Source organism: Vanessa atalanta, chromosome 10 (genome assembly GCF_905147765.1).
Source record: "Vanessa atalanta chromosome 10, ilVanAtal1.2, whole genome shotgun sequence".
Classification (NCBI taxonomy): domain Eukaryota; kingdom Metazoa; phylum Arthropoda; class Insecta; order Lepidoptera; family Nymphalidae; genus Vanessa; species Vanessa atalanta.
Window position 1 is genome coordinate 3,736,782 of NC_061880.1, and position 123,254 is coordinate 3,860,035.

A 123,254-nucleotide genomic window follows, 5' to 3' on the forward strand; every position below is an offset into this window, starting at 1 on the left:
CTTTTATTGAATCGATTTTATGAGCTTCAAATAGGTTGAAAAACTGTTAAGACGGTTCCAATCATTGTCAAGCAACAGTTGTTCGACTAAAACCAACCCTTATAAGCGCAGCTTAACTAATTGAACCTAAAAATGTTGTACGATAAATAGTAGAAACGATACGACCTTTTAGAAATTATTAGAAATCGAACTGAAGATCATTTACACTATTAACAACAATCTAACACACTTCTTATTGCATAATATGACAAATAATATTTACACTACTTGGTAACAGAGCTTTGTGCAAGCTAGAGGTAGTAACAGAGCTTTGTGCAAGAGTAGTATCACCCACGCATCATATATTCTACCGCCAAACAGCAGTACTTTGTATTTTTGGGAAGGGAGTAAGTCAGTGGAAATACAGACACAAGGGATATCCCTTGTGTCTGTAGTTCCACTGACTCCCTCCCAAATTAATTTTCCAAAATTATTAAATTTTAATCAATCCAATGCGGATTGATTAAAATGATTAAAAATTCTTATAGCGCCAATGTTTATGGGTGGTGGTGACCACTTACCATCATTTGCCCATGGGGAATGGTCCACCTATCTATTTCACAAAAAAACTTATTTAAATAACTAAGCCTTTCATATTATATATTTTAATAGCCCTTATTATAGAGACATGTTTCTTACGCCAACGTATAATAATTTAAATTATGCCCGGAAAGTTATTATAGTGCTTGAGCAATACGGAAATCTAAAAGGGGTAAAGTACTATCTAGATGAATACAGGTATATGCTACTTTATTTATTCACTTGTAACCCTTATGCCTTAGAAGTAATGAACTTTATAACTTCTCATATTATAAAGAAACAATATGAAAATATTTAGTTCAGCTGATGCATGTTACAAAACTATAATAAAAAATTGGTATATTATTACCAGTACTTGTGGCGTGATATCGATACTGAAATACATATGTATTGTACATATGTTTTCAAGTTATCCTTTCCCAAATTAATTATATTATGAAGCTCATTAAATAAGTATTGTAGATTATACTGCTAACCAATCATTTATCGATTTTTACTACTAAAATATATAAAATATAATTTTAGAATCATAAAATCACAAAATTCCTATTGCACGTTGTTTTGCCATCCATATAAACTATACTAATATTATAAATGGGATCGTAACTCTGTTTGTTACCTCTTTACGCTAAAACCTCTAAAGCGATTAAGATGAAATTTATTATTGATGAGATTTATTATTGGGTATGCAGATGGCCCAGTGGTAAGAACGCGTGCATCTTAACCGATGATTTCGGGTTCAAACCCAGGCAAGCACCATTGAATTTCATGTGCGTAATTTGTGTTTATAATTCATCTCATGCTCAGCGGTGAAGGAAACCTGCATGTGTCTAATTTCAATGAAATTCTGCCACATGTGTATTCCACCAACCCGCATTGGAGCAGCGTGTTGGAATATGCTAAAAACCTCCTCAAAGGGAGAGGAGGCCTTAGACCAGCAGTGGGAAATTAACAGGCTGCTAATGTAAAAAAAATGTATGTAAATGTAATGTATGCAGATTGGTTGAGTCTCGGGAAAGAAAATAGGCTTTTATTAAAATCACGCCTCGATGAGGGAAGATGTGGATGACGGTTTGTGTTCTATAGGCTGTATACATTACGCGCGGGTTAAACTGCAGGCTCAACTAGTCTCGTATAAAACGCCCTGTCTATTTATGTATGATGTTATTATGTAATAAAATGATATGAATTTATTGGTGTCAAATTTATATCAATTGAAAAATCACGAATTATTTTTTAGAACATTCCTCCGATACCGAGCGTGTTTGAAAATGTTATAACATTGAAGTTAAAATTAATTGCACGGAACGTTTATTAAAACATTGTAACTTATTAATAAATGCGCTTGCTCGTGGAAAGAATTTTAAAATTAGTTGCGATAATTCTTCATATTTTTAGATTCAAGGTTCAAATATTGTCTTATAAAAATGTGTTTTAAGGAAATATTATACTGAATTTAATTATGATGAATTATTTAGAGATAACAATCTATAACATTTATGAGTATAGTAATTAATTAAACAAAGTATCATCACTGTATCTCTGTAGAACTGCTATCGAAATATATTTTATTCCGTCAAATTCCTGCACTGATTTCTTTGGTTTCTAAAATGTTACGAATTCTGTTCCTGCTTCCTTACTCAGCTTGCTACTTCCTCATATTGTACCTTTTTTATGCTTACATGCTTTATAAAACGTGTATTTTTAGCATTAGCAGCCTGTAAATTTTCCCACTGCTGGGCTAAAGGCCTCCGCTCCCTTTGAGGAGAAGATTTGGAGCATATTCCACCACGCTGCTCCAATGCGGGTTGGCGGAATACACATGTGGCAGAATTTCGTTGAAATTAGACACATGCAGGTTTCCTCACGATGTTTTCCTTCACCGCCGAGCACGAGATGAATTATAAGCACAAATTAAGCACATGAAAATTCAGTGGTGCCTGCCTGGGTTTGAACCCGAAATCATCGGTTAAGATGCACGCGTTCTAACCACTGGGCCATCTCTGCTCATAAAAAACGTGTGTACTAGTGCACAAATACATCGTCATGTTGATACCCGACTTCAATATTTATTACAAAAAAAAAACTAGTACTACTACTTTAATTAGCATGAAAATAGCGTAAAATCTTATTTTAATAACACTTTAGCAAATGTCTCAAAGATAAACTTTGGTTACAGAAGTTTGATATGAGACGGTTCAAAGCAATTTAAATTATAAGCTTTCTCGTATTCTCAAAATTTTCTCTTACGTCCATTTAATATCACGCATTATGATATGTCAGCCCTTTTACTAATATTTTAATTATTAGGTCATCTAAATGCAGATTATATTATAGGTTTGTGTGTACACCGTTGTATTTTTTAATTTTACGACAAAAATTTTCAAAATTTGTTACGAATGCCATTTACATTTCCTAAATAAATTTTGCCGAGTGTTTACGTTATTTACCAAACATCAGGAAACATGTGGCTAAGCTCACTTCTTCTGTTATAATTACATTTATTTAGTTAAGAATATGCCTTGTTTTGAGGTCCTTATTGTTTTATTAATAAAAGTTTTACTACTTGTAGGAAAGGAAAATTTGAAGGGTTGAATGAACCAACTACGCACAAGGGACATAACGTTTTAGCTCCTAAAGTTGGTAGTGCATTGGCGACATAAGGAATGGTTAATATCTCATACAGCGCGCTATTCTTATTTTATTATATTTCCCAATTGTCTATGAGCGGTGGTGACCACTTACCCTCAGGTGGCCCATTTGCTCATCCGTGTATTTATATATCATACAAAAAAAATACAAATAGGCATCATATTAAACCTCAAATGGTAATGAGTTTCGAAACAACAGTGATAATATAATTTTGTTGCCGTAACCCACGCATTCCATTAAATGTCGAGTAGGGAATACTAATAGCTCTACAGCGTAATAATTGTACGATAAAAAGATGTTTACAAGAATTATTTTTATAGTCACTAACATTACAATTAATGAAAATCAAACTGATTACTCTTGATTCCAATGAAAGGTGTAAAGATAAACAAAACTTAGATCAACATAATAGTCAATGCGATTTCCTAATAGCTCTGCCATTAATACTCACTACAAACATGTTTTGATTAATATATATTTATTTATGTTCTATTTAAGCACTTGATCCACTTTAATTTTATTACTGAAATTTCGATGATTGCTTCGGTGACATTTAAAACGATTTTTTTCGCGAATTTATAATTAATATTATAGATAATTCAAGATCTCGACGGATCATATCGTGGCAATTCATTACTTCAAGTTCATTATTAGATTATAAATAAATATATAAATTCATTACTATTTATATTTTTATATAATTATTACAAAAAATTCATTACTAAGATTGGTAAATAATTTTTTTTGTTTTGTGTTTTTGATTATTATTTTTACTATTTTTTTTCATTTACTTTTATAATAAGAAACAAATTTGTAACCTAACATCTGGGAAGGAACTGACTTCCAAAACACAGCGATAGCTAATAAGGAATTCAGGGCTGACATCAAAAAATTTAACAAAAATTATGTGTAAAAAAATAAAAATAAAAAAATAAATTGAATATCAAATTTCCTCTCTGCAATAGGCATTATAGATATACATTACAGAATATCATTGATAAATTGATTGTGAATATATTAAGTAAATCATGTCAAACCTTTCATCTTCGTACTTATATTGAGCGCAATGAAAAGTATTAAACCTTTTTTAGCTTCCGATATCTGCAGGTCAAGCCTTTTTTTCGTTATAATAGATCTGAATCAGCTGAAATTGATAAATGCAATTGCAACTTCTTTTCTTTGTTAAATTATAATTATTAATACATATTTATAATTCTGAGTTACCCTGTATTGAGATTCTACCCTTTGATCTAAAAGTTATTTACACAGTTCTACATTTTATAGTATAACAAGGATAATGTTGACCTGACCGATTTTGGTTACGGTGGCCAAACTCAAACCGAAGACCAGCCAACTACAGCATATATTATACATCGTTTACAAGTCTGTGCGCAAACACAGGTACACATAATTCAATGGGACGATGATCTCACGACCGCAGAGAGTTTAGGCGCAGGATCAATGGCTTAATGTGTTTTCCGAGGTATGGGAGTGTACCTACATACTTCTAACTTCCAAAAAAAACAATATTATTTTATCGACCAACGAGTACAGTATTATAGTAGTAAGCCATCCTTAAGGTACATGGTGGCAAACATGGTTATCCTCTAAAAATCACTATGGCTGTGTATTAACTTATTAGATTCATAAATATTGAATAGCTTGTAGGTCAAAATCTTAGATAAGAATATTTTCTTGGTTAGTCATTTTCCATAGCGCGATTGTCCCATAATGGAGTTTTACTTTTTAGGCCTATAATTTTTTTATTTTATGCGATATAATTCAATCATATCGGTCAATTTTTATTATAGAATAACCGATTGATTGATAGCATCGTAGCTTAAGGCAATCAAAGCGGTCAATGAACGAACATTAATTTTGCGTTGCAACATTCACTTGTGTTGCCAACTTAATAATTAAGAATAAAAAATATCTTGATGTTATTGACAAAATCTTAAGGTAATTAAATACATTTTTAATATTGCTCTAAATTCTAATTGAATATAACTCTAAAATTTTAATAAGCTTAATAACGTATCAGACTATTCGCACTGTATAATAAGATTGAGATGCGTTTAATAATTTTGAGATTAATTATTTAACGCGATTTCAATAGAATATTTCGTATTGTGATTATGTTATTACTAGAAAGCAAAATAGTCGTCTGCGGTCCACTTCAAGGCTACCAAGTCCGATTGACGAATTAACGTTTATAGAAAACACCAATGCATATAAAAATATCCTATGCCCGATTCTTGATATTTAACTACAGCGACCAATCACTTTTGAGTCACGAATAACTAGCACGTTCCTAAAAGTTTTACTTTAAGTAGATACTACGAAACATAAAAATCGTATATTATTAAAACGTTATTTAATTGCGGCGAGTAGACTAAATAGTCTAATGAAATCATTATCCTTAAACTTTTCTTAAACGAGTAACACAGCAATATTTAATATATTGTCACGTGATCAACATTTGACGAATGTAAAATTATATCTTTTTAATTTTAAATTCTATATAACAGCATATACAATAAAACACTATTTTATTGATCACGTACTAAATGAATTTATACATATGACTCTTATTTTGATTTTTGGATTATGTAAATGTAAAAATGTCTAGAAATCAAACTAAGCGACTGCCTCGACAATTATAACAAATGCTACCCACTTATTATAATTCTAAAATGGCTAAGGCTATGTTCCATTGTTTCAGCAACATAACCACATATATGGTCTCGATGCCATAGCTTATGTTTGGCTAAATTACCGCAAACAGGATATCACCGCAAACTATTTTTTTACTTTTAAATCGTGTCCTATCGTAAATATAAAGTAACGAAATTATATCTATATTGTAAGTGGACCCCATCACTCATAGACAGTGGCACTCTAAAACATATTAACTAATAGATATCACCAATGAGCCCCTAGTGTCCCACCCCTAATGCCTGTAGTTATACTGACTCACTCACACGGACGAGCAAATGGGCCAACTGATGGTAAGTGGTCACCACCGCCCATGGACAATGGCATTGTAAGAAATATTAACCATTCCTTACATCACCAATGCGCCACTAACCTTGGGAGCAGATGTTACGCCCCTTGTGTAAACACAGGTAGTTACACTGGCTCACTCACCCTTCAAACCGGAACACAACAATACTGAGTACTGCTGTTTGGCGGTAAATATCTGATGAGTGGGTGGTACCTACCCAGACGGGCTTGCACAAAGCCCTACCATCAAGTTCCTACGCAAACTTTTTTATTGAATTATATATTTTCTAATAAACGTTTTCTTAATATTTGCTTTCCTTAATTTAGTATTATATCAAGAACTTCAATATAGACGACTTGTATCCCTGTATACCTGGTATACCTGTAGGAGAAATATTTAAAAATACAATTACATAACTTAATTACAGGAGAATTCAGTTTATAAATTCGATACCAACAATTTAATTTATTGCAATAGGCAATTATAATTTAATTGATTACAAGTGAATTTCATACTTTATACTTTCTTTTATACTTCGTCGAAGTTAATAGTGATAAATATTGAAAATATTAAGTTAAGACATACAACTTATATGTGAATAGGTTTGGTGCTTAATTCGTCGGTATAACTTAAAAATTTACGAAAATACATTTATTTCTCGTCCGTCCACTTAATAAAACCAAAACCAAGTTAATTTACTCGGATTCTGAGAAAAATAAATTCGCGTTTCGAGTTAAAGAAAAGTTTGATTAAGAAATTTCTTTCGATTTTTTTTTAATCACTCTTTTTCTTTTACTTTTAATAAGTTGAATTCGTTAGGAGTCTTTGTGAATGAGACGAGTAATTTATGTTGGTGTAGTTTCAATACAAAATTATCCTTATCTGAATTTTGAATGCTTCGAAGTTCCAATGGATGGTGAAGACAATATTTTTAACTTTTTCTTTCAACAAATTTGCAGTAGCAGCACAGATTTAAAAAAAAATTAAAAGATAAAATTATCGATCTCGGAAAACACTTTTATACGTCTATTTTCTTGCTGATATTGTCGGTTTGATGTAATATACAATGGAAGTGAGAACAGAGCGTCCATCTGTGCTTACACACGCCTTGTACACTACGTACACTAAGGCAGTGTGACGCATTGATTTATTTGATTGAAGTAGTGCCAACTTTGACATTATCTATGGCAAAAGATGAGCAGTTGCTGTAGTCGTGCATTTGCCCTTGCATGGTCATAATACTGAAACTTATATTGCATATACGAAATTCCTCAACTCACAAATATTAAAACGGAATGATTCACTAGTAACAGATGTAATTGGTACGATAATTATAAATAAATATAAAGTAGGACACTAAAAGCCTAATTGTGTAAGTAAAATGTGTATTCTTGCTGATTTAGATAAAATAAAATATAATTAGACCTCAATACATTTAAACTATGTATTTATGAGTTTAGAAATATTTCATCATTCGTCACCGATTTCGTACTTTAGAACATTTGAAACATGTTACTTAAATTATCTGATATCATTGTAAAATGTTTTTTTTTAATTGGATTTATTACCATACCTGTGTTATTTAATTGGTAGAAATGAGTCACTTCTGACTTTTTCTATATTTATACTCTAGTCCAAGTACAAGAGGACAAAAGCCAAATAAACATTTGACATCGGACTGACGCCGTTATTCGAGAGATTAAGTAATCTATGATATTCTTTATGGATTTGCGAAAAACTGCGTTTTGAACGTCGGCGAAACTGTTATGAGCTATGGATGAAATGAATTCAAATTGAAGTGGATATAGGTAGTTGAGTGATGTTCTTTTATAAATACAAATATATTAATCAAAAACTTTTAGTAGTGCACAATATAGCAAGGCTTATTACAAATAGCTAAAGTTTTTTTTTTTATCTTTGTTCCTTCTTCAATTGGAATAAACATTTCGAACCGATAATTATATTTGCATTTAGGTAATATAATCCTGTGAATTGGGAATTTAAAGAATGCTATTAAGAGCCTACTTGGAAAAGGTATATTTTGATTTATATTTAGCTCAAGTTTACTAATTATTTAATCGAATTCTATAAACATTTTTGAAGTTGTTAGAGCTGAAATACTTGACTACCAATAATTTTGTCAAATCTTTATTGATGAAAGTCTTTCCTGACTCTCAAGATATTGTCGTCCCCTCTTTAAACATAAGCTTTTCGCTTAATTAGAGTAGAAAAGGGAAATATTAAAATTACTTTAAAATAAAAATTGATAATTTCCATATATAATATATTATAATATAATATTCAATGATAATTCACTTGGTGTTTTTTTTTTTTTTTATTTAATATATAAAAATGGATGTTCGTAAGTATACAAACTTAATGGGCACCATTTGTCCGATCGCCATTAAAATTTAAACAACTTCTTTACTTAGATGTCAATTAGTACCCACAGTCTTAACAACATTCGCCGTCGTTTGCCAATATATAGATACATACATATAGCTTATAGTATGTTTTAATTGTTATTTAATTGCTTGTAACAATTTCTTATCATTTCGAGAATATAATTTCAACTAGAAATAAATTTATCTTTACAGAGTATAAATTGTGACTTGAGAAAAGAATTGGTATTTCTTAGAATTAGTTGAATGTTTCAAATGAAATTTCTACTTCGTATACGTTGACTTTAAATTAAGATTATTACTGCCCCGTGGCCAGAAAGTCTACTCTTTATTGCTAATTGACTGCATCTTTTGCCAACAACAAATAAAAGTGCTCATTAACTCACACTAAGATTACTAATTAATGAAAGAATAATCTTACAAAGAAATACGGTTTATTAATTTATATTATAAAAGCATAATAATTTTTATGGTTTGGTTTTTTTTATATTTAGGATTGTAGTTATGTCTTGTCCAATTATTTTTATAAGCAAAAATAAATAAATATGAAATATGAGTTGTAAATGTTATAATCTTTATGAACTTGCTAAATATTAATAATTTTGGGGTAGTAGTTAATTTATAAGGCTACATATTCGAGCTATTTTAAAGCTTTAAAGGGCCTGGTTGAGCTAATAAAAAATAATTGTTTAAAAGTTAAAAGGTTTTTTAATCAAGAGATTCTAAGTAACGGCTTGAAGTTTGGAAGTTCACAGGCATTCTTGTTCAGCGTTCACATTCTCGTGCCCCCAAAGAGAGCGAAGCCGCCGGCGCCGTTCCTGCGCTTAAACTCTATGTGATCGTATTGCCTTACAAGTGATCTGTGTTTCGCTCACACTTGATTACTATCATATATTCTACATTTTCGGTTATTTACCATCAAAAAAGGTCGCCGTTATATTAAAATATTATTAAAGCCAAACTTCTTTGGACAACATGACAGATGAATGTGAAGTTGCAAAGTAAATATATAACATCTGAGTGAAACATCTCATATGATTTTAAGTTTTTACTTCTGTTTAGTATACGAAATATTAGGCGCTTTATTTGTTGATATTCGTTCCATGGGGAATCCTGCGTACAATTTTGCCTTTTGCCTCTTCATATGTTTACATGTACCCTTTACGGTACATTATAATATGGTACCTTATATGGTACTAAATTTCAACAGAACTGTAACACAAAACTCTCTGTATAAATAGAAAATATATTGCTTTATATGACAAAAATACGAAGAATGTAATTTAAATATATATTTTTAGTATAGATGTTAAAGCAATCCTTAATACAACTTAACTTTCTCATCTCATAATCTTTGTCTAACGGAAACATTGAGAAGTTAACCCGAAGATTAATTCAAGGATAAAATTTTCAATTTGTAATTTCCCTTCAATAAAAGTTTTAACGACTCCGACTAACTACGAAATTCTAGTTTACCTTTGTATAAATTAATATTTCGAAATGGTATCAAATATAGATTGCTTAAAATACAAACTAAATGAGGTTTTATTAAGTTTTGCTATAATTTTATTACAAAACTAAATGTCTCAATATATATTAATAGTAATGAAAAAATGTGATCAGCTTATGTGATCAATGCATGGTATTGAGGCATATGGGAACTAATATTATAAACACGAAAGTGAGTTTGTTTGTTACGCTTTTACGCCTTAACTATTTAACTGATCTTCATTAAATTCGGCATCCAAGATATCAAGGGTACATAAAAAAATAGAGTACACACCCCTTCCTCATAAACGGGCAGATTCAGAAATAAGTTAGCCCTCAGTTAAATTGTTTTGGAGGCTTTTAAATGCCTTGGTTTAGTTAGTACCGCATAAGGCTGCAGATTCCGAAGTTCAGGTATATAACTAGGATCGGTTTTAAATAGAGACTACACATAATCAAAAATAAACTGGGAAAAAACTTAGTAAATATTTCAATAACAAACTGTCTCGAGATTAAAATATACAGGTAATTTTAAATAATATAAATATCAGCACATTATTTCAATTATTTTAATATTTTTGAAGATATCTATTGTGAAGGTATATTAATCGTATGACAGTAAGGTCGTATGTGTGCTTTTATTTTAACAACAAATATAGACCTTAAATCTGCCTCGTTTTGGTATCGCGTAACTTAATAGTGAGTGTACTAATCATACTAAGCGTACTATTAATCATGTCATTCAATTCATAATGAGTGGCACTTTTACATAAGCAATAGAACAACTTAAGTCTATATATACGCCCTAAAAAGATTTGTTCATACATAGGTACATTACATACGACTATTAACAAATGTAATTAATATGACAAGTTGTCAGAGCAGTATCGGGAGTAACATCAGGGCAAGCTATTAATAAACATGTCATGTCAACGTGTTTTATTGGGTTCAGTGAGAGATTTCACAAAACGCTACACTTGTACTACGGATCTCGACTCTCCTGTCAAACTTTTATCATCTAAAATATTTTTATCCTGCTTATTACAATTGAGACAATTATTTTACTACAGAACCAATGGTTGGTTATTTATTTGTAGCTTGAGTTTGTTTACTGTACATTAATATAGCTCAAGGCGATGCGCTATGCGAAGTACGAACACACAAGCATATTGCGCTTTGTAAATTTAAAAATACTTGCAGTTTATTATTAATATTTATTACAGTTTTACTTACGTGATTTGTCAGGGAATGCTCGATAAAACGACTACGGTTCCCATCGTAAAATAGCGGAAGCGTGGAAAATGTATCGTAGTGATTCTGACACACGTGTCGCCTAAAGCTGGGTCCAGATATGTAGGTATAAAATTCCTGATCCGATTACCAAATCACTTACTTCTTGGTATAAGACCGCAGATCCAGAGTTCCTTGATACAAATCCTACATTGGGCTGGTAAAATGACATTAAGTTTCCTGTTCAAAAATCTCAGTAACAGCCTGGAGTCTAAAATTCGAAGTGTGTTGGAAGTTGGAATTGAAGGCACTTCGTGCCTCAGAAAGCACTTAAAGGCTTTATTTTATTGTGCACTATAATATGTTGTGGTCTCTTTTGAGATTGACTGCCGTGAGCGAAATCGAGCCGAGATGGCCCAGTGGTTAGAACACGTGCATCTTAACCGATAATTGCGGGTTCAAACCCAGGCAAGTACCACCACATTTCATGTGGTTAATTTGTGTTTATAATTCATCTTATGCTCGGCGGTGAAGGCAAAGATCGTGAGGAAACCTGTATGTGTCTAATTTCAACAACCCGCATTGGAGCAGCGTGGTGGAATATACTCCAAAACCTTCTCCTCAAAGGGAAAAGAGACCTTAGCCCAGCAGTTTGAAATTTACAGGCTGTTAATGTGGGCAAAATCGGTCAGGACAACATCATCATCACCGTATCATGCTTCATATCGATCCAACCAGCTTATTTCATTGTATATATGTACATATGTTAAGTATAGTATGGCTTAGCAACTGACCATAGAACTTTAGGCACTGATATTTTAGTATATTGTAGGTATAAAAGCTTTCTTAGTCCATACTAAAGAACGCAACAGCCTGAATATATCCGACAGCTGAGACCTCTGTTTGAGGCAAAAGGTTTGGAGCTTATCCCACCACGATTGGTGCATATACATGTAGCAGATTTTTGTCTGACACATATAAGTTTTCTCCAGATGTTTTCTTCACCCATCAAGTAATAACAACTAATTCAGCAAATTCAGTGGTACATGGCCGACTTTAAACCAACGATGTTCAATTAATATTTAAATATTTAAACTGTCTACTGTCTCACAACGATGTTTATGTATAAATATATAATTCAAATTGTTTTTTTTTTCAATTGTTTTAATACATAGAATTAACCCAGTTGAGTTTTTTTATTAAAAGATACGTAGGTACTTATTCCAAAATTGCTTAAAACCTTAAAGAATACTAAACTTTTTTGTACATTTACACGCTAGCTAGTCATTCCATCCTCAGCTACCATAGTTATTATGCAATACTAGAATGTTTAATTTTATTATACTTAATTGTATCCGTTAGTAATATAGAGTTGTTTACATTGAAGAGAAACTCAGTGGTATAATATTTGGGCTTGGCACCGACTTCAGAAAAATCTTTGTAGCACGGTCCTAATAAAATTAATAGTAAAAATCCAATTTTTAAATCGATGCATTTTTAGTTTACACAAGATGAACATAAACGTATTGCATTTTATTAACTACATAACAATCCAGTTTGCCAATATGTATGTTATACATGTTACAGCTCTGCTGCTTTTAGGTCCAAGTGTAATCTTAATGATGGTCCAGTGTTTAGAACGCGTACATCTTAACCGATGATTTCGGGTTCAAACCCAGGCAAGCACCACTGAAATTTCTAGTGCTTAATATGGGTTTAATCATCATAATAATTCATCTCGTTTGGCGGCTCACTCGGCGGTGAAGGAAAACATCGTGTTTGTTTCTAGTTCCGCCCACATTTAAATTCACCAACCCGCATTGGAGAAACTTGGTTGAATATGCTCCTAGCCTTCTCCACATAGGCAGAAGAGGCCTTAGCCCAAAAGTGGCAAAATTTACAGGCTGTACATGTTGTAATCTTAAAACCTTTCTCAATAAATGGACTATCGAGTCGGACTGGTAATGCCTAAGATTAGCCCGTCTCAAAACACTAATTCGTGACATATATAATATGACGCTATGTCCACCTTCAACTTGTGCTATAAAAATATTATTATAGTATACGAACTAATTAAGATGTTACCGATAAACAATTTTGCTCATAGGATATCCTTTCGACTTTAATCAATATAATTAGGTTTTTTTTTGCTAGTATATATAATGTCGTGGCCTCGAAATTATGATAATGATATAATCACGTCTTTATTGCGATGAGGGGACCGTTAATCGTAAATTAATTATATTTTAGCATTGAATTATCTCACCTTAATGTTAATAAACTTTATGTCGTTTCTAATTTTAGAAATTTTAAGTTGACATAATATTTATTGACCTTACAATAAATTAGTTAATCGGTTGATAATATTATTTTTATTTTATATGAAACGGAATATGAATTATCCGTATTTGCTTTTTTGAAATAATAGTGGCAAATAATTGCTCACGGGAATTCACAAGCAGTTTAATATGGAAAGATTTATATATATAGTATATGTACCTATTTCATTCGTATACTTCTTTCTCGCACCAGTTATTGCAAATTAATAATACCATGACAAAAAACTTCACGTGCCAATAAAAACCGTGCTAAGTTTGAACTCAGTTGATTGAAAAATACGCGGAAGAATTATACTAATATCCAACGTCAATATTTTTTAAGCCAATGCTCAGCGACATTTCCTTATATTCAACGGCATCGCTCCTGTAGGACGTATTGTTATGTTATATAGTATTTATATACATTTTTCAATAAATGATCTAACTAAAGTCAAAATTCGAAAACAACCTGTACAGGTTTATATAATACATAGTATAAGATCAAAACCTTAGAGAAGTACGTCGTAACTTGTTATTGAAGTTTTGTTATCTTTCTCCTTGAGGAAAGATGAGCTTGGACAACGCTGTCCGAGTTGCGCTCACGGGATATAAAATGTATAATTCGAAAAACGTGATCTATACGTTCAATTGAATAGAGATTTTATATTTATTAATTTATTTTACATTTCTTAAATTCAGAAAAAAATAATAATTTTAATATTTCAATTGTTTGGACATAACGTTAAACTTTGTTAATGTTAGTTAGGTATTTTTTTAACCTAAATACCTATATACACAAGTACAAATTGCTGTAATCATAATAAAAACAATATTTAAGCTTCATCCAACAAAAAATTGAATGCAAAACAATTTTTAAAATTCTTATTATGTTAATTTGGTTTACAAAACAAAATATATAGAAAACTTTCTTAAATAATAATCATCGATTGGCATGCTAGCCGCTGCCCTTCCATTCTATTCACTGCAATTTGGCAAAGATTTAAAAAAATAAGTGTGTTACAATGACCCACATACAGTTTGAAGGCCGCTAAAATGTCAACAGGACCTTTGCGATGAGAATCAGAGTAACTGTTCACTGATTATAAAACCGCCTCTACACTGCGCAGTTTCGTAACATGCTCTTATTAGCATAGCAGCACACATAGATACTTAAATGCACGAGTGATGAAAAAATTGTATGAAAATAAATGAGATATAAGAATTAGTATATTTGGTAATCAAAATAAACAAAAGACGTTATTCTACAAAAATAACGGCTTCATTTAAACAACTGGCAACATTAACTTATTTTATGATCCCACTAATAAAAAGTTAAGTATATATCTTTATAAAACCATTGACATCGTATAACATTACAAGTAGGCTTTATAGATCAGGAATCAAAATGTATTCTGAAGCAATAAGTAATAAAGCGAAATAACTCCACTGAGTAAGTCAATAATTCAGGCCAATAAATTTTATTGAAGGCGCCACAGATGTATTTCTTGTTTACTTGAAAATGAACGTTCACTTGTAATACAAAATTAAAATTGAAATTCAAAAAACAAAAGAAAAATACTCGATGCAGTTCTCATTTCAAAATATATAATTATTAAACGTATCATATAAGTATTAATATTCTTAGTATTTGCAGCGTCAGTATTTAGTTAAGATTGGCCTAGTTTTTGTTTTAAAATCACGATAACGAATATGATTGGACTTTTATCACATTATAGATCTTCGTTTCATTGCATTCCATTAAATAAATTGAATTATTTAAATAAATCGAATAAGTATTTTAAGAGAGCCACTGGCATTAGGCGACTTGCCAAATAAATAATCTGAACTACTTATTCAAGAAATCTGTTGTTTATAACGAAATTGTATTTTACCCAAGTGAAAATAAAAATTTACATTATTTAAAAAAATGTTTAAACATAATTCAATAAACGATATCAATACTATAATTATAAAAAGGTTATTTTTTCCTTCTTCTGTAGGTATGTGGAGGGTAATATCTGGAGCTAATGAACCAATTCTAAAAATAATTACTGGTAGATAGTAGCTATATTTTTCCTGAGGTATAAAGTCAAATTTATACTTATAACACATAGTTTCCTTTTAAACAGTCTGCACTCATGAAAAAGCCAATGTTGTTAGTGTTAAATAAATGTACCTACCATAAAAATAAATCACCCTGTCTTTCTCTACACGAAACAAATCTTTTGGCCAAAGAAGTGATCTCAATACTTTTAAGGAACAATCTCTAAAGAAACTGCCTACAATTTCTCAAATAAGGCAAACTTATAATACAATAAGAATTTTAACAATTTTAAGAAACGAAATTTTGTTACTCCTTTGTAATGTAAAATAATAACTCTTCTATAGTTAACTTCCTAATTTGGACGACTAATAAATCGTCGATTAATTACGCGTTTAGTTATTTAATATGCATTTATATTAACAGTATTTGAAGTAGCGTACAAATAATATCTTTCGTAATCCAATATGCATTGTATTGCGTAAAACACGCCCCATTGTCTCCGATGAAGCAATCCTGACGTCAAAACGGTCTAGTCTTGAAAGCTCTTCCTTATTATAAAAATTAAATAAATAAACAATGTAATACTATTGTATTAGATAAGGTAATTTTCATTGTCATATTTAAAAAGATAATTAAATCATTAACAAAAGGAAGAACAGCTGCGATTAAGGTCACGTACAGACCATTAATATTATATCACTTTTTATTACGAGAATTATATTATATCATGAAGAGTTTTATAGAGATTTTGTAGAGATACTAATTAAAACCATTTCGGTTTCTAAAATAATAATCTATTTTTTATTATTTATATATAAACAGATATATGACAGACTAGACTGTTTTGCTCTCTTAGTTAATACGCATTAATTTGCATTTTCAAACCATATCATTTAAGTAACTCAATCATAGTTAAATCAGTGTAATTTTATCTGGCATAACTCACCAATTTTGAGGTTCATTAAATATCTTAATTACAGGTAAAATTATCATACCGTAGATATTGCAATAATTGCAACGAATTAAAAGCTATTCTTATTACTGTCCCGATTTCTTACAGGTGAAATAAGAATTCAATTTTTTTTAATAATATTAGTTTTCAATCTAGACCACAAAAGACCCCTCAAACACACTTTAAAATTTCATCAAAAGTATAGTCTTTTCGGAGGAGTTCAATGACTTGATGGTTCAAGACGTTCTCTTGTTTTAAAATTGTCTTAATCAACCAAGATGGTCTAACGCAAGTTGGTGCTACAAATATGTCATTTCACACAAAACAAACATCGAAAACAATGTAAAAGGTCCACTCAAGTTTAACTGAAGGTCCTTGACCTTCAGTTAAAATCTGCTTATTTTATGCTATGTTATTTTAGATATAGTTCTACGCAATGGCAGTTATAAAAAAAAGACACAAGTATGCCCATTATTAAAATGTTTATATCAAAAATAACATTAAAACAAATATCCAACATCTTATAAATTAAAAATACATTAAAGCCACTATTCAATGATACTTCAACTACTTAATATAAAAATTGTTTCATTGTTCTTGAAAACACTAGTTAACAATGGAAACAAAATAAAATAGTACTTACAAGGCTCACTGTCTTGAATACCATGTCATTAAGCTATTAATATATACAGCAGTCTTTGTTACAACAGATTGATTCTTAGTTACTATGTTGTGATATGACCGCCACACAATTTGTCATAAAAAAAGGTTAAGGTTATATATGTCATTCGAATTGGAATCCTATATGACATTATATAATTGTCCATTATATTTTATTTCTATCACACGTGTTGATAGTTTTATATACCATACCACAGATATCTTTGAAAGTTAACGAGCGTTAAAAGTTGTAATATTTTTTTCTCGTTTATTCTTCGATTAAGCTGTATAGAATGTAGAAACATTTTTGTAGTATTTTGCCCCTAAATTTCTAAATAATTAGAAACTCGATTGTAATAATATTTTAGATCCATTTCTGCTAATACGTGACATAGGTGGTGCCTTCTCGGCACAAATAAAAAAAAATACACTACTAATTTTTATGGGCTCCAGGGCAATTACTATCAGCTCAATTGAGCAATTGCTCAGTCTACCTTATAATTTTAAATTAAAAATTTTATTATTTTATTAAAAGGAAATTTTAAATAAACAAACTAAATAATATTTTTACTGCTTCGTTATATTAACAATAGTTTTAAAATATTTTTCTGCATGTTCGTATTGAGCAAATGAATTGACCTTACTGGCTTTTCATTGGTAAAAAACTATACTTTTATTTATCAAATAAAAAATAATATAGGCACTCTAAAAGTTAATTTATAATTAAATACTTGATGTGTTTTGTAAGCATAGTTCGTTTATCAAACAAATTTAGTCTTATAATTTATATAAAAAAAACATACTGAATTTTTATTATTTTTTTTCTTCTACGTAAATACTATAGAACAATTTGTGTAATTAGTGAATATTAAAGAAGGTTATGTAATAATAGTTTCATTTCGCCGTAATTATTTCACAAGTACCTTAAATGTATTTAAAATGAGATTCGTACATCATTATTCTGCGAGGTAATAGTTTTGCCAAGGCCATCTTTATTATCAAATGTTACCCCACAATTGATAAAATACTCTACTATATGTTTGTATGGCTTAGAAAATTTATTGTATTTAATTTTTTAATTTATTTATCATATATTTTACTTTACTATAAGTATTTGAAACGGGATATTTACCATGTTTTTATTTTTATTTGGTGGAGCTCGATATTTCGACATTATCTACGAATGGCTTGTTCACGAGTGAAAAATAAAAAACATAGTAAGTATCCCGTTTCGAATACCCATTTTTAATTGAAAATCTTATATATTTTATTTTGTTTTTGAATAATTAATTACTCGGTAATTGATTCACATTATAGAGAAATAGTTTAATTTATGTCATGTTTAAATACTATAAATAGTGCACAGCAATATTTGGACAATATATTATAATGTTTAGTAAAGTCACTACTTCTCTTGTTTTGAGATGGTTTGGAAAATATTCCACCATGCTGCTCCACTGCGGATAAGTAGAAAGTGATTTCCTCGGGAGGTTTCCTTCACCGCTCAAACTCCATTGTCATGACGTAAAACTCGGTAATGCTTGCAGAGTAAAACCACAACCTTCGGCTTAGTTTCATGTGTTCTAGATATAGGACCACGTCGTCTTTTTTTTCAATCATTATTCCGCTGTCAATAATGCAAATTAAATACAGAATTATAGCTTTGAATATAACTATAATCTACCCCTAAAACCGTTAAATTATGTATAGTTAATTTGGTCCAACACAGAATACCAATCCGAGAGCTATGGACATACAGCCATACAAGTTAGCGACTAAGCCAGCCCGTTAAAATAAACAAGTATATCCATATAAGCTATATCAAAAACGCAATTACTTTGTCTCAGTAAGATTCGACGTAAAAAAACTCGTTGTGATTCGACATCGGCTGGCACTTACCATTCCATGTTTTATTGATGCGTTCAAGAACTGAACCGCATTAAACTTTCATTGCTTTATCAAAGTGTTATGTATAAATGTGATTATGTAACAAGGGATCGCTCTAGGCCTGACTCTATCAAAGTAAACAATAACATTATATAAAAAATATATTTATATTGTAAGCAGAATATTCATCCTTATCTAGCCTCCTATATCTATAATCCTCATGGTTCCATCAGCGTTACTGCTCCTCCGCCCGGGGTAATAGCTTCATGTTATCGTAGCTTATATTATAAATGCGAAAAGTAAGTACATTTATTTATTTGTTTGTTACGCTTTTAAGTCTCGCTTGAACAATAAACATATGAATAGCGAAAATAGTTTTTAACAATGGCTGTGGTAATTTTAGTTCCTGAGACTAACATGGTCAAACAAGTTTGCTTCGCTTCATTTAATAATTTTATGAACCTATTTTGTGATCAAAATTATTATTTAATTTATATATTTAGCAAAAAAGACAATAGACATTATAACATAATAAGGCACCAATTTACCGGTTACCAATACGCCATATCCTTAAATAAGACATATTGTCCCTTGGCCTTTTCGTTACATTATTGAATACAAAAAAACATTTATATTTGACATTAGCAGAATATTTTACGCTTTTGTCGAACAACATTAACTCCTCTCCCTTTGAGGAGAAGCATATTCAACTACGCTATTCCAATGCGGGTTGGTGAATATATATGTTGTAGAATTTTGTTGAAATTAGACACATGCAGGTTTCCTCACGATGTTTCCTTCACCGCCGAACACAAGATGAATTATTATAAATATTAACACAAAATAAGTACATGAAAATTCAGTGGCTTGCCTGGGTTTGAACCAGCAATTAGTTAAGATGCCCGTGTTTTATTTTGTTTATCGTGGTGTGGCTTCATGTTTAAAGTAAGACCCAATGGCACCAGCTCTGGAAACTGCCAACCAGACCAAAAATATCGTTACCTGTAGTAAAAGAAAACCACTGGGCCATCTCGGCTCGATTCGTCGAGCAAGCGCACGTAATTAAAACAAAGAAAAATAATTTGACTATTAAGTAATTGTTAAATTTGTGGTATCCGCACATCCCTGGACAATGTAAACCACCAGTGAAATATGCTCATTAAACATAAATGCCTTTATTATATTCTACTTTAGTTTGTTGATGTCAAAATTATAAATTATGATTTATTTGTTTAAAATAAGAAACGTGTAAACTTTAAAAGCATTATTCCTAGAAAAGAACCCTAATGTCTGAAATAAAGGATTTATTTTCGATTTCGATTTATTAGATTGAGTTAAATATGGAATCTTCTAATAAAATAGCTTTAGTTTGTATATTAATAATATTAATTAGAATAGAACATCATTGATTGACAAAGTATCATATACTTATACTACACTGTATGAATCATCATTATTAACAAAATGCAAAACCTGTTTGTAACAAATTTTCCATTTAGGTTACTCCCACACGCCTATCTAATATGCTAACGGATGCTAATACTTTATTCAGTCCATAGACATATCGCAAGTGCAAAACGCACGACGGAGCAATTCTCAAAACTCTTGCGTAAGAACCAGTATCATATCTTTATATCGCTTCAGACTACCACTAGTTCGTAGCCTATGAACGATAAATGAACTGGAAGTTCTATTGTCATTATCTTAATAATAAAAAGATGCATTGTACGATATGTTTGATTATTTTTTTATGTGACGAAGGTTTTTCAAGCGAGAAATAAGTACGAAAATATAGTAGGAATAGTTTTACATGTTGAAAAGATGAAAAGTTATTTCTTCCACACCTGAGATCAATGATAACTCTTGATACTTAAACGAGTTCCCAAATATTATAGCAAGACCGCTTTTACATTTTTGGGAAGCCTGTTGATTCAAGTAAAGGTTACTGAGTTTAAGGTCTGATGACAGGTTTTAAAATATGCCCATTACGTTTTACAGAAAAGGGTGAAGTTGATTGAAGACTAGATTAATTCATACAGTTACAATGTATAAAAGCCAGACATGTACAAAAATACTCACATTCGATACTTTGATTCTGATAAATGACACAACGAATATGATTGAAAGGGTAAACGTTTAAACCTATCCACTAAAATACCTGTTCTATAGTAAATATGTTGATTCATTGAATATAAACAACAAATCTTATAACTGGTTTTCTTTTATTACAGGTAACGATATTTTTGGTCTGGTTGGCAGTTGCCAGAGCTGGTGCCATTGGGTCTTACTTTAAACCTGAAGCCACACCACCATCTGCTTACCCTGCTATCAGTAACCCACCAAATTACAAAGCGAATGCAGAACCAGCTCCGATATATGAAAAAGATGCATCGCCTCAAGAATCACAAGTCAACTTTGTAGATAAGCAACGATTTTCGTTTGATTCAATATATCCAGATTCAGTTGGTGCTCCACTTGCATACAATGAATTATATTCTGCATCAAATTCACCAACCACTAAAACAAATTCTGGTCCTGTTACCTATACTACACACACTCACAGTACTCCATTTGAACTTCAAGAAAGACCGTACTCAGCACCAGATATTCCAAAATCATCTGGGGTGACATATAATTCTTATAATCCGATACAAAATGTAGCAATTAAAACTAGTCTAGCTTATGCCGAAGCTCCTTCGGTTTCTCACATGACATTCACAGGGCTCGGTACGACATACACATGGTAAATGTTTAAAATATTTAGTTTTTATGGTATGCGCGACTGACAGTTTAATTAAGTATAAATTATATTACTGCTATGTAAAGTGCTTATTTAAGATAATTATCATGTTACGAATTATATAATTCTTCTTATAAGAGTGTTTTTTATTGCGAATAAAATGCCATACATTTTATCTTCATTCTAATTTATTTTTAAATATAATATAATACTACGAATTCCTTGAACAAGTAAGTGTTACTTTTAAGGCGACAAAAAACGCGATATCTCATCGTTGCATAAACTATGAACAAACGGCCTTTGAGAAAATTTTACTCACGTTCGTCTTGATGTATTGTCTCGTCAACACGTGCCAATTTTGAACAACCAATATGAAACCTTCATCTAATTAAATAAGATTTAAATTTCCATGGCATCAAGTTACTCTATATGCCAAATTGGTGTATTGTCAAACAAGTTGTTTATGTCAAACAAAGAAAAGTTACCAACATTATGGGCTCCGTGAGTTTTAATGCAATATCGAATGCCTAGTCTAGTTTAGGCTGTATGGGGCGAGGCGGCACGATTGACCTGTCCAGGATTGCAAAATGTAACATGTGAATAAGGCGTAGTATACAATTCAATTGAATTCATTATTCCGAAATTCTTTTTCACACCGAGTCATTTTTTTTTTCATTGAAAACTAGGCTTAATTATTAACTATTTTTGTGAATACTATTAATACTTTCTGATACTTAAAAAATTAGAAATGAAATAGATCATTTCGATTATAGGACGGACCAACCGATAAATAAAATTAGGAATAAATGAATCAAGACATATTGAATATACAATTTGTAATATTTTATCAAAATTGCATATATGATGCAATTTTTTTTTGCAGTTCAATGCAGTCAAACTTTCAATTTTTAGAATTATCTTATTACGAAAATTATAATACACAATACATTTGTATGGTATACATTTTCAATATTTTCGAACATACAACAGAGGGTTGCGTTGCTTAGTAAAATGTTAGTCAATAGCGCGGGACCCGTGACTTTAAAAGACGGAAAAGTCTAATAATAGCAATTTAATTATTATTTTTAGTAACTGACTGATATATGCAACAACAACAACAACAACTGATACATGCACAAGCTAAACCAATATGTGATACTATTAACAGTAAGTAATTATAAATTAAAAAAAAATAGCTGTGCATTATATATAATTTTAAAACAATGCCATTAACTAGGTTCAAACCCTTAAACAAAAGCGCCACATGGGTACATTTACACAACTCAAATGAGGCTTGTCTCCGTACGGTGGTCAATTTATTTTTAAGCTAAAATAGCCATTATTTCTATGACATCAAGAGTGATTAGGACATAAGTGGTTATCTGTACTGAATTACGTATTCTAACGCATATGTATCGCGTAAATTCAGCCGGACCCAAATGACTATACATGATCTTGATCGATTTATAGTATGCTAGGAGCTTACATAATACTATTGAACCATATAGCCAGTGTTACCAACTAATGACATTAATAACTATATATAATTATTTTAAATTTTTTATAACATTATTTTAAAAATGTATGCAAATATTATAAATTATTTGATAATAATAAAAATTCATTTAATGGTTATTATAAACGAAAAAAAAAAAAACATTTAAGTGTGCAATATTACATTTTGACACCTTTTTATATTAGACAGATTAATTTATTTCTGTTAACAAATAAATAAAAAAAGCTAAGTTAATATCCCGTAACAAACTTAAAGAAAACGAAATATAATTCATAGATAAAATATATAACAAGTTCAATGATAAAAAATTATATGATCGCATAGTGAAAGATTTTTTTTTTATGGTAAAATCTAATTATTATTTTTTCTATTGCCTATTTTATATTAATATAAAAATAATGAATGAATAAAACAAATGTTTCGCTACGTGACTTTTCTAGATCAACGAATATCTAAAAATTCAATTACGGAAATCACTGAATTCGAAAATTATACAACGAATTGGTAAGTAATGTAATGTTAAATTCTCTATAATAATGTTACCTACACTAAAAAATAACATGTTACTAAGTATATTAAATATTATAAGCGTTGTTATATAAGCAATTGTATTTATTTATCAAAGGAGTGTATTTAAAAAAACTTAAAACATTTTTAATTCACTTAAAACACTTAAACTAATCTCACTTTCTAAAAATACTTAAAAACATTTTACTAAAAACAATATTCTGTTCATACAAATCCAAAAATATAGGTTATTTTAGATTAAATATAATTTAATGACTAATAAAATGTTAACATCCGTAATAAGGTTCTAACGTAAGGCCTAGAACGAAACAAGCTAAGCCGGCGCACGGGGATACCTAACGAGAATGGTATAAAAGTACGCGCCTACACACTGACCGTATCACTTGCCGTACCGAGTTTAATATCATAAAATGACAGCCAAGGTAAAAACTTATGATTAGATAAAATATTCACTTATTATTAAATAAGCAGAAATATTAAATTAAAAGAAAATTTAAAATTTCCAAAAAAATAAATGAAAATTATTATTTTTATATACTATTATTTAAATTTAGTTATAAATAATAATACAATACAATTAAACTGTATTGTAATGGTCAGCAAAATTGTTTAAAATGTCGTCTAAACTTTATTTGTTTATTTACAGTTCGTAGTATTCCTGTGCGCGGTTGCGACCGCCCGCGCTGGAGGCTTATACGGAGCCACTTACGGAGCTTCGTACGCCGCTCCCGTTGCCACATATGCCGCTGCTCCCGTAGCGTCATACGCCGCTGCTCCTGTTGCCTCATACGCTACATACGCATCAGCCCCCGTCATCAAGAGCTATGCTGCTCCTGCCATTTCAACATACGCAGCTCCCGCTGTGGCATACTCCGCTCCCGTCGTGAAAGCTGTTGCACCCGCTGTGTCCACAGTCTCGTCATACTCCACCCACACCGCCCACGCTACACCTGTGGTAGCTAAGACCATCGCTCCCTACGCAACATACGCTGCTGCTCCCAGCTACGCCACCACATACGCGGCTGCTCCAGTCTACAAGAGTTATGCGGCTCCCGCTATTTCATACGCCGCCCCATCCTACTCAACCTACGCTGCTGCCCCGATCGTAAAGAGCTATGCTGCCCCAGCGGTTTCATACTCTGCTCCTCTGAGCTATGCTGCCCACGCTGCTCCAGTTGCTTACGCTTCGGCCCCTGTGTACAAATCAGCAGTCACATACTCAGCTGCCCCTGCGTATTCTTACGGCGGTCTTGCAGGTCACGGCTGGTGATCACTTAACCATTGTGTACAAAATTAGATTTATGTCATGTGTATATTTATTTTTATACAACGCGAATAAAATATAAAAAATTACATTTTACTTTTATTTTAAACCAAAGTACATGAAGAGACCTTATCATAAATAATTAGATTTTACAATTATTTTATATTTTAAATTAAAACGTTATAAAAACGTTACGATTATGTTTGAATAAACGTCCATATGTTGAATTCAAATTTCGAATTTAATTTTATTACAAACGATATAAAATAAAAAAAGTAAAAAATATATATATAACCACGCTGTTGACCGATGAAGAGTTCCTTCGTCAAGAGGTAGGGTAAGGTCATGCTTACCATAAAAATGCATTGACATCGAAAATAAACGAGCATGTAAAATTTCAACTCCATGTGATAAAATGAAAGTGAATCTTATTCTGCTTGCAAGATTTGACCTAAACAAACATTACACCTTCAATATAAGCTTGTTATAATATAAATTTCAAAAAAACAATTTGTTAGGCTAATGCTTGATACTAAATTAAACATTTATTTATTGTGGCCATAGTGAAATTTTTAATTTTTCAATGAAATAAAATATTAACATGAAAAAAATATGTTTAAAAATATATATTTTAAACAATATCAACAATAATACAAATATTTTTTTTCTACATTTAGCTCATTATTAAGTGAATAGTTTTATAAAATTAAGGAAGAAATTATTATTGTGATGAAATATGTAAGAATTGCATGCAAGTGAAAAAGTTGCTAACTTTGGTTGAATCATACTAAGCATTATGAAAAAGAATGCAAATTCGATTAACTGTCAATTTACTGGACATCACTGGAGATTGATACACAACGAGAGCACTACTGAACTTTTATTTATCGCGCTATAAGGCTACAGATCCCGAGGTCCTGAATTTACGTAACAAAAATATGGACTAATTAGGTTTTTCTGACATAAATATTGAAAACTGACATTGACTGAAAAGTCCCGGGTTGCTGCGAGGGTGTTTGAAACTAGTCAATCTATACATTCCCAATAAACTCTTAGCGTATTATAAGAAAAGGAGAATTTAGTGTGCAGTTGTATTTTTGCTTCGTAGGTACTTCAATATGTCCTGCGTAATTCACTAGTATCCGTTGAAAATGCGCGCCTTGACCTAAAATGGTCGAGACATCACCTTATTATGTACTTAGATTAAATTTCGCACGTAATAGAAAAAATCACGACCTAATACTAATTTTATAGTTTTAATAATTTAGGTAATGTCTCTTGTCTTGTAAGGTCTGGTTACATTATAATATTATGTTTTTTTAATTATATCATCACGTATTTTTCGATATAACATTTTTGGGATGGCATTGTAAAAGCTGCATAATAAAAGGATTTGGTTATTTTTTACAACTCCCAGACGCCATTATTAATAAGAGGCAACATAACATAACAAAACTATATAATCTTCTTATCTGATCTTTCTTATAAAATCCATGCTCATAGGAATTAATAAATAACATTGAATATATTAAATACGTAATAATAGTTATTTATCATTATCATCTGCTTCATATATTTTATGTAAACCTTTCTGGAAATATAGATAACACCCGTTACATATCAGCATATAGTACAAGGGACTTAACATCTTTGTTAACCGTGTTGGTATACGATATAGGAGATAGTTATTAATCATTCTTACAATGCCAATGTCTTCGAGCAGTAGTGATCACTTTCTATAATATGGCCCATTTATCAATAATGACGTTAGGCGCGGTATAATAACATTGGTATACACATATATTTTTTCAAACAATAATCTTATAACTACCAAAATTAATGTCTTCAACCTATTAACTTTTCCTTAAAACTTCCTTAACCTAATGCGTGTTGATATAATTTGTAGTGAAAAACTTTTATTTATTTCGCTAAACAAAGCAAGGACTGATTTAATCTTGTAAAATGTCAAATCATAACCTTCATACAAAACTGTTCAGTTCCCATGAATGGTGCCTTATTTCTATACATATAACAATTATCATGGCGATCGATTGAATGATATAGAAGCACATTTAAGTTGATATACTAAGTGAGTAGCTTGATACAACTATGTAAAGATATTGGCAACTAAGTATTGATATTCATGGCAGTATTAGAACTGTCCATGAAAAATAAACGTATTTCTCTATTTTATATAATAGTAATCCATGAAACGGCATTCAAATCGATTAGTATCATTAATATCAAATATAACAATAACCTTTTTTATATATAAGCGCGCATATACAAGCAATTCTCTTATTTTATTAACTAAAAAAAAAAAAATTTTAATTGCGTTATATTTAATACATGTTGTGATTTCCTATAAAAGAAATACAATTATGATCGTGTTCATTTTATTTATCTTTGTTATTGTATTATTGTCATTTCTGTTGGTGAAGAATAAATAAAAATATCTATTATGCAAAACAAATCCGAATAACAGGAAAAATACTGTATTTGGTTTAGAAATTTAAGCAGCGACTGTCTTATCGTTATCACTTACAGCGATCTCTCAAGGAACACTCTTGGTGAATCGAAAGAAGTTAGGTAACGATTGGGTAAGTGCAAGCAAACTAAGGCAAAAGCAAAATATTGTATAAACGAATTTATATAAAAATATTTTTATCGAAAATCAAAAAAAAAATTAAAAATATAATAATCAAAAACAATACTTTTTATAAAATTATACTATACATGTTAGTTTAAGAATAAATTCGGATTTATTAAGATGTATTCAATAATCACCTTTCTTTTTAAATGTTATACATTGCTGGTGTAATGCTCAAGATGTTATAAATTTTTGTTTGGTTGGCGAAAGCGCTTTAAAAACGTAATTTTACAAAATTAAATTCAATGCTACCCCTGGTTCGGAATGTTTTTACCGAAAAAAATCATCGAGGAATTCTGTATAAAAACTTTTCCGACACTTTAATTACTTCCGATTTAAGGATATAAATGTACTTTAACGGAAATAAACTGAATTTAGTAAATGGCATTGGCATACTTATAGTATAGGAAATATCTCGTATTTAGCCCTACTTATGTATTTACACATAACAGCAAAACCTTCGCTCCAGTTAATTAAAAAAAAAAAAAAAATTAACGTGTTCAAAGTTCAAAAAATAAAACATAAAATACTACTTGGAACACATATTTCATTTTGATGATCTTTAATTAATTATTAATTTTAATTATAAAATAATTTAATTGGAAAATAAAAATAATAGCTATAAATAAAATGATATAATTTAATATAGATGATTTGGTCTTTGGATGATAATTAGTGTAACATTTCCGGAGGCGTATAACCTTGACACTGAAATAAGAAAACGCCTGCAGCGATGGGTCGAGTTGTGAATAAACAATGTTAATACCAGTTCTCACTAACCATATAAAAGCATCTTGCAATTGATACGAGATTCATTCCAACGACAACAACTGAAACAAACAAACATGTATTCAAAGGTACGAATAAAAATAAGTCATTATTAACATTACTAATATAACGGGAATTTTTATATCTAAATATATATGAATTGTTTTTGCCGTTCCGTTAAAGTCGTCCTTATACGTCACACACGTGTGATTTTGAAACGTTCTTTATTTGTGTTGATTAGACAATTGTATCATCCCTAAAGTAACCGGTAATAAGTAACTACCATTTGATTAGTGATCTTAACTCTTTTTAAATACTACAATTTTATCTTAAAATAGTGTTACTTCTACACTGGTAATTACTTGCTATTAACTTAATATAACAGACACGTTTTATTTCCAGGTGGTAATCTTCTTGTGCGCTGCGGGTATCGCGTCCGCCGGCAATCTTCTTCACGCGGCGCCGTTGACATACAGCGCACCTGTATCATCTGTTTCGTATTCTACACAAACAACTGGCCACGCTGCCCCCATCGCAACGTACGCCGCTGCACCAGTTGTTACTAAAACAATTTCTCCAGCTGTATCTTACCAGACCATCTCAACTCACTCCGCGCCTGCAATCGCCTACTCATCACTCGCTCACGGCTCTCCTATCGCGTATGCAGCAAGACCAGTCGCCACTTATGCTGCATCTCCTGCTGTGTACTCTTCAGTAGCACATGCCGCTCCCGTTGCGTATGCATCTGGTCCCATCCTAAGCAAAACTTTGGCCTCTCCTGCCGTTTCCTATTCGTCACCTCTGACCTACGCCTCCAGTCCGGTTTTGACTAAGACTTACGCAGCTCCGGCTTTAACCACATATGCTGCTGCTGCTCCTGCCATCTCCACTTACGCCACGGCTCCCGTTCTCAAATCTGCCGTCACTTACTCCGCAGCCCCAGCCGTTTCTCATGTCACCTACACCGGCTTGGGAGCGAGCTACGGATGGTAAATGACGATTGGTTAATAATAATAATTTACTTTATTAATAAAATATTTTAAACGTTATCTATTGTTTTTCATTATAAACTTCGTCAGCGTAATAATACGTCAGTTATACTAATGATTTAAAAAAAGGTATATACATATTATGAAACTTAACTTTTAAATTGGTTTTTAATTGTTAAAAAAACAATACAAAGCAACACTATTTTATTTTCATATGATTATTATTATTTATTCTTTTTTTTTCTTAATTGTCAATTTAAAATATTTATAAAAAGGTTTGTAAATAATTTTCTTTTAAGTGTAAAAAAATTACTGCTTATTCAGAAGGAAAAATATATTATATTACACAAGAATAAAGAGAGTAAAGAGATCACCAGGAAATATTAACATCTTTGACATTACATGACATAATATTATGTTAAATCAAATTGTTATCAATGACTATATAAACTTCCTACAGAAGAATGAACTAACTTATTACACAATTCATTATTAAAAAGTAAGTTTTTACAGGCACTTGTGAATCGTCATGTTTCAAAACTATATTAAGTAAAGCTACCACCGATTCGGAATGATTTTTCTAAGAAGAACCAGCAAGAAACTCAGAAGTTACTATTTCCCAATATTTAAAATACAAAGTTATGTTAGTTATGTATATACAATTACAAACAATATAACCTCCCTGTAAGTCAAGAAGTATTAGCTCCACATTTTTTATAGTCTGTTGAATACTTTATTTAATAATGATTTTTTTAATAAATGGTTTGAATATATGAATCGAATTTTACTTTAGAAACGAATTCCTAGCGCCAAGAAGGATTTATTGACTTTGCGGAAACTTGGCGTTTTAAGCTTATGTCTCGTGTTCATACAAATATTTTCACTGAATCGCAATTCCGCTCCTCTAGGCAAAAAACGAACCACCGTCACTAGGGGAGGCAATAAAGCGAGGTGTTATACTTTTAATGAAGCTTTTTCCACTGCTACTCCAAGGTCCAAGTGTTTCATCAGCAAATGGAAGTAAAAATAATTTGAACTTAAACACGTATATTTGGATCGTTATTTCGCTTCATTTGTTTCTGCAGCATTGCCGGCTTTTAATACTTTGTTTCGATGAGAACCGTGACGGAAATGCCTACCTGAGCTCCTTGGACAATAGACCATGTTAATCGTAAGTGTTCACCTCCTTTCCACACGGGCATCTGTCCTTAAAGCACAGCGGTGAAATTATATACAAATAAATCATGTGACAAAAGACGAGGTTTCCTGTACAAAGTTACAAAATATCCTAAATTCAGATTTGATGTAATGTTTCGCCAACCGTCAATCTTGAGGACTACGATGTTATGTCCCTTGTGCCTAACTACACTACAAATATTATGTTTGGTGGTAGAATATGTGACGATAAGACGCATAGGCAAACAAAGCTCTACTATGAGGTTAATGTCGTTATCATTGCTTCGGTGTAAAATGACAGCCTATTAAAGCCCCATTGCTGATTTAAGGTATATTTTCATAAGGTAAGGTATAAGGTATCATTTCGGATTTAATAAACATTGGGCAGATTTTCATATAATATGAGAGAATAAGATATCTTTCTTCATCACCGAGCACGATGAATTAATGAATAATAAGCACATGAAAATTCAGTTGTACTGGGCTTGAACTCGCAATCTTCGATTAATATTCATGTGTCCTAACTACTGGGTGAGTCAGCTCAGTGGTTCGAACACGTGAATCTTAGCTCTTGCAGCTCTTTTGTATCTTCAATATACCGAAAATATTTAAAATAGAAAAAGGTTATGTAACAAGCATTTTTAATAGACAAAAATATGTTATTGTGAGCTATATTAAACAAAATACTAAATATTTTTTAGTAATTTCATAATACAAGTTAATGCAAATATAATAACTGCCTCGTTGGTCTAGTGGCTAGAGGTCGCAGATCTCGAGATCGTGGGACCAAACCTTAGGTCAGACCGATAAGCTATTGAGTTTTATATAGAAACATAGTAACTGCGGAAGCTGGAAGTTGGAAGTGTCACTCCCGTGCATCTAAAAACACCTAAAGCCGTTGGTCCTGGGAATGAACTCTTTCCGGTCGTGTCGGATTTGCCATCGCATAGGATAATGAGAGTGCACCTGAGTTTGCGCACAAACTTGTACCCTATTATGTCCTGTGTTAGCTGGTCTCTCTTGACATTGACCGGTGTGGCTAAAATAGGTCAGGACGAAATCAAACGAGTAAATATAATTATTAAACTACACAATCAAATTAAGGTATTCTACGTTAATTAAGTTTAAATTTAATTTAAACTACTGAAATATATCAGGTGGAATTAGCGGTAGGTTTTTTTAGAAGCTTCTGTCACTTAACGTTATCTAAGGGTCATCACGTAGTAATCATAAGTCGAAATTATTTTACTTATATTATCAAATAATAAATTAAATTGAGTGCTTAATGTAACAAATCAAACTAGGTTGTAATTTCTATAGTTTTGAAATGAAGGGGTTTGTTTTCAGTTAACCGATAAAGCCTTACGTGGCGTCGTTTTTTAAGCTACTTTTATATCATTACATAGTAAAAAACAAAGTCACTTACCGCTGTCTGTCCTGTCTGTATATGATTAGATCTTTAAAATGAGAACAACGGATTTTGATGCGGTTTTTTTAATAGATAGGGTGCTCGTGGATCTTTTATCCTTTACTTTTTATGATAAATAATGGCTTATTTTAGAAGCGATTTTAAGCAATACAGCATTAATCCTCATCAAATTGAGTATTACCTTAAATATATTGTGCATTTAATTTAGATCAATATGGCCCTTTACAGCATGTGACCGGGGCCGGTCGCTAGTATATTATAATTCATAACATGAGTATGTCACAGAACTCCTCCTAATTGTTTTTGATTGAGATAGCGCTGTAATCGAGAGTAATTTCTTATGTCACCCGTACGAAGGCGGGACGGGCAGCTAGATTAAAATATTTAATATTCATGTGGCATATAGTTATGTTACGAATTAAATAAGGCCCAGAATTAGGCTACCATAATTGTGAACCCATCTCGTTAAAAAGTCTTGTAAAAAAAGATAAACATTACATCATTTTTAAAAGTAAAAGTAAATGCAATTCGTTCTTGTTATTACGAGTTACGAAAGTCGAGTACGAGTCCGATACAAGTTGAATGAATATTTTCGGTAGGGACGAGCCTTGACATTGAAACAACAGTGCCTGCGGCGACGAGCCGTGTATTGAGCACATCGCAAATGTCAATACCAGTTCCTTACAACCATATAAAAGCATCCGCCAATGTTTCGAATATCATTCCAACGTAACAACGGAACAATCAAACATGTACTCCAAGGTACAATTTTTTTTTAATATCAAAATGTTCTAAAGCGTTATTCTCATTTTATTTCATGATTTAAATTAATAAAATGTTTTAAATATTTTATTTATTTATTTTACCAGGTGATCGTCTTCTTGTGCGCTGCTGGCATCGCATCTGCTGGCAACCTTCTTCACGCCGCACCGCTCGCTTACAGCGCTCCGGTTTCATCTGTGTCCTACTCTTCACAAACGACGTCCCATGGTAGCCCAGTTGCTACTTACGCAGCTCACTCCGCACCTGCCATCGCTACCTATTCTGCCGCTCCAGTAGTTGCTAAGGCAATTTCACCAGCAGTTTCTTACTCTTCACTGTCCCACTCTGCTCCCGTTGCATACGCAGCGAGCCCCTACGCCACCTATGCAGCTTCACCAGCTGTTTCTTACTCCTCATTGGCCCATTCCGGTCCCGTCACGTATGCTGCGCAGCCAATTGTAACCAAGACCTTAGCCGCTCCAGCTTTGTCGTACTCTTCGATCGCAAATCACGTTTCCCCTGTGACCTATGCTGCTAGCCCCATTGTGGCCAAGACTTACGCAGCCCCAGCATACACTACCTATGCTGCTGCTGCTCCTGCCATTTCTACTTACGCCACCGCTCCTGTACTTAAGTCTGCCATCTCATACTCTGCCGCCCCAGCTGTGTCTCACGTCTCCTACACCGGCTTAGGAGCTAGCTACGGCTGGTAAATAAAGCAATTGTTAATACATAGAACCTTTTATTGTGTATAAATTATTGAAATGTAAATAAATGTTATAAACAGTCAATAAAAATATTAAAAGCACTATTTTTTTTTATAGTAATACAAGTAAATACGTGTCACCGTAATTATACATTAAGATGCATAAAATATATCTTCAAATATTTGTCCTTTTGCCACCTCATGAATAAATTAGAATGCTTAACATACGTGCCCTTTAAGTAACGTTTCATTTATTACATAAAATAATATATTCGTTTACTTTACAAACATATATATTTTAAAATATCTTATAATATATTATCTTATATAAACTATTAACATTATTGAAGCGTTTTTTACACTTTTTACTTGATAATATAATTTCACCATTTTTTTAATTAAATTTATAATTCAAACCTGAAAATCCATTACGGACTAACAAACAATTAACTTCTTGACATGATGATGAATTTGAAAACCAAACAACAAAAATGGTTCTTCAACTCATTACTAATTCTTGTTCACATGTATGTATATGTTAGTTACCTTGGGCCTTTAAGATAGTCTTTGACACTATATAATCATAATACATATAATACATGATTAGTCATGCAATATGACAATTAAATATTATTACAATTATTTAAAACGAATATCAATAATTACCTCAAAATTATCTCATAATAAAGTCCAACAATATTTCGTACATTCAAATCCAATTAAAAATATGTCATTTCGGCCCATATTCAACAAAATACATGGACAATACACACTTTAGACAAAATATTAATTCCAAATGATGTAAAAACCGAACAAGTCGTTCGCTGCGATACGGATGGTGGGATAATAGGTTGTTGTACTATATTTTACTTATATTACGAATAAAACCGGTTTTTATATTCTTCAAATTTCTCATTGATGACATAGTACCTATATAAAATAAAAAATAAATACACGTCATCAAAATTGCACCCGCGCGAAGCCGGGTCGGGTCGCTAGTTTAAATATAAAGATGACATAGAATATCATATCATAAATTACCCTACGCTTAAAAGAAAAATAATAGAACGTTATTTTAATACGTACTATAATTTTAAAAATAACTCAAATATTTTACTCTTTATTGTACCTGTGATATTGTTAGTAACATTACATTACATTAACCGCCTGTAAATGACCCATTGCTGGGCTAAGGCCTCCGCTCCCTTTGAGGAGAAGGTTTGGAGCATATTCCACCACGCTGCTCCAATGCGGGTCGGTGGAAAACACATGTGGCAGTATTTTGTTGAAATTAGATACATGCAGCTTTTCTCACGATGGTGACCTTCACCACCGAGCACGAGATGAATTATAAACACAAATTAAGCACATGAAAATTCAGTGGTGCTTGCCTGGGTTTGAATCCGAAATCATCGGTTAAGAAGCACGAGTTCTAACCACTGGGCCATCTCGGCTCGGCGTCGTTAGTAAAGGTAGAGGTAAATCATATTCTTCTTAACCTTGTTAAGGTATATTTAAATGCATATATTTGATTTTTATTTACTAAATTGTTTGCATTAAGAACTTATTTATATAAAAATTAAAATTAAAAAAGCAACTTTACAAATCATGACTGCTTGGAAAGGTGACATCGATGCCAGCAACATTTCCTCGTTTAATTCCAAGTTGATCCGTAAATCCGTTCCTTTGGGCGAAAAACGAACCAGCCAACGAATTTATCGAAAAGGATCTTGAAGAAACTCTTTTCCATATTAAATTGATTGATTACTCACTATAAAAAAAGTATAAACATATCCGTTTAGCAACTTTTAGCTAATTAATTCCAACAAGTGATCGTCAACAGGATATTCACATATATTTTGAGGAATTAGATAGTTAATATAAAGAAATTTCAATTGTGATGCCGCCATGATAGAAATAAATAAACATGCATCCATATCAAACTATTTACGTCAATCAAAATAACACTTGCATGGAACTTGTTTTTAATTAAAGTTACAATATTTAACCCACACGCTACATGCAAGGTTAAATAAAATCTTGTCAAAAAGCATGAGCCAAGATGGGTAGATGAACACAGGCGGAAATTATTTTAATAGCTGAATATTTATTATATTATAATATATATATCGGAGTGTGGTTACTTTGGTTGTTGATTTGGATAATTAATGAATCGAGTAGTTGGCAATAATGTTTGATGGCTGATTTACTTTTAAGAGCGGGTCACCCCGAATGGAGTTGTACCTAAGTGTCATGGCAACGCGAGTCGTTATGTTTTGACAGGCGATTCGAATGCGATGGTTGCTTGCACTTAATCGAGATGAATTATTGTAATCCTTTGATATTATTGTGGTGTACGATTATTGAATCAATTAATACACTGATTAGACGATATTAAATACGTTTTATTTTATGAATATCTCCATTGCACGCCCACATTGTCTTACAAATATCGGATCAATCCCCGAACCCAACAGTTCGACATCCTGCTCCTCCGCCATATACATATAAGTATATATATATATATATATATATATATATATATACATATACCTATATATATATATATATACCTAGTATTATAATTTTAATAGGCTGTGAACTGAAGATATACATTAAAGTATAAATTAATTGAATTAAATATGATTGAAAGATTGATGAGTGGAAAATCTTACGTATCCAAGTGATGTTTTAAATGTATTTATTTATATTATGGTCAATCATTGGTCGACATTCAAAATACAAGATACATTGATTCAAATGATAGGAAATGAACCTCAAGGGGCGACCTTGTCATTGTTATAAAAAAAAAAAACTATATGTCAAAAGAGGCAACATTGATTTTTTAACATGACGTGTCATTTGCAGGATGGCTAATAATAAGTATTTCATTTAATACATGTATGTGTGTTAAACGCGCGGTAGTGTGTGTATTTTCCTATTAATGTATGTAAAAATTTTAGCTTTCTGTACTCTTTCTCCATAAAAAGTTTAACTATGTCTCTCATCTCCGTCCTCGTCATTTTCGTGAAAAATGGTACAAAGTTTTACTTCTCGTATTAATATACATCTGGATCTACTAAGATAATTAAAGTTTTATTTTTCTCAAATTATAGACATAAGACATCTTCTACATATACGTTTATATTCAATGACTAATATTTTAACAGAACAAAACTAACTTTAAAAGAATCATTGTGTATAGTGTATACGCTTTTGTGAAAAAGACCAATAAAACATATGTTTGTATGAAATTAATTTTTGTTTATTTAATTTTAAAATGGTTGCCCATAACATTATTAATAATTAATCAACACTTTTATATTTAATTAGATATACATATAATAGTTGGTATATATTTACAAAAACTTTGCTTATTCGGTAATTTACCATCCGTGGCCGCCTCCGTAACCGTAAGAAACAGCAGGTGCAGCGGCATATGAGATAGCAGGGGCCGCAGCGGCATATGAAATGGCAGGAGCAGCAGCGGCGTATGAGATGGAAGGAGCAGCAGCATATGTGGCTATTGGTGCTGCGTGAGTAGCCAGTGAGGCGTACGATAAAGAAGGAGCATAGGAGCGCGCCACGGGAGCGTAACTTGAGATAGCTGGCACCGAATAAGTTCTGGTCACAACAGGAGCAGCGGCGTAGCGAGTTATTACGGGAGCAGCAGCGGCGTATGTCCTAGTAACAACGGGAGCAGCATACGACCTTACGAGAGGAGCAGCATAGGACTTCGAAATAACAGGTGCAGCGGCAGCGTATGCTACAGGGCTAGTGTGAGTAGACACCGATTGGTAGGAGACCGAGGCAGCGGGAGCAGCGTATGTAGCGATAGGTGCAGCAACTGCCTTGGTGACAACTGGTGCAGCGTATGACGCAACAGGGGCCGCCGCATATGTGGCTACAGGTGCTGCAGCATACGTAGCGACGGGAGCAGCGGCATATGTGGCAACCGGAGCCGCAGCGTAAGCTGCTACTGGAGCCGCGTGAGATGTAGTGGTTGTAGAGTAAGAAACAGAAGTGGCGGGTGCGCTGTATGCCACGGGTGCCGCATGCAGTAGGTTACCAGCGGAAGCAATGCCCGCGGCACAGAGGAAGATAATGACCTGAAAATAAATCAATAAAAATGTATGAAAAACATATTATAAACAACTTTTTAAGTTTATTTACTACTTAAGTTTATGGATTATAAATAATATAAAATCGAAATCTTTTTTGACAATTTAAACAATATTCGTACCTTAGAATACATGTTAGGGTAGTAGATAATGTTTACAGAGTAACGTCAAAAGCACATGCATTCACTTTTATACTAAACTGAACAAACTGGTACCTAATTCTTACAGAATCTTAATGCAATACGAAGCTGGGTCCTTTGATATTGCAAAACATATTTTCTAGTCTTGCAACAAGGATTATTTCAGTTAGATACATAAGCAATTATCAACCTAAGCTCCTGTCCAACATTAACAATGTCAGGGCGAAACTACACCCAGACCGCCTAAAAGTATGTGTACTAGAAATTAATTCACTGTAACGAAATAGTGTGATTTCCTAATTCGTGACAAAATCAATGAAATTCTATTGACTATTATTTTAATTTGACCGTAATATTATATGTATATAGCAGATGTTCTACAACAACACTTTTAAAAGTAATTTGTATTTAAACTAAGTACTCGTCATTAAAATAAGATTAAAGGGCTATTGTGTGTTATGTAAATAACCACCTGGGACTTAAGTCGGTTCAAACTTTGTGGAGCGAAAAACTTAATCTTACGTTTTGGTTACTTGATTCAACATATAAAATGTTACTTTTAATGTATTCAAGCTGTGCTGCGCCACTTTCATAACAAACAAAAGAAAAAATATCGCTTGAATAAAAGTTTTCTAGATTTGCATTTTATTCAATGGAAAATATTTTTTCCTCGTAATATAATCGTTTTTATTTGTAACGTTTTGGAATCACAAATAAACAACCAATTTTATTTAAAAAATATCTTAAGCTTTTAAGATCGCCTTGTTTATATTATATATGTATGTACAAATTATTTGTCTTCTCCCAAGCCAAATGGACACGCTTTATAAACTACATATATATTAAATATAAGACACATAATTTTATACCAATGAATATCCTCAAATAAATAATCCAATTACGAGTAGCATATACCTGACAAACTAAGGGAGTAATTAAGCTAATCAATATAATTGATGGCAACATTCATACTCGTATGTCCACGTTATGTAATAATTAATTACCAAGTTGGTAATTAAGCCTTTAACTTTCAGCCAATAGTATTAACTTTTTTAAATCGCGAGTTCGTTCTAAAACTTTACTTAATGATATATTATGGTGTAATGCAAAGTTGTGTACAAATAAAGTTCAGAATATTAATTCTGATATTTATTACTTACATATATTAATAAAATAAACAAATAAATAAATAAAATTTGTGATATAGGTGTATGAATTAAGATCTGTCCAAAAACCTTTTACCTTGCAAGTCTACGACCCAGTTGATATGAAATTTTAAATTGCAATTGCATCATTTCAAAAGCAATTTTATGTTTTAATACATAATACATACACTCGGGTCTCAGCTCACACATACATTTGTACCAAATATGAACAAATGCACTATCACAGATTACTTAGTAACGAAACATAGTTAGCATTAACAAATGTTGATTATTTTGAAATTAGAATTATTAAATCGAATATTAGCTTTAAAAACGCACTTAACATTCGATAAGAAACACGTTTAAGCCACTCTCAAATTGGGGCATTGCTGAACTATTTGAATGAAAGAATAAACACCAAGAGTGTGCACTAAGATAAAACTATATAGTATCGTGTCCGTGATATTTAAGCTAATTATATTATATATATTTACACATATAAATTTATATAGTAAAACAACACAAGATTGTTTACATTAGCAGCCTGTAAATTTCCCACTGCTGGGCTAAGGCCTCCACTCCCTTTGAGGAGAAGGTTTGGAGTATATTCCACCACGCTGCTCCAATGCAGGTTGGTGGAATACACATGTGGCAGAATTTCTTTGAAACACACAAAACACATGCAGGTTTCCTCACGATGTCTTCCTTCACCGCCAAGCACGAGATAAATTATAAACACAAATTTAGCACATGAAATTCGGTGGTGCTTGCCTTTGAACCCCAAATTCATCGGTTAAGATGCACGCGTTCTAACCACTGGGCCATCTCGGCTCGAAAGCTTGTTTAGACAATTTGAAAAAAAATGCAATTGATAGTACTTGCATTTTAAAACATGAACAGAATAAATATAATTTATCTACCTATCTATCTTTTATAAACTAAGGTTTTGTGTGATGTTTAAATTGTATAATATACAGATAGAATCAAGAATATTATGTAAATCCTAAATGGTATAGACATTGATTCACTAAGGTAACTTTTCATAGTTTTTATCTTCTTATGTATATATAATATTTACACCACAAATGAACAGTTACTTGGTTGATTTAAGACAATATATGTATATATTATGGTCTTAGTGTATAATTAGTCGTCAAACGAAATATATACCAGGTATTGGATATCCTTGCTAGGCCAATTCTATTTGACTAGACTAGATTAGAGGACTAGATAGGAGCTTGAACAGTGCAGGAGACATTAAAAGTAAAAGTTATTATATCCGCCAAAAGTGATACACTTTTTGTTCCATCACTCGGGCGCTTAGTATTTCCTCTTATTATAATGAATAAAAGGCCAATCTATTATGAATGGTTTAACTAAGTCCAACCTGAAATATTAATGACTGATTTATAATCTGTGAAAAAATGATATTCAACAACAAACAACAACTTCGACAATAAGAACTGGCAATATGTCTACAGAGTCGAAATGTAGAGAAAATAGTTGCGTATTAGGCCAAATTACCCCAATATACAGATGAATGTAGTGTAGCGTATCATAATCAAAAGTTTATTTATATTTAATATGATTCCATAAGCTTTCTCAGTGCTATATTTACAGTCCATGTCGTTCTTGGCGATGAAGGTAAACGTTCGTAAAAGGAAATTATGTAATTATTAAATATGTTGGCCCGCCAATCCATATAGAGCAGGATGATGGAATACACTGTGAGCATTTAAAAGGAAAGGTGGCCTTTGTCCAGCTTTGCAACATTTACGGAAATTATGAACACGTAATTCATTATTATAATTGTTAGTAACGACTTAGAGTTACTATAAATGTGTTAATAATTTGTAAGTTTAATGATTCTTGAAAATTGAAGTTGTATAATATAGTAATCGACACAAAATAATTTTATCAGTAATTCAACGCTTTATTTAAGTAATTTTGCACATTATACCCAAACAACTATTTGGTCATTATTGGTCCAATTGTGAAATTAATCATTTTTTGGCACTTATTTTATCACTACCAGTCATTTTATCGAAAATTATGTGAAAATATAATTGTAGATTATTGGCTTACTACATTATTTTATTAAAATAAATGACTAAAAGCCTGTAAATATACTACTATTTTGAGGAAACAGTTTTGGAGCTTAGTCAACTACGCTGCTCCAATGCAGGTTGATGAATACACATGTGGCAGATATTCTTCCGACACGTGTACAGGCTTCCTCAAGATCTTTTCCTTCATCGCCGAGAATGAGACAATTTAAAAGAAAATATTTAACCGAAAATTCAGTGGTGCTTGCCTCGATTTGAATCCGCAATCATCCGTATCATCTCGATACTATATTCTTAGAACACCTAAAACCGATATTTACCGAGAGAAATTTTTATTTGATAACTTAACGTGTCACTTATTAGAATTGTGTGCCTGTTTATTGGAGAAATGGTTTTAAAATATTTCTGCGATTTGATCACCAGACTAAAAATTGTCAACACTAAATTATGCTGATCACTGAATAGTATTGTTAGTTTTATTAAATAACTAGGTATTTAGTAATCCAACTTTTATAATAGTTAATAATACTAATAAAATCGATCATTACTTTTTCATATAAATACTTCTTGTTGTCTACAAATATTGAATACTTTAATATATCATAAGCATGTATGTCCCAATACTACAAAATATTTTTTAAAAAAGTAATATTAAAATGTAGTTAAGGCGAGTATATTGACTACTTTAATATACGAGTATATTACCATAAATTATGCTTACGCTTGGGTACAAGGCACTCATAAAAGCCAAATTGGATGTCTTGCAGCCGAGCTTTGTCTTATGAAATATTAAAAAGGCTGTATTGTACTATTCTGATATCATACTTTTACGGTCAGTTTTGTATGATAAGGAAAAAAGTGTATTTTAAATTAAAGAAGTAAAGGACTTTCGCAACTATTTATTGTTTTTTTTCCATTTCCATTTCTTTATACAACGATAACTAAATCTTAGTTCACCAAGCGTAGTTAGCTCCATGAGCGCTGTAGGAGATGTGAGAAACTGCGGGAGCAGCAGAGTATGACACGGAGGATTTCAAGACTGGGGCAGCTGCAGCGTAAGTGGCGTAAGCAGGAGCAGCATAGTTTCCTGAGTATGAGGCGAGGGCTGGTGCGGCGTAGGTCCTAGCGTATGATGTGATTGCAGGAGCGGCGTATGCCTTAGTGTAAGAGGCAACTGCTGGAGCAGAGTAGGTCTTGGTGTAAGAGGTGTATGCGGGTCCAGCGGAGTATGAGGCATACGCAGGAGCAGCGGCGTATGAGGCATACGCGGGACCAGCGGCGTATGAGGCATACGCGGGAGCAGCGGCGTATGAGGCATACGCAGGACCAGCGGCGTATGATGCATATGCGGGAGCGGCGTATGCTCTAGCTCCATGAGCGGTCTGGGTGGAGTAAGAAGAGTAGGAAGACACAGCGGGGGCAACGGTGCGGGACACGGCCACGGCAGGAGCGGCAGCTACCGCCACAGCGGGAGCGGAGTGTACGGCGACGGCGGGAGCGGCATAGGTCGCGACGGGAGAACCGTGAGCGGTTTGGGTCGAGTAAGAAGAGTAGGAAGTAGTGGCTGGCGAGATGGTCTTGGTCACCACGGGAGCGGCGTAGGATGTGGCGATAGCCGGGGCGGCGGCGTAGGATGTAGCGATGGCTGGTGCGGCAGCGTAGCTAGTAGTGATGGCAGGGGCGGCAGCGTAGGTGGCGATAGGTGCAGCGTGTGCTGTGTGGGTCGAGTAGGAAGACACCGAAGAGACAGCGGGGCTGATGGTCTTGGTGACAATAGCGGGAGCCGCGATAGCGTGGCTGCTGTACGCTACTGGAGCGGCCGCCAAGAGGCCACTGCCGTGGGCGACGCCTAAGGCGCAAAGAGCGACTATCAACTGAAATAACAAAACAAAATTGTTTTTTTTTTAAAAACATTACATTAAAATAAATATGCTGTAAGTGTCCCACTGCTGGTCAAAATTCTTCTCCCCTCTTAAGGAAGACTGAATTCCAATACACTGCGTCAATGTGAGTCGGTGGATACAGCGGAAACAGTACCTCATCCGATATTTTAAGATCTCCTAATTATATTTTTCTTCACTGACCACTACAAGATGAATTATAACCACCAATGTTCCATTTACTTGTACATGAAACCATTGCGGTGCTTGCCCATCCAAGAAAAATCACATTTTTCCACTGGACCACCTCAGATCCAAAATATTAAAATGTACTTTTAATATTTTGTTATTACAATCACAATAAAAAAATAAATATTAAAAATACCAAATACAGCAAAAAATAATAAATTAAAGGAGACAAACCTTGGCGAACATGTTTATGTTTATGAATTTGCTTGTTGAATAATTACTGTGCAGATCGCTCTGGTTTTTATACTAAAAATTTCGCCCGCAATATCATTTCGCCTTACTTTCATTGCCAAGGTGATCTACAAACGTTGGGTAAGTGCATATATGGCACGATTCAGTGATTGGCTTTCGATTAGCCTTTTTTGTTTTTTGACATACTCTGTAATTAAAATGGTGGAAAAGAGTAAACAAAATTGAGTTCCTCCCCGGTTATTTTCTGTAGAATCTACGGTGTGATTCTTGATCTGAGCTTTAATTCAACACTGTGACACGTGGCCTACATAAATAAAGAATATCTTCATTTTTATAATTGATATTTAAATAAAAAACTTTAAATAGAAAAATTTTAAATATCTTCTTCATCATTTACCGAAAAAAGTAGAATGTAATTTTACGTTGGGTCTGAACATTTTCTCTGGTCTCGTCTTAGAACTGTTTACAATATTGTAAGTTATCTCACTTGTTATTATAATGAACCGGTAAGACCCGGAAGATGAAGGTATTCCTAGATAAATAACGCAACGTTTAAAAATATTGAAATTTGATGAAATTACAAATAGTAACCGTTACGATTAATTTAATTGATCAGATAATTTATTAATTCTTTAATAAACTAAACTGATATATAAACGTAAAAAAACAACTTTCACCTTAATTAATATTGTACTCACGAAACATTTTTAATAAAAACTGAATTAGATGAAATTTTATATTAAGGACGTTTACGTTTTTTTATAAAACGCGAGCAAAACAGCGGGCGACAACTAATATAATATAAATGCGTGCCTGCAGTGTTTAACACTTCCAGTTAATCTGACAGTCAAGCGTACGGTTATTAGATCATATACTCGTATGTCATGTGATTAATTAGAAGACAGTTATTAGTAATATAAATAGTTACAATGTTAGAGAATTATTATTTCCTTTTATTCTTAATGCGACAACCACTCCATATAAGATAAACTTTGTCGTATAAGAAAAAAATTACTCATATTCATTAGGTTAGGTATAGGTAGGTTATGTATAAATCATTCATACGTGGGTAAATAAAAAAATATTAAATAAAAATTAACTTAAAACTCAAAATCTGTATTAACAACAGCTTTAAGAAGCTATTATTATTTTAAGATGAAACGAATTGCAATATAATGAAATGCCACCTTTAATTTATGGAATTATGATTATCTGTAATTAATTCTAGTGTAAACTATAAGAAAAAGATTTTTTTGATATTTTGTTTAAAAACGTTTAACTAAAATATCGATATATCCAAAGTTGAAAACCTCCGGTGAATTTCCTACTTCTTCGACGGAGGCCTTGTCTGCTGTTGAGGAAGAGACTTGGAGCTTATTTTACCAGGATTCTCCACTGCAGATTAGCTGGTGGATATATTTGTATGTAAATCAGAATTTATTTTGAATACATATATGTATCCACTAACTAATCTGCTTTAGGAAAATATCGTGTCATATTTTCCATCCTCGGAAACACGTAAAGCCGTTGGTACTACGCCTGAACTCCTTCCGGTCGTGTCGGATTGACGTCCCATCGTATTTGAGAGTGAGGATGTTGAGACTGCACCTGTATTTACACGCACACTTTTGGCCGCCGTCTTCGAAATCGGTCAGGACGATACCTACTTTAATTTATAACGAGTATACCTATTTCTTATAAATGAATCGCATAGAAATTTGAAAACAATAAGAACTCCAGTTTTGAAACATATAACATAGACAGAAAATTGGATCAAACTTCTATAAATATTTTTTATATGCAAATGAAGAATTAATTATCTACCCTTTATTGGTCCATACAAAATTGAACATAATTAAATATTTTGTGTAATAATTAATTATACAAACGAGATATGTTTAAGACTGATATTTAAATAAATATTTTAATAAAATTGATATCGCATGAAGCGATCTTACTGTTCTCTTTTCTTTTTAGACGTATAATTACATAAGTTTCTGTAATATTCCAATATAATTGTCCGAATTCGAAAGTTAAAAGATATTATTTTATGAAATATTAATATGTAAATGATTTCGTAATTAACTAATACTGTGTGACAAATAATATAAAAAAAAGTTTTCTATAAAGGTTTTTTTATTTAACTCATAAACAGTGGAGCAGATCACAGTTATACACAATATACATTTGTGTGATCATTTTTTATATATTAAGTTATTTTTATACCTATTATTAACACATCGAACAAAAACACATTTAATATATTGATATACATAATATAAAAAAAAAGAATTACTTCTTAGGTTCCATTCTTTTCGAAAAGTAATTTGCTTTATCCTTCTTACTATTTAAATAGTAACTAACCGTCCAGCTTCGCAAGAGTGCAAGTAGTAGAGTGCCTTAATAAGGTCCTTTGTACACTTGAGTGTTCAATACGTACTGACGTTTGTATTAAACTTTGCTTATTGTGTTTCGAAAAGTCAATATTATTTCTGAACATCGCGAAGTGTTTTTGTATAAATTTTAGTATTAAATAACTTTTGGTGTTAGGTAATTATTTGTTTTTTTTTACGTTAATAATATTTATTTAAAAAAAAATTAAGTTTTCAAAACATAGTAAATACCTACTAAGTTATATGTTATGTATACTTAAACAGGTTCGATACAACGCTTAATAAAATTGGATGTTATTAAGTTATAAGTGTTTTATGATTTATTTCTTTCGATTTTAGTAATTCACCTAAAATACCTACTCTGAGGCAATGTTAAATATTTTTAAATAATCGATTTGTATTTTTTCGTAATTTCTTATTAATATGTGTGTGGTATGGAATGTACTTTTCAATACATTTAATAAAAAGAAAAATTCTCATTTGCAAGTAATTTTATTCGTTAATTACATATTTACAGGTACAACAATTGATTCAGTTCACCAGGCATAGTTGGCACCGTGAGCTTTGTAGGCAATGTGAGACACGGCGGGTGCAGCAGAGTACGACACAGCTGATCTGAGGACGGGTGCAGCCGCAGCGTAGGTGGAGTAGGCAGGTGCAGCGTACGCGGAGTAGGCGGGAGCGGCATAGGTCTTGTAAGAAGAGTACGCGGGTGCGGCGTAAGAGGCATACGCGGGTCCAGCGGCGTATGAGGCGTACGCGGGAGCAGCGGCGTATGAGGCGTACGCGGGAGCAGCGGCGTATGAGGCATACGCGGGACCAGCGGCGTATGATGCATATGCGGGAGCGGCGTATGCTCTAGCTCCATGAGCGGTCTGGGTGGAGTAAGAAGAGTAGGAAGACACAGCGGGGGCAATGGTGCGGGACACGGCCACGGCAGGAGCGGCAGCTACGGCCACAGCGGGGGCGGAGTGTACGGCGACGGCGGGAGCGGCATAGGTCGCGACGGGAGAACCGTGAGCGGTTTGGGTCGAGTAAGAAGAGTAGGAAGTAGTGGCTGGCGAGATGGTCTTGGTCACCACGGGAGCGGCGTAGGATGTGGCAATAGCCGGGGCGGCGGCGTAGGATGTAGCGATGGCTGGTGCGGCAGCGTAGCTGGTAGCGATGGCAGGGGCGGCAGCGTAGGTGGCGATTGGTGCAGCGTGTGCTGTGTGGGTCGAGTAGGAAGACACCGAAGAGACAGCGGGGCTGATGGTCTTGGTGACAATAGCGGGAGCCGCGATAGCGTGGCTGCTGTACGCTACTGGAGCGGCCGCCAAAAGGCCACTGCCGTGGGCGACGCCTAAGGCGCAAAGAGCGACGATCAACTGAAATATATTAAAATAATTAGATTATATACGATTAATATAAAAAAATATTGAATAATATAATTTATAAATTATTTATATTTACAATAACCAAAATGTTAACACACCTTAGCGTACATGTTTATTCTGGTTATGCTGGCAACTGAATAATTTCTTGAGGAGTGCTCTGGTTTTTATACAAAGTTTGCTTCATATAATCCAATTCACTTTCATTGCCAAGGTAAGCAAGTTCTGACTCGCTAACATAAGCTAGGGCGGTGACTCAGTGATAGCCTTTCGATTTTAATTGTGTTCCGTTTGTACAACGCTAACTTGGCATAAGGCAAAGCAGCCTTGGTCTTAGGTATTGCTAAAAAATAATTTAATTTTTATCACATATAATAGAAACATTATAACAGCTATTTGAGTGTTTAGTGAATAAGTCTTCTATCTTGAAAATTTTCGGTTCCTTTTTTATTGTGTGATTTTATGTGTGGCAGTAATTATCATTGTTGTTTTTTTTTTCAAATTAAATGTATTTTTTGTCTCAACTTAGTGTTTTGCATAAATACCGTGCATTTTTTCTATACTCCCATACGCAACGTACATAAAGTCACTATCATTCTGTATTAGTTTAATTCCATTGAATAAAAGTTTATTAAAATTATTCTATATATAGAAATTAATAAAAATATAAATTTACTAATGTTTCGTGTATCGGTGTACTCAGTTTCACAGTAAACGATATTTATCCTATTAAAGAAATTAAATATGCGAGCAAAGTTAATAAAATATTAGCAGTAAATATAATGTTAAAATGTTAAAAAATAGATAAAGGTAAGTGAGTTTTTTCATTACGTTTTCGTTAATTTGATTTCGTATCTTTACAAAAAATTTAACGTAGTTACGCAAAAACAAACGAAAAATTCAACACACGAGCATTCTATTTACATACATTATTTGCTTTAAAATTGTCATAAACCTTATGTAAAAGTTTGTGAATTTGTAATAAATGTTATTTTAATATTGTTTTATAACAACATATGTTTATTTTATAACAACACAATGTTTGAATATACCCAATTAAACCAAAAATATATATGAAAAACTTAGATATTTCAATGTCCATATATTTAACTACTTAATATTTAAATTTAATTTTTCTCCCGTAAAAGTGGTTAGTGAATGTTGTGAATTAACTATCGTGAACATAGTCTTTGAATAATTTATATTGTCTACACCTGTCTACAATGTTTTACATTAATAATGAGAAAATAATCCCAGCTTCTCTTTAGAATAAATTTCACAAAATCGTTCTAAGTTTATATTAATATAACTATATATATATATAATAAGTATATATATATAATAATATTATTGTGAATTTGTCATTAATTACATTCCTCGCCAGTATAATATTTATATTATAGCTTAAGTCGAGAAAGCTGAAATTTGTTGGTACGTATAATTCATCTCATGTTCGACAGTAAATAATAACAGCGAAGGCTGCATCGGTCGGATGAATTCATCCACATGACGTGTGTCCAGCAAATCCCATTGGAGCATCGTGGCGCAATAAGCTCTATACCATCTCAAAAGAAAAGCAGCCCAGTCGCGAGATATTTACTCTATATTTCCTTTTATTATACTTTCTCATAAGTAAATAATTAAATTTAATTTGTTTTTGTAAAAGTAACTGACAAAATCCTTGACTTTTAGACATTACCAGTACTTTGTATCAAAGTTATTAATAAATATCCTCAGGCAATTTATTGCTGTGAATTGTACTTTTGCTACCTTTCTAGATAATTGTCTTAAGCATAGCTATTTTATCAGTGTCTTTTTTATTTTTCATTACTAAATTTAAATAAAATACATTACAAATACAAATAGTATTAAGAATAAGTTTAACACGGCGACATTTCATGTTCTTTTTTTGTTACGGTAGTCTAAGCTTAAAAAAATTGATGTTTAAATAAATAGTTAAGATAAAAATCACGGAATATACACTGGCCAAATGAGAGTAAAATTTAAAAACTCAAAACCTTTACGTACTTTATATAGCACGGGAGTTTAACATTAGCATCTTCGCTACTTCGCGACCTGATAGTGCAGTCTTTGACGCAAATTACCTAGCAAACTATTATTATTTTAGACTTCTAAATTATTATTATTTTAGTTACTTGGTGTAAATACAATAAAATATTATTTTTATTGATTTAACGCTAAAATATTAAGTGCTGAGATTTTTTTTAATTTAATCATATTGAGACACAATTACAATATCTGTGAGTTTAAAATATAATCTGCTTTTATCAACTTCAATCACTGTTAGTCTACATTTTTGAAAGGACCGGCTACATCATAATATTTCATAATCATTACCAGGATGTCTGTATCACGCTTAAGGTCATTGACCAAATGTTAGAAACAAATGAACGCAACGATCAAAACGAAGGTATGTAGATGCATACTTGTACAGTACAACGCTTGTTTGTCATTTGTTTTCTTGAAGTCTTATTGTTTTTGTATGAGTATAACAGTTCTCGAAATACCTATACTATATAGAAGTCAGTGGAAGTTATGTTATAATAGGAAGTTAAGAATTTTGATGTAGGTACTTTTTGATAAAACCCGGAGATTTACTTACTAATCAATTTTTCTACCATACACTCCAAAATTCGGTAATATGTATTACTATTTTAAGGGCGAATGATTCAGTGTAATTACACCAGTAATTGTCCGTTACCGAAGGAACCACTTACCACTCAATTGATCATGTGGCCTTCGGGAAAAAAAGCTAAACTTACTATCATCATTAAGTAACAATAAAGTTAGTTAGTGGATTTAGTTTATATGAGGGATATAGATGATGCAATAAAATTCAATTAAATAAATCGTTAACCGGTAACTAAAGGTAATCTAAAACTTATTAAAGCACTTATCCAAAACTAGGTCGAACCGGTTGTAAATATCAGTTGTTTTTTGTATGCTATCCTAACATCTCATTGAGACAGTTTTTAAGATATGTTTTAATATTTGACTTATATATTCAATTCGTAATTAATATACATACATATAAAGACATTCTGTCGGTTGCGTTTTTCCGGTAGATTTTAGTATGAGGAAATAAAAAGGTAACTTATTTAATGGTTCCTCCTAAAAGGTTAAAAGTTAGGATGCAAGTTATTTATAACAAAATCAATAATTAGCCGTAATTAGGAAGGTACTAAGACACATGTAACAAGTAAATAGATATAGGTTAGCCGTAGTATCTAAATCGTGGGTGACTTGGAAAATGGAGTGAAAATGACGATAAATGATAATTTACCAAAAAACTTGATACTTTTGCATCATGCAACATTAAAGGTACAAAATGTCGTTAAAATTTCGTCTATGATGTCATGTAATTTTAAAATGTGTCACGAAAGCTCGAACAACGGTAAATATTAAGTTTTTCCAGTAAAACCTAAGATTTACCGATTAGGAATGGTAAATGTCCATAAAACTTTGGGATTCGAACTTTTACTTTTTTTATCATTCACTTGGTAAATCTTAGGATTTACATGTTAGGTTAGGTTGGAATGGTATAAGTCCGAAAAAATCGTCCCTTTATAATAAATACCTACTTACATTTACCAAATCATGTTTCTTACCTTACCTTCGGTCGAGCTGTTACAACAACATTTGAATCAAGATGATATTTTATTTTCTTCGAATTAATACTTCTTGTTTTTACTCCACGCAGAGATCGGATCACAATTTAGCCGACTAGGAAGTAGCAATGTGGTCAGAGCTTTAGCACGGTTGATTGCTAAAGTAAACGAAATGTTATTAATCAGAAATTCGACACATCTCTTGAAAAGATTGACCACCCATGATCTAAATGGTGAATTGTTTACAATTTTGTTACTAAGAGAAATGTATTATTTTGTCATTAATCTAATATAATTACTATTGTTGATTACACACCGAAAATAGCTTTAGATTGGTACATATAAGCCGATCAAATTTATATCATTATAATTTCAATATTATGTAATCTATTTAGAGAGGGTAGTACCTAATAGGTAACACACTTTTATCTTTAGGCAATGTTTATTATAAATATTATAATAATATATTTTCACGATTTTACTTTACTCTATTTGTTTAAAGATTTATTTTGATAAAAATCTCAACTTATAAAAAGAAATAATTCAAGATATATACAAGTATAGTCAATTACAATATAAGAAAAAAAAAAACAAATGTTAATAGATTGTTTTTGCACCTATTCACAATACTCGGGTATGTACACATGACTGTTTATCTTGTATGGATGTGTAGATGTATACACGAGTGTGTGATATGAAACCACTTATTACTTTATTATATTCACGTATTCCAAATGGGTTTTATGATGAATGGAATGTAATCAAGGGTGGAAAAGTAATTAAGTTCTAGCTTAGCGTGGTATTCGAGTTTAGCTTTTTTGTATAAAGTATTATTTGTGGTGCGTATAAATATTTATACTAATACTTTTAATACGAAATAACTCTGCCTGAATGTTACGCTTCACGGCCAGTTGGGAATCGAATTTGATAGAATTTGGTATGAAACAAGCTTGAACCTCGAGGAAAGAAATAGGCTACTTTGCCTTCGCGTTATAGTGGGTGGTCACCCACTATAACGCGAGCAAAACCACGAGGCATAGTGATATATAATTATATATACTTAGAATATCTTATTATTTTACGGGTAGCACTTAATTTGCTGAGTTTCTTTCGCCGGTTCTTCTCAGGTCAGGGTGTTTTCTTTTGCCGAACCGGTGGTAGTGTTTAACTTGACAATCAATAAGAAAGTGTAATACTTCTATATTGAATAAAGGAATTTGAGTTTGAGTTTGAGTTTGAAGTAAAAACATATATACAAATGAATATTAGAGCAAACATTTTTACCTGGTCGCATTGCTTACATTTGAGTTCATTTGAGTGATTGAATTACCTATCCGAAGTACAAAACTTATAATATAAAATCAAGCGGGTTCCATTACACAATTAAGTTGAAATATTTTTTCATAAAAACATTAAAATATAGGTAGGTAGATAGTCTTATAATTTTAAAATGTGAAGCAAGTTAGCATTCCAGTCGGTAAGAGTATCTCATCATTATCAATCATAGTGTAACGACTTTTTAAATAATGAATTAATCGTATTTTTTTTTTCTTTTTTAATATCGAATCAATTGTATGTTAAATTACCTATAGGTTTCCAAATCTCAAGTCATGTTTAAAAACGAGATTTCTATAAATTATTCCCAGCCACATTGGACTAAATAATACTGTCAAGATTAAACCATGTTTTACCTATGATCTTTGTCAGAAATTATAAGCTCCGGTTATTTTATAAAAGACCTGTAAAAACTAACGAAGCCAGAAACATTTGCAATTAAAATACATTTTATAAATCAAAGCAATCGTAACAACATAAAAACGTAAACAAATAAAGATTATATTCTTCTTGATAGTATTAGAGGAGGATTATTTGATACGTAGGTGATTGATGCACAGCCAGTGAATAGGCGTTTGGCTCCTTTAGTCGCGTTCGGATTGAAAGATACCTATGTATTATGACATCAACATCAAATTCATATCAATCATAAAAGCATTCTTCATTAGTAATATGGAAAGGCCAAGCACTTAAATCAACTTTGTGTATAAAATTTAGATGGTACTTCTGGAGCTAGAGGGTGAAATTTGAAGGATCCTTATACTAAAAATTAAGGAATTATTTGATGTGTAATTTTCAAGCTACGCCATATAAATTCGGCCGTTATATTCCTTATATTTTATTCTACCGTACTAACGAAGAATAAAAATTTTGTAATATCAATGACCTCTACCTTCGAATCTTCAATGCGCTTTCCTGACATTTTTTAAATGCAATTAGTGCAATAGTGTGAAATAAATAATAAAGGTAAGATATACAATATTACGAAAATCTCATTAGTAACTGCCATATTCACATAGTTTTAGAATACTCCACAGACCTTCGCTTAAACCTTCCGTTCGTTAAGCATTGTATTTCAACTGAACTTGTCTGTCGACGTTTAATGAATTATCTAAAACGATATTTATTCTTGATTGGTTCTTCTGATCTTGACATAGGGCATCTTTTATTGTATTAAATACATCTCATTAGTATGCGTGAAAAAGCGTAGGACGTTCGATATTATGTATTAGCAATTGATATAAGGCTAACTTCATATAGGCGGAGTAGCTTGACAAGATATAATGTAAATATAAACAAATAAATCTATACTATAAAGTTTAGGACCTACCTGTCCGATTTAATTATTTTTTTACTTTTTTTACTAATTTCTTGAGAAAGATTATATATTTTCTACAACAATATGCTACGCCTCCACGGGGAACCGCGTGGAGCAGCTAGTGAATCCATAAAGAAGGTTTCAATGGTTGAACACGTTAGTATTTAATATCCCCAAATCTGCTAGTATTCACATTACAAACTAAATAAAAAAGTTCTTTATCACCTATGAGAAATAAATATCGTTTTTTGAAACAAAGAGAGGGAGAATATAATACACGAACATATTACCCTTCAGTCCACTATATAGTCTTGATCTAAGAGTAACATGTGATTCATGTTTAAAATACAATTAAAAAAAAAAAACAAGATTTACACAATATCACAACATCTATTTTATTTGTCTTTTAATTGACAATAATTATATATTACACATTGAATTAATGAGACCACGCTTGAAATTCGTAACAAACAAAAAATTATTATAAACTTATATATGACGAATTATGATCCAACTCAACAAAAAACGTTTCACAGAATTAAATGTTCGATAAATTTTAATCTGACCACAATTTTGATAACTATGCTCTACTCAAAACAGTATCATTACATCGTGCGAATAGCACAAATTATATCTTTTTTTTTTAAATAGAGCTCAGATTTTAAATAGATATATCACTCATTTGCACTGCTTTGGTATTAGGTCGATATATTATAGTATTATTCATTTTCGTTCAATATATTTTACACGTTAATCGACTAAATACTATAATAGTCCGAATAAGATTTACAGATTACTTGAAATTGCGAGATCACATTTGGGGAAGTCCTTGTATGTCATAATTTTATTTTTAAATAAACAGTTCTGTTAATGATGTCTGTTCAGTGTGTTTTTCTATTGTATAGGAAAAATGTTTTTAAATTGTTTATGCAAAATGTACTAGAAATATCATGACAGATTTTTTTTATTTACTTTCAGAATGTAACTATTGTGATTACAAGTGGCTTCCGTAACCGTAGCACCGACAAAGTCGTTTATTAAGTATTATAAAATATAAATTTTAGAGGTTATAATAAAAAAAAGTGCTAAGTCATTTCCTTAACTTTGCCATAAAAGTGTATTTTTTACTAACACCATATATTTCCTAGTGAGACTTCCCCAAATCGGTTTTAATTTGATCAATTGTGACTAAACAAATTGTTCAGAGTAATAATTTATAATTATACATTTACGGCCTTATTTATTAACTTTGTTTAGCGGTCCTTTAGTGAAACATTGTTTTGTCTCTTTCTTTCATCATAGATTCGACATTTGCAAGAAAAAGATATTATTGTTCAACTAATCAACCCCTAAACAATATAAAAATTTAACGTAATACGTCATTTAAATAGAACTAATTCCAAATACAAACAAAAAACATAAACAAAAGTATCCTTACATTTTAACTTTTCCAAATCCTCTTCAAAATTTCTCGATTCTTAATCAAATATTACAAGTAAATCTTAATACAAAGCTTTGATGTGTCACACACAATTTATACTTAGTAAAAAATAAACTCTTAAAATTATAAAGCACCAACATTTCGTGCAATATCGTGCATCACATTTTAATATGCAAAATAAACGATACTCAAGTCTTAAGCTAATTAAAGATATTTTTTAAAATATTAATCTTTGTCAGGTGGTTCAAAATGTGCACGCGAGGTGCACTACGTCACTAGTATTTTTTTTTTAAATACTTAGGAGGCTAATAGTGAGTCATATTATAGTGAGCTAATCAAACACATTTTACAGCATTCACTTAGGCGTCTCCACAGAGGGAACATTAGCAACGTATGTGTTGTCAGCACACTTTGCATCAAATTATCAACATTATTTGATACAATGTTGTAAAATTCTTCATGAATCTACAATGAGGTTGTAACAACAGAAATTGCCAACTATACCCAGTGGAGACGCGGCATAATGAGCAACTAATAAACTAATTCGTATATTATAATAAAAAGGGGTTTTACTTTTCCGTACTCCCTGTTTCCGTCTAATTTTCAATATTATCCATACCTTATACCACATACCGAGAACAAATACGTTACACGTGAAAATAAATTTAATTATTAAATAGTACAAAGAATCGTAAAACATATTGAATTGCTTAATTACCGTTTCCTACTACACATTAAACATTTAAAAACTAACCTACACATATTTGTTCATACTTTTTGGCACATGATATAAAAATCTCATATTATCATAGATATGTCGTTATACTGATTTGATCATGTATTTCAATTTCATGATCATGTTAAATTTAAATATGAAATATTGGCATGCCAAGAAATATCAACAAGACTAAAAATCTTCAGAATATATTCTAATTTACAACATTTAAACAACGTTCAAGCAGTGGGGACAGCGGCTACATGATATATAGCTTAACTAGGAAACATTCAAAAATATCCATTCAACAATCCCGCTTCATGTTGCAATTTTTTTAAATACCAATTCCCAAATTCGTATAACCATTTAGGGAAACATCGCGCGACCTCGCTCCTCGCAGAAACGTAACTGACAATTATTACTATTGACATGAGACAATTATAAGTCACTATATCTCTTCCGTATTCGCTGCTTATCGGAGAACGACATTAATTTTAAACGTGACCTCGATAAACAACCAAAACGCGAAACCAGTCAGCGACGTCCGCCCTCCCAATAGTTATATCTATAGGCAAGATTTATTCATAGTTATAAAAATGATTTTGATATATCGAATAAGTTTTGTTAGTAACAATGTTGAGATGAAAATAATATTCTTATAAATTAACTGAATCATATAATGAGACAGCGTTTTAATTTAATAATTTACCCTGAATCCTAATTAACTATATCAATTTTTTTTTTAAATTGTATAAAATTAATGTCTTTGTATATAAACCCGTATAAATTGTCAATAATCAAGAAGTATAGTTGGCCGAATAAGCCATCTTTGCCAAAAATCTAAAAAAATATCAAACATTTCTTTTGGACCGCTCTTAAAAACAAAACCTTTTAGTCAGCTGTTAACATTTTGATACCAGCAACGAACATTATGCTAAGTTGAATCTTGATCTATTAAAAACTTTTTTTATTAAATCTCAAAATTAAGCGACGTATTATTTTCAACCACTATTTAAATATAACAAATGTATTTACCAAGTTATAAAAACTTATTTAATATCCTCTACAGTAAATATTGTTTGGTGTATTCAAAAACAACAATAACATTTACTCATATCAATACATAAGGTAATATTCATTGCTTGTATCGATTTATAGATAATGTAAAGAACCTAGGTGCACGAGGGAACCAATTGCATTCCATTTTTTAAATTTGCCATACCCTTTACAATTCACTTTTACTTTCGTCCATAACTCTAAAGATTGTCACTTAACTTTAGAAGGACACTTCGCAAAATCAACTACGAAACACGTAAGACCGGTTTCTGAAAGACTTAGGCTATGTTTACGCATAAAATTCACGTTAAGTCGAATACAACACGACGGATCGCGTATATCGATCTACACGTAATTAACTCAGATTCGAGTCAAAATCCACGTGTAACTTTTCGAATAAAGTTAGTTGTGTAAGAGATTGCTGGAAACATTAGAAGTGAGAATTTAGACTTAAGGTTTGAAAACACATAAATGTGAAAAAAAAATATTAATATTAAGAAATATCCTGATTTTACTTTTAGTACAATTGAGGAATCCTGTTGGAAAAACTAAGGACACCATGTCAAGAATTCTTCGAAAAATAACATGACGGAATACGGAAATACTTTATAAAATGAGAATATTTAATAATTATAATATTATGAACACTTACGGTTAATTTAGTAGCAAAGTTGCAAGATAATTAAAATTTTATGAATTATTATCCAATAAAAACCTCTTAATGGTCTGTTATATGGTATATGGTAACAACACCAGTTAGTATAGTTAGGCAGTTTTAGAACGGTTTATGAGAACAAAATATTATTATATTGTTCGAAGACGGGAATTTTTACCATACACGCGTAAACAACTTTACAATACTGACAATAGTTTTGTATAAAATTCCTGATAGATGATCATGTGCTTAGCTGACATTTATAAAGATTAATAGACAGTTTAAGAATAGTTTAAAAAAGTTAGAAAATCAGAGACAGACCTGTGGAAGTAACACGTGGAAAATTCAAATCTTTAAATCCGAGCACGCATCACTCAAATATACTAATCGATGTTTAGAAAACCGATGTATATTTAATCAGCGATTAATCGGTACGAATTTTATACTTCAGTCTTTCAAAAATCGGCCGATCTATATCTAATCTACGACATCAATCATATTGAATTCAAGATTTAATTATAACTAGAAAGCACATAAAAGCAATGTTACCATTGAAGCCTTATTCTAATTGACAATAGAGTCGAAACAATGCGTACATTATTTTACCGTGTCACGTTCATCTGGATAACTTTCGCAATTGATATAAATCGCATGGTTAATTTCCTGAACACACGTATCGTCCATTAAATTTAATGCGTCAAGTAAACTTGCCTATTGACATTTTTCAATTGACACAAATGTATATTTATTCATTTTAATATCGTCTTTAGATTCGAGTTCATAATATATATTCCATTCCACGCGGTTTATCGTAGAGAATAACCACCTGTTCAGAAGATATTAGTGTCTAGACACTCTGAAGTCCCTTTTTCATTTATATCAGCAATTTCATTAAAAGCGATACTAAATCCATGTACAATATATTTTCTTATGTAATGTTTTCATTTTAAATATATTATCAGTAGTAATATATTATCGATAGACACTGTATCGTCCATAAGTATAGGAATTCTTAATGTAGAAATACTTTTAGTAATGAAATCTATCTACAAAAGTTATAAATATATTTATTTTTAATAGTGTAAGAGAGAAAAAAATTACTTGGATCTTTTTATCTGCTAAACTTATATAAGAAATAGAAAAAATGTGAATTTATTTGAATATAGAACCTAAAATATCACTTATTATAGAATCTATTTACAGGATAAGGACGTAAGTTTAAAGGCTGATATTATTTGAGGTATGTTAATTGTAAATAAAAATAATTAATATTCTCTACAGTGGGTATATGACCGAAAATATAATTTTCATAAATTATTGTAAGCGTGTACTGTAGTTTGTATGCGAAACTTTGTACTTATGTTTCTCAAAGTATCAATTAAATTGAAAATGTATTTGAGATATTTGTCTATTTATTATACATAAATATATGACGTAAATTAGACAAAACCGTGTTTTAATTGAGCGTATGCAAGTGGCAAAGTACGTGAAGCTAAAATTAACTTCAAACTTCCTGATAAGTAAATTAAGACCCTGTTTTAATTACATACTAAAAGTCATTAAGGTTTAAACGCGAATCAATGAAATTAACAAAATAGAAACTTGCCCTATACAACAAAACGAAATTGGACTTGTACATTTTTAATGACCATTCTAAAAGGCATTAGACATGCACTGCAGTTCGATACTTCCGTTTCACCGTGAACCCAGTGCTACGAACCTGAAGTCCCTGGCTAATGGGAGCCTAGAAATTCTGAAAACGAATGTTAAAACAAACCAACTGCGCTGTAAACAAATTTTAGTACTACTCCACCAATAGAATCGCTTCACACTTACATTAGAGCAATTTCATTGGTTGAAATTTCTCACGTCAAAACTTACATTGAAACATTATTATTGGTTGATGTTCGTGTTCTATACGTTCAAGACTTTATGATCTCATTGGTTGATATATTTAACGCCATCTTTGTGCGAGAATCTAGCGAGATTTTTTAGTTAGTTTTTGTCTATATACATAAAGCTTAAATCAACTTCTAGTTGGCAAGTTCAACGTTTGTATGTATTGCTGTGCGTATACGAAAACATTAGATATATTGAATCGATCGTGTAACTTAACTTATAATTATTTATTATTATTATATTATTACGATAATTATTGAAAAAAATTATACATTTCATTTACATTCAATTGATATGATATCTTCTTGTTGGAATTCGTAGAATGTATGGTTAATTTACAAAACATACGTTATTTACTTACTCGTATAAATTCGTTAAATAGTTATTAGTTTTTTTTTTAAACAAATTTAACCGGTAAATAAATTGAGCAAAATAATTATTCATATATTATATACAGATGTACCTAACCTTGTTACGATTTTGCATCTGTGACAAACTATGATAAGAAATGTGAATATTTTTTATTTAACTTACACATTAAAAATATTTCTAAGTTATTATTTACAATACTAAGTTATAATGAATGAAATATTAAATTAATTTTAATTCTAAAATTTTTAATCTTCAAGGTTATTAATTTTTCGACTCGTTCACTAAAATGATCATTTTATATTAAGAATACTGCGTTTAAGTTTGTATAATTTAATTTTAAAACATTAATATTTCTGTTATTCAAAATGAAGATCAATCGTAATAACTTCGCTTAGTCAGTCTCAAGATTTGTTTATCTCTAGGACCTTGTCCGTGACGATTGTAATAAATTTCCAAAAATAGATTGTGCTAATTATAGCAAATCCGTATACCATTTACTTTTGTTCAAGTAAAGGGTAATATTGAACGTTTATAACAATTTTTAATCACATATCGTGTACAATCACATCGTCCTATTAAAGATTAAATATAAGATTTCCAATCCTGGCGAAAACACCTTGTAACGTTGAAAAACGTAAGTGTAAATTGTTAAAAATTTTACAATAATTATTAATAAATGGTATGGTATTTATATACAATGATCTATTCATAAAACATTATATAACAAAATAAGAAAAATAGTAGCGATTCAACAAAACATTTTAAGGTTTCCTTATATATAATCTTATAAAGAAATTAACAATTTTAAATCGAATTCAATTAAACTTAATAAAAAACAAATGAAATTCACATGAAGATCCTTATAGACTAACTCCTAGCAACACTTAGACTTGAAATTATAACTAAAGTCACATCAATAGTTCCGTAACAGCAGAATTTGAACGCGTCACCAAACGTAACCCGCACAATTGGCGTAGATAAGTTTTTGGAAGGACTTCTTCGTTCTTTGGACGTTACCTTAAATCCACAGTATAATTTGAACATCCACACTACCCTAAATATATAAAATGTCTGTAAAAAAACACGGTCGCCCGCGGCCCCATGTACGAGTCAATATAGACCGCCTTGTAGGCCGGGAACATGGGCCATGGGTACACGGGATAGTGTATATAAACTGGATTGTACGGGTAATATTGGACTTGAGGAGGCGTCTCGTATTGTCAAATATCTTGTTGAAATCGTCCGTCTCTAGACGATTTCAACTGATCCTAAGCGATTTGGTAGGATAGCTTGTCGTCCGCGCAGACCTTGGCAGTGAGCAAGCCGGGATTGCGTTCGTAAAAGCTGCAAATAAAAAAAAACCAAATATAATAAGCTGATATTTTCGTACTACGGTTAGTTTTATTAAAAATTTCTCGCGATTGATTTGTTAAACAACATTTGATGAAAATGTCACTGATTGTGTTTAATCAATATATTTATACACCAATTACTAACTGAAGATATGATGGAATAAACTCCAAAACATTTTCCTTAAAAGTGACCTTTGCCCAGCTGTGGGAGTTGGGACTTTTAACTATATATTCATACGCTCGAGGGTCGATCACAATTGTACGCGATTCGTGATATTTTATAAAATCGAAACGACTGACAAGGTGACTTGAAATTAAAATATAATATTATTTCAAAAAAGGGGACTGAAAATTTATATTACATTATTATTTATGAACATATAATCTCTTTTATTTAGTATAACATGAAAATGTACATTTTCATGTTCAATTATTGTAACTTTTGAAAATATTCAATTGATTTTATCATTATCACATATGTTTGTATGTACCAGTAAATACTTCAATACCTAAATACCTCGTCAATAAGTTTACAGGTATATTTGGTAACAAAGCATTGGTATAACCCTGTGGCATGCAAGAGTGACTTAATAATCGTCGTAACATATATAAATAAATGTATAATTTAATATGTCGTTGTTGTCGCTTAAATCACCAAGGCAAAGCTGTAATGAAAGAAAGATCGATAGAACTCTACTAACACTTAAGTTTAGCAAACAGCGCCTAGAAACTTTTTAATATATTCATAGCTACTGCAAGGTTAAGTTGTAGTCTACTTTATATGGAATTTTTACACAAAAACTAAAAAACAATATTCGCTACAGCTAATAATATTAATTACACTTATTAGTTATAAAAATAAGAATTTATATATAATCTGTTACTGCTAGACATTGTATCGACGAAAGCACCAATAAAAATCAATCCGATTTTGCTACCTTGCTAACTGATGGGCCGACTAATATTACAAGTTCACAAGTATATGTTTGTTATTACTAACCGATTGAACATATCTTAATAATATTAAAAATAGACGTAGCCTGGAACTTATACATGATACAATAAAATAGCATATAATTTGCATGATTCCCTTGAAAATTAATTGGACACAGAGATGTGCGCACGGGGAAAGGGCTTTATAGAATAACGCTACGACTCTTAGAAGCAGAGTAGTAACGATAAACGTTATTCAATATCGAAAAGTGTATAAATACAATTAAAACTTAACGTAAGCGAAATAGGAGGGCACAACTGGTTTATTTATAAAATGTTAAGTAATCAAATTTCATACATAGATAAATAAAATCCAAATTAGCCTTTATTGCTAAATAAAAAATATATTTAAAAAAATTGTGTTAAAAATACATAAAATTAGTAAGTTCATGGATTATCACACGTTTGGAATGACACGATGGCCTGGCTATTCCTTTAAAAATACAAAAAACCCGCTGAGGATTTTTTGCCGACTTTTCTCAGGTTAATTTATTTTTTCAAGCCGGTGCTATAGGTATATTAGGTGCTAATAGGTAATAGGTAAATATTTACCTATTTCTTGGACCAGAAATAGGTAAATATAATATTTAAATCAATGCTGCACTGAACGATTTGAAGCTTACAATAATAATATTTAAAATACAATAATTCCCTACAAAAAAAAACAGTTGTAAATAATATTAAATTAATTTATCTGATGTGAATGTGTAAAAGAGGCTACTTGAATAAATAATATTGTTATCATATGATAAAAATCAGCTGTTGATAACGACTCAATAAGCTGCTGTTTCACACGGTTACTTATCATAATATTATATAAATAAATAAAGCTATGAGTCGTGATATAGAGTCAAAAGAATTAATATCATCCATGTCATATAATTAAATTCTGATATGATTAAATTCTGATAAATTGTGTTCATTGGTTTATATTGGATAATAACATGATAAAATATAATAAAAAATTACAGGTCGGTTGTTTTTTCAAAAACGAGTTTCGATTATCGACTAGAATTTTTTTCAAAAATTACCTGCGACTTATTTGAGCATAGTTCGCTTTCTCAATAAATAAAGAATAATCCAATAATTATGAAATTTTATTGTATTATGCCACAGTGATGCTTATATAGATATATATTTTTTATGACATTGGTAATACGATGGTAAGTGGTCGCCACCGCCCGTTGAAGTTGGCGCTGTAACCTCCTTCCTTTTCACTCATTCCTTACATTTTTACTCAGTGCCGTTAATTTAAATTGATAATAAACCAAAGACTTGTAGTTTTTTTTTCGTTAGATTTGATATTTGACATTAAGTAGAATTGTTTATTTTTTCATGACTCCTTGAGTCGTACACTTTTGGATTTTTTTTTTTTTGTACAGCACTATTCCACTTAACTGCTTAAATCCACTTTAATTTTACTAACATATGTATATATACTAACATATATTAGGATAACTATTTCACCGACTTTGAAAACGCCATTTTATCACGGATCCATAATGAATACCACAGATTATTCAATATACCGAAGAATAATATCGCGTGAATCAATGCCAAAGTTGTTTATTTCTATTTACTCTCGCTGTGATTGGAATAGGCTATAGATTTTTATATATAAGCTGTAGCATTATATTACAAGTTTATATTTAGCATATAAAGCATAGTGGCATACGTCCAAGTAAAAGCTAGCTTATCTAGATATTAATAAATGTATAAATTAATTTTGAAGAAATTCTGATTATATAGTTTTATATACGTTTTATTGATAATAAATAAAAAAAAAACACTTTCAATGTCAAAATAGCTTGTCCTAAAGGTTTCTGTGTTGAAACAAACAGTTGGTCAGGAAAAGTAACAAACACGCTATCTTCAAAATTAGAAGAGTCTTAAACTTTTCGGCAAAGATTTCGGATGATTATTAATAATATAAATAGTTAAAAGAGTTCGTCTTATTTATAAAGAAATCTTAAACATTCTAAACTTACCTCAAACCTCGTTCTTGAAGCCTCTTCATGACAGCTGGCTTAACTCGGGGTTTCCCGTTGCTGTGCAGTCCACGTCCGGTTATGAAGAACAGGGTGTGCGATCTAATGCCAGTTCTGGCTTGCGTTTCTCTCAGTTTTTGAATATGTGTGTCAAGGAATAAATCGAGGGATTCCTTTGCTTCCCCAACTCTAAGGTAATGTAGGTCGATCGTGGCATTATCAGCGCAGTTTAATGCGTTCAACTAGAAAATAAAAATAAAATGTTAAAATAACGTTTTAATAAGTTTCAAGGCTAGTTTACAAATAAATACTATCATTCTGCCCATACTTTAATATATAGGAAATCTATACACAGTTGCAACACTTCAACCAAAGGCCAAAAATAAATAATTTCGTATAAAACCTAATAGCGTCATACTGGATATAAAATATTTTCCTTGTTAGGTTATGGACTTTAATAAAGAGTTTTATGCGCTCGCGTAAAAAACATATTTTCATTAATACTACCGGTATACTATTTTTGTATATTTGGCTACTGGTATGGTATACCTACTATATATCTATTGGATTTATTAATCTAACGGTAATAATTTTTACTTTCACTATCGATCTGTAAGTATATAATTACTGTTAATAGTTATAATTATTATGTGTGTGAAGAACTACGTATATGAATTTTAAAGAGTTTTTTGTTTTTCCAACCTCGCACAAAAAAAATACCTTGATATGGAAAAATCATACAATAATATATTTTTAAAACATAGGCTATATAGTATGTACATATATTAGCAATAACATTTTATTTTATTTCAGTAACAATAAGTCTCTTACAGTTACAAACTGAAATAATTGCGGATAAATCCGCGGACACAGCCAGTTATAATATATTTATAGTACGTACCATGTTTGTATGTACAATTAAAAAAATATATAAATGAGCTAAACCTTTATAGTATAACACAAGTAAAACTGGACTGTTTTCTAGTATCACATACCTGCATAAGTGTGGCAGCGGCCAAACTGTTGGCTTGTTCATATTTCTTAGTGTGATAAGACGCGTACTCTGAGTAAAAGGTCGCTACTTGAGTCATTCCTCTTCGTATGTAATCTTGAGCCTTTTGAAAGTTTCTATAAATTAAATCATATGATAATAAATCGACACGTTATCTAACTTATATTATATATGCGGGAGTTACCTTTTTGAGTGTTACCAGTAAAAAAGTTTTGAGAGCCCCGCTACCAAGTAAATTATACAATATTATAATTAACAAGAAATATACGAGAGAACCACTTACAAGTTTCGTCTTGACAAATGATTTTCAGCCTGGTCGCGATACATCTGCACCGTTTCCATATCAACCTTCTCCGGAGTCGGTAGCAATGGCCATTCGACTTTTGACAGTTCCTGAAATATAAGAAGAATCTAGAAAACGGTCGTGAAATACCAATGATAGGAGAACAGTTATGGGATACACGCATCAAGATTGCAAGTCTCTAAGCAATATCTTCGATACTAAGAATATAAATAAATCGACTTTTTTACGATTGATTTAACGCCCTCGTGAACACTTAATCGCAGATAACTTCAGACATAGTTATAAAGGACGCAGAAAACTCCTAATGATACTGAGGCGTGAAACACAATACTATTTAATTAGACGTTCGTAAACTGACTTGGTATGCTTGATTTTTTAAGTGACATTGTTAAAACAAATATTATTGGTTCTTTTTTCTTCAAATTAAAACATTTCTGTTGCAGACAGATAAAAAAAATAACTGTAATTTTTAAGTTGCATTTTTAGTTATAATAGTTATCATTCGAAGAGTGAAAATATTACCTAGTATAGACGAAACCATCGAAATATATTCTACGATAGACAAGAACGTTAACGTAAACACAATGTGTTCAAATACTGGTAAGAATAAGTAGAGCGATAAATCTTCATGATGTCACATAATTAAACTATTAAAATATACTATATCGCTCGAATAGGTTTCTCACTACCAGAACGCCGGGAATTTCAAGGCGCTTACGCTTTTCCTTGACAGTATGACCCTATAGATTTGACAGATGATAGAATGACGTCGCCTTAAAAAAACATTTTTTATCCTATATTTAATCACTACAATAACAAGTAGTTTAACTTACTTGACTACTGAATTTTTATTTAAAACCAGGTTTATACTTTAAATCGGTAAAAAGCAAAACAATCTGCAATTATTTCAAACATTGAATCCAATAAGCAATAAATTAAATTAAATCCGATACATGACTAACAAAATAGTAATAAGTTCTTTTATATTTCGTTTAAAATAAGTCTATAATAATAAGTCCTTACCTTCTTCTCTTTATCGAGAATTTTCTCTTGCCTCTCTATTTCCTTCTCCATGACAAATTTGCTGATGCCATTTTTATCGTCAAGTATATTAGCCCGACCCGTTGAAATCAATAGTACCTGAAGTATGACAATATTGTAAAATAATATGCTTAAATTATTTTTATTATTTAAATTTGAATAATTATGCTTTTACTAATAAAATATCAATTTATATATTAAATAGATAATAAATAGGAAATACCTCAACAGTTGCTTGAAAATTGTTGTCATGAGCCATAAGCAACTCAGACAAGATATCTTTGGAAATCTCCGGAAACAAGTTATACAACTTATCTCTTGAAAGTTTGGCTGCTAAATCAGCAGGTTCCCGGTTACGCCATTCTTCTACATCTTTATAATACAACGTAAGTGCTAAATCCATGTCCATAATTTCTTTAAAATCTGGGAAATCAGGTTCTCTTCCGTCTCTTAATAATTCCTCTTCTTTTAATAATAATAATCTAAAATGTAAAAATTAAAACCATTAATTTTACCTATTGAATGTGTAAAAAGCAATTTCTTTTTAAATTATAAATGACACACTAAATTAAAACAAATATAAAACCTCGCAGTTTCTTCATCCTGTTTAATCATTAAATTTGTTTGTTTATAACATTGTTCCAACTGATACATTAGGGACTCCATCCATAAAGCGTTGATCTCATTCAAGAGCGACGTACGTATACTAATCCTAGGCTCTACTGAAGGTGGATATTGCATATCAGCCCGCCCAAAAATCGCATCTATCTGTTTGACGAACAAATGTCCGATGTTGATATTTACTATCTTATCAAGTTCATCTTCAGATGTCGTTTCGCCGTCACTTGCTTCGCTATCATCATTTTTAGAAGTACAAACACTATTGTCATTGTTTACATTTTCATCTGATAGTCCCGATGTACCCGGAATATTACTTTCGTCAACGAGATCCTCCGTATTATCCGAAGCACTTACATTTTCTTCATTATTTTCCTCTGTAATACATTCACCGCGCCGAATTTTCCTGATTTTTAAGCAATGTTGTGAGTAATGATTGTCTGGTATTACAACGTTTTCTTCTATTTGTCGTTTCAATTGTATAGATGCCTCTGACATTGCAATTTCTCTTTTACCTTTTTTTGTATTAACAGGTGACAAAGTCTGAACTACATTTGGCTCTGGTTCAATTGGTGATGAGGACTCATTCTGATCGGGTAAAATATCGTATGCGGCTAAACATGTGCAGAGATCTTCATTTTCTTCTTCTACTTCTGTGTCAGAAACTTCGTTTGTATCGCGTGTACCTAATTTTTGATTATCCACACCATCAAGAACAATATCGACTGCCCAATTAACATCACCGTTACAATTATCAAAAATATGTCTTAAATCGGATCTTGGAATATTCTTAAACAATTTCCGAAACAAATTAAAATGTTTCTCTTCATTTCCGCACCGTGGCATATCATTTAATATTTGATTATTAGTGGTAGAAGTGCTTTTATCTAGCATCCATTTATCAGGAATCTTAGTGTTTTTCAATTCCACGTAAGATTCATTGATATCTCTCGATGTGGCTGTTATTATTTTGAGAGGATTTTTTAAAACTGAAATTTCAGTATCGCCTAATTCAATGCACGTGGAACTTGACTTTTTCTCTACAATTACTTTTGTCACTTCTGGTAAACGGCTACTTTCACCCCAAGATGGTAAAAACATCGAAATTTTACTCCAATCCTGACATTCTCCCACCGATGCTAACAATTGTTCATTTTTCGATGATTTTGGTAACTCTTTTCTTTGAGGTCTCGCTTCAGCCGATTGAAGACATTCGCTTTCTTTTACTATATTATTTGAGTTGTCGTTCCAGTCTTCTCCATTCTCCCATTCTTCTTCTATTTTTTCTATTTCTTCTAGCGATATTTTCATTTCAGTCAAATTCGTATTTTCCAATGAATTTTTTGCGTCTTTAATCTCACTAGTTTGTAAATTTAATTCCTTAAACAAGTTTTCATCAGACATTTTAGAAGAAGAAGGTTGTCCAGTAACATCTTGATTATCTGAAATTTGATCAGATTCCTGGCTTTTATTGTCCATATTTTTTGTAGGGATATTTTTATCATTTTCAAGAGGAACAGTTGTTTCGATTTCTCGAACAATAGGAGGTACAAGTCTTAAAACGGGAGGTCTCATAGTAGATTCGTAATGGTATCCAAAATATCTTATTAAAAAGGCACCAGTCACACCATTTTGGTAGGTGTCAAGTTTTCTTTGGATAGTATGAATTGGAACATTATGAAGTGTATGTCTCTGAAGTTGCTTTGGATTTCTTGCCCAGGGTGTATTTGGTTCAACTACTTCAACTATATAACCATTCTTAATGCCTTCATATACATAAGGTTTCATTTCCCAGAGTTCCACATTAGTATTATCAATAATTACTGGACTGACTCCTTTAACCATACTATTTCTTGCCATTCTTTCGTTTCGTTCATGAAATTCTGAAAGCCTGCTTTTGTCAAACACATACAAATTATTCTGCATAAAATAATTATCTGTACTGAAAATGTGAGTGGAATAGTTTCGTTCACTCTGCACCGGATAAATAGCATCAATAAGTTTCTTTGCAAGGTATGTCTTTCCACTACCTGATAATCCACGCATAATAATCAAAACACGTACACCGTCTTTGTGGTATGATAAAATTTGTTTCAACTGGTCTGTCCAAAAATTTTGAGAAGTTGTAATTTTTCTTTTTGGATCTCGTTGCGAAAATTGGGCTGGCTGATTAGGCTGAACTTGTTGGCATTGTTTTCTTGATGCACCAGCATAGGAGGTCACACAATTTGTTTCTTTTGGAATATCCACTGTAGAATTTGTACTTGGAGTCTTGGGTATATTTTCACAACCCATGTTGTATGAATTAACATTTTGTTGTCTTGTGTTAATTTGATTTGCACAAACATTTTCTGTTAAAACATGTTCTTTTGTGTCTGTCCAACTCGGTGACTCCAAATTACAATCCATCATATTTATAATAGCATTTGCAGACTGTTCAACTGTTGAAAAATAAAATTATTTTTATTGAAGTTATTTTATTTTAATTGTTTCATGGTTATATTGGTTATCTGAAATTTAATATTAAAAATAGTTAATAAAATAAAAAGTTAAGAAATAAAAAATATATTTTCAAGGGAATAAAAAAAGGGATAGGCCATTGTTTTAAATAATTATTTTAGGGAAAGTGAAGTATACAACAACAACCAATAATTACAAATATTTATCTAATAATAATGAAAGTATTGCACAGAATTACAGGAGTCTACTTGAATTATATGAATAAATATAAATATTATAATGTATGAATACTACTTAGGAACATATTAAATATTCAATAATTAATGATTTTAATACACCATAACATTCTATAATAGATACAATAAATTAATAGATATTCAGTTTGTATATTCAATTATACAATTAGTGTTCGCCGTACTGGTATTTGTCCCTAATTGACTCCAATGTTTCTATTTTTCACATGAATGGTAATGAAAAAAAGGAAAGTTCATTTTTTTAATTATTCTTTTAATCCTGGCTATACAACTACAAAATAATTCTGCAGAGAATAGACAATTAAAAACACAAAATTAGAATAATGTCATTATTTATCACAAAAAACTTAATAAAAGATAAGTATACCTCATATGTTTCACATATGAACTTAAATAAAACACAAACTTATATCCCATGAGTGTAGTATAGACTACATGGACACAAAAAACAAACAGAAAGTCATCTTGCAATCGATGCAACGCACCCCCAAATCAATCAATACAGCCTTCATCCGGAACAAAATTTTATTAAAGGATTATGAACCTTCCTATCAAAGGTATTCAGTCTTTTACAGACAGAGCATAGAGTTTAATTTGTTGTACCTAGATAATATTACTATACATAGCATACTATAGACATCTACAAACTCTAGGAAATAATGGCGCGCAATACATATTGTGTACATGAATATATACATGCATGTGTGGAAAATCAATAAACAAGATGCATTGAATGAATAAGTATACTTTACACGATATATTTATACTTACGATCGCCTCCGCAATCTTCAACAATCGCAAACAGACAATCTCTGCTAAACGCATTACCAAATGTGTTCAAAAGAGTCTCAATAATATTATCATAATTTATGTCTTGATCTTGGTATTCCATGATTTTAGAGTACACTGCATGAAATTTACTATTTAACTGACTTTTACCAATGAACACATTCAACTAAATAGTTATTGATGATCCAAACAATACAAACAACACTAATTAGTATATTACGAATATCATAATCTTGTTGTTTTTATTTTAAAAGGTTGTTAATTGATATCATAATATAAAAACAGGGAAATCACAGACTGGGAACCGAAATGAGTGAAGACAGTATTACCAGTCTATATAACATTTCTCAGTTTCCGATTTTTTTTTTTTTTTTATATAATATTTACATTAACAAGTAACTTAATACCGAAATAAACCCGAATATAATACCGAATTTTATATGCAGGGAAAATATATAAATATATTTTGATTTTGAGCAACAAATCATATATGTAATTATAGTTCAGACAGCGTATTTTTTTATGGTATTATTAATTGAAAGAAATATAACAATAAAAGATTCTATTAGATTTTTTTTAATACTTAAACAACATATCATTTAATAATAGGAACAGTGTACCAAGTGTTGGAGTAATCATTGGTTAACAAGTTGAGGCGGCAGGCTAGGCTCAATCAAGCCTAGTTAGTAGTTTTGAAGTTTGACGTTTTTCAGACTCCAACTCCTGTCGAGTGTCGGCAACTCGACAGTCTCTAAACTCTAAAATCTAAGAGCCAAGACTCCAAGTACAAAGATATAAGATTCAAAAAGAAAGAGTTGGGATTTTAGGAGATCATTTTAATTAATCCTTAATGCAGTGCAATTAAAAATGATTTTATGATTTTCTTTAAAATCACTTAATAACATCTAGTACAAAAATAAATATTCTAAGTATTTTGTTTTACAAATAAAAAATGGGTGATAACTTTCAAAACAATAAAACAATGGCTCCGGTAATGATGGATTACGAGTTTAAAATAAAAACACAAAATGAACGATCGAAAGTGGAAGATTTGTTTGACTACGAAGGGTGTAAGGTTGGACGAGGCACTTACGGCCATGTATATAAAGCCAGAAGGAAAGACGGTTCTGATACTAAAGATTACGCGTTAAAGCAGATAGAAGGAACAGGACTTTCAATGTCAGCTTGTAGGGAAATTGCGGTATATAGGTTCTGTTATATTTATTAATTTTAAGTAAAAACTATTTTTGATATAATGGCTTACATACTCATATTAAATTGTTAATACTTTTAATAATATATATATAAATGTACATTAGATCAAAATCAAATTCAATTATGAATTGAATTGAAAAATGTCTCATAAATATTTATATTTACAGCTCCTCCGTGAATTGAAACATCCAAATGTAATTAATCTTATAAGAGTATTCCTTTCCCACACTGATCGTAAGGTTTGGTTATTATTTGATTATGCTGAGCATGACCTGTGGCATATAATAAAGTTCCACAGAGCAGCCAAAGCTAATAAAAAATCTGTAATGGTTCCTAAAGGGATGGTAAAAAGTTTGTTATATCAAATATTAGATGGAATACATTATTTACATTCAAACTGGGTTTTACATAGAGATTTGGTAAGTAATCTTATATTTATTATTTTAAAATACAGTGCTGTAAAAAATTTAAGTAAATGAACAATACAATAGTTGAAAAATCTAAAACCGTAGATTGTTTGCCAATATTCATGTTCATTTTTTATTTTATCTTAGAAACATATTCACAATGTCTTCTTTTGTTCTTTTTCTGTACAAATTCAACTTTACATCGCCATAGAAATGTGAATTTGCCCATCCTAAATTAAAGAAATAAAATGTTTTACAAGGTATAGAAAACATAAATATATAGTGAATATAAAAAAATAATTAATTATCATTGTTGTTACACAAAATCATGTTAAATGATTAATCAGTATCTTAGCAATGTAGTTTGATTTTATTTATAATGTAATCAGCTTTGAAATAGTATTATTTACAATCAAGAATAAAATATCAATTTCCAGAAACCAGCTAACATACTTGTAATGGGTGAAGGGCCAGAAAGGGGCAGAGTGAAGATTGCTGATATGGGTTTTGCAAGGCTATTTAATGCCCCATTGAAACCTTTGGCTGATTTGGATCCAGTAGTAGTCACATTTTGGTATAGAGCTCCGGAATTGTTATTAGGAGCAAGACATTACACAAAAGCTATTGGTATTCATTTTTATCATTCAATATTTTAATCATTATATTTACATATTCCTTTACATATTATATATGAATTGCTAATACCTCTACTAGAATATGCACTATGAACAGTCAGTGGCGTAGCTATCGTAGGGCCAGGTAGTGCAGTGCACCAGGGCCCCAGAGCTCAGGGGGCCCTCTAACCTAATCTTTGAATAGAGATGACATATGGATTAAGCCTACTAATGATAAGTTCATCTCAATGTATCATGTATTCTTATTGCTATCTATAATTTTGAAGCGCAATATAAGTTAAAGAGGGGGTGAGGGCCCATTTCTTTTTCTATGCACCGGGGCCCTTGTCCACCTAGCTACGCCACTGTGAACAGTTCTTAATGAATATATATTTATTTATAATACAATTGTGTTCCAATTAACTGCTTATATTTACTTTTATTTTACTTTCAAAGTTCCAATAACAAATTGGCAGATATTCAAAGTGACATTCAAAAAAACAAAATCAAAATATACTTTATTCAAATAGGCTTTTGCAAGCACTTTTGAATTGTCATTAAACAAACTAAAGTAAAGCTACCACCGGTTCGGAATGTAGATTCTACCGAGAAGAACCGTCAAGAAACTCAGTAGTTACTCTATTTCAATATCTAAAAATACAGTTATGTTAGTTAAATACAATTATATATGTATGTTATGTTTCCTGCCTGGAAGTCAACAAGCATTAACTCCATGCTTTTTTATCATCAATATAATCTTGTAATAATATGCCTTCTTTACCAATGAATTTCTTTGAAATTCTTTTCTTCATAAATTTAACCAAATATGACATCTTAATTTGAACAAAAACAGTTGTTTTAACATTTATGCCTGCCATTGGATTCAACTTAACTTATATAATTATCCCTATTGTAAAGCTAAGCACAAAATAATGAGGTTGATTAAGTACATATCATAACGGTTTTCCATTAAATAATGACATTTTTTATAGGTTTTTAATGGATATTATTATTTACTTTTTTATGAAGTTCTATTTCATAATTATACTAAAATATAGCTTAAAGCTAAGCACCTTATTTTTGCTTTCATGTGTTCATTTTGAGTGTTATTTAAGCTTTTCTATCCCTTGTTCCTAGTACCCTTTTAACATATACAAATAACATAATACATTAATTATTGTAGATATTTGGGCAATTGGGTGTATATTTGCTGAATTATTGACATCTGAACCAATATTCCATTGTCGTCAAGAGGATATAAAAACCAGCAATCCTTATCATCACGATCAGCTTGACAGAATTTTCAATGTAATGGGTTTCCCTCAAGAGAAAGATTGGGAGGATATAAGAAAAATGCCCGAGCATGCAACATTGGTAAAGGATTTCAAAAGATCTAAGTAAGTTAGTAAATTAAAATAATTCAATATTATTTTCGAAATAATGGTGTTACTAATCCTCTTTATATTCTGCTGCTGCTTTGAACTCTATACTTACAATACAAAAATTTACATCTTCAATGTTATTGTAACCTATAATTTTTTAATTGCAGTTTTAAGCTACTGTTTTAGTCTATCCAATATATTTTTATTACTTATGTATTTTAAGCTATATTAATTTGTATATATTTTACATAATATAATGTTAATTTCTTAATTGTGTGAAAATAAATATATTACCAACTTTACCATTAACAAAATTTGTATATGGGTTACAGTTATCAAAATTGTTCATTAAGTAAATACATGGACCGACACAAAATAAAGCCAGACAGTAAAGCATTCAGTCTTTTGCAACGACTCCTACTTATGGATCCTAATAGAAGAATAACTTCGGAACAAGCAATGCAGGATCCTTACTTTTCTGAAGATCCTTTACCAACACAGGTATAATTGTGTAGTAAAAGTAATCACTAAATGTCTGTGGAGTAATGGTCTCCTTCTCATGAGTAGTTTTGATTTTAAATTGTGGTTTGTTAGATACACATGTTGCAGAATTGCATATGACATGTAGTTTTCTCCACAATGTTTTTCTTCACTGTTGAGCACAAGATAAATTATATGAACATAAATAAAGAGTTTGAGAGTTTATTAGTGCACAAATTAGCAAAAATAAACAATTATGTTCTTTACTTTAAAATATAATTATAATCATTGATCGTGACAAATTTAAAATAACATATATATTTTTTTAATTTTAGGATGTTTTTGCTGGCTGTCCTATACCATACCCAAAACGAGAGTTCTTGACTGACGATGACCAAGAAGACAAGGGCGAGTCGAAAGCACGACAAAATCAACAACAACAACAGCCTAATGTGAGAAACAAACAATGTTATTTTATTTTTTCAATGGAGTGTATCATGCGTATTATTTTAAAGATTTCAGAATTTTATGTAACTAATCTACTGACACTAAAAAAAGATATTAATTTTAAATCATAAATCTATAGGTGACTAACCTAACCTGCCGATGTGGTTGTTTATGCACCAATTTAAATGAAAAGTTAGTCACAGTTTTAGATCTTAAAAACGGACAAAAATTAAGGTGTATATTAAACTAAAGATATATGAGAATTATAATAAAATCAGCTCAGACAAGAGTAGGTGGCTCGAAGAGGCATGAAGACACAAAAGAGTTGCTCTTAAGGCGCGACAAATGATGTATCACGTCAAAAATCATTAATATATTTCAAAAACAAATAAATTATTATATTATTAATAGAATAAGAAAAATAAGTCTTCAGTTACTATTATTATCAATTCTTGATGAAATTTCTGCCCTTTCAAGGTTTCAAATTCACTCACATATTGACTACAAATAGTATCAACTAATAAACTAGTTTTATATAACGAGTTGCATCATAATGGCTGTTCAAATATAGATTGCTTAACTTTGCCCCAAAAGTCAATTATTAATTTTATAATTGAATCTTTCTAAATTTTATAATATATTAAACAAGTATTAATAGAATAAGAACATAAACGTTGGTATAGCGATGCAATATAAAGTGTCAATAAATTATACATAACTGTGCTTAGTAACATAGCCCACAAGGACAATGTCACACCAACTTGTCGGCAGTGAAATAGATATGTAAAAAATGTATCATATTTCTTACAGAGTTAATAAACATTTGCCACCAGGTGGCCGAGGTGCATGTCCGCCTACCAATTTCATACCATACCAAATGCACAACAGAATTAATGTTGCTATACATACTGTTTATAGAATTTTAGTCCAATTCCAATTTAATTTTGGAAGTCTGTTACAATTAAATAATTTAAATATGTGTGTTAAAAATATCTCCTAAAAAATATTCTGCTCAGTATACTTTGTTATTTTGTAATTTTTTATAAAATATAATTTTCAGACCCAGCAGAACCAAGTTCAAGCGAACAATCATGACCATGCAGCTAACAACGCTAAAAGAATGAGGATGTCAGGTAGATAGTCTTTTTGAAGAATAAATTTTGAGATTAAAAAGGACTGAATACATACTCATTGCTTTATTTCTATTTTTTTAGGTCAAAACCAAGGAAATACTGGAGGTGGTGGAGGACAACAGGAGTTCCATCAACAACAACAAATGATGTTTGGTGGGCAACAACAAGGCGGTGGTTCGCAACAACAGGGCAATTTTCAACAAAGATTTTAAATTTTTTCGGTTGATTTTTTTCTCTCAGTGATAGTTCAAAGTTAACTAAAATTTTTCATTTCATTTAAAATGCTGTATGTTAAGAAATTCAACTTTTACTTTTACGATGGAATTATCCAAGAAAGACAAGGTAGCCCAATACAATAAGTCGGTCTTAATCGAAGATTTCATAGTTCAATTTTGGTTTAAATCAGGAAGACATCATACAAACTCTACTGAGTTTTCACTCGAGCTAATGAAAATTTGCCACAGAGTGAAGTAGCGTGGTACAAAAAGTTCCCAAACTTTTTGAGAAGCGAGGAGGCTTTTGCCTAGCAGTGGCAAATTGACGCCCGTTTACTTCAAAATATCATTGTTAATTTTAATCTAAAGATACGTACGAAATTATACAGGCATTTTGAACAGTGTCATTTTATTTTATAAAGATGGAAAAATAAATTTGTAAGTTTCATATAATGTTTTTAGTTTATGATTGTGATGTTCTCCTAACCGATTTCATCCACAACGGCCAATCTCAAAATGGAGACTAAACCGTGAGTATATTCTTCGTTCCCTCCTAATTAGATGGATCGGGAATTCGCCACGACCGGAAATAGTTCAGAAGCAGGACCAATTGCTTACCGTGCTTTCCAAGGCACGGAAGACAAACTTTTGGTATTACTGAGAATTTCTCACTAGAAAGAAACAATAATCTTTTAAAAGATCGTGATCTACTGCCTTATAATGCTATATAACTGCCCGGGTAACTGGGTTAAGGGGGGGGTTCCTGTTCACTAAAACCACTGCGATGTCCGGCTTCGGCACGGATCAGAGACGCTGTTGAATCGAGACGATATAACATATACGCGGTCTCCTCCCCGGATAAACTAGCCGCAAGTTCAACTAGACAGACAAAGATGTTAATAATGGCCTTAATAATCATTGAAAACGGTGAAATATTTTTTTAATATATAGAAATCTCATTAATGCTTGAATCAGACTGATATGTGTTATGTAAGGTTTGTAAATACTATGTTTACATATAGGCTACATATAGAAGAAAAAAAACAATCAATAAACAATATTTTTTTAATTTGAATAGTTTTTCATTTTCTCTGTCACACATTAATTAAAAAGTTATCATAAAAAATATAACTTAATATTAATAAAACCAATAACTTACTATATGGACGGATAGTTTAAGTACTTTTAAGTTGTAACATATTGGTGTTAGTAATACAAAATATAGAAATCTTAACAAATAATTAATATTCATAAATTGATTGATCAGTCAGAAGAAGCACGAACGCTTATAAACATAATATTATAATTCTTTTTTTTTTTATATTGGACAACATCACATACGTTACTTTGATCCCAATGTAAGTAGCACTTGTGTTATGGAAAATCAGAAGTAACGACGGTACCACATACATCCAAACCCAAGACAATATAGAAAACTAATGAACTTTTTCAACATCGACTCGGCCGGGAATCGAACCCGGGACCTCGGAGTGGCGTTCACAAGAAAACCGGTGTACACACTACTCGACCACGGAGGTCGTCAATTTGTGCATTATAAACTTTAATTTTTCTTCTTGAATCTTTTTAAAGTACAGTTAATAGAAATATTTATAAAATGAGAAAATAACAGGGATTGTTTTATATTTAACCCATTCAATGCAATAACATCATTCAAGTTTCATAGCCAAGTACGCGGTGTTTTAAACGCAGACGCTAATAAGCGTCAGCCGGATTGAATGGGTTAACGTATACATGCTGTCTATACACACGACTAGTTTATGTGTGATGTTTGACTAATCTCAGTAATTACTTAAGATATAATGTGTCTTATTTTAACGCGTTAAAGGCGAAAATTCCATAATAGTTTCTGGAGCATTGTGTTGTATTGTGTATTGGGCTTTGTTTAACTCTTCTCTGTTTAATTTGTTCTTGTCCACGGGTCGTATACGGGTACGCAACCTCCCACATCGGCCTTCGGTCACTTTTTCGTAGACTTCTGAAATATTTATAGTATATTAATTTTATAAGCAGTCAGCAAGAGCAGACTAGAACCACCTTAGGTCATGTGATCATGCGATGAATACCTATAAGAATATATATTAAGATTTTCTGTATAGAATTTCAAGGCCCTAAATGCTGGCGGTAAACCAACAGCAACATCCCAAAATATGTTGATAATTTTGACATCAAATTAGGCGATCAGTAGCAAGACTGGCAAAACATATCACGTAGAGTCAATAATGCACCACGCCGTTCTCAAACAAATCCTATAAGAACTATTAAGTATCGTTTTATATGAGCCAAGGTATGGCGACCTTGGCTCATATAAAACGAGACAGAGATTGCGGGTTCACACCCAGGCAAATACCATTAAGTGTTCATGAGCTTAATTTCTGTTTATTATGTTGGCAGTGCAGGGAAACATCGTGGGGATAAGTGTATGCTTAGGATGAAAATCAGCCACATATGTATTCATCGAACCGCATTGGAGTAGTTTGGTGGAATAAATTTAAAACCCTTCTTATCGAGAGGCGATTAATAACTTAGCTAAGCAGTGGTTCATCCGTAGGCTGTTACTACGTCTACCGAAAATTCACTAAATTACGTACATTCATACGTGGGTACCTTTCAAATGATATTAAAAAATTATAAAAAGAACACCTTTGGATGCTAACATACGTAGATTTTATTCAACAAAAAATAATCTGCACCCTATTGGCACAACTAAAAGCCATTAAACTAAGAATTGAATAGTTTATATTCGATTGCCACCATTGTCTATTATTCTTTTAATTCTTTACTAATAAATGGGTTCTATGTTTTATGTAATGCTTAACTGAAAAAACAAACTACTGAACCAATATTTATAAAATTTATACCAGAAGATGCAGCGCGTTTTGGAAAAGGTTTTAGTAATTAATAATATTATGTGTCGTAGTTTCACACGCTTTAAATTTAGACTCGACGTGATCAGCGTGAATTCGTTGCTCTTTTATATTGATATATATTTATATATACATGTATGTTCTTTAAATTGTTTATTAAATCAATTAGTTAATATAAATAATTCAAGGAGAAAGTGCACTATTCACATATTGACTACAGAGAGTATCAACTAATAAACTAGTTTTATAATATAACAAGTTGCATTTTAACCTAATTGTATCAACAACAGGTTATTGCAGTTTAATAAAGTAAATAAATAATTACGTACCATGACTGACATCTACTATTTTTTTTTAAGAAATAAAATATTTCATTTCGATGGAAGTTTTGTCTATGCTTTTCTATTATTTCAATTACAGTAAGTTAATTTTATGCGCCTGCTAGGAATTATTTCTACTACCTAAATTTTAGACGATGACACCAAAAATAAATCCAACATTAATTTTTGATGTCATCTTCTATATATTTTTTTTATTGACGACTTCTTCATTAAGCTAAAATGTTGTCTGTCTGTATTATTATTCATATTTAATGTAATATACTTACGGTCCTTCCTAAATGAGTTATGACACGCCATGTGACACAGCGATGCAAAGCCCTTCAGCCTATCTGGATTAATTGGGAACACTCCAATAGGGCTGCTGCAAATCGGCTCCTTTTTGCCATCACACGATCTTAAGCATATTTCATAATCGTTTGACTTTTTGTTTGATTTTCTTCGTCTTGTCGTAGTTGGTTTTTTCGTTGTTGTTGTTGGATTAATACGAATGTTTGTTAAAGAGCCCTTGGGCGCTTTTAAGCGAACTGTCAAAAAAGGATTACCGCTTCCGGTTCCTGGCCGTACGGTCTGAGGAGTTATAGTCGAACTTCCAACAACTGTGTTGGATACTGTTGTTGTGTTGCAACCGGTATTAATTATTGGGAAATTTGGATAAACAATGTTTCTTATATCCCATCTTCCGGGAACGAAACTTGGTGATACCACAGTAGGCGCTAAAGGAATCGTTTGTTGCTGTAGATTTCTTGGCAAAATTGTCGTTTCTTGCATGTTTGTTGTTTGAGTTGAAGTTTGTGGTGGCACAGTTGTTGACCGAGTTCGCATTGATGTGGTAGGAGTTTCTGTTGTGGTAGATTGAGTTACAGTCGACGTAGGTGGAGAAGTGTTGATTGGTTGAGGAAATAATTGACTGGTTTGTTGTCTTGGATCAAAAATCAACAAAAAGCTGGAGAGTTCATTTTTTGGGTCAGTGACTGCTTGAGTAATTATTTGTGGTTGTTGAGGACCTGGTACTCCTACAATTTGAAACGGTATTCTTTGCGCCTGGTCTTGCTGCGTTGTACTATCACTGTTACTAAATGTAGTCGTTGCAGGAGTAGTACTTGTCGTGGTTGTAGCAGGTGGCGTGATTCGAGTGTTTGTCTGTGTTGATATCGTCGGAATTTTCGGTGAAAAATTTAAATCAGTTGTAAATATCTCAGTAATAGGTTTTGGTGTGTAGCTCGGGTCGTTTATAAGATTTGCCGCGTACCACTCTGTATTTGATATTTCGGCTCGACATAGTTGTAACACTGAAAAGAAAAAAAAAAACAGCTTAGAATATTTAAATACTTATTTCTTGTGAAGTGGCTAATTTTGTTAATTGTGTTACGTCAGAGTAAGATTATAAGATAGATAAATCCAATTCATATTTAACTCGAATGAAATGTTGACGTTTTGTAACTTAGTTCGACTTTTATACCAATCCCTGGATAATGCGCGCAATTCAATGTGAAGACGATAACAATTATATAAATTCCTCAGTACTTCTTTCGTTCTATTATGAATTTTACTGTCCAGCATAACTAACTAGAGGTATTAGTCCTAAAAAATGGTTTATACATGAAACAGTATGGCGCGCTTGATTTCTCTTATTTGCCCATCACATCTTGCAGCGGAACTTAAACAGGTTTTCAAGGTCCGCTTTTTGCAATCGGTCTCCCTAAGGTCAAGTCCCTCGGCCGGTGACAGGAATATTCTGGGCTTTCATTGATAGAACCAAATAATTATTGCATAAACAGAATCATAATAATTTGTCACGGTTTTTGCGTTTATGATACAATATATTATTTATCATGTTAAGTGCACGTTTTGTTCATTAAATAAAAATGTGTTAAACCATTACTTAATCTTTTTATTTTTTATACAACATATTGTTACCGAAAGTGCCCAGTCTTTTCTTATTTCCTTTACACCTGACGTACGAAATTAACATTAGGTACTAATAGTATAATCTAAAACCGTGAAGAATAACATTCAATAAATAAATTCTTTTACTCTGATGGAACGACTACCTGACGCGATCGTAGGGAGTACAAGCGCGGGACAAACGACTTGACGTGCTTTTCGAGATACGGAAGTATAAACAGTGCAGAATTGATAAACCTTGCTGGGAATATTTCTAGGTTTATTTTGTATACGATACTCAATCACTTGATACACTATACAATTTTATAGACAGTGAATTGATTTAATCCTTTTTAGAGAAGGTCGAGGTTTGTGATTATATTAACAATCAATAATTTACCTTCATAAAATGAATATAAAAGAAAAAATAAAGACAATAGTCTATTTTAGAGAGACTATTTTTATAATGAAGAAAATGTTTACGATATATTACATAAATATTTTTATGCACCGACCTAAACTATTTCTCAGTAAGAACAAAACTATAAAATAAAATACCGTGCGAGAAATAATGAATAAATATGAACTGTAAAAACTATTCCTCGACATTCTATATGGAATAGTAAATACCTCATCACAACGTAAAATTGATAAAACATACCTAAAGTTAAATGTGATAGAGTTTATTTTAAAACGTAAACATACACGTTGAGTGACTGTGAATGGTTAGTGCGTTAATCAAAATGCAAGAATGTCAACTATTTGTTTAGCAAGATAATACATGTTCAATGAGTTCACATGTTGTATTGTTTTTTAACTTCATTATTTTCTAGTAATTATACGCGTTGATTCTTTGTGGCTGTTATAATATAATTTAATGTTTTACGCTACATTATTTTTAATTTATTTTAAACAGGTGAGCGAATTGTACGGTAAACGTAAGTGCTTTGGCCGTATACATTATTAGAATTGTAAGTTCTTACGCCGTTAATCTTTATAAAGACGTTAAGCATTTTGTGTCCGTTACTATCTTGGTTGGCTTATTAACTCATTGCTAGCTTCTAGCTAGTAGTTTACCTATAATGACACAGAGCCTATTCTTGCACAAATTCATAAATTAATATCGGATATGTCATAGAATAACCAACAAAATAAGCAATAAAACACTGATATTTTAGTTAATCCAACAGCTGGTTCCTAATTAGGAGATTTCACGTCAAAACAATGTTATGTAACTAACAAGCAAATAATTGCATTCACATTACCATATTTAATTGCTTTAATTGGTTTATCGCTTTTGTTAATAGTTTGCTGCATTTTCTACAAATACGTACCCGTGTAAAATCCGTGCCTATGTAAATTGATGTAGTTAACGGATTTTCACATAACGGACAAACAAAGTATGCAAAATTTTTTTTCAATGTCGATGTGTAATTAAGCAATTACATTGTATTGTAATAATGTGTATTAAAGATTTTTGTTATCATACAAATATTTAACAATCAAACTAAAAGCGATCAGTTTAGATTGTTTGATTTGTAAAATTTTGCGTAATAATGTATCCTAAGTCTATTTTTTTTTTCGAAGGTTTATATTACCTCGTAGAAAAATAAGAAGTATAATATTTACTTCCTGCTAATTAATATAACTAATAAATTTAAATCTAATTAACTGTTGTACAATTTTCAAATATTACTAGTAGGTATCGATGACATTCAGTAACACTGCAAAATTAACTCGAACAACAATTTTGCGATAAAAATTTAAAAGCATCAGCGTGTTATTCGATGTTGAAAATAAGAGAGAAGATAAGACCATTTATAATTATAAAAACCAAAATAACCCAAGTACCAGGAGCCCCGCATTCGACAGGCTTGCTATCTTCTAAAATATTAGAGATATCGCATTTTCTCACTGCACATTTTCGCTTTACTTTTGTTTATTTTAATTAATTTCATCGTTTATTTCATATTTTTTCATATTTTTTCACATTTTAATTTTTCTATTATAATTTCGCTAAGTCCTATCCGTTACGTAGTATTAGATTTTTTCATATAAAATTTTTGTTCGATTTTGACCGCAATTTTTCGTGAATCCTACTCGGATCCACCCCCAGATCATCACCCCGCACTCGTTTTCTCGATTTCCACTCGGGAAATCGGAAAAGTCACCCACTCTCAAAACCGAGGTTACCTAAGCGATCGTAACACGGTCTCCTTACAGGCTTGCTATCTTCTAAAATATTAGAGATATCGCATTTTCTCACTGCACATTTTCGCTTTACTTTTGTTTATTTTAATTAATTTCATCGTTTATTTCATATTTTTTCATATTTTTTCACATTTTAATTTTTCTATTATAATTTCGCTAAGTCCTATCCGTTACGTAGTATTAGATTTTTTCATATAAAATTTTTGTTCGATTTTGACCGCAATTTTTCGTGAATCCTACTCGGATCCACCCCCAGATCATCACCCCGCACTCGTTTTCTCGATTTCCACTCGGGAAATCGGAAAAGTCACCCACTCTCAAAACCGAGGTTACCTAAGCGATCGTAACACGGTCTCCTTACAGGCTTGCTATCTTCTAAAATATTAGAGATATCGCATTTTCTCACTGCACATTTTCGCTTTACTTTTGTTTATTTTAATTAATTTCATCGTTTATTTCATATTTTTTCATATTTTTTCACATTTTAATTTTTCTATTATAATTTCGCTAAGTCCTATCCGTTACGTAGTATTAGATTTTTTCATATAAAATTTTTGTTCGATTTTGACCGCAATTTTTCGTGAATCCTACTCGGATCCACCCCCAGATCATCACCCCGCACTCGTTTTCTCGATTTCCACTCGGGAAATCGGAAAAGTCACCCACTCTCAAAACCGAGGTTACCTAAGCGATCGTAACACGGTCTCCTTACAGGCTTGCTATCTTCTAAAATATTAGAGATATCGCATTTTCTCACTGCACATTTTCGCTTTACTTTTGTTTATTTTAATTAATTTCATCGTTTATTTCATATTTTTTCATATTTTTTCACATTTTAATTTTTCTATTATAATTTCGCTAAGTCCTATCCGTTACGTAGTATTAGATTTTTTCATATAAAATTTTTGTTCGATTTTGACCGCAATTTTTCGTGAATCCTACTCGGATCCACCCCCAGATCATCACCCCGCACTCGTTTTCTCGATTTCCACTCGGGAAATCGGAAAAGTCACCCACTCTCAAAACCGAGGTTACCTAAGCGATCGTAACACGGTCTCCTTACAGGCTTGCTATCTTCTAAAATATTAGAGATATCGCATTTTCTCACTGCACATTTTCGCTTTACTTTTGTTTATTTTAATTAATTTCATCGTTTATTTCATATTTTTTCATATTTTTTCACATTTTAATTTTTCTATTATAATTTCGCTAAGTCCTATCCGTTACGTAGTATTAGATTTTTTCATATAAAATTTTTGTTCGATTTTGACCGCAATTTTTCGTGAATCCTACTCGGATCCACCCCCAGATCATCACCCCGCACTCGTTTTCTCGATTTCCACTCGGGAAATCGGAAAAGTCACCCACTCTCAAAACCGAGGTTACCTAAGCGATCGTAACACGGTCTCCTTACAGGCTTGCTATCTTCTAAAATATTAGAGATATCGCATTTTCTCACTGCACATTTTCGCTTTACTTTTGTTTATTTTAATTAATTTCATCGTTTATTTCATATTTTTTCATATTTTTTCACATTTTAATTTTTCTATTATAATTTCGCTAAGTCCTATCCGTTACGTAGTATTAGATTTTTTCATATAAAATTTTTGTTCGATTTTGACCGCAATTTTTCGTGAATCCTACTCGGATCCACCCCCAGATCATCACCCCGCACTCGTTTTCTCGATTTCCACTCGGGAAATCGGAAAAGTCACCCACTCTCAAAACCGAGGTTATCTAAGCGATCGTAACACGGTCTCCTTACAGGCTTGCTATCTTCTAAAATATTAGAGATATCGCATTTTCTCACTGCACATTTTCGCTTTACTTTTGTTTATTTTAATTAATTTCATCGTTTATTTCATATTTTTTCATATTTTTTCACATTTTAATTTTTCTATTATAATTTCGCTAAGTCCTATCCGTTACGTAGTATTAGATTTTTTCATATAAAATTTTTGTTCGATTTTGACCGCAATTTTTCGTGAATCCTACTCGGATCCACCCCCAGATCATCACCCCGCACTCGTTTTCTCGATTTCCACTCGGGAAATCGAAAAAAAAGGGCAAAATATCCATGCCCCGCACCGCTGCCGTCATCATCTCTCTGCAGCCTGAGGCAGAGGAAAAGGGAGTGACGTACGCCCAGGTGCTAGAGAAGGCCGAGCAGAGCGTCGACCTGGCGCAGCTGGGCATAGGGGAGGGCATCAAGATCCGCCGCGCTGCCACCGGTGCTAGGGTCCTAGAGTTGCCTAAGTCGCAGAGTCAGGAGCAGGCTGGGCGACTGGCGGATAAGCTCCGCGTCGCCCTGGATGGAGTGGCCAACGTCGTTCTACCCGTGAGGATGACCGAGTTGAGGATCACGGGGCTGGACGACTCGGTCACAAAGACCAAGTTGGCCGCAGCCATAGCCAGGGTTGGCAATTGCCCCGTTGACTCTGTCCGGGTCGGGACTGTCGGCACAGGTCCTGCGGGAGTGGGCATGGCTACAGTGAGGTGCCCAACGGTGGCGGCTAAGACTCTCGCCAACAGTGGCAGGTTCCTAGTGGGATGGAGCTCTGCTAGAGTCAGGGTACTAGAGCAGCAACCTCTTCGCTGTTTCCGGTGCTTCGGCCTCGGGCACACGAGAGCCCTCTGCCCGTCAAAGGTTGACAGGAGCTCGCTGTGCTACAGGTGTGGAGGTGCGGGACACCTGGCACCGTCGTGCTCTGCACCAGCCCACTGCGCAGTCTGTGCAGAGGCTGGGAGGCCCTCAGGGCACTCGATGGGTGGCAGGGACTGCAACCCTCCCCACACGAAAGGCAAGGCGGTCCAAGGAACCAGGGCCGCCCCAATTGAATGTAGCCGTCAGGCCTCGGAGGAAGCTCAACGAACCAAAAAATGCACGGACAACTGAGCTTCCTCCAAACGAACGTAAACCACTGCGCCGGAGTGCAGGACCTGCTGCTGCAGTCCATGGCGGAGTGGCAGGTAGACCTGGCGGTGGCCTGCGAGCCCTATTTCGTCCCTCCCCTACCTCACTGGCTGGGGGACTCGGACGACACCGTGGCGGTTCTCACGAGGAGCGGAACGGCCCCCCCCCTCTCACTCATCGAGAGGGGCTCGGGCTACGTAGTGGTGGGGTGGGGGGAGTACGTCATCGTCGGTACGTACTTCTCCCCTAACCGCAGCCTGGCTGAGTTCGAGACTTATCTCGGCTTAGTCAGAGCTGCGGTGGCCAGGCAGTCGCCGAAACCTATACTGGTTCTCGGCGACTTAAACGCAAAGTCGCGTGCCTGGGGCAACCCCGCCACGAATCCGCGAGGGAGGGCCGTCCAGGTGTGGGCCCTGCTCTCCGACCTGTCCCTTCTCAACAGGGGGCAGGTACACACCTGCGTGCGACATCAGGGGGGTTCCGTGGTGGACGTTTCGTTCGCCACCCCTGTCGTTGCACGCAGAGTGGTCGACTGGAGAGTGGAGGAGGAGGTGGAGACTCTATCGGATCACCGGTACATCCGATTCGAGATCTCCACCTCTCGCAGGCCGGCGGAACCCCAGAGGGTGCCGACTACGCTGCCGAGGTGGTCTCTCGGCCAGGTCGATCGAGAGCTGGTCAAGGAGGCCGCCATCGTGCAGCGGTGGGGTTCCGCAGGGAGGACGGAGGGCGCCAGCGCAGAGGAGCTGGCGGGCCGCATGCGCAGTTCTCTCAAGGAGGTCTGCGATGCGGCCATGCCTCGGACCCGGCGCAGGGTTCCGCGCCGGCACGTCTATTGGTGGTCGCCCGAAATCGCCGACCTTCGGGCGACGTGCTGCCGGGCGCGGAGGGCCTACGTCCGCTGTCGAAGGCGCAACGGCCTCGACACGGACCTGGAGGGACAGATGCTGGACGCTTATCGCCAGTTGAAAAAAGATCTGCAGCTGGCGATGAGCAAGGCCAAGGAGAGGGCCAGGGAGGAGCTTCTGGCGGGTCTCAATCGAGACCCGTGGGGGCGCCCGTACCGCGGCGTACGCGGAAAGTTCCGCACCCAAGGCGCCCCCGTGACTGAGACGCTGCCACCGAGTCTCCTCCTGCGCCTGGTCGGGGAACTCTTTCCCCATCCAGGCGAGCATGTCCCTCCGCAGATGGCCCCCCGCTCCGTGATCGAAGACGCAGTGGCTCCACCACTGATCACGGAGCGGGAGATGGAGATGGCCCTCGGCCGCTTGAGGGCCAAGAACACGGCGCCGGGTCCGGACGGGGTTCCAGGGCGTGTTCTGTGCGACGCCCTGGAATTCCTGGGTGCAAGGCTTCGGGACCTGTTCGACGAGTGCCTGTGCAGCGGGCAGTTTCCGAAGCCTTGGAAGGAAGGAAAGTTGGTCCTGTTGCCGAAGGAAGGTCGGCCGATGGATTCCCCTTCGGCATACAGGCCAATAGTGCTGCTGAACGAGACGGGCAAACTCTTCGAGAAGGTCCTCGCAGCCCGTCTCGTTCAGCACCTCGAAGAGGTCGGTCCGGGTCTCTCAGAGGCTCAGTACGGGTTCAGGGCGGGCCGGTCGACGGTCGACGCCCTGGACGCCCTGAAGACTCGGACGACGGAAGCGGTGGCCCGGGGGCAAGTCGTCCTGGCGGTGTCGCTCGACGTGGCGAACGCCTTCAACAGTCTCCCTTTCGAGACGATACGGGAGGCACTCCGATACCATGGGGTGCCGACCTATCTCAGGAGGCTGCTGGAGGCGTACCTCCAGGACAGGGAGGTCCTCTGGGCGGGGGTCGATGGGAGGTTGGTCCGGCGTCGGGTGGACTGCGGCGTTCCACAGGGGTCGGTTCTCGGCCCAATCCTGTGGAACGTCGGTTTCGACTGGCTCCTGCGAGCTCCCGTCCTTCCCGGGATGGGGGTGTTGTGCTACGCTGACGACACCCTCGTCACGGCGACTGGGCGGGACTTTCGGGAGGCGGCACGCCTCGCCGAGGTCGGAACGGCTCTCACCGTGGACCGTATGGGAATGCTGGGCTTGAGGGTCTCCATATCCAAAACGGAGGCCCTCCTGTTCCACGGTCCACGGCAAGGACCCCCACGAGGGGCGAGTATCACCGTCCGGGGGACGGTGATCAAGGTGCAGGCCCAGATGAAGTATCTGGGCCTCATCCTGGACGGTCGATGGAGCTTCGGGCAGCATTTTGTCCATCTCGGCCCGAGGCTCATCAACGCCGCCGCCGCTCTCGGCCGCCTCCTTCCGAATGTGGGGGGGCCGGGATCGCTATGCCGGCGTCTATATTCCGGCGTAGTGAGGTCGATGGCGCTGTACGGTGCCCCGATCTGGGTCGACGCCCTCACCGCTGACAACCGGGCCCTGCTGCGTAAGCCGCAGAGGGTCATAGCGGTGAGAGGCATCAGAGGGTACCGTACGGTGTCGTGGGCTGCGGCGACACTTCTCGCGGGCGATCCGCCCTGGGAGCTCCAGGCGGAGGTGCTCGCGGAAGTGTACCGGTTCCGGGTCGAGACGAGGAACCGCGGCGACCGTCCAGGGTCGGCGGAGGTCGGGCGGATCAGGGCTCTAGCCCAGCGAGCCCTGATCGCCCGATGGCAGGAGGATCTGGGGTCACCCACGGCGGGCCTGGCGACAGTGGAGGCGATCCGGCCCCACTTGAGTCGCTGGGTCGAGAGGAAGAAGGGCACACTCACCTTCAGGATGACGCAGGTACTTACCGGGCACGGATGCTTCGGTAAGTACCTGCACGGGATAGCGCGGCGGGAGGTGTCACCCTCCTGCCACGAGTGTGGTGCGCCAGTCGACACGGCGCACCACACCCTGAGTGAGTGTGCTGCGTGGGGGCCCCAGAGGCACACCCTTGCGGCGACTATGGGCGGAGACCTCTCGCTGCCGAGCATCGTCAACGAAATGCTCGGTAGTAAGACGGTTTGGTCGGAGATGCGCTCCTTCTGCGAAAACGTGATGTCGCAGAAGGAAGCCGCGGAGCGGGAGCGGGAAGAGGATGCCGCTGCAGACCCGCTCCGCCGAAGACGACCGGGGAGGAGGAAGAAGCGCTACGCGCACCTTCTCCCCCCGCCTCAATAGGCGTCGCGGGGACTAGGGGGGGTCTCAGTACCCCGAGAACCCCCCCTAGGTGTTGGAGGCCCGCATAGGCGGGCCGACCGTCAGGGCGTCACGGTAGCATGCGCAAGCGATCCCGTGGCGCCCGCCGAAAGACGGAGAGGGTACCGCTGGTTTTTTAGTGGGTAAACCCGGCGTACCTGGGCGCACTCGGCGTCCAGGGCTCCGGGGAGTCCCACACACCCCCCCACCTTCCATCACGTGGGGGAAGCGCGTAACGCGTTTTTCCAGCGAGAAAAAAAAAAAAAAAAAAAAAAAGGAGCCCCGCATTCCATAAAATATGTATCTATTGTCTGACTAAAATTCATAAAGATATTATATCTATTTTAATCCATTATTTTAATATAATTCAATTTAAATCAAAATAATTTTATTCAAGTGAGCCTACTTGAATAAAATGATTTTGATATATGCATCGTCCTGTTACTCTGTTGAATTAAATGCAAAGTTATCATCGGTTCGGAAATCCGACTCAGAAGTCACTCTTTTCCACCATTGTAATTACAGAGTATGTCAGTAAAGTACAATTTTTATTGATATCCTGGCTAGATATCAATAAAAACTAAGTTGACAATCTTTTCTTATTTATCAATGATTTTTGACATGTGCTTTATTTTTTTTAATAGGCCAAGTTAAAAATAACGTCACACCTTAGCCAAAAAACCATAAATATCCCACACCAGTCCATTCAGATAACAATTTTAAGACATGATTAATTAGATCTACATATAACACCAGACTTCGGATCATTATCGATCACCAAACAAAATACGTAGGTGAAAAAGATTTTTAAAAATAAAACTATGTTGGTTATATACTTTTTATCAATTTGGGAATTCACCATTAGTCAAAGATAAGTTAAAAATATCATTAATGTACTCGTATATAATAATAGGTATGGCGGTTGGTTGCGGGTGTTAAACCTGGTCTGCAAGGATTGTTTATAATTTATATCAATAGAAAGCAAACAGTTATGAAGATCGTTCAAATTAACTTTAATGCAGAAAAGAGATAGTGTGTCGTAGCAATACTGATAATAGGGTAATAGTAAGAGATTAACAATTACTTATTCGTAAAATTTAATTTGGACGTAATCATTTACAATTTAATTTGGTCGGGTGCTAGTCCTTAGACTTAGAGTAGGCATTACCGAGAATTTGTCGCCAGAATAACTTTTTAGGTAATGGCCTGACCTCGGGATCTCCGGCCTCATAAGCTAGCCTCAAAGCTAGCCTCAATTGCTAGCCTCTAAACCTTAGAGACATTCAAATAATTACTACAATAATTTTATAAGTAGCAATTATAAATTATTGATGAATTAAAATATTGGTACAAATTTTATGATTTCTGCGAGTTTAACATGAATACTAAGAATACAACAACAACAACAAAATTTGTTTACATCACAAACTAGTCCTGTGAGTATTGTATATTAATTTGATCGATGATAATAGTTACAGTTTGGCGATACTGCGATATTTATCCACTTTAATTACGACGTAACAACCTTTAACAGTTTCACCAAACATTTGTTTCAAAATTTGTCGGTATTTAGTAATGATTTTCAGATGATTATTAATAAATTATTGAATTAAACTTTTATTCTTATTATTCTTGATTCCAGTCCAAGCTTATTTTCATCAAATATATTTTAGTATACTATACTCTATTCCAACCATAACAGGAAATAAGCCAAATAAACAACAACAAACAATCTATGATATTCACTATGAAATTGTGAAAAAATGGCGTTTTGAACGTCGACGAAACTGTTCGATCACGATCGAAATTTGGGAAGTGAAATTAAAAGGGGAAATAATTGGTTTAGTGCAATACTGTTGTTTTATAAATAAAGATTTATTAATCATACACTCGTAGTAGTGTACAATATAGCTGAGTTATTAGAAAATCGAATGAAATACGTAAATCTAAGGTTTGTTTATCTTTTATCCTACTTCCATTGGAGTAGGCTATACTTACATTTTGGTGGGTTCCCAAGTTTTTAAATTTGGAACCACTTCTTACTTTTATTTTGTTCTTGTAAGATAAAGTTAAATGTGTTTCTAGAGCTTTCTTATTTAGTAAAATTGTAATACGTAATTTGATTTTAAGAAATAAAATACAATTTTCATTCGACCCTCATCAATGACTAACGCATTTTCTATTTAATTGTAGGTTAATTCGTAACAGAACTGGGCTATATAAATCAAGTTGATTACAAACGATTCAAATAGTATTTTTTGTAGAAGAATTTACTTATTTATGTTACGACATGTCGGAAAACGTAACAACAAGTTAATGCAACGCCTTTATTGAAAACCTTTATTGATTGCGCACGCAAATTAGTACAATATTTTGACAGTGATTTATTGACTTTATTTTTGGATCGTTCTTTTAATAGTTTTTTTGAATTATTTGGTATTTAATTATTTAAACGAATTATTTAGTACACATATACAGGGCCGGACCGTAAGTTTAGGGGGCCCTGGACTAACACTACTTAGGGGCCCACCTAAGACATATCTGAACGTAGACTTGAATTAAATTACTTAATTGGGTTTGGTTAATTGCAGGACTCGCAGAGCTGCAAGCCATACAACCTGGTTCAGCCAGCGTTTGCATTGTAAGCGCAAAGATATGTGCTTATTTACGACATCACCTTTATACTCTACAAAATACTCTACAAAATTGTGCATCTATGATACATAAACCTTCCTTGAATTACTATCTATTACAAAAAACCGCATCAAAATCGGTTATGTAATTTTAAAGATCAAAGCATACACATAGACAGACAGACAGCGGTAAGCAACTTTGTTTTATACTATGTAATCATGAACTTTGTTGTATTTTGTAATTCAAATTAAACATAATCATATAATTTTGTACTTTTTTTTAAGTTTCTTACTAAATTGAATGAAAATAATTACACAGTATTCATTACGATTAATAGGTACGATTTTTTTATAAAAGTAGCCATTGAATATAATGACATTTCACCTTATATTAAAGCTTATAAATTATTGTTATCTTAAATCTCGTATAAAAATCCCAAATAATGTAACAAGTAAATACTCAAATGTATACTAATACGTTTAACGCAGTCACGCTATAAGACGTAAACTAGTTTTGTACGAGGAAAACAGTAAACAATTTCACTTGAATATTAAACACGCGCAAAAGGTTGTAATTATTGATAGGTTACAAATTTAGAGACGTCCATTGTAGAACCGTGGACACTGAACTAACCTACAAATAACTTTAACGCCATTCAAACACAAACTTGTCAATCTGTTCCCAATCCCTTTTTATGTACTTATATTGAATAGGTGAAAGTTACACAAACGTTCCATAGGACACATACCGGGTTTCAATGGTCGTGTTATTCGGTTCAATGAATAATGTTGGAACGGTATTTTGTGTCACTATTGGTAATGTTCCATTATAGTCTCTATTATGAGTGAAATAAGATACGTGATTATAAGGAGAAACAGACTCACGTGTTAAAACGACGAGTGCAAATGCGTCCTCCATACCGGCTGGTCACAGACAGTCTGCGCTGGAACCATACTAAGTTAACCAGACAACCAGTGCAGTAAAACGAGTAGCAGTTTTCAAATATGTTCTCGGCTCGTTTAACTTCGTACTGACTAATGTGATTCATTACTGTGTTATTATTATAATGGATATTATTGAACTTAAATAATTTAACGAAGTCGATGATTTACTAAATTAGAGCACTTGAAAAAGTAAATTTATTGTTATTCTTTGAACAAATCTTAACAAATTAACACTTTCAATTTGGATACTTTGTTTCTTTAAAACAAAATACAACAGTTATTGCACAAAATAATATTGATGGTTATTGTATAACTGTCATAAACTGGTGCCTGGTAAGGACAAGCAAGCACACTAAAATAATACAAAATACAAATTAAAGATACAGACAACATTTCTGTGAAGACATAAATTAATTTTGTAAGGCATAAGTACTTGATTATTGAAAACTTTCGTATTTTTTAATATAATATTAGTGTTATGATTTGTATTTTAGTATTTTAAGGTTTTTCGGATTAATTGAAAAATCTCGTAACAAAAATTTAACAAAAATTTGTTCGTGTTGTTTATAGGAAATTATTAAAGCAAAACTCTCTAAAACTTCCCACAGCTGGGCTGCTGTAATGCTATCAGATGCGTGTTAGTGAATAAATAGAATTCCATCAGCACATGCATCTTCCATTAAATTAAAGTGCTACATAAAATTAAATTTAAATGCAATAATTAAATTAACACAAAATAAAGTCTAAAATTTTTAATTTAAAATAATATAAGTATATGAATTGATTAATTATATAATTAGTGGGGCTTAAGTAATAAATCAGCCCAAATGAGATACCTCATCCCAATCCCGAGTGTTGTAAAACCAGTCCGCCAACCTATTTGGAATAAAAATACAAACGTGGCAGAAGTTTTAGTTAAAAAAAAAATCCCACTAGCCCTAGGCCATTTTGAATTGAATTTTTGGGGCATTTATGGTATCCATCAACTATTAACTAATATGAATTATGAATATATGAATATTTTATATTTATATTAAAATAAATATTTCACTATATTTATCTTCATTTTGTATTATGTATTAAAAGCGTTATTTATTTGTTTAATATACGAGTCTGCAACAAAAGATACATACTGAATACATATTAGTGTGCTCCCTCAATTATAGGATACCACAGCATTCACTAAGCTTAAACAAAAAAATAATAATAAAATTAAAAATATAAATATAAATTCAATTGAATGATTAAAAAGTGAAAAAATTATAAATAGCAGTAAAAATCAAATAAAAATTAGTAACCTAATATTAAGAATAAGCTTATTAATTAAACTTTTTTTTGTGTTAGGTTAAAAGTTTAGTTAGACACACTCTGAATTTGGACAAACTGTAACGACGAATATCGAGGTCATTATTGTTTCCAGAAAGTATGTTATATTGTCTACAGAGCCTTGGAACGGCAGCGTTATGGCCTAAGTTTGATTGAAATGTAGGAATATTAAATAAGTTATATGCTTTTATACGGGGCATGCCAGAAGTAGTAATAAAAAGTTCCTATTGCTTTACAGTCTTAAGCTATCAAACCTATCTATAAAAATAAAATTACCTGACAGATAGAGCTTAGTGATAATATTCTTTTTGTACGAAAGAAATGTTTTATGTGGTTATTGTTAAGAAAAAACTATTAAACATTACATAAAACATAATAAATATGTTAATTTATACTAACAAATATATTTACAAAAAAAATAAAAGTGTTATCAAATTGTGTCGCTATCGTTACTATAATATTAAGTACCTTAATTATAATTACGTTTACTTTTAATACTTCCGTCGACCAGGTAATTATTTTATCATAGCCATTTATTTGTTTATTATATTTAGATGTTTATATATAATATTATCCCTCAGAAGGCGTTGCGCATGCCTACATATATTCCAAAAAATTAAGAGTTCTGATTTAAAGCTTAAGTATATACTTAATTATATTACATCTTAAATCGGCGAGGCAGCAGCAATACATCTTGCAATGCAAGGTCTACACAGAGTCGACCAATTACATTTGCTCGTCTCCCTTTCCTAAAATAAAATTATTAAAACATAAATAGTATTGGTAAATGTTTACTTTTCAGCGTCCTTTGATAAGATTAAAATCTGTACCAAAATCCGGAGGAGCAATTAAAGCTGAAGATCTCAAGCATCATGTAAGTTAAGTAACCAGTTTAGGCAATTATTGTAATATCTGGACCCTACGTTCGTATTATATTACGTTCTTATAACATTTCAAATAAAACATTCCTGCTTTGTTGATTTTTACCGTTGGCAGACCGAGTAGATGAAGAAATACAAATCACTCATAGAGTTAAAGAGCAATAGAGTTGGTCAATTCTCCTTTGTATTTTGTAAAACTGACTTACTTAAGAATCTGCGGATGCCGTAGTCTTTCTTGATTTCAACACCAAGGTCAAATAAAATACATACTCTCAATAAACCCAATAATGTCAAAACTTTTTCCGGACATATTAGATTTGCCACCCCATTATATAATGTCAGCGAGGCAATAGAGGGTGCACTTGCTTTCATATTCGAGCACTATAACTTTTGATATGTCCTGCGCAGTTGGGCCGTGTTTAAAATCATTATCTTCATCAGAGTAGTTGATAATACCCTTGCAAATATACACATGCATATTTAAAAACATTGTGTGTTAATGTTTTCACATATGATCAATTGTTTTGATGAATCAATTGAATTTATGTTTTTTTTTTATGTGTCGAAGGTGTTTATATATCAATTATATGATCCGAAGAAATTACTGTATCGTGCTTTTTGTGCTGGTAGTATTATATCAGAGGAGAGAGTTCTTACGTCGACGCACTGTTTCCTAACGAATAGAAAAAGGTTTGTTATAATGAATCAAAACAGTGATTTTAAGAAATATATCTTATTTTCATGAATGCATATTTTTTGTATATTCAAAGAAAGAAACGCAATTTCGATCGCATAAGGATTGGAGCAGGTATTTTGGATACTCTTGTTAAAAAAATAGTGTTCGACGATAAGCAACAATGGCGGAAAATTGAACATTTATATACTCAAAGATTTTATAGATTTCCGGCTTATAACTTGGCGATTGTGGTAATTTATACATTTATTTATTTTTATTAGATAAATATATTTCTGGAGAACTTGTCATCATCATCATCACCATTATACGCTTGCTGTTCACATATATTTGAGATCAGGGTGATTTCGGTGGTTGCTCGATAGTATTGTTAACTTCGGTTATGACACCTACTAGTTGGGAACATCCAGAGATTATCGGACTTAACCTTATTATCTTCCTGTTAAATAAAAGATACGAAATTTAATCAACTTCCCTGATTGACTGAGGACTGCTGATTGATTGATTTGATATCTCAGATTTTTTATGTAAATATTACAACGAACACCATGACTCATTATTATCGATCTAATGTTATGAGGTGTTTTAAATAAAACGATAATAATAATTTTATAGGCAATTTTAAAACATCAATTTATAGATATTGTATTCGGAATTTGAATGCAATTATATCTGCTTTATTATTTGACTCATTGTTTGAACAGAATAAGGTACGTCTGCTGCAGTCATGAGTGATTGTTAAATTTTCATGATTGTTTTTAAAATCTCGAAATTTTACGAAAATATAGCCATATAAAATATTAAACCGTTTTTCTTACATTATAGAAAGTTAACAATGATTGGGTTTTTAACGAATTTGTTAACAAAATTCCTTATACAAAGTGGAACCAAGACTTTGACGGTGTTTGTGTCGGAACTGGAGTAAGGACAATAAAGGTATAATCATGTTCTTTTTATTTATATATTTGGTTTATCTGATAGTAAGTGATCATCTTTAACTTAATACATTTAGCATTGTGTGGAGAGTAAACTATCCCTTGCATTTAAACTATGCATTACCTTGATAACTGTAGTTTAGTGATTTGTGTGTTGATGTGGTTAAGGTTATTGATTGTTATTGATCTTTATAAAAATACAGATGAGATGGTACCTACACAGAATTACTTGGACGAATCGCCTCCTTAAATATTGAAAATATTATGTTGTTGTTGTTTCAATAATTTTTCTATTTTTAGAGTTGGTCGAAGAACAAACATCTCTTTGCGGTGAATTTTCATTTGGTCACCAGAAGAATTTGCGAGCAAAATTTACTTCGAAGTTGCTTTTTATATTATTGTACAGAATATGATATAAAAAAGTTATCTTCCACTGTAAGATTAACACATTATTCTAGTCATTATCTAGACATGCGGTAGCGTGTCAGCCAAGTTCATCATACACTAGCCCGTATATCATTTGAATATATTTCCCTTCCATTCATTTCTATGTTTAGAGATCTCTATGTTTTTCATATTGTCATTTAGTTCTTCTTTGCATATCTCTCATCATTTATCCTCAACATTAGAATTTAAAATTCTAACATTATAATTTAAAATTCTACAAAACAAAAACTAGTATCAAAATAGCGTATCACCGTTATTCGAATTTAAACATTATATTAATGAAATCCAAATAAACAGAACAGGATTGCTGTCGTCAAATCTTAGCTGATTAATATCAAGTTGATAAAAATTAAGTATTATGCATTGTAATAAACATTTGATAAAAATAATATATTATGTTGTTATCAGGAAATAGAAGGGGGTGGTTTAGTTTGCTATGATACTGGGGATCCTGCTGAAGGAATTAAAAACGGAGTTCTGATTGGAGTTACTTCACTCATCAACGTTGGCCTGCCATCTTTACACAACCGAGTTGGCTTATACCATAAATGGGTTACGGACGGCAGCAAACAGTGTCATGAAAATATTTGTTTTCAATTACTTTTTCCGCTGCTAATTATATTTTGTATTAATGAATAGTAAATAAAACGAAATGAAAATAGCCAAAATTGTGTATATTGTAGCTAGAAAGATGATCGCGTGTTTCTCGTTACGTGGACTCTTGTTTCGTTCTATATATGATCGAAATGACGAAACTCTTGTGAAGAAACTTCCGACGTGATACCGATGTCCACTGACTATGCCAACGAGAACACCTTTTCCTGGTTGCTCGTTTGGATCTCCTGTATTCATGCACACTAAAGGTCCGCCTGAATCACCCTGGAAAAGACAATATTTGTGTGTTTTTAGTTATATAACAATTTTTAAAAATATCCCGACTGTGTTTATTTACATTCACCCTGAAGAGAGTTGCATCCTAGCCAATTGCACGGCATATATTAAACTCATTATTTCACTCAAATATATACCTACATGCATTCTGGTGAAAAAATGTTGATACAAAAACCGAATATTTTTTTTACTGGCCCACCCCGAATACAGGTCCTCGGTCATCTTATTCAGCCTATCCAATCTATATTATATACGATAGGTAAAGTCGTTAATAAAAATCGACACTTCCTCTTACAAAGAAGAATAATGTATCAGAAATAATTTTTTAAACAATTTTTTTAAAAACTAGTTAACTATAGGATATTTTATTTGAATGTCTAATGTCATACTCAAAGTAATACTGTTATTCAATATTTTCACTGACTAAATCGACTTGTTCAATAATTTAATATATTTTATTTTAAGAGGCCTATAAGGTTTATACGTATATCTATAAAGTGATCGCTTTTTGATTAAGAAACAAGAAATTTGTTTCATTACATTTAGCGTATTTTGAAGAAGGTACAATATAACTCGATGTAAGTATATAAATATTAACGTTGCCACAGAAACATGTGTATGTGTGATATATTTTAAAAAAAAAATTTTTTTTTGGTATAATTTACCTTTCCTACATCAGTGAATTTACTAGAGGTACATATGAATCTTCGCATGTTTCTTCGATGCATCTGATTGCATCTAACCATAGGGATAAGAGTCAAATCAGCCAGCAGAAGTTTGTCGGATGACGCCTGTAAGTGAATACAATATAATATCATATAGAATTCAAGTGTGCATTTAGATACTATACGATTGATATGAGGAAATATTATGATAACTCATCATACAGATTTTTATAATATTTTCTATCAACATTCATTTTTCAAAACTTAACGATACTTACTAAATAATCTTTAAGATATAAATATCCCTTTAACTTGAGATGAGAGCTAAAATATATCTATCTATCTTATAGATTACTGTTTGTCGTCCGTGGCTTCGATCGTGTTTTAGGGGTTGGTCGTTAATTGTCAGGCATGAAAAAGTAGCTTATATCCTTCCTCGGATTTCAAGCTTGCTCCACGGCAATTTTTTTAAATTTGGTTTAGTTGCTTGGCCGTGAAAGAGCAACAGTCAGACAGACAGGGTAACTTTCGTATTTATAATAATAGATTGCAATTGTATTTTAAAGTTTAATTTCTATATTAGCTGAGAAATAGCAGGTGATAGGTTATTATATATTCCAGTTTCACTAATGCTAGTGGTTCTTATAATTTCTGGAGGAATTCTTGGCATTTTTCCGAAAAACATTAAAGAGTCCCCATAATTATTAGTGAACGCATTTAAATATAAACCAGAAACCGGATCATATAATAATAATATATTTAAAGCATTGTCCATGTGTATGTATTTAATATAAAGTTTAATTCAACCAAAAGAGGACAAGAGCCAAACAACATTTCATATTGAATTGACGTGATATAATTGCTCGAGAACTTGAATAATCTATGATTTATGATATTATTTATGTATTTGGGTTTTGAACGAAGATGATATCGAAACTTAGTAGATAATTGGAAAGCAAGAACTGTAAGCAGTGCACAATATAGGTGAGCTGGTAGTATTTCGCATGGTATAAGTAGGTCTAAGGTTTGTTTATGTTCATTCTTCAATTGGAATAGGCTATAGGAGGATAGTCATATATTAAAATTTATTGACAACCTTATTTGAAATTCGGCCATATCCAGACACTAAGCATTTTCCGTGGTAGTCTGTCAAACGAATTGCATGCGGAACATAGTTGACGTAAGAGTTGTACACAAATGGTTTAAATAAGAACTGAAATGGAAGAAAGTGTGGCGTTAAATGTAATTAATTCTAGAAGAAAAAACAAACGCAATGGCAAAATATTTCCCATTTTATATTTTAACTCAATCAATTTCTATCACTAGTTAGGTATCGAACATTTTTGTACAGATATGTAGATCGTGCTACTTTTCAAACGTGAAGGTGACGGCTAAAAACATATGGAGGAAGCCTGCTAGTGTCTGATGATTGTACTATAGCAGCGTGGTAGTTGCACACCCTCTTCTAAAGAGGATAGGTTTTTTTTTGCCTTTGCCTTAACTGGTATTTTATTTTGTGTTGTTCATTATATGGATAATAACTAAAATAATTAACCTAAGTTCCAAATATTATTAAGCAATTCGAAGGGAATAATTTTATTCAGTGATTTTTTTTCACATAGTTCTACATTGTTTATGGTAAGTTTTTAAAATTGTTGTCTTTGTACATTGTCGGTTATTACTTCAATATAATATTATAAAAATATTTACAACAATAGCGATGTCATCTTTTGGGAAGGCGTATGTCGGAGGATATACGACCTGTTTCATTTTTCTCCATTGTCCATTGGCTTCGCTGTCAAATTCCTGATAGTAGCCACGATTTCTTAAGTTCCCAGCTACTGCGTATTTATGGGACAACGTTTTCGGAGTCCTAAAAGATATTACATTACTATTTAAACTATTTCAATAATTTCAAAATATATCCGAAATTTTTATTGCGCTTTTTTTAATCGAATAAATAAATGTCTTAATTCAATATGCTAGTTACTCTTTAATTATCGTTATCATCATTTCGCCCTTCTTCAGATCATCATTACTTCTGGCTGGCAAGCATCCTATGCTCGTGTCCACTATAGAACTTGAATCAGCCATATGTTCTTTAACATATGTTACAACCCACTGCCACTTCAATCTGCTTATTTTGCAAGCTATTTCGGTAGCTCCGGTTTTCTCCAGTTTAAACTTATCTATTCTTTATCTAATTATACCTTTTAAAAGTATTCCGAGCATAGTGATGAACGTGCAGAAAATATTTTAAAAACAATATTGTCTTGAAATACCGAACACATTTTCAATTACTACACATACCATATTAAATTAAATACAATTAATTCAATTAATATTTTAGTTGGAAACCCAGTAACTAATGTTATGCGAACCATCATTTCTACGTGTCTATGCAACAATTATGACTATTATAGGTTACATGTGAATGCAATATAAAACAATAATTAGTAGAGCGAAAAGGGAAGCATTTAAGCGAATCTTTTTATTAACTATTTGAGTAGTCGAGAAGTAAAAATAGAATATCTTGAAAGCGTAACGTCTGAAAATGGTAGTTTACGTAATAATATAAACTCATAAGTTAATCCATTGCATTTATAATAATGATTTTAATAATTTAAAATATTATGTTGTTTTTATGATATAAATAATATTTATATAATTGTGATTTTCTGCTGAACCGTCTGGGGTCACCTATTCTACCAACAAATATCAATAATTTGTATTGCTGTGTTTCCGATTTAAAAATTGAACGATTTATTGCCAGACTTATAGAGTACTTTCGATATTTATATTTTTATAGTTGTTTGTACTTTTTAGAGTACCAATTTAAAGGGTTTGAGGTAAAAATCATTTACCCTTTGCTTGCCTGTCATACTAAAATAAATATATTTAAAAAAAATGTCGGAAATACCCGCCGCCACCGCACAGTTTCTGACAAGCGTTTGGGTTTTCAGAGAAGCAGTGGGCTGCCGAGAGAAGTTTCGTTGGTCCGATAATTGTACCTCCACAGAATGTAGTATATATTCGTGACCGTTTGATCAATGTCTTAAACGCCACCTAATAAAAAAAAAACAATCATGAACTACAGTTTTGCTAACTTTTAATTTTTTTATTCACAGCTTTGTTTAACTACATTTACTGGGAAGCTAAAATGTTTTTATCGTAGACAATTATCATATAAATTTAGACCTTCAGTAATCTAGAAAGTTAGAAAGGTCGAACCTGATAGGGCACATCACCGAGCTTGCCCGGCTTTCCGTTTACAACACGAGGCACGTACTCATCGTTATAAGCTGTGTTATTCTTCGCTTGTAGTAAAGAAAAACCAAATATATATAGAAAAATAAACACAGTTTTAGGAAACATTAATTTTATGATTTTAAATGACATTTATGTATTTTGACACACATTGGCCTGAAAGAAAATTTATACTGTATGACAAAGAGTATAGAATCACTACATTTCTATATGATAGATGATTATAGCTGATGTCATTTAAGGAACCAATTAAAAAGACCGCGTTTGACATGCTTTCTCACTCGTTAATTATTTCCGTCTCTACTTGGACACTGTACAGAATACAAAAAAACAATGATGAATTAAATATTGATGCCTAGAAGCTAAATATTATAAATCAAAGTTGCAAGTACTCGGAAAGAAGGAGGAGAGACGATAAAGTTCTGTGAACCAGCCTTTAACCAAGAGATCATTTAAAATATTTTAGATACCTAAACAATGGTATTTTTTGAGGAAACAATATCCTTTTCCACAATAGTCAACTTTCATAGCAAATTTATTGCATTGCAGTTGTTCGAGCACGAGGGAGTGAGTCGGCAACATAAATTTTATCCTTGTAGCACAAATATAATGAAATCCTACTACAAAAAAACGCTACCACATTGTTCCAGAATGGGTAGGTACCCCCCAAATAATTTTTCAATTTAAATTAAATAAAAACTATTTAAAGGTTACTGTTTATCAGAGAAAGTAGAATCACCAAGTTTTTTTTTATTCAATTTTGACAACTTAGTACCAATATATAAATATTAACCATACCGATAGTTATTTTATTATCTTTGACATCTAGATTTATTACTAATCTGCCGTGAGGTATCTTTATCGTAAATTTAAAATTTATGAAATGTTTTTCATACGTAGTTATATTTCTCGTGATTGCACACAAGTTAATCTACAATGGATGTATACAGTTAATACCCTACGATGACGACTCATCTCAAGATTTATTTAATTTTAGTGTATGAATCATTAATATTTCTTCCACCCGAGTACAATAGAGTGACTCTATCACAACCCATGCAATAGGTAGGGAATACCCTCGTCTGGAGGATTGTCTTAGTAAACGCATTCAGGAAAATTGCACCCAACAAAAGCATTCCCAAAAAGACCAAGAAAGGGATCAAACATATAAGTCTGTTAATCAACATGCAACCAACATGGTAGACCTCATAATATGAGTTAAGGGTAAAGAATGAATTAATATCGTTTATGTTAATATAAAAGCTTAATAATAAATACATTTGTAGGAATTAATAACAGAAAACAAAAAGTACGAAGCATTTGTCGACATTTGTACCCTCAAAATTTTAGGTGGTTCTAAAGCGAAAATTACTCAAGTCCCATATCAAGTTAGTAAAGTTATATCAACAATTATTTTATAATAATATGCAAGTCTCAAAGTCTCTGTAAGTCTATCCAAAACCATACCTACCATAGGTTGCTTTAAGGAGAAAATTTCTTGGAGGCTATATTTGGTCGTCGTTCTGTGGAGGGTCTTTGGTAACCATGAAATATGTGATTACAGCAGCACATTGCCTTATTGATTCAAAGTAAGTAACTTTAGTATGCTCTACACCCTCATCTTTAGAACATCTCAGGACATACTAGACTACTCCTATAAGTATAGCTGCAGTTGCCGAAATCTGTCAGAATGAAAAACTAAGATCAAGAATTTTGATAATAAGTCATACTTGATAAAACTTTATAATTTAAGGTTGGGAAAGTTAAAGAAACTAAGCAATATTAGAGTTGTTGCTGGAACAACAAAGACAACGGTGAGCATTTTGTCACTGGCTGAGGAACATTGGCGAAGGATAAAACATTTCTATAAGCACGAAAATTATAATGAGACTATTTTAGAGCATGACTTTGGTGTGATAGAGGTAAGTCCACCCTCAGTCCAAATTAATAATGAAGGAGATTTCATATCTGTTAATACTTCAATGTCTTTATAGGTAAATTATGCATTTATTACCTCTAGTAGAGTCAAACCAATTCGCTTACACTCTTTGAACAATAATGAAACTGTAAATGATGGACAACAATGTCTTGTATCAGGTTATGGACTCAAAGAAAAGGTTAGTTTATAATATTCTCACACTTGCAATACGAATTAAAAATAATTGCAGTCCATTACCAAAAAATTGACATCTTACTCGGTTCTCGCGATATTGTTAACGCTGAACGTGCCGGACTGTATCGACCGACCGGTCATCGTGCCACTGGTGCAGCGTTCTTTGCGCGATGATAATGTCAGCGCGGGTGCGACGCGGAGTTGATACGTCTCTCTCGATTATATATTAATGAACATCTGACTCGAGTTAAAAAAACACTATTCGAGAAATCTTTGTCTTTTCGAAAATAAAGTGTGTCTGGGCTCTTATTCTATTACAATAAATAATTAGTTAAATTCAATTATTATGGATTGAATTCGAAGAAAACAAAATAAATATAAGATTTAATTAAGGACTTTGAAAAGTAACTATTATTTAAGCATATATATTATTTTGAGCACGACTGTTTTTTTGCAGAATAAAACATCTTTCTCTTTACAAATGGTTTGTGTTCCAATAATAAGCATTTCTGATTGTAAAATGTTCTATCAGGAAAAATATTTGCACTCATCGAGTTTATGCGCGGGAACAACAGGGAAAGATAGTTGTCAGGTCTGAATTACTTTAAATTTATAACACACATGTCTTACAACTAACTTTGTATAGTGCCTGTCATTTTTATATAGCAATAATATTTTCATGCTTGCTATAAAAATTAAAGATTCCGTTATGGAATTTATGTACCTTTTATTGAAATACGAAATCAATATACTCGTTTATCCTTTTGGTCCACATAAAAAAACACGATTAAAAATTTTAGGGCGATTCTGGAGGACCTCTCGTTTGTAATGGCGTTTTGGTCGGAGTCGTTGCTTGGGGTGCAATATGTGGTGTACAACCAGGTGTATACACAAAAATTTCATCGTACACTTCCGACGAGCATGTACCATTCGAAAAGAATGCCTTCACAAAACATTGCAAGTATTTCGCTCCATCGATAATTGAATTTTATATTTTATGGGTTTTTTTATTTTATAATGAAGATATATTAGTACTTTGACGTTATCTTTAATTATCTATGACATATATTCTGACTGCTACAAATTACATTCCTCTCATTGTTTTACATGTAACAACCTGCAAAACAGCCTACTACTGTGCAAAAGCCTCTTCTCCTCTTGAGGGTTGAAGTTTATTCCACCAAAGCGACTTCTCACATTTTTTTCACACATAAAAACTCATAAATAATATTAAAAAATGTGAATAATTATCGAGGTACATTTAGATAAATACATTTCTTGACTATATAAGTACAATTGTACATCAAAAATAATTAATCTTTATTACTAATATTTAATGAGATATTCGAAAAATCAACTAACACCGGGTAGGGTTTGAACCCAAGAACTAAGTGTTCCGTGCCGATACTCTAACTAACTGAGCAATCTACCGTCCCATGGAGTCAGTATGTAATAATTTTATTACGCATTATTCTATATAGTTTTTTTTTTGGTTTTTATTATTTTCATATTTTATTTATTATCATACCATATTTAATATATTATTTTATGTTTACTTATTCGGATTTCGTAAATTGCCCATTCAAAGAGAATTCACTTTTTGCTTATTTTCTTCTTTCTAAATTCTACGTATAAAATTCTATGCTATGTTTTATTTTGTTTCGTTTGTTTTTTATGTGTCCATTTTTTGTATTGAAATAGTCTCGCAGGCTTAGTCTTGTTCTTGCTCAAATCTTGCACGGTCAGTCTTTTTGCCCAAGTACGATTTTGGCAACACTAGTTTGCGCAAAGCCCTAAAAACGTATAAATAGAAATATATCGACAGTTTTAGTATAGCTTCACTATCTTAACACTACTTACATCAAAGCATTATTTATTCATACATACCTGATGATCATATTTTGTTCCGCTTCAACTTTTTTGTAGATAGCTTGTATTTATACTCATATTGACTCCTGTTCATTTCCTTTTATTTGTAAAACAACAAAAATTGGTATACTGGTATTATTAATGATTGTAAGGCCATCTGGTAGCTTATATCGGAACTATTTGCTATTCAAATTGAACTAAGCTATGTAATAACTTAGAAAAATAATCAAAAGATGGCGCTAGTATTCAATGATTAAAGCTGTCGGTATATATGGCATTTTAAAAAATTCGCTAGATAGCGCTGACAATGACTTCAAGGTTTTTTTTCTTTTCCTACAGGGAAGTTAGATGGGCAATGATGGCCACCTGATGATAAGTGTTAACCAAGGGCCATTGTCAGTCGTGCTGTAAGACATTTTAAGTAAATCAAAATTTTATATATGTGTATGTAGTGTAGCCTGCTGGCTTCGTGATTTGTCCTGGTATGGATCAGGTATGCACCAGGTGCATCAATAATTTCGATCTAGAATATATCGAAGGATAAGATCGGATTTGTTCTAGCTTGGAGTCGACAACTCTTTCAATATACCTGCATCTCAGTCATAACCTAGTGGTCTTAGTTAAAATCCTGACCTTCTATATCAAATCTAAGATCCCGTCACCGGAAGCTACCTGTAACGTATGGCTCCGTTAATAAGAGTAAAGCCGTAACAAGATTGATCTGGCTTCTTGTAGATCTATCAAATTAAAATGACGACCGAAGTAAGGATACTCATCTAATCTAATCTGATAATCTCTGTGTTAATACTTGCAGACACCGCTTGCTTAATACTCCGAACCGATTAAACTTTCAAGTATACTGGCTTGGTCACTGTCTGGAGAAAATGTGTGAAAATTTTCACAAGACAGTAGGTAGTATTTACTTACCATTTAAAACTACATGTAAATACCATTTAAAAATACATTATATGTAATTGCGATACATTTGTATATGCAGGGCGATTATATAAATCAAAAAATTAATAATTTTAATTCCACTTTTGTTTCAAGATAATGATAATATATAAGAAGATAAGCAATAATAATTTGATAAATGATATTAGTACAAGTCACAACAACCTTTTACTGCTAATGATAAAAAACTTAAAACACTTTTGCACGTCTATCTAATTTCCTTACTTAAACGTAACTTAGCTTTAGTTTTAAGGCGATCTCAGACAGCTTGCATTAAACATCAGCTGTTACGTCTGTTCCTCGGTCCCTGACGGAGCGGTCGTGAAGGCGAGCGCCGGAACTCACTTCATAAATTATAACTTCCTCTAGTTTAGAGTACGACGGATGACGGGTATCACATTAGGTGAAATTACGTTAAATATTAACTTATATGAATTGTTGTTGTAATCATTTGCTATGGATTCTGTTGTAAATAATTGTACTTTTATGTTTTTGTTTTTTTTTAATAGTACGAATGATAGATTTGAAGTGATATCATATGTTCGCAATATTTATAATATATCGACTTAAAAACTATGTTTATACAGTTATTCAATATTTTTTCTAGAGAAAAAGAATGTATAAGACAGCAAACCTGGGAACTAGCTATTAATATGCTAATATTAATTTAATTTAGGTATCCGTCACTTCATTTTTATTTAATTCGGGGAGGTATGTAAATGCATCACCGGAGTCACCTCTGTCGTCTCTATAATTTTAGTTCGTTAAAAAAACAAGCTGTCAAATATATGCTAACCGTGGGATTTAAGAGATTAACTCTTATCACTTATTAAAAAACCTTGTTAGTAATTTGTACCTAAGTGACAAAGACTGGTAACAGACATATTATAAAATTATTAATGAATTTAATGTGTTTAAATAAAAAATAAATAGACATGCATAATATAATTTGATTTAATAAATATTTTACAAAATAATCGGGCTGAATGAGGGCTTAAAATTATAATGAAAAAGATAATGGCCCCGTGTGGTTCAGCTCAGCCGAAATCTCAGTGTATTGTCTTGAGATTCGTATTTAATTAGCGCGACCTCAAGCTCTGCCCGGATATTAATCTACGCATTACTAATAACCTACTCACATATTCGCACCTGTAAAGATTAATTATCTTAGACGGAATAACGAGGAATAATATTATATTGTATACAATAATTATTATTTTTAAATCACATTGACAATCAACGTTAAACAATGAGGTATTACTGGTATTACTGGCATTATTAGCAGTTGTTTCATATCAAAGTGAAGTAAAATATGAATTCTGATAATACTAACAGATTCTTAGTTAAAATACACTATTAATAAATGGATCATGTCCTGTAATTACAAAATTAACAATAATTATTATTTGTATTCTAATAATATCTATATAATATAAATACTTATATCGTTTTCCGATAGATATTTTTCATGGTGCTTTTTTACTGTCGTTACTAAATGTAATTTTAGATGATATTCTAAGGTCTAATTTCACCAAACTATGTTTGTTAAATCTTAATCAGTAATTTACTAATGAGTTGTTAATAATTAACGGGCTGTTATATCATTAAACGTCCCAGGAACAAAATTTAACAAGCCGTTATTAAACAGAACATTTAACTGAATGGCTTGTAAGTTACTCACTCTTATTTTAAGCAACCAAATTGAAATGCTTATTTGTGACATGTCATTTAGACGAAGTTCGGTAATATTTTATCTAGTCGTATAATACGTCATTTGTTGTGCTGCGCGACCAATTTCAAAAATCGTTAGCTCCGAGTGATTTCAATGAAATGTTAACTACTTTTGATTTAAACCGATTGAAACGTCAAATAATTATAACATGGTAATATTTATTTTTGAGCTGAGGTTATGCAGCATTATTTTGTGCTCTTTGATTGTGTTTGTGGTGTGCTTCTTATTGAATATAAATAACTATGTCAAAGAAAACACGCGGACCGAATTTTTCGTCAAATGAAAAGGAAATCCTTGTTCATTTAGTTACAAAATACAAGGATCTAATTGAAAATAAGAAAACGGACGCAGTAACTACTGCGATCAAAAATGAAGGATGGAAGAAACTAGCGGAAGAATTTAACACGCGTCGCACTATTGTGTCTAAGTAATCTAAATTTTCTAAAACATTATTTTCGAAAATAAAATTGTACGCAGCGTCCATCTTGAGTTTAATTGTCTGTTACGGTCTAACGGACGTCTACAGCGGTGATTAAATTTAACGGCTTGTTATAACAAATAAACACGCGTTAACTCGTGGTGGGACACTCGATAACTTTAACAGTCCGTTAACTGACTTAACAATACGTTAAATATTTAACAGGGTATGGTGAAACTGGACCTAAGTGTTACGTCATTCCGATTAAACTACTCAAATTATCATAAATTAACATTGAGATAGCCTGGTGTTTGAATAAAGCCTTAAATAATTGGTTGTGTAAATATAATTTATCTAAACTGAAAAAAAAAATTAACGGATAAAAAATTAACGCGAATAAAGTCACCGGATACTATTAGTAAATAAATATAAAATAACTCTAAAATAAATGGTCTATTGTTTTACAGTTCTTACTATTCTTGTGTGTGTAGGTACTTACACGCAGAAGTACACTAAGATCAATATGGTACATCAGTTACAAGACTACTAATTAGGTCTAGCAAGTTAAACAAGATAGAACCGAAATACTAATTAAGTGATACGAGTTCCACCAAGCTGCTAAGTTCTGCTAAGTTCTATTGTCTTAGTTTGCTTGTTAGCTTAAACTTAGACGTGTAAACAAATGATATAGGATTAATAATTTGATATTTCTTAAAAAGTAATTCACAATTTGTTATCATTATAAATTTATGTCCTTAACAAAAACATTTCATTTACGCTTGTCACTTCAATAATATAAATTTAAAACAGATAAAATGGCAATGTACAGCTATTTATGTGGTAATATTTTATATTAAAACTTTGTTTGCTACGAAGTTATTGCGTAACTGTGTAAATTGGCTTAGTGGCTAGGACGCATTTAAACCAGCTTGTAGATTGAACTCGTCAATTATAGGTAAGCGATAGATAGTGTTTTCGGATCTTGTCTAGGAATTGACTTTTGGCGATTTTTTATACAATGTTTGTACTTCTGTTATAATATTTTGATTGTATGTATAGGTTTGTAAAATCAAATAAAGACACGCATTGGCCCTTAAACGTAGCCGTCCGTCAGATAGTACTTGGCTGCCATCCAAAATAAATTAGTAATAACTTTACCAGTATATCGGAAAATCGAATGATTTCTAAATTCTAAAACAAGGGCTGTTACAACGAAACAAAACTAAGCATATATATACTAAAACGAGGTCGAGATGCTAGTATCCTATTTAACAGAATTATTTAATTCTACGTAACATTTTTAAACATATCAAACATCAACGTCAAAAAACACTCAAAAAAGTTAGTATAAGAGTGAACAGATGCACCACAATACTTCGTTAAGTAACAAACGCCTTTCAATAAATAACAAATATGATGTGCAGTGCGCAAGTGCATTATACGGTAATACGGGGTTTGTGTACAATGCTGTAATTTTTATTTTAGTATTTATTTTGATTTAATTCAGTAGTTTTGGTATATATATAGTATGAAATAGGTGGCAAACGGGCAGGAGGCTTACTTGATGGAAAGTGACTATCACCGCCCATGGATTACAACATTTAGCAACATCGGGTAGCTTGTGCGTTGCCGGAAACAGTACGGACCTTATTATATTATAGTTATATATTATTTTTAATTGTTTGAATGTTTGTTTTCAGTGAGGCTAAATCTTATAACAGATATAGACTAAAAACTAACAGAGTATTAATAATATAGTAATATAGATATTTAAAAAGTCGATAATAATCATCGTCCTCAAATTATAAAAGTTGTTAAGCAATTAAGTAATAAATTTAGCATTCGGAAGAAAACGGTAAAGCATTGTTATACCATTTGAGCGTTTATTTAATTTCAGAGTAAAACATTATTCATATATATAAGTATGTAAATGTATATATACGTATCCGTATTTCGTAATAAGTGAGCGTTTTTTAAAATAAGTTTTAAAAAGTTATGCTTAATCAAAACAGCACAGAGTAATGCGAGTCGTTAATAGCACAATAAAAAGCTGTAAAGAGTGGGCCACTCGACCCATTACCGGGCATAGGGCTGGTGCTTATTAAAAATGTGGCCTGAATATCAAATTGCTATCTCTCCATTGTGTTCGACCCTACGAGCTTCGCGACCAACGCCCTTCAAATTTTGGACAAGTTTTTGTACAGATTAACAATTCACAGAGAAATTCTTATTTCATATTCGTCAAACACGAACAAGTAATCTGTATAAGTATATTTTTATGATATGTGATATGTTTTGAATAAAATTAGACCCGATTTAGACCCATTGAAGAGTTTCTGTTAGACCTGTTAGTCATTATAATTAAATATTAGTGTATATTTGAAAAGTATAATTGAAAACAAAACAAAGTTGCTTCTTGTCATTTTGTTCATATTTTTAATAATTTGGAACTCAATTAAGTATTTTGTATACTTAATACCTAAAAATAATTACGATTATTTATCATTAACAGATAAACTATACATTATATTTTTTTTTAAAAAGGTTCTAATATAGAAAGTATCAGTCGTCCTGTAACATCTGATTATAGCTTATCTGTGCTCAAAACGTTGAGACAAGCAAAATCGTCATCCAGCAACAGTGCAGCCCGGTGCTTTGTTTGTTTTTTTTTTTTATAAATAAATTCAGTTGTCACATCTCAGATGATAAATGGTCGCAGCGACATCGTAGTCAGATGGCGAGTTTGGGCACTTGTCGCTCGGGGTTCGTTGTTTCGCGAGAGGGTCACGTTTTGTCATATTGTCTATGATTTTTATATAAGTCTAAATTGTGTCTATTGTATTTTGATAGAACAAGTGTTCATAAATGCCAAGTATACAATGAATCTAATATAATTTTATGTCTGGTATATAGGTTTTTTGTTTGATTTGATATAGGAAAGGAAACCATTAACTGGACTATTTGCAAACAATCACTAACGAGCATTGCGAGTAAGCTTTGACCATTGATAATAATACATACCATAAAATTAAACCCTTATTTTCCTTACACAAAAATAGCCATTTCTGTTTTAATGAAGTATTTTTCTGTAACCGACCAATCATTACCAATACCTACTTACGTTACTAGGCATGTTATAAGTATCTGAGTATTGAGTACATGGTTATAAATTTGTTAACTATTTACGCGATAATTTGAACGAAATTATCTAACAATTCTGTTCAAAATATCGTGTAAAATTTTTAGGCGTAAATAATTGTATAAGCATATTATTAGATATAAAGTTAAATTCGAAAAGTTGAAAGATTGTAGAGAACGTGACGTAAAAATTTGAATAATAAGAGCTCCGATCCAATTTCTAGGATAAATAAGAAATAAGCTTGCAAATCCATTTGCTGGGGTTTTCATTTTTTTTCGGCTCCATTACAACGAAGCTCTCCCAATTTGAAAATATTGAATAAGTAATATAATGCTTCCCGAAATATGACGGCAGAGATTATTCAGAGAAACAGAACTGGTATATTATGAATTGTGACTTTTCCATAGTTGCATCTGATGCACATGCTAGAATGAATATAAATGTATAATTATATTTAAATCGATGTGCTCAACGTATAGAGTGAACCCTTCTCAACTAGTGGATGCTAAGGCTGACGACGAAGTGAGTTTTTGTTAAGCGTATCTATCGTGTCTATTATTTGGGAATGTAGTTCGAAATTTACCAATTTGATAAAAAAAATATGGACGTGATATGGAAGTTTTTAAGGTAAGAAAACAATACGCTCATTATATCCTTCATAACAACGGACAGCTATGAAAAAAATAGATGTTAATGTATGCCCAGCGCTTGTAATAGTATTATCTGCCGTATATATACATATAAATGTAATAGGCATATATATTGTATAGGAAATAGTACCTGCAATTACACTGACTCACTCTCCCCACAAACCGGAACACGACAATATAAAGTATAGCTGTTTGCAATAACATGTCAAATAAAACGGGTTAATGAAAGTAATTATCAAGAATGATGCATGATTAACGATTTTTACTGTATGAGATGTTCTATCTGCATCTATTATTTAGATAATCTTTGAAAGCTACCAGAACGGCATGAGCTAAACACATTATGACGAGTTACCTTAGCTCATATAACCGCTAAAATTGCCCTCGTCTGGTTCTACTGAAAATATAACGCCATTAGGTTGATGCGAAATAAGTATGAAATGCTTGACATTCTGCAATTTTGAGGGTTAGTAAAATTGTTACTTTTGTAGCGCACACTGATTTGATTTGGACATTTTATAATCTTAATGTGGTTTCAGTTAAATTATATTCTTGTATACCTATCTATTACTAGTACTATCTAATCCGTCGAAAAAATATAGTGGCCAACAGTTGCCACTAAGTACACCCATACTAGTAGAATGGTATGACGTTTAGTGAATGTCGTAGCTATCACGCACACGAAGATAATAAAGTTTGGTCGTTTGGTTTAGTTCTTTTGTAGTCTATATAGATACAAGTTATAATGCGTACCTAATTATTATCTCTAAATTATTTTCAATAAATAAATAACGTTTATATTAATGCCAATAAAAAATATTATATAAATAATAACAAACAAGACTTCAGTTTTTTTTTATTTCCATTTATAGTTTACAAAATGTATAGTAGATATATTGATATAAACATTTATTTTTAAATAACACAAAAGAACCTTAAAGCACTAATCACACTATCATAATGTCTATTATTAAATCTATATCTATACTAATATTATAAATCTGAAAGTTACTCTGTCTGTTACCTCTTTAAACCGCTGAACCGATTTAGATGAAATTTGGTAGCTAAGGAAAATAACGGTTCTCTTTAATTGATCCCTTGAAGGATAAAATTTGTGGTGAAGGTAAAGTTAAATAAATGTCGTGCGAGTAAAGCCGCAGTTTTAGCTAGTATACTATATCTATGCGCCAATATTATTGTGTCCGTTTCTTTCAACCCTTTAGTAGCGACAGTTCTCCAAACTAAATTGCAATGTCATCATTCTTCTTATTTCAAAACGAACCGATTCGTTTTCAAATATCTATGACTTTGTTTCGTAATTTCTGTAGAATGTGACCGATAATAATCCTCATCAGGAACAGTAGTTTTTAAACGACAGCCGTAATACATCTCTTGTTGTTGTATTTGCGGTCTATTTGTCAAAGGCCTTCTGAATATGCATTCATTGTGGAATCCTTTATGTCAAAATGTTTAGCAATTTCACAAACACAGCGTGTGATTGTTTTTGTTATATTTATTATTTATATCTTTGTTACGTCGGTTTTGAGTTCTTGTGAAATATTATAGATAGGTAGTGTGATAATATGTAAGTTAGTACAGCTTAAGAATATACTTCAATACTACCCTTTCCGATTTAATGCTGATAAAATTCATACAAAGATACCCATCTCTATTCCTCCCCTTGAAGTTGTATTCAAAAATATTTTCTTTGCGGACGCTTACGTTGTAAAATAATTTACTTTACTTTAAATATGAACATTCTAGAACCAGTGGTTTTTACGTTGAAAGTCTCTCAGGACAAACGATTTTATAAATATTAATATTTTATAACTCCGTATAACATATCCAATTAAATAAGTCTACCATACATTTAACGGAAATAAGTATTTTAATTTACACTAAAAAGTAGATTGAGTAAGTATGATGAAGTAACTCGATTCATAATTAATAATATTAATTAATTAATTACTAATATTTCTATTTCAAAAACGAAAAACAGTTTGTAATTCGTTCATTTCATTCATTTTTTTCTGTTTGATAAAAGTATCTCTATCATTTTTTTTGGATAAATAGCAATTTTACTTAAATAAAAATTTTGTTTATAAAATGTTTATTATGATATGACATTCTTTATTAAACATTTTTTAGAACGTTGATTGAAATTTTTAATTAAAAAAATGCAACACCTTATACAAGAATTCTAAAAATATTATTTAAGTTATTTGTTGTTGTAAGACGTTACGGTATAGTTAACATAATAAACAAATAAACGAAATGAATACTTTTATTTTCGGGATGTTATTTGCCGTAATAAATAATCACCAAATCGGGGACATCCGTTGACAGCTTATTACTAAAAAATGACCACTGAAGTGGCCACAGGACATCAATATTCGCACTCGCTACACGGAAACATAATCAATTCTTCGCTTCCGTTCACATCTGTCTGTTTTTGTCGCGGCCGTTTTCAGGCCCTTCATAGAAAAGCAATCGGGTAGTCGTAAACGTTAAGGGTCTGGAAGTACCCCCCGGGGGCGTCTAAGGGTACTACGATGTTTCTTCGCACTAGAAAAAGTACGCTGGTAGCCCTAATCCGGGACAGCCGTCGAGGGTGTTGTAAGGACGGCAAAAAGCGTAATTTAAAGCTGACTTAAGGTTTCGAATTAAAATGAAGTGATACTCGACTTTCGTATACGTTTTTGCGTTTTGAGCTATCTTCACTAGTTTTTATATTTAAATATACATATAAATTAATCGGAAATGTAGATTATCGCGTCGAAATTAAACTAGCATTTTTGCTTCAATTGTGCGGTCATGATTAGCACAGTTGCTATTTTTACAAACTCTTACAAAAAATATTTAAGCCCCCAATGTTATTGTATGCGTTCTAAAACAATGTTTGTTATTACATCTTGTTAATTGCATGAATCAGTTGGTATTGTACCGTAAACGCAGACCAGTGTTTCCAAAGGGGTTGGATGATTTTATTTAATTCAATATACTACAGCTTTCACTATTACGAAATCATATCATAAAATATTTAAAGCATTTATAAATTAACAATGTTTGTATATAATTATATAATGTTTATATAACTACGTATGTATTTTTTTAATTTTATAATAAAATTGTAACATAGTTACTAATTAGGCTTTCTAATTCATAGCGGCATATCCCAATAGACTTTGATCTAGTTATGTATTGGTGTGGCAGAATTGTAGCTTAATTGTGATGCCTGGATCTAATTCCATTGTTCTCGATAAGGCCTTCAATCAGGATATCGAGTGCGTATGCAAATGACTTCGAAGTTACGCATTATAAATATCTTATAACGCGGTTTTGTATAGGGAATACATTTTAACAGTAAAATAATCTTTTATTAAATAAATCACTAACTGTTTTTTTTTATCGTTAGTCGATTTGTTTGTTGTAACAGTCATTGAAATATAGAAATATTTTATATTGTTGAACGCAGACTGAGTGACGTGGCTTGGGAAGTGACGTCACCGGACAGACGACGTGGCATAAGAAAATATATGACACACGCGGCGAGGCAGCCATATTTAGTTGACATAAGAGATAGAATAGAATAGTCGGTTGCTTATGATATGAATTCTTTAATGTTTTTGTTATTTTGCTGTATATAATTGTTACTTGTGTATAATTTTTCAATATTTGATGAATGATAGATTATATCAGAAGTGGGATTGGGTTTATGCCCTATCCGACTCGCCTTCTGACATTTTCTTATATTTCTCACGCATGGACGCTCATAGCCTTCATAAATTTTTTTGAATTTAACGTTTTTAAATTTTTTCTCTTTAAAGGTGTGATGATTACTTTGATTTTTGATTTCAGATTTTATGCTATATGGTTATACTAACGTTGTTAGTATTTTGTTAATAATGTCTGACCAAAAGCGTGAAAGACGTAGCCGAGAAAGAGGACGAAGTCGACATGGCCGGCATCGTGACAAGTCCTCTAGTAATGTTAGACGTCAGATGGATTTGATTCTTGAACGTCTAAATAAATTAGAAGGTAATAATGTGCAACAATCGCCAACGTCGGAAGCCGCGACTACACGGGTACCTTCGGACCTTGGCACACGGACGCCGCAGGTGACAAAGAATGTGGAAGGGGCAGGCGCAGGGTCTTCCTCGAGGACTCAATCTGTGAGTGGTATCACTGATGCAGAAATGACCACCACTGAGCGAATTGTAGATGCATTTCGTTCTATAAATACTTTGGTAAATCATTCATTTTATATTTCTCACTTTGATCCCAGTGTTCATGACATTGATGTTTGGTGCGGTGAGGTAGATCGCGCGATAGCTATTAACAAATGGAGTGATAATGAATGCCTCCCTCGTATAGGGAATTGTCTTAAAGGTGACGCTAGATTATGGCTTAATGAGTGGGTTACAACAGATCGTAGTTGGAGTAATTTTAAGAGAGAATTTAAGCCACTATGTCCAAAAAACCCGACGCTGCAAATATTTTATGTGATGTCATGAATACGGATTCAAATAATTATCCCACCTATGCAGATTATATACGTCGTTCGTTACTTCGTCTCCGAATCGTTCGGGGGTTAAGTGATGAATTAATGTCTACAATAATTATTCGTGGTGTCACAGATCCACAGATACGCACTGCAGCGACTAACGCGAAATTGATGCTTAATTATTTGTTAGAATTCGTTTCTATATATGTGAAACCTGATTTCTCTAAACGCTTCCGTGTCGCATAATAGAAATGATTTTGTTAAAATTAATAGTGGTAACACTAATTTTAGAAAACGTCAATTTGGTGATGGTAGATGTTTTTCTTGTGGCCATGCAGGACATAGGCAGGCTTTTTGTAAAAAGAAAGCCAAAGTGGATAGGTCAGGTCAACTAGGTTCTTCGTTTAATGTGAATGGTTCTAATTCAAAATCTGTTACGATAACTGAGCCCTGTTCTTTTTGCAAAAGTCTGGTCATAGCGTTGATACTTGTTTTGCTAAATTGAAGTCAGAAACAAGAAAGAGGGAAAATGTTAACTTCTGTAAGGAAAAAAAAGATACACGCGGTAATGATGTGGTAGTACCAGTAAACATTTTAATTGACAATGGTTCTACTATTTCTCTAATTTTCTTGTTTTTACTGAAACATTTGCATTGTGTTCGGAAACCATGTTTTCTTGTTTTAAGAGGTATAGGAGGACAAGAAATAGAAACCACTCAATATGTCACTTTACCGATTGAATTTGATGAAATTACTTTAGAGGTAGAATTATTCGTAGTTTCATCAGAACTTATGAACTGTCCTATAATTATTGACACTGATGTACTTAACCGTGCAGGAGTTATATACGTTCGTACGTGTAATCGTCAATATATAAAACATGTTTCCAATAAGGTGACTGATGTGTTTACGATTGAGTCTCATAGAAATATACCCTTAAAAACCAAAGTTATTGATGATAATTTACAACATTTACACGAAGTTATTCGTAAGTTTTCAGGATATTTTATAACGGGAACTTCAACAGAAAAAAGGTATTATGTCAATCAGTAAATATTCGAACGTATCGCCTTTCTTAGGTAGAGGTAAGTACCAGCGACTTCCTCAACATAAAGATTGCAAGAGAATCCATTTAGCCACGAAAAAAGATGGCACGCATCGTATGTGCATTGTTTTTCGCGAGCAAATTTTACCTCCTCTGATTGTTGAACAGTGGATAATTTTTAACAAACTCCGTCACCCCGTCGAATCTGGTAAAGTCCTTTTCTATGATAGTTTGAGTAACATGATTAAAGTCTGGTTTACTACTAAATGTAAGTGTTGAAAATTTTAACTGATGTCCGATTTTCCATAACTTTATGAAAGCGTTCTTTCAATCAACAAGAAGTGTGTACAATAAGTTATGTCAGGAACAGCCGAGCATACAGAGGGATCTGTGGTACCTTGACGAGGCGAGTGAACTGATGAAGCCTATGCTGCATAATGTGAGAGTAAGTAAAAGACATGCTTCACGTCGTGCCTCTGTCTTATATACCTGAGATATGCTTCACGTCGTGCCTCTATCTCGTACATTTGGGATAGCCTCACGTCGTGCTTCCTCCCTTATGTTTGGTTTTTGAGATATGCTTCACGTCGTGCCTCTATCTCGTACATTTGGGATAGCCTCACGTCGTGCTTCCTCCCTTATGTTTGGTTTTTGAGATATGCTTCACGTCGTGCCTCTATCTCGTACATTTGGGATAGCCTCACGTCGTGCTTCCTCCCTTATGTTTGGTTTTTGAGATATGCTTCACGTCGTGCCTCTATCTCGTACATTTGGGATAGCCTCACGTCGTGCTTCCTCCCTTATGTTTAGTTTGTGAGATATGCTTCACGTCGTGCCTCTATCTCGTACATTTGGGATAGCCTCACGTCGTGCTTCCTCCCTTATGTCACAAACTATGAGATATGCTTCACGTTGTGCCTCTATCTCACTTGTTAATAGCTTCATAGCGTAATTTATCTTCTAAGATGTTTTATGTTTTTTTTTGGTAGGTGCAGACTCATCAAATGATGAGGCCATTCGAGATCAAGTTGCTGGAACTGAAGATGTTCAACCTAATACCTCGTCAGAAGCGGGGCCTAGCAGAGAAGTACAGACACATTCAACAAAAGAGAACGAGGACGTTCTCATGTCAGGAGAGGCCGTGTTGAACGCAGACTGAGTGACGTGGCTTGGGAAGTGACGTCACCGGACAGACGACGTGGCATAAGAAAATATATGACACACGCGGCGAGGCAGCCATATTTAGTTGACATAAGAGATAGAATAGAATAGTCGGTTGCTTATGATATGAATTCTTTAATGTTTTTGTTATTTTGCTGTATATAATTGTTACTTGTGTATAATTTTTCAATATTTGATGAATGATAGATTATAATATGATATTTTGGATACTTTTTACCTACAGTTTTCTAAAAAATCATTCAGTAATAGTTAGTAATTTTTTTAATAATGTAACAACTACATACGTATATCGTATCTAAAAAATAGGAGACATTTTTTATTATTATTATTGTCTTTTAATACATTTAAGCTTTTTCAGTTCATAATTCAATGCTTGTATAATAGCCGATGGAAGAAAAACAAGTTAATATTTGAACGTTCATTAAAACAAGGTTTTTTTTATCTGTATTCAAATAAATAACCTATTTACATTGATTTTATCGTCACTAGAATTTTTCTAGTACCTACTAGAAAAATTTTCATTGCGATCGGTTTTGTGGATGCGGTTAAAAAAGTAATTGTAAAACGAATATCTCGTTTTGAAACTCTCTCTAGGCCTGTCTGTGTCGTTTTCTCGTACTTAGTCACCATCTTAAGATAAAGAAAATATATTCTTAAATAATAACTCCTTACATTTTCACATTCCATCCGAATAGCACTAACAGATTATGCACTACTGACAAAGCACTTTTGAATCGTAAGCTATTAAACATATAATTAAATTTTAATTTGCTTATTAGTACATATAATTATTTATACTAACACTGATATATGTCGACTTATACCACATAAGGTACCTGCTTATAAGATCACTGGCTTCGTATGTAAGTAGATTCTACCAAGAAGAACCGCCATGAAAGTCAGTACTTAGGTACTTTTTCTCAACGATATATTTTGATTATAAATACAATCCTACATATATACATAATGGATATATGGATGATATATAGTAGAAGATGTTCTCTAGACAGACACTTTATTCAGATAGATGTAAAATATTTAATTAAAAACAATTTTGTTACATTTTATGGGTGCTCCTGCAGCACCCGTTTTAAACATAACTGTCCATGGTCGTAGAGTAGTGTTGTATGAACTTTCTATAGCCCATTTATTTATAAAAGTTATAAGCTTTGATGAAATGGTCTATTAAACGCTAAAAATATTTTTCAAACAAATAGATCCAGTCATGAGTGTGTTAGACTAACAAAGTCTTCAGCTTTATAAAATAGCATAGATAAGTATTGTAAAAATATGCAGGTATATAGGTACTTTAATTAATAGGTATATAAAAGTAGGGTTACCTGAGTACATGCCGAGTTTCAACTTAACAGGTTTCTTTTGGTTCAGAAATTCAGAACTGGTATGTAGTTCAGTAGCACATTCCAGTGATAAGTATAAGTAATATAGGATTAATTTTATTATCAAATATCTATTGAAGTAGGGCTTTGTAAAAATAATCTTTAATAATACATTTTCAATATGTCATGTTTTGAAGTGAAACTTCTTTATGTAGGTACTATAAAATTTAATATTTCAAAATGAGAGGGGTCAATCGCAAAATGTGTTACATTCGTTTTTCATGTTTTAAATGCATTCCTTAGGAAAACACGGATGTTGAAGGGATAGTTTTATATCTTACGTTCTTCGTAAAGTCAACCTTTACATAATTTTCTTTATATTTATATTTTCTTTTAACGTTGTGCACAAAATCAATGAATAATTCACGTTAGACAAGTGTACCTATAACTTTCTCAGATAACGCCGAGACGTAGGTACTCATTATCGATCATAGTTGCCAACAATATTTTAAACTCGGTACTCTGGTCTCTAGGCACTGGTGGGCGTGCCGAGTGGGCGGGGCGTAGGCGGTCCGCGGGGACCTCCCAGAGCGAAGCCTTAACTTGTTGAAACTGTTATTTGTTGTGGACGTCTGGTATGATGGTCAGAAACGTTGAAATATAGGTATGGAACTTTTGACCTCCTATAATTATATTAACATAGCAATTCAATTCATCCCATTTTACTTTTTAATAGAATTAAAACTTTTAATAAAGACCTATGTCATCTTATAATTTATAAGATGCGGATCAGTAATTAAATATATTCAGTTTATATTTTCAAATTTCGAATAGTTATTTACAAATATATATTTGTGCTTTATCTGATGTGTATCTGTGCTAGATCTATGCTATTATGAGATAGGTTTTTGTTTTTGGTACTTAGGTTGGTTGATTAGGATTAGTCTTGTTTCTTATTTTTAATGACAACTTAGAATAATTGTAAGTGATATTAGTATTGCAAGCTTAACGATATCATAAACATCTGTTCCGATACACCTATATTTAAATTACAAAAAAAAAAAAAATGCCCTATCCATAATAATCTCCAATAATCCAAAACACACTAAATATTACAACACAATGAGTTTAATAAGAAGTATAATTAGATTTATTGTAGAAGATCTCTTCAAAAGAGGTTAGATAAAGTCTTTGTTTGTAAATCTCTTTAATATAATAATGGAACATACATTATCATAATCTAAATTTAACTCGATATAGTATATTGTTTATCATTGATTTTATTTCTTTAGATGAAACATCGAATTGATCGACGTATAAAATATATCCTTTTCTTAGCAATAAAAAAGTTTTTATACGTTCCTTGCCAACATATGTTAGTTATTTTTGTGTAAAATTAAAATATTTCTTTATTAATTAATAGTTCCAGGCATTATCTAACAGATCTAATCTATATGTAATAAGGTCTAGCGGTACAATAATTAAACTTTTAAATACTTACTTGCGCGTATATGCATATAAAAGATTATCTACTACTAGCGGATAAATATGATGTTCTAACGAGTATCGGTCTCAGAAGTCATTCTCCAGGAGATTAGCCTTCTATGCAGGCTATAGTATAGTACCTAAACGAGTGTGACCACGAATACAAGTTTAGAGTATATCCCTTTCATAATCCAAACGGCAAGCCGATGCGGTATGTAAAGCGCAAGACCATTAACTTCCATTCGGATTCAGGGTTCGTACTAAGAATTTTAGGAGGTTTTTTTTAATTAAATAATTACGATACATAAAATAAGTAAGTAATACCTAGATACTCTTATCG

The 123,254-nt window shown here is 32.7% G+C and overlaps 9 protein-coding genes across 10 annotated transcripts; 5 read left to right on the plus strand and 4 right to left on the minus strand.

The window, feature by feature from the left end:
- The first annotated feature begins 21,332 nt into the window (after positions 1–21,332).
- LOC125067056 lies at positions 21,333–21,963 on the plus strand. The gene is made up of 2 exons (XM_047675433.1): positions 21,333–21,344; positions 21,448–21,963. The coding sequence occupies exons 1-2, from the start codon at positions 21,333–21,335 to the stop codon at positions 21,961–21,963; spliced, it is 528 nt and encodes a 175-aa protein (XP_047531389.1).
- Positions 21,964–24,382: 2,419 nt separating this feature from the next.
- LOC125067057 (endochitinase A-like) lies at positions 24,383–33,846 on the plus strand. Its single transcript, XM_047675434.1, has 5 exons — positions 24,383–24,422; positions 24,647–25,267; positions 29,085–29,671; positions 32,954–33,038; positions 33,146–33,846. Exons 1-5 carry the CDS (start codon positions 24,411–24,413, stop codon positions 33,749–33,751), a joined length of 1,911 nt encoding a protein of 636 aa, XP_047531390.1. The 5' UTR covers positions 24,383–24,410; the 3' UTR covers positions 33,752–33,846.
- LOC125066788 (pupal cuticle protein C1B-like) lies at positions 28,735–29,731 on the plus strand. The gene is made up of 2 exons (XM_047675060.1): positions 28,735–28,771; positions 29,085–29,731. Exons 1-2 carry the CDS (start codon positions 28,760–28,762, stop codon positions 29,673–29,675), a joined length of 603 nt encoding a protein of 200 aa, XP_047531016.1. The 5' UTR covers positions 28,735–28,759; the 3' UTR covers positions 29,676–29,731.
- A 3,217-nt stretch (positions 33,847–37,063) lies between the features above and the next one.
- Positions 37,064–47,497, minus strand: LOC125067058 (ice-structuring glycoprotein-like). Its single transcript, XM_047675436.1, has 6 exons — positions 47,405–47,497; positions 46,471–47,297; positions 42,465–43,100; positions 42,174–42,434; positions 37,988–38,012; positions 37,064–37,853 (listed from the first exon to the last, which is right to left on the minus strand). The coding sequence occupies exons 1-6, from the start codon at positions 47,414–47,416 to the stop codon at positions 37,131–37,133; spliced, it is 2,484 nt and encodes an 827-aa protein (XP_047531392.1). The 5' UTR covers positions 47,417–47,497; the 3' UTR covers positions 37,064–37,130.
- A 13,016-nt stretch (positions 47,498–60,513) lies between these two features.
- On the minus strand, positions 60,514–70,828 carry LOC125066945. Its single transcript, XM_047675278.1, has 8 exons — positions 70,517–70,828; positions 67,000–69,472; positions 66,637–66,895; positions 66,396–66,512; positions 65,352–65,461; positions 65,052–65,184; positions 64,057–64,298; positions 60,514–61,067 (listed from the first exon to the last, which is right to left on the minus strand). Exons 1-8 carry the CDS (start codon positions 70,635–70,637, stop codon positions 60,992–60,994), a joined length of 3,531 nt encoding a protein of 1,176 aa, XP_047531234.1. The 5' UTR covers positions 70,638–70,828; the 3' UTR covers positions 60,514–60,991.
- A 421-nt stretch (positions 70,829–71,249) lies between these two features.
- LOC125066689 (cyclin-dependent kinase 8) lies at positions 71,250–76,875 on the plus strand. Its single transcript, XM_047674907.1, has 8 exons — positions 71,250–71,735; positions 71,917–72,168; positions 72,594–72,783; positions 73,954–74,167; positions 74,485–74,653; positions 74,968–75,084; positions 76,140–76,212; positions 76,294–76,875. Exons 1-8 carry the CDS (start codon positions 71,487–71,489, stop codon positions 76,422–76,424), a joined length of 1,395 nt encoding a protein of 464 aa, XP_047530863.1. The 5' UTR covers positions 71,250–71,486; the 3' UTR covers positions 76,425–76,875.
- A 1,029-nt stretch (positions 76,876–77,904) lies between these two features.
- Positions 77,905–93,395, minus strand: LOC125066690 (mucin-2-like). 2 transcript variants are annotated; one of them, XM_047674909.1, is made up of 3 exons: positions 93,321–93,395; positions 79,920–80,942; positions 77,905–78,420 (listed from the first exon to the last, which is right to left on the minus strand). In XM_047674909.1, the coding sequence occupies exons 1-3, from the start codon at positions 93,352–93,354 to the stop codon at positions 78,260–78,262; spliced, it is 1,218 nt and encodes a 405-aa protein (XP_047530865.1). In that variant the 5' UTR covers positions 93,355–93,395; the 3' UTR covers positions 77,905–78,259. The 2 variants fall into 2 exon arrangements, with proteins under 2 accessions (XP_047530865.1, XP_047530864.1); XM_047674908.1 differs by having other exon boundaries at positions 77,909–78,423.
- Positions 93,396–94,887: 1,492 nt separating this feature from the next.
- Positions 94,888–98,350, plus strand: LOC125067059. Its single transcript, XM_047675437.1, has 9 exons — positions 94,888–94,916; positions 95,172–95,217; positions 95,509–95,580; positions 96,156–96,277; positions 96,358–96,514; positions 97,107–97,217; positions 97,517–97,651; positions 98,072–98,235; positions 98,347–98,350. Exons 1-9 carry the CDS (start codon positions 94,888–94,890, stop codon positions 98,348–98,350), a joined length of 840 nt encoding a protein of 279 aa, XP_047531393.1.
- Positions 98,351–98,353: 3 nt separating this feature from the next.
- Positions 98,354–102,757, minus strand: LOC125067060 (transmembrane protease serine 9-like; the record flags this gene model as incomplete). The annotated part of the gene is made up of 7 exons (XM_047675438.1): positions 102,733–102,757; positions 102,451–102,536; positions 102,140–102,285; positions 100,930–101,092; positions 100,316–100,432; positions 99,220–99,345; positions 98,354–98,542 (listed from the first exon to the last, which is right to left on the minus strand). Coding segments are annotated over exons 1-7 (852 nt in total), but the record flags the coding sequence as incomplete, so codon positions are not given.
- Between the last annotated feature and the right edge of the window lie 20,497 nt (positions 102,758–123,254).

Excerpts from the sequence above, each read along its gene's own strand:
- LOC125066689 (XM_047674907.1), top strand. The coding sequence starts at position 71,487 with ATGGGTGATAACTTTCAAAACAATAAAACAATGGCTCCGGTAATGATG. Across the intron at positions 72,169-72,593 it reads GGGTTTTACATAGAGATTTG|AAACCAGCTAACATACTTGT; the intron begins GTAAGTAATCTT and ends ATCAATTTCCAG. Across the intron at positions 75,085-76,139 it reads AACAACAACAACAGCCTAAT|ACCCAGCAGAACCAAGTTCA; the intron begins GTGAGAAACAAA and ends TATAATTTTCAG.
- LOC125066690 (XM_047674908.1), bottom strand. The coding sequence starts at position 93,354 with ATGGAGGACGCATTTGCACTCGTCGTTTTAACAC. Across the intron at positions 80,943-93,320 it reads TGCACTCGTCGTTTTAACAC|TGTTACAACTATGTCGAGCC; the intron begins GTGAGTCTGTTT and ends TTTTCTTTTCAG. Across the intron at positions 78,424-79,919 it reads TAACTCATTTAGGAAGGACC|AAGTCTACGAAAAAGTGACC; the intron begins GTAAGTATATTA and ends TAAATATTTCAG.
- LOC125067059 (XM_047675437.1), top strand. The coding sequence starts at position 94,888 with ATGCTTTTATACGGGGCATGCCAGAAGTA. Across the intron at positions 95,581-96,155 it reads CTGAAGATCTCAAGCATCAT|GTGTTTATATATCAATTATA; the intron begins GTAAGTTAAGTA and ends TATGTGTCGAAG. Across the intron at positions 97,218-97,516 it reads CTGGAGTAAGGACAATAAAG|AGTTGGTCGAAGAACAAACA; the intron begins GTATAATCATGT and ends TTCTATTTTTAG.
- LOC125067057 (XM_047675434.1), top strand. Across the intron at positions 29,672-32,953 it reads TTGGGAGCGAGCTACGGATG|TTCCTTACAACCATATAAAA; the intron begins GTAAATGACGAT and ends TGTCAATACCAG. Across the intron at positions 33,039-33,145 it reads AATCAAACATGTACTCCAAG|GTGATCGTCTTCTTGTGCGC; the intron begins GTACAATTTTTT and ends TTATTTTACCAG.
- LOC125066945 (XM_047675278.1), bottom strand. The coding sequence starts at position 70,637 with ATGGAATACCAAGATCAAGACATAAATTATGATAATATTATTGAGACT. Across the intron at positions 64,299-65,051 it reads CCGCTGCCACACTTATGCAG|TTGAACGCATTAAACTGCGC; the intron begins GTATGTGATACT and ends TTTATTTTCTAG. Across the intron at positions 61,068-64,056 it reads CTTCAAGAACGAGGTTTGAG|CTTTTACGAACGCAATCCCG; the intron begins GTAAGTTTAGAA and ends TTTTATTTGCAG.
- LOC125067058 (XM_047675436.1), bottom strand. Across the intron at positions 43,101-46,470 it reads CACGGTGCCAACTATGCCTG|GTTATTTCAGTTGATAGTCG; the intron begins GTGAACTGAATC and ends CAATTTTGTTTT. Across the intron at positions 38,013-42,173 it reads CATGGAGCTAACTACGCTTG|CTACTACCCTAACATGTATT; the intron begins GTGAACTAAGAT and ends TGTAAACATTAT.